Genomic DNA, 125,000 nt, shown 5'->3' with positions numbered 1-125,000 from the left:
TATGCTGGCCATCAGAGAGTTTACAGAGTGTTTACATCTGGTTTATCTCTGCCAACTTGTCCAAAGGCAAGAGTTTATACTGGGTACAGAACAAAGCATTTTGCTGTGAAGCAGACAGGCTAAGAGATTCAGTGTTAGATGTTGGTATGTCTCAGACAGCAGGGGGACACCTTTCACCAAAGGGTCAATTGTATCAGTCAAGAACTGTGAGGATGCACTAGTCATCCTGGCTATTAAACATCCTACTTTAACAATACAGAATCAACTAACAGACATATATACATTAATAGCCAAATAGGAAAGCTCTTGTCAGGCAGAAAGCTTCTCTTGCAAGCCCTGCCTACCACCTTCGAGACTAATGAGTTTTTCAGTTACATGTTTATGTATTTCAGACTTATACTTTCTAGTCAGGATATACTTTCTAGTCAAAGGCCTCAGTTCACATGCCAATTGAGGAGCTGCATTATGGAGAATTTGAGTGTTAGGTGAACTTTATATCAGGATACCACCCCTAAAGCTAATGGCCAGGTTGAGAGGACCAATCAGGAGATCACCATTTACTCTGCATATTCTGCACTAACAATCAGCTCTCATTGTCTGCCATGAGCTGTGTACATTAGAACCCTTCACAACATTCAGACACCAAACTGATCACCTTTCAAAGTATGCTTGACTACCAGTCACCTCTTTTCCCATAGAACACAGCTGCTATCATTGCTTCCACCAGTGATGACTGGTTCCATCAAAGCAAACAGAAGAGGGGGAGCACACATCAACAACTAAAACATGTGAACTGGCAGACCCAAAGTATTGGGGACCAACATGGAAAAACCCATGTGAATGAGTCGTAGAGCACTTAGTCTAGTGTAGTCTGACACTTCGTATGACTTTGTCTTATGATTTTGGATTTGCCCTTGTCTTTGTGATTTTCTATAAACACACCAAACTTGCATCTAGCACTTTGTCTCATACCTGACAGAGAAGACATTTTATAAACATTTCATAAAGAAATTCCAAAGACCTCCCAAACCTTATAACAGCTACAGCAGGCAGCCAGGTGAGTCAATATTTCCATGAGTGAGATGCAAAGAAAAATGACAAATTACTGTCAACTAGATGCTATCTGTCTACCTATCATGGCTAAATGAAAAACAATGGATGTATAACAGGAAATATAAATGTAGAAGGAAGAAAATCATGAGTGGGAAAATGCAGGGATGTGAGGCCACAAGAACTTTTGCATAAGCATGCATGTCATTCTGATGTGCCAAATAAAGAATCAGTGAACCCAGGAATGCAGGAGGCCTAAATTAAATAGCAATAAATGAACAATTTCAAAAATAATGGGAAGTTTTCCTGTCCCACTGGTTTTAGTTGCGAAAGTCTTTTTAACCTAATGTTTTGTAAACTTGGGCAGTACAGTGGGTGCTACCTCCAGGGTCCACGGTTCAAGCCTATGCTCAAGTGGGTTTCCTTCCACCTCCCAAAAAGATGCTGGTAGGTGGATCAGCGAGTAGTAGGTAGAGTTTATATTTCCCCTAGGTGTGAATGTGTGTGCATGGTGCCCTGTGATGGACTTGTGATCCAACCAGGGTGTATTCCTACATCACATCCAGTGTTCCTGTGATCCACCATGACCTCAACAATTATAAAGCAGTTACTGAAGATAAATTAATCCTATGTACGCTTGTTATGAGACCATGAGAGACAATGAAGATATAACGGCTCCAGCTCTGAAATTAAAAGAAATAATTATCCTGATGGAAAACTTGGCATTAAGCACTGAGTACAGTTTTGTGAGCTTTAATGGTGTAAGCTGCCTTTCAATCTGAGTTAACCTGACACTGCTCTTAGATTAATGAATAGCTGGTTGAATAACTGATTTTACAAGAATGGTTTTCAGTTAGATGAATGCTGTGTGTATGGCAGCATTCCACAAACTGAAGTATGACTGCTGGTTTTCTGGGGACGCCAGTCTGAAATTTCAGCTATATATCAGTTAAGCAACGACTGAATCAATCTGGCACCCATTCTTCCCAGTGTTCTGAACTGTGTTACAACTTGCAAATCACTTCATCCATTACATTCTGGGTAGCATCAAATAGAATGTGAAAAACAAGCCATCCGAGCCTTTGACTTGTGTTATTATTTCTGAGTATAAGGGTGGATGATGCCAAAAGCTTCAAATCTGATATTTGGCAGTGTTTGTAAGCCTGTTGGGAAAAGTATTTAAATATATCTAATGACTTTTGAGCTGTTGTGGTTATGAATTATTGGCGTAGCCACCATAGTGTCATCGTTAGTGACTACACAAAATGGTGTGATCATAGAGACAAATTGAATATCATGGAGTCAGGGTAACATATTAGACTTTTTTCAAATATCATTCCTGTATTTTTATTTATTTATTTATTTATTTTACAAAACTTTAATTCTAAAACAAAGGTGCAAGAAACCCAATCCTAAAGAAGCGAACTGGAACACCAGACTTGAAATGATCACAATTGTTTATACAATTTGTTCATAAATACAGAACATAAAGTATTGTAGTATTGTCCATCCATCCATCTTCTGTACCACTTATCCTACAAAGAGTCGTGAGGAGCCTGGATCCTATCCCAGGGAACTTGGGGAACAAGGCAGAGGACTACTTGGACAAGGTGCCAACCCACTGCAATGCACAATTGCACACACACTTGCGCACCCATTCACACACTACAGACAATTTAGGGTTATCAATCAGCCTACAGAGCATGTCTTTGCACTCGGGGAGGAAACCAGAAAAGCACAGGGAGAACATGCAAACTCTGCGCATACATGGCAGAGGCGGGAATTGAGCCCCCAAGGTGTGAGGCAAATGTGCTAACCACTAATCCACCGTGCCCCCCACTGCAGTATTGTGTAGTATCTAAGAAGATTTGGATGAAGATCAGTCCCATCTCTGTTCCTAAGAAATTGTCCAAACACATAATAACCAGCCTGGTCACAGTGCCCTGCTACCAAAACCTCAGCTTCTTGGTAAATTTATAAATTGGTCACATCCTTCCCTGGCAACCAGACACCCAGGGGTTCACAAAACATATTAGTTGCTCCAAGTCAAGTACTAGTGGAGTTCCATGATCACAGATTTCTTTCTATGGAGATTCCCTGGGAACATTGCAGCAAAGATCTGCAACATATCACTTTATGGGATGTAGTTTATTTACAATGCTATGCTGGCCATCAGAGAACAGAGTGTTAGGCTCACATCTGGTTTATCTCTGCCAACTGGTCCAAAGGCAAGAGGTTATACTGGGTACAGAACAAAGCATTTTGCTGTGAAGCAGACAGGCTAAGAGATTCAGTGTTAGATGTTGGTATGTCTCAGACAGCAGGGGGACACCTTTCACCAAAGGGTGAATTGTATCAGTCAACAACTGTGAGGATGCACTAGTCATCCTGGCTATTAAACATCCTGCTTTAACAATACAGAATCGATCAACAGACATATATACATTGATACAATTATATTCAGTCTACGTGAAAGCCAAGAACCCTTCACGGTGGAAAGCTCTTGTCAGGGAGAAAGCTTCTCTTGCAAGCCCTGCCTACCACCTGCGAGACTAGTGAGTTTTTCAGTTACATGTTTATGTATTTCAGACTTCCAGAGGATATACTTTCAAGTCAGGGGCCTCTGTTCACATGTCAATTGAGGAGCTGCATTATGGAGAATTTGAGTGTTTTGGTGAACTTTATATCAGGATACCACCCCTAAAATTAATGGCCAGGTTGAGAGGACCAATCAGGAGATAACCATTTACTCTGCATATTCTGCACTAACAATCCGCTCTCATTGTCTGCCATGAGCTGTGTACATTAGAACCCTTCACAACATTCAGACACCAAACTGATCACCTTTCAATGTGTGCTTGACTACCAGTCACCTCTTTTCCCATAGAACACAGCTACTATCATTGCTTCCACCAGTGATGACTGGTTCCATTAAAGCAAACAGAAGAGGGGGAGCACACATCAACAACTAAAACATGTGAACTGGCAGACCCAAAGTATTGGGGACCAACATGGAAAAACCCATGTGAATGAGTCATAGAGCACTTAGTCTAGTGTAGTCTGACACTTCGTATGACTTTGTCTTATGATTTTGGATTTGCCCTTGTCTGACTTGTGATTGTCTATAAACACACCAAACTTGCATCTAGCACTTTGTCTCATACGTGACAGAGAAGACATTTTATAAACATTTCATAAAGAAATTCCAAAGACCTCCCAAACCTTATAACAGCTACAGCAGGCAGGCAGGTGAGTCAATACTTCCATGAGTGAGATGCAAAGAAAAATGACAAATTACGATCAACTAGATGCTATCTGTCCACCTATCATGGCTAAATGAAAAACAATGGATGTATAACAGGAAATGTAAATGTAGAAGGAAAAAAATCATGAGTGGGAAAATGCAGGGATGTGAGGCCACAAGAACTTTTGCATAGTGCATGCATGACCATGCATGTTGCTCTGATGTGCCAAATAAAGAATCAGGGATCTCAGGAATGCAGTAGGCAGAAAGATCATTTGCAAACATTACAAAATAACTGGACTTTGCAACAAGACATATCGACTACAGATTTCGTAACTGTGACAAACACCCTCACACTTGATATACTATCTCTTATTTGGTGCAGAAATGCATTCTGCAAAAATTGCTCTTGCGCAGAATGTCTCTATTTTCCATGGACCCCACAAGGCTGTGAGCTAGGTGTCACCCTGAGAAAATCTCTGCTCCCACAGTTGGACACTTCAGGGCTTTTGGAAACACTCCTCTCCCACCTGGCACAAGCAAGCCCACTAATTACACACCCAACACTCAACCTTCTCCTGTACACAAGCATTCATCTTAAGTCTCCATGATTGAAAGGCAAGCCTGCTCTCCTGGCTGTCACAAATACCTTGATATATGACCAGCAGATAAAGTAAATCCAAGTCTATAAAACGTCCAATGAATGAAAATAAAAGATAATTGCTACCGGGTCATTCTACTCCAGATGTTTTACGATAACATGGAGAGTGCATGGATGGTAAACATCAAAGGCATGCCTAAGTACATGCTACACATGCATGGTGTATGGATTGATAGCTGGCATTATCACTACCTCACTGTCCTCACCAGCCATCTCTAGACATGCCTGCATTGTCTTGCATTATATAGTGTACTTCAGAAATATATCCTTAAATTATTTATGCCTGCTTCATGGCAGGAATGTGTCAGAGGCTCTGCGGGAGTACGGTATAGAGGGTGTGTGAAATGCAGCAAGCAGATCCAACAGGTTTTGTGTCCCCATTGAGGTTGTGTGTCCATCAATCATACTATAGCCGGAGGTCATCATCTCAACATGGCTCACTCCTTCTGGCTAAACCCTATCTATTATGTCTTGTTAGCATGTGAAATACCTAAATGTAGAATAAATCATGGTATATTGCACTGGGGTGACTGATATTGCATTTCAGAAAGGCTAACAATCGTGTCGATGAAGTACCACTCCCAAACACCAACTGCAGGAAAAAATTGTTTTAATTTATGCCATATTTCCCCTAAAGATCCTCAGTCTTCCCCCAAACTGTCACAACTTGACATATTTGGCACATTCAATACCAACAAGATTAAAATAATGAGCAGAAAATGGCAGATTGATGTCATTTTACAAACACTGCTGACAGGAAAAACAAGTACATTCACATATTCATTGACAGTCAGGCTATTTCTCTTTAATCAACATCCGCAATAATATTTATGAGGGTCTGTGAAAAAGTAATAGAGTAAGGCATTGGTCCATGTGGGCCTGTTTGCAAACCCATTATTGAAATGGTATTGATTTTGGAACATTATGCAGCACTATTGCATTACATGCATTCATTGGCGTGGTACTCAGAGAGTAATGCTACATAACAGCAGCAGGCACTGATGAAAGGAGTGTGAGTTAGAAAAGAATCTTTTCAGGAATCTTCAGTCTAACCAGGTTGACTTGGATATATGTTTTGAGCAGTGATCTTGTTTCACTACTAACCAGCCTTTAACCTCCTACTAGAGGCAACCAGATTTTGGGCTAGAATATCCTGAATATCGGTGTGCATTAGAGCTGGGAACCTATGGAACCCAATAAGAAAATGTCACAAGAGTGGGCAGTCAGATATAAGCCTTGCGGGATAAAGTAAGTCCACGATAAATAACGTGGGAGCTTTTTAGATGCGGGGGGTGCTTATAGCCTTCAATCGTCAATAACTGCTTAATCCTGAAATGCTTTTCCTGATAAGGGTTTTACTCATTTATATTGTTGGAAACAGAACCAACTGAGTTTACTGGAAAATACTGCAAGCAGGGGGTGCAACGTGGCTTAGTGGTTAGCACTCTTGCCTTGCACACCTGGGGGCTCGATTCCCACCTCTGCCTGTGTGCATGGAGTTTGCATGTTCTCCCCGTGCTTTGGGGGTTTCTTCCGGGTACTCCGGTTTCCTCCCCCAGTCCAAAGACATAAGTCGTATGCTGATTGGCATCTCTAAATTGTCCCTCGTGTGTTAGTGTGTGTGATTCTGCCCTGTGATGGACCCCGTCCAGGGTGTCTTGTGCCCCAAGTTCCCTTGGATAGGCTCCAGGCTCCCCATGACCCTGTGTAGGATAAGCGGTACAGAAGACAGATGGATGGATACTGTAAGCAGTTATGAACTTTAGGAGTGGGCAGGATTGACAGAATTCCTTCAGCAGTGGGTGGGAGTGGGATTTAAAAAACAACAACAACAAACAAAAAAAAGGCCCACACAGGTCAAAATCAGTCACAAAACAGGCCAGACCTTTGGGATTTCTCCCCAAATCTCCCGATGGCCAGTCTTCATCACTAGAGTCCCCAACATAACAAGAACTAATGTTAGATTGCTTGGAATGACTCAACCACAAGCACGTGGTAGGCACAAGCCTCTGGCTTTGGTTTATTTAAACAATTCATGTTTGCAGGTGCTAATAGGACACAGGTGCGAGGGCATATAACTAGAGACATTCATGCGAGAAAGTGTTTGGATTAGCAGGATTTTTGTTATTGGAACTGTACATCGTTCTGTGTGATCTTTATTTTCTACAGTCATTTGTTCATGAATTTGGTGCCAAGAATTCTGGGGTTGCATGTATGAGATTGCATTGTCATATAATGAAAAGAGTGTGGTCTTTCATGCAAACAGCACACGTCAAAATGAACCCTACAACAAAACAGCTGCTTGTGCTAAACCTTGACTACATCTAAACAGCATTATGATGATTCAACTCGTATAATAGTAATGACTTTTATGGCAGAGGTTTAATTGTAAACAAAGAAAGAACATGTACTGATGGCATTTGAGGCATGTGAGAGGTGTAAATAAGAGTAGGCACTTGACCTACATATACCTCTGTAATACCTCAAGAATGTTTTGCACATGTTGAAACTTGGTTCTCCCTGCTGTGTTCCTCAGAGGGATGTATAACTTAATCTCCACTATGCCTGTGCTACCTAAATAAATCCATATGCACTAGCGTCCATGCAGATCCTTATCCTTTTGGTACAATTTTAATACTATAAAGGTATTTAAATCATTTAACCTATTAAACTGTCAGCTTAGCAGTCAGTTATTCATCCTAAAGCATATTATTCTGTAAGTGATAAAGTTACCATAGTGAAATTAATACAAAAGGTACACTATATTGTCAAAAGTTTGGCTCATATGTGTTGCTGAACTTCCCATTCCAGACATAGTCCCTTCTTTGCTGTTATATTCACATTTATGGTATTTGGCAGACGCCCTTATCCAGAGGGACTTACATTTATCTCATTTATATATATTAAGTGCTTTGAAGTCTCCATCAATAAATATATCCCAATACTGGTTCACTAGGTCAAGGACTAAGAATACCATTTGTCTTAAAACTCTGTTGGGACGTAATATAGTAAGAAAAACACACAGACAATATTTTTTTTAATGAAAAGTGCTCATTTAAATACTATAGGAAGAGGTAGGTCTTTAGGCGTTTGAAGACTGCCAGTGACTCAGCTGTTTGGACATCTAGGAGAAGTTCATTTCACCACCTACAGTAGGTGCCAGAACAGAGAAGAGTCTTGATGCATGCCTTCCTTGTACCCTGAGAGATGGTGGGACCATTCGAGCAGTGCTAGAAGATCAGAGGAAGCATGGTGCAATGCGGGGTGTGATAAGTGATTTGAGGTAAGTGGGTGGTGGTCTATTTTTGGCTTTGTAGGCAAGCATCAGTGTTTTAATTCTGATGCGGGCAGCTACAGGAAGCCAGTGGAGGGAGCGAAGCAATGGGGTGGTATAGGAGAAGTTGGAAAATAGAAAACAAGTTGAGCATATAATATAATAACCTCCACTCTTCGGGGAAGGCTTTCCACTAGATTTTGAAGCATGGTTGTGGGCATTTGTGTTCAACCACAAGAGCATTAGTGCAGTCAGGTACTGACGTTAGGCGAGGAGGTCTGGGGTGCAGTCTGGGTTTCAGTTCACCCCAAAGGTCTTCAGTGGGGTTGAGGTCAGGGCTCTGTGCAGGTCAATTGAGTACTTCCACTCCAACCCTGGCAAACCATGTATTCATGGAGCTTGCTTTGTGTACAGAGGCACTGTCATGTTCTAACAGGTTTGGGCCTCTTAGTTCCAGTAAAGGGAAATTGTAACGCTAAAGCATACAAGACATGCTAGACAGCTGTGTGCTTCAAAATTTCTGGCACCAGTTTGGGGAAGAACCACATATGGGTGTAATGGTCAGGTGTATACATACTTTTTGCCATTTAGTGTATGTAATATCGATCTAACTGAGCACAAATATATTATTCAGAATGAATGGTCAAAAATTACATAAATTAAAAAATGACTTCTTAAATGAAACACAGCATAAATCCAGATACAGATCTTTGGAACATTACACAGTTACAGGCACTTCTTTACACCCCTAGTATGTAAGTCGTAACTTGACTAGTGTATGTGTCCTGGGTTAATGAATTCATTCTACTTTCCTTTTTAAAATTACTACTTCCTTTTGTTTAGGGTGCGTGGCTCATGACAGTGAAATAAACATTAGTATCTTCATAGTTCTCTGCTGTATTTATCTTTGTACCACCATCAAAAGCAAGTGTATGGAATGAATAAATAAATAAATAAATAAATAAATAAATAAAAAGCTGGCATGAATTATGTGCCAAAGGTTCATAGTTGTAAACAGTCATATGACCAGCACTTGCAGCTGAACATTGACCCTGCAGATGAATAAACCAACATTACTCATGGTCATGTGAGTCTGGATCTGTCATTCCATTTCAGACTTTATCTGGTGTCATCTGTAATTCCTTGCACGCACTTGCCAGTAAGATGCACCATGAGGGGCACAGAGATATGAGACAACAACAAACAAATGAAAAACTATAAAAAGATGTGACATGCTTCAACATGAAGTAAACAACAAGATTTCATTCTGACAGAAATTATTTTGAAAAGTTGCCTCTGAGTTATTTTAGTATCTTTTTATGTCCACTGAGCTGTATGCATACAGGCCAAGAGGTGGGAAGCAACACAATGCTATGATACTCTGCTTAAATCTTGTTTTAAAAATAACTGTTCTTTCACCTAGCACTTTCACTTTTACTCAGTACATATTTTTTTAAAAATCTACTTTCTACTCAAATGCTACATCACTGCATTTCTCTATGAAATAGCGACCTTTTAGCATCAATGAGTCTAAAATTGTTGGTAAATCTAGTCTTTATCATATGACCACAAGAATAAGGCTTAATATCCATCATGCTAATCTATCTGCTGCTACACACACTTTGTATTTACAGTATCATGGCAGATTTTATTGACAGGTAGCTATTAGCATTCAGCTAAACTGTATTGTCAGAGATATTATAATGCTAGCTTACACCTGAGAGATTAGGAATAAAGCTGTTGTTATTTAGCTTTAGATAACTTACATGTTTTCGAGTGTTCTGTGGTTCCTTGGTGAAAGAAGGACTAATCTGCCATCAGTAATTATGTGTGTGATTTGAGGCAGGTGGGTTTTTTTTTTTTCTTTCTTTTTGAATCTTTCTTGAACTTCCATTTTTTTTTTAAGAAAGTGTAATAGTTTAAACTTTTCTACTTTAGCTTGAGAGGAGAATATAAAAAAGTACATCGTGTTACAGAAAAGTCACATGAACTTCACTTTATGTGTCACAAATGGTTTTATTTTTCACATGTAATTTCTCACATAATTGATTTTTCACATCTATGGCATCTGAGAGTAAAATCATAGATGTGAGAAATTACACATGAAAAATAAAACCATTTTAACATAATGTGAAGTTCATGTGACTTATTTTTTTTTACATGATTAATTTCATTTTCAAACATAAATTTTTCCAATCTAGGTCACATGTTTTTATTTATTAGATGTGATTTCTCACACTATTCATTTAATTTTAATCTTAATGTTTCACATGTAGGACATGTGGTTTCATTTTTCAGATTTTCTCAAACGAATAATACTTTTCAACGTGTAATTCACATATAATCACATGTTCACTATCAGGGCATAACATGGTGAAATTCATGTGATCACATATTACTCACATAATCATAAGTGAAAAACAGGTGAAATGCATGTGATTTTTCCATAAGGGTCAACTCTTGCTAGAGTATTTATTGCACTTTTACTATTGGGTACTTCTAGCACCTCTGTGCAAAGTCAGTTTAACTAAGTTAATAATCAGCTATATGAAGTCAGATTTGTGGTTGTAATCCAGGCTAGGTAAGAAGGAAACTGTGGAGAATTCTGGGGTTGGAGCTGAACGGTACAGTATAAAACCTTTGTCGTTGTGTAATTGTGCTATTGTGTGTTCAGTTTGCCAGAATCGTCTTGGAAACATGCAGGCTGCTTTAGTGCTTACATTCATCATGAGTGGGCTGCTCAGTGCCCTCGCACAGAAACCTCACCACTGCAGTAAGTCCAACATAATGACGCTTCCGTCTTGCTTTTAATCCGAATGATTGCTGTCCAGTTTGACCTTTAGTTTTAAGATGCATTTACTGTATCTATGTGACAGTCAAAATGGCTAATATGGCAATGTCTTATATTGACTTTGGGATTTCTACACTTGACTACAACAAAAGTCAATTTATTTTTTTAAATCCCGATCTCAATCCGGATCTATAGCGTATGACTGATGGCGAGAACCAATCATTTTCAAACATGTCCATGCTTACAAATGAAAATTCCTTGCTTGAAAAGGTCCGGTTGGGTGACTAACATGACCGAACATCAACAATAGTTACCCTTCAACATTAATAATTAGTTTATGGCTATAAATTAGACAATTTGAAGTGATTGTTTTGTTTTGTAGTGGCGCTTTACATTACTATTTGTAACTATCGTCACAGTCTCTCTTTCCATTCATCTTTAAACATTCTGTTTTCATGATCAGTTTGCAAAGCATACCAGACAGGTTAAATACATTTTAAAAATCTATGAACGTAAGTGGAAAAAAAACATCCTTTCTCGATGAGCTGCCTTCAGCTAAATAACTGACATACATGCACGTGATTGGCTGTAAAATGCTACAGATGTGTCATGTGATTGAACTACAAACAGGTTGTTACTGTACCGTACTGGTCTAACAGCTGACAATGCCTTTCTTATAATATTGATTGGGGGATTTCTTACTACACCTTAAAGGAAGAAGTCCAGCTTTTTTATTTTATTTCTCTCCACTACATATGAGTGTTAGAACCAGGAATTGAAACATCTCTCTGTTTTGCAAAACAAATAGGAAACTTATTATTTAAATCACATTAATAATGGAAGTCATTCTGTCCTTTTTCAAGTTCAGGGAAGTTTATAGTAATTACACATACTTTAAAGGCTAAAAATTCATCACTGATGTTACCACTTTTTCCTTTTTATCTATATTATTTAATTGCTTTTGGCTGAGCTTTTTTAAAGAGAGATGTCTTAAATACTATTCCACCAACCTTTTTTGTTCCTCTTCCCTTCCCACAGAGTCACCACCGTACCTCCAGGGAAAGTTAGCTGTAGTAAGTGGATCTAATGTGTATGAATTTCTGCATAAGAGGCATTACATGTTAATTCTCATTGTCATCTCCGGGTGAGAAACTCTGTCCTTAACATCATGTCTTTTACAGGACTTTCCTGAGGGGAAGACAATGGTGTATGAACAGTTCTACTATGATGCTTTGGAGGAGAGGATTCGTGTTGTTGCAGTTGGGAAGGAAGGCGAGCATGATGTGTTTGTGGATCGACTTCTACTTTTCAGAGAAGTAAAAAAATTTTTTTAAATTTAGTATTAACTACCAGTGTTATTATAGAGCTTAATTTGATGTTCTTATATTTTGCTGAAACCTGGCAAGCTCTCCTGCTGTATCGAACAAACTTGGACAAAAACCACTCAAAACAAGCTGCTAGACTATACGCTCGATGACTGTATGTTGTTGACTCTTATGTTGTTGTCTATTGTGGGGATACTCTAAAAAAAAAAAATCACTAGATAGTAACCTATAGCATACACGTATTCTTCACTTTGATAGGAAAACCCGTACTCCTGCTCATTTATGCAGTCATCCAATCAGCCAATCATGTGACAGCAGCATATAATTGATCAAATCAAAATGGATAAGGTCAAGAGTTTCAGTTAATGTTCACATCAAACATGAGAACGAGGAAAAAGTGTGATCTCTGTGACTTTAACCATGGTATGGTTGTTGGATCCAGATGGGCTGTTTTGTGTATTGCAGAAACTGCTGATCTCATGGGATTTTCATACACAGCAGTGTCTAGACTTTACACAGTGTGGTGTGAAAAGGAAAAAAAAAAAACCTCTAGTGAGTGACAGTTCAGTGGGTGGAAATGCCTTGTTGATAAGAGATGTCAGAGAAAAATGGCCAGATTGGTTCAAGCTTCCAGGTAGGATATAGTAACTCATGTAATCACCCTTTACAGCTGTGGTGAGTAGAAAAGCATCTCAGCATGCACAAAACTTAGGAGCTTGAGGTGGATGGGCTAAAACAGTAGAAGACCACATCAGGTTCCACTCCTGTCAGCCAAGAACAACAATCTGCGCACCAAACTGGACAGTTTAAAATATTAAAAAACTCACCTGGAATTTTTCCAGTCTTCAACTATCCAGTTTCAGTGAGTCTGAAAAGCCCCTGATAGCCTCAGATGCCTTGGGTATTCCTATTAAAGTGGACAGTGAGCTTGAGTCAAGTGTGATAGACTCGACTGTGAAAAGCCTGTGGTCACGAGCTGCTCCTACCTATTATGAAGTAAATTTTCTGATTCAGAGATGTTTGAGATTTTCTAAGCAATGGCAACTCCAACACTCATTCTCTCATGTTGTACTCATTTCAGAAGGCTTATTTTGACATCAGTTACCACAACAAAAGCTGTATTAAGGCTTCTCTCGATGCTACCTTCGCTCCCATTGCGATTCCCCTTGATGCCCAGCACAGGGCTCAGGTTGTCCTGGGAAGCCTGTCTGCTCCCGCACAGGGCCTGCTGGTCAACAACTGGGTGGGATCAGATGCTAAGACAAACGGTAAATTATAAACCTTTATACTGAACATAACAGTCATTCAGGACTCACTGATCAACACCAGATTTATTCTGTTTTCCGTACCTCTTTTTCAGCAAACTACTCCCTTACCTTTACAGAGTTCGGCTGCATTCCCATCGTCAGCATGTATCACGTCAATGGTGTGGGTCATTTTCTGTCAAGGTTGGGATTTTACAACAGTCGTACGAAAATGCTGCACAAAACACTGGCACTTTTTGCACATTTGTACACACAAAGATTCACATATACCATCTGGTTTACTGCTATAGAACTGGGATAAAAAAGCCAAGCAGTAAAACTTGAGCGCTCTGGGGAACATACAGCCAGTACAGTCTCACAAATGTGACAGATTTCCATCTTGAGCTCTATACAAATTAATTTATTCATTCCTATGAATAAATAAGTTGCAGGAGTGTTTACACAAGAAATGTAGTGTTCAAGAACATCTGATTCAGAAAAGTGTCCATATCTTATGAGAGCTCCTGAGTTTATGTAACTTTACCTATGAGGAGACTCCCTAATGTAAACCTTGATTGATCAGCTTCCAATCAACTGGTGATGAGTTACTTCAAATTTATATACAGATTCCGTTCACAAGTTTAAATCAGATTTATTTCAAATATACACATGAATCTAATTAAATATTTTTGCAAAACATGGTCATTTCACATTAAAGACTAAAGAAAAACCAATCAATAAATGAAGACAAGTAAGACTAGCCATTCAGTTAGGACCAAATTAATGGCGCACTATAAAAGGAGGAAGAGTTAATGTGTATCTATGATAGCCGATGTGCTCTAATGCCTGACTTGCATTACCAGAAGATTTAGCGCACACCATTCTTAAGGGGCGTTCTTTCTATCTATCTATCTATCTATCTATCTATCTATCTATCTATCTATCATTTAGTTGTCGTTTTGTCATTTTCAGCTATCTGAGCTTTCCCTTTTATAGAGTTTTGTGGGTGTTGCTAAATGTAAATAAAATGCTGTTAATGCACTTGGTAATTTAAAAGTAAATGATAATTTAAACTTTTGGAAATTTGGCAGATATTTTTTTGCTCAGTTTGGCCTGTGAAAACATTTACACACAACTTTATTAAAAGATTAAAAGAGTGTAAAAAAAAATAAAAAATAAAATGTACTAAAGTAGTACAGTAAACAATTTCTTAAATCGATCTCACCCAAAATCATATAAATACAAAATTCAATAGCTGAATGCTGTACTGTCATCTCGGACAATAATATTTTTTTCCAAGACAGTTTTTTCAATTTTGGTATCATCCTGATATTTGACAACATTCTGCCTCAGCCTCACTGCCAAAGCTTTGATGGTGAAATTGTACCATAAAGCTGTATGTTATGAAGGAGGTAATATAATCCCCGTAAAGCTTAAAGTGTGTATATGAAGACTTAGACACAAATGTCTTTGCGGATTCACTATTTTTCTGGTTATGGGGAAAAGGTACAAATGTTCCTATTACTTCCAGCTCCAGCATGTTAACAGGACAAAATTCTTTATGTACAACGGAGAAAATAAATGGACATTTCTTGTGTATGTTTCCAAAGGACCATTAACCTTTTATTAGTTGTGGCTCTTCTGAATTAGATCTGGTTGTGCTAATGAAAAGCTTGATGATTGCTTGATGGAATTAGGCCAAATGCATGAGCTGGCTTGTTGCCCTGAGGAGGGGGTGTGGGGATACACTTCACCTCCGGACTGAGTAATCCAAATAAACTGTGAGGCTCAGGGTTAAAAAGTTGACTATTGCTGCACCTATTCACTTTCTATTTATCTTATCAGTATATCAACAGTATATGAACTAGTTATGGAAAATGGAGCCACGTTGCTTCATTTAAATCTGATTAAATGTCTATAGAAAATTGTAATATATAATCTTGGAATCATTATTGCAATATTGGTATTCGGAATGCTGTTATTACAGAAGCCGTAATTGCTAAGCTACAATTATGGCTTTAGGTCAATTCAAATTGGATTTAATTAATGGTTTAGTGTATTAATAATATCACAATATATTACAAATTAATATATGACAGGTGCACCAGTCATTTGTCTGTCAGTCACTCCACTCCATCTCCTTCTGTTCGGGACAAAAAACACCTCAGGAATCTGATAACTGCCCGGCACAACCACATCCTTTAGCTGTGGGCAAAATACATGCCATGCTTTAAACAACACAGGTTCCCAACCCTGGTCCTGTTGTACCAGCTGTCCTGCACCTCCCTGAGTTAAAGTGGGCATGCTGGGAGTGGGGACTGAAATATTTATGTTACTCCAGGATAAAGCATAAAACGCAGTGGAGTTGGTGCTGGAATTAAGGAGATTTATGTTGTTGTATTTCACCCATTCTACCACTAGAGCACCAATATTGACTAAGATACCTTAATATAACAACAACATTTTATTTTTGTCCATATTATGCACAGACTAATGGGACATTATGTTCAATCTATGATGGTAATCATAAAATATTTATATCTATAAAAACTCTGGCTCTAATATATTTGTAGTATACGCATGACTCCACTCACATTTCTCTCTTCAGCTTCTTCGACATGGTCATTGGCATAGAGGATCCCAGAGTCTTCATTCCTCCAGACTTCTGTTCCTCCAAAAACCTGGTGGAGCGGAAAGATGGCAAAGCAGCAAACTTCTTCACTGCTCTCCTGTAAGCGATTTGGCATATGTGTGATTTCATTCATTTCCTTAACTCAGTGAATCTGCTGTCATTTTAATGCTCATTCAAATAAAATGACCAGAATGATGTAAAAATCATGATGTCTATTGCAAAATGTTTATTCTCACACTCAAACACAAGCTGTATAATAAAACACAGAGGTTAAACCAAGAGAAAATATTCCAGCGTTAAGCATGGGATATGTGAAGAAGAGTAGGGGTTTGGAGTTATACAAAAAAGGGAGCTGTACAAAGTCCAGTGTCTGAAGTCTCAGAAATCTGACTGTCTTTGGGGCGCTGAGAAAAAGATGGTGAGATTGAGTGTTGGACTCCTAAAATTCATGTTTCACAGCTTTGAAGTCGACTCGAACGATACCCCGCAGGGATGTTGGGAACTGCTCCCGAGCAGCTATTTGTACAGAATGTCGTAGTGACCCGGCCTGTACAGGAGGAAGACTTTGGGTTCTCCATCCTCAGGGAAGACGTGGTGGTTGACTGTGCCTCCCTCCCCTCGGTCCATGTACTCCACCAGGATACACACGCTCAGGGCCTGCGCTAGAGCAATGATGTGGATGTGGTCGCTTTCTTTGGACATGGGCTCCACCTCCTGGTCAACAGAAAGGAAAACACTTTGATTGTAATCCCAATGTGGCCTTCTCAAGATAGTAACAGATGTCGCATTTGACAAAAACTATATTTATGGAAGTAGACAAAACAAACCCCCTTTTAGCACATTGTTATTCACTGGTCAATACCAGCAAAACATAATTATATAATTATATAATTATTTAATTATATACATACATACATACATACATACACACATACATATATATATATATATATATATATATATATATATATATATATATATATATATATATACATACACACACACACACACACACACACACACATACACGTAAACAGTAAGCAGTAACAATTAGTTGCACATTGTAGTACAGAATTTAAAATCTGACCTAAACAAACATACTTGTCGAGATTACTGATCCAAATTAAGAATGGTGGTTTGAAACCTGGTTGGAAAACTGAAATTTTAATATTGAAAAATATAATTCTTGACATGGTGGTTCTGCATGACAAAAGTATACAATGACCCCAAAGATACACGACCCTCTTCCCCTTTCTCTAGTAAAATAGTGCTCCATGATCCGCATTTGCATTTCAGAAAATAACTGGCTTTTATTATGTAAAGAATAAAACATAACAGCTATGCTGTTATAGGGAAACAATTAACCATGGGGTGATATGATGATCTTAGCACCGCAAAACTTATTATTTTCCAATTACAGCACATCTGGAAACGTTTTGTCCCTCTTACACCACAGCAATTTCCCCGACGCTAATAATTATTCATTTATTAAAGAACGGCATATTGTACATTTGATCTATTTATGCAATTTATTACAATATTGTGTAAGGTTCTTATTCTTGTTAGCACGCATGTTAGAGCAGCTATACACAGTTACTGTTACAAAGCACTGACACTGGAGACTCCTTCCATAATGCAAAAGTCTCGATCTAAATGTACCTATGTCACGTCTGCCACAAGTTGTTACTTTAGAAACAATAACATAATAGAACAAGGGCATTAATATAAATTTTGCTGCTGGAGCTACCGTCAAAGCTGCTGTTATAGAAAATTAATCAACACCTTCTGACTGATCAGAATCGATCTGTATTCAACAGGAACTCAGATATTCCAGTCCCAAAGCATTTAATAATTCTAAATAAAAAACAGACCATCTTTCATTCGACAATTCTGCAGGGAGATGATGAAATGTTAGCTCACTCACCTGCTGGCAAAATTCTCGCACGGTTCGTCCGCCCTCTATAAAGTACTGGAAGAACTCATCCTCTCTCTGCAGGTAGCCCGAAGTCACGAGGCGCAGATACACCACCAGGTAGTCGGACACGCTCTGCTCGTTGAAGGAGTTGAGCAGCTCTGCCATGGACGGCTGCTTATCGCACGCCTCGATCAGGTCCATGAACTGGAAGCAGCAAGGGAGGGGGAAAAAAACACTTTCCGCATGAGACGGTATCATATTCCAAATGATTTCCTCAGAGTAGCAGGGAATTGACCCGGGATCTAAAACAAGCTGCCATGTGTGGTCTCTACAGACAGGGTATGAATATGCTCTGAGAAAATCAGCACTCAGTGATATGCACCCAATCTACAAATTACAAGTGTCAAATTCCAAGGTGCAAAAGTAAAATAAACCTAGAGTTTATTTATTGAGGTCCATAAATACGTATATTAAAGACCTAGACAGCTGAGAAGAAAAGCTCAACATGCTAAAGCTTGAGCCAGAGGAGCTACATCAGCAGAGGACCACAGCGGGTTTCACTCCTGACAGGAACTTGAGGCTACAGTGGGCACAGGCTCACTAGAACTAAACAGGTCATGAAGGGAAAAAGATCAGGCAATGGTTTTTCTTCGAGACGCCACTCTTGGAGGTGGTGAGTGTACATATAATCCAAATTTCAAAGTAGTAACTTTGCACCATGTGAAACGCATCTGAATGTAAGTGCTTACTTGGTTATAGGCTACATGACACAGTATAATTATTTAGAGCAGTTATCTAGGCAGATTTAATACCCAACAGCACAATATTTGTGATTTAGAGCCCAGACATCAGCAGTAGTGATTCCCAGCATCTCTCTCATCCACTACATAGCTGCTTCAATTTTTCTTTCTGCAGTACATGTGAGATTTTCATTCTCTCTTTTCACATTACGCCCTCTGGTGGACACAAACATACACATAAAGTATGAAGGCAGACAGCTGTGTGATGCACCATGCTTCACCTTCAGGTGTTCTAAAATAAGCTGAGGTAGAATAGTCATGGTATAGTACTTAAATACGAAAGAAAGAAAGAAAGTAACTATTTCTCCAAATAATACTGTGTCATATCTATAAAAAAATTATTATTATTATTTGGTGCTATTTTGGTGCAAACTGCTGTCACAACCAAAAAAAAAAAACACATTTAAAAAGCATTTAAGTATTCAAATCTTAGATTTTTACTAGGATCCTTCTATTATCTACTGAAACCCACAATAATATTTAAAATATCAGTAAGCTGATACATAAACTAGTATATGTCAATAACATATATTGAGTACTTTCAATTGGGAGGTGACTGTCCCGAATCCTCACCACTAAATTTCAACTAATAAAAATGAAATTGAAATAATTTTTGCATTTTATTATATTGTTGTTTTTAAAAATATATTTTTTGTTTGTTTATATAGTTATAAAAAATTATTATTTTATTTTTTCTTTGTAAATCATGAAACTTTAAGTAAAAAAAAAAAAATTGTCCTGCATTTTTACGTCATATGTTTTAGTCCATTGGCAGAGTCTGATTTTGACCACACCCCTACATTTATGATCAGGAAGTATTCCTGTGACCCTCTCTCTCATAGCTACATGGTGAGTAGATAAGTCCCATGATTTTGAAGTAAATATGTTCAAAAGTCTGAAAATCTGTGTGTAACTTTAAGGAAAATCAATACCAAAGATCTTTTCTTCTACAAAGCAAACTTTTTTGGGTGTTATTCCATAAAATTTAGTTTTTGTGTGTGTACAACTGTTCAGAATCATTGAGCTAGGCTCAAAAGCATCTAAAATTGTCACTATCAAAACAGTCACGACCGAAACATGTGGTGAAGTTTCGGTTGTGACCTCATTGTTTTGGTAGTGACAAAAGGGAACACTTAATCCTTTATTCGGGGGAAAAAACAAAATTTTAGTACAGTTATGCAATTCATTGTAGCTATGAGAGAGAGGGACACAGGAATATTTCCTGATCAAAAATGTAGGGGTGTGGTTTCAGCCAATGGAATAAAACATACACTGTTTCGGTACTGACATGAAAATACGTTTCATGATTTACCAGGAAAATGTCAAATAAATTTTAAAAAATTAACTTTACTTTTTAAAAAAAAATCAAAAAGATATTTCTAAAAATAACGGAATAAAATACAAAAATTAATTCAATATCATTTTCATAAGCTGAAATTTAGGGGTTAGGGTTTGGGACAGCCACCTCCCAATTGAAAGTACCCAATAAATGATGCGTTTATATATATATAAATATATAATTATAACAGTATACTAACAAAGTTTGATACTCACTGAAGCCAGGAAACTCACTGTAGTGTGCTTGATAAGTGATCCATGCTCTAGGTCATATTTATCCCATCTACTTATCAGACTGATTCACGTACCGTGTTGTGAAAATCTTCGATGGTGAATTCTGTGAAACCTTGGCTCACGAGGTCCTGTTTGCTCTTGGCAGCAATGGCTTTGAACCTGCAAGTGCAAATATTTTCCACTTTAATATGTGTAGCTAATAGCATAATGTCTGCATACAGACGTACAGTCTATCAGCAAGATTCCTAGTGTGAGTGACAAATCACCTGTGTAGTTCTTTACTATCATCCAGCAATGACTCTAAGTACGCAAAACCGAAGGCTCTGTAGAAGCAGTTTCCGTCAGGTCGTGTCTTCCGTATGAACGAGTACTTCTTTTGTAAATCCTGTTGATATAACATACAAGTAGGTTTACACCGGGGAGCAAAGGTTATCATAAATTCACATATCGGTTGCAGCTTCACGGTTTCAAAAAGGAAGGTATTAAACAACATCTAATCCTGTTATGGGGTAGAAGTATTATTATTTGGTTAGGAGAAAGAAAACTAGATATTTTTTTACTGTTAAAGAGGATTGTTGAATTACTGATCAATATTAAACTTTTATTATTTCATTTTCAAATGTCTTTGCTGATACAGCAGCATAATTTACTACAGCATAAAAAACCCCAGTGCAACGGTACAAACATGTGTATAACATCTTACCCTTATTTTTTGCTGGTAAATTGTGTCATCTTCAGCATATTCTTTCTTAAGTATAGCTAGATCCTGTTGTTCTGATACAAGTGGAATGTTGGTGGCAATCTGGAATTAAGCAATAACCAGGTTAGCAGCACATCAGGCAGATATTCACCCAGACTTACACCATGTGTTCACATTAGAAGTCACAAGATGTCTCATGTGGATGTATTACATCCACTAATGTATTATGTACATATCATTGTGGCACCTTTATTTAAAATAGACCTATATATGGTGGCCTGGTAAAACCCATGAGACATTGCTGTGGCTGAATTCTGGCAATTACACAAAGTAGATGAAAAAGCAGGTGTTGGCCAAAACTGGGGCTTTCTGCCTATAACATACTTTGGCACCAGCCATGTACATGAAATGAGGGGGGGGAAACAACAACAACATATTGTGGCCACTAATTAAGAATTCGTTCAAACAACTTATGAAGCAGTTCATACAGGATGTTGTGAGGTTGGTTTTTTTTGTGATTGATGCAGCTAAAATTGCTCGATTTTGCTGTGGCTTTTTTCAAAAATTTGCGATGCAACTTGCAGTTTTTTGTGTTTTTTTGCAGGAAAACTACTTGAATTGGCAAAATGGCAAATGTGACCTTTTTAGTTGTACTCATGCTCAACGCACGTGAATCAAAGACAGCTTTGACTGAATGCTTGTTGTGATGACATCACATGATGCGTCTTGGCCAGTGTTGGGGAGTAGTTAACTAAAAGCTTTTCCAGTAGTTACTTTTCGAGTTACTTTCTCAAATGAGTAGCGATGTAGTGCGACCAGTCGCTACGTCTTTTGTCCAATTACAATGGTCCTCTTCATTGCATATCTGCAGTGCCTGCTTGCTTCACAGAAATTAAGAGCCTCATATGGATAGGAAGAGACCATCTGATGGACATGTAAAACGACCAACAGGGGTTTGTTACGTGATGTATTGGGCGGGAAAATGATAATATCATAATAAATTAATTACCACAGATGTAATGCACCTTTATACACATCACCTCAAAGCAAAACATCCTACCGTATTTATATTTATGGGGGCCTCGGCAATGTATCTTACGGGAGTGCAGTGCTCGTGGGTGAATAACGAAACCTGTAAGTGAGAAGGTAACTAATGGTTTGGCTCATTTAGTAGTTTAAAATACTTGAAATTGGAATACATTTGTTGTTGTTAATTTCCATTTATATTACTGCATATAAGAAATGATTGCCTTCTAAAAATTCTAATTCAAATGGCAGTTTAACATATAGGTCTGGATTTTGTTATTATTTCTGCTAGTGCATAAGAAATATGCCTTTCAAGCTGACAGTCAATTTTGTGGGCCCTGGTGGTTTTATGGAAATCTGTTGCTCACAGAAGAGAATCTGTGTTCCAAGTTTTTAAAAAATCTAAATAGATATACTTTCTTTGTGTTGATTCTACCTTAATTCTGTGATTTTACATTTAAATATCAATTATTAAAAGTCTTAAGAAGAAGAATAAAGATTAATCGCAATGAATTAGTACATTTTTTTTAATCGACCGACAGCCCTAATAATTACACATTATTTAAAATCTCACTTTCACAGTATCTCCCTTTGAGCTTGACATTGACGTACACTGTCTTGCTTTAATCTCTCACTTTCAGTGCCATATACAGTTTCGGTATTAACTGTATTTTTGGATAGTCTATAAATAAAACAAGACTCCATAAATTCATAATCTTTAAATTGTGTTTAATTTCTTTATGCAAAATTATACACATAAGCTGATTCACAGTCATGACATACTAAAAATTTTGCCCGTTTAAGTAGCTTCAATGTAGTTAGCTACTTTTTGTCAGTAATTTGTAGTGTAGCTAACTACTTATTTTTTTGAAGGGTAGCTTGACTGTAGCTTAACTACTTCAAACTATAAGTAGCATGTAGCTTGAAAAGCGACAGTTTCAAAGTAGCTCCACAAACACTGGTCTTAGCCCGACTCTGCAGAAAATCTGTGGTAATTTAAAAAAATCGCAAGCTCCTCCGAATATATTTCATTACCGCGATCGCAAAATCCTTTATTTATTCGTTCCCTCGTTTTACCTAAAACGAAGGAACAAATTAGTAAAACGTGGCCATGATATATTGTTGTTGTTGTTTTTTTTATTGGTGCATGTCATGTGCAGAGCTCCGTAAATTTGCAGAAAAATTAGGAAATCTTAATCTCAACAATCATTTGTCCCTGTTGCTGAAAAAAAAACAATGTCCGCTTGCTGCTTTGAGTCAAACCAAACCTTTCACACAATACTATGATGAATAAAACAGATATTAATCAGAGAATGGGTATTACCTCTTGCTGAATCCTGTCTTGTTGTGCAATAATAGCTTCATCATATGCAAGACAATTCAAACCTGTCAGAACACAAAGGTTACACTGATTAAAGATCACTTGGTATGTCCACAGTTACTGACTGCATCCCATCTGTTGCTATGAACAATAGAACACATAGTTAGTCAAGAATGCAGATGCTAGAGTCCTAACTAGAACCAGAAGATACGACCACATCAACCCGATCTTATCCACACTGTACTGGCTCCCAGTTAAATCTCGCACTGATTATAAAATACTTTTAAGAACTTATAAAGCACTAAACGGTCTCACACCATGGTATATAATCGACCTTTTGGTTTTCTATGATCCGCCACGCCTACTTAGATCAAAAGATGCAGGCTATCTGACAGTACCTCGAATAGTGAAGGCTACAGCAGGGGAAGAGCTTTCTCTTATAGAGCCCCACTGTTATGGAACAGTCTTCCAATTAGTGTTCGGGACTCAGACACAGTCTCAGTGTTTAAGTCTAGGCTTAAAACGTATTTGTTTACTCACGCCTACCCTGACTAGTCTCTCTATTATGCTAATTCCCAGTCCTAATAATCTTTTCTCTCCTCTCTCCTTCTTCTGAGCCACATACGATTTTATGGGGATACTAGAGATCCTGATCCTTTCTGATCTCCAGACCTGCCTGATCCGTTTCAGATGTCCTGCCTCTGGATGGAGCTCTAATCTACTCCAATTACAGACTGCTGGGACTACGGCTGCTTCTATGGCCATACAGAATTCATATAAGTCAATAATGAACTTTTTCACATTATCTGTTGTTACCCAGATGAGGATGGGTTCCCTTCTGAGCCTGGTTCCTCTCAAGGTTTCTTCCTATTAAAACATCTTAGGGAGTTTTTCCTTGCCACCGTCGCCACTCAGTGGCTTGCTCAGTTGGGATAAATTTGCACCTTTAATATCTGTATACCGTGTTGATATTTCTGTAAAGCTGCTTTGAGACAATGTCTATTGTAAAAAGCGCTATACAAATAAAATTGAATTGAATTGAAATACCCCTGTACACAAAGCGAGCTCCATGAAGACAACTGACCTCAATCCAACTGAACCCAACTGAACATTTTTGGGATGAACTGAACCATCGACGGCACCCCAGGCCTCCTCTCATCATCAGTGCCTGACCTCACTAACACACTTGAGGTTGAATGAACACAAATCCCCACAGCCATGCTTCAAAATCTACTGGAAAGCCATCCTGGAAGAGTAGAGGTTATTATGACAGTAAAGGGGGACTAAATCTGAAATGGGATGTTAAAATAGCACATATGAGTGCGAAGGTCAGGTGTGAACAAAATTTTAGCCATATAATGTATGGACAGTATTATAGATTTAACCAAATAACATGTCTATGTTGAATGATCTAAAGTAAATACTACTATAAACTCATTTCCTGTAGTGAAGCGCTGGCAGCAAGTCATGTTGATTTGACGTCATATGTTTAACTTGGGGTTTGAGGATGCCTTCCTGACTATCCTAATTCCTAGTATCCAAGCTGTGGAGGTGTACTCTGAATTCTCCAACTCAGAATGGAAAGATCAAGTTATGAGCTTTAGGTGAGTGCAGCATTTCAACACGTTTCACATACACCGTCTGAGGTTTGGATTCTCATCGCACCTGTGACACAAAGCTATATAAATCCCAGACGCACTGCTCCACTTAAAGCATGCGCATCTGCATAAAACACAACCAGGTCACTCATGTGAAAGAGCAACAAATAGACTACAATCAGTAATTACACACTTACAAAGTGACCTATATTGTTGATGTCACGCCGAGGTTCCCAATCCTGGCACATTTTAGTGTTTTCCCTGCTCAAACACACTCACTTCACAACACTAAACGGGCTGTAATTTATTTAATTAATGAAGAACACATTGAATAAGGTACACTCCAGGATTGGCGGTTCTCCAGGACCAAGGTTGGGAACCTTTGGTGTGCCTGATTGAAGGACCAGTGAGTTTATATACAGAGTGTGAGATAAGTGTCAGTCGAGTTGAATAAGGGCGTCCGCCAAATGCCATAAATGTAAACATAAAATGCAGAGTGTCCGAAAACTCAGGAACCAGTACAAGTATAACTATTGATACTAAATTTTATTTACAATGTGTGTGCTACACATTTTCTCAGTCGCCATATCATATTTTTATGGATTTTTGCTCCATGTATTCCAATTGGTTCCTGACTGTTCAGACACCATGTACACATGAAGGTGTACCTAATAAACTGAAGGCTATAATGGTTTGTTTCACAGCCAAAGTACACAAGTGGTTAAAAGACAGTTTTCTAGACTACAAGTTCCCAATCCTGGTCCTGGAGTACCCCTGGGGTCGGGCACTAGAGTCAGGCACATTTTAGTGTTTTCCCTGCTCTCTCTCTCTCTCTCTCTCTCTCACTCTCACACACACACACGCACTACAAGGAGGGCTGTTAATTAATATAATAGTTGAAGTGACGTGTGCTAGAGCAGGTCAGAGAGTTCACCAGGAGCTGTGCCCTAAACAAAGGGGGTTTTACTCCGCAAATGAACTCGCGTTAAATTCCCGTGGTAAATAATACCACGGGTCTGGTCATTAGTTTGGTCTCGGTTAAAATCTAGTAAAGCATACGTGTACAGACATAACTTCAATTTTCTAAAAGTCATAGCTTTACTAAGACGAACATTTACTACATTATTATGAAAGCTCTTTGCTACGGTGCTACGGTTTTAGCCAGCTAGCATCTGGTGAGCAAGTTATCCTCAGCAATTACTTCTCTGTAATTAATTCAGCAAAAATATATCATTTACATGACGTGCACAGCTTATCAAAACCAATTTCAAGACCACAAACTGCTCAAGGTTGGTGAACTCTCTCACCATCGATATCCTTTTGAGTCATCCCTTCTTCTTGTTGTTCTTCGTCCGCCATGTTGCCTGGAAATATTTCCTGTCACATGACAAGAACGCAACCTTCCGGTTCGCAGCGTTGACTCCACCCACTTAAGACAGTATTAAATGTGTATAAACCTCTCACTAGACCTGTAACACCGAATTCACAAATCCTGAATACATAATTTTATTCGGTTTACTTGCAGTCTTTAATGCCACTGGAGCAGAACAATCACAATCGGGTGGAATAATGAAGGTGCATTTCTGAATCAACCCAACAGACATGACACAGCATCAACTTAAGATTTAAATAACATTTTTATTTTTAAGTGCGTAACAACATCCACAAGAAGAGCTGCAAGATCACCAATTATTACAAGTCATTGAGCGGCCGTTGTACATTGACTAGAACATTTTAGAGACTGGTGTGAGTGAGAGAAGGTAAACTGGTGAGTCAGAGGTTCCAATGGTCCCGAAAGGAGTTTGAAGGAAATGATCGTAGCAGACTACTTTTTCAGGCCTCCTTCTTCTTGTAGCTCTCAAGGTTAACCAGGACCCAACCGGATGGAACCAGGATGGCCATTCCAAACAGACCAAGACCGATTGTTGTCTCCTGTGTGAAGGATAAATATATGATCAGCTCATGGACAGTAAGATGAATAAAGTTAAGACATCTCAGCAGGAAAGACACCAGCAGCAGGCTTATGATGCTAAGTCACAAAGCAGGTGGTCACACTCAGGTAAACATTTAAGTTTTTAACTCCAAGAACCAAACAACTATTGTAGCAGTTAAAAATAAAATTGGCTTGGAGCGAGGACATCATTAGGGAGAAAGGATACTAAACAAATACCGGGTCAGCCCATATTCTAAACGCCTTTTCTGTTCACTGAACACATTCTAGACCCTACGTAGTGCTTGATATGACCAAGTTAGGTTCAGCCGCAACAGGGGTGACTTCGATAAACGCCTGTTTGGAAATCTGTAACAAGGCGAGATGTAAAAATCTAAGACTTAAACCTTTATTGTAACTTTATCTGTAATGAGATAAATGACAATTTTCAATTAGAATATTACCATATGCAAAGTACGTATTAAATGACATTTATTCAGGCACAATACAGAACATTACATACAGTGGTTAAAGCGAATGCCTACTCCCGAAGTGCGTGGCTCACATTTAGTATCGGCTCGTCTCGCTCAGAACCTCGACCGAAGTAGCACCAAAAAAAATAAATAAATAAATATTACCAGGTACTGTAATACACAGTGGAAAGCCCGCAAAAAGCAAGCAGAGCAGAGTCAAGCCGAACTGTGCAGTGGAAAAGTACCAATAGTAACAATTCAGCCCTGAAATACAGGCTCAGTACCTGATCCTATCTGAAATTACAGATTTATAATAATGTGCTTGCTCTAATACAGTATCATTTCTATAACAGTTAATTCATAGGTCTGCAACGGCAGATGATCTACAATAAACAAAGACGAATAGTAAAACGCTTAAGTGTGTGAAAGAAACGTCTAATCGTTGACTTCATGAAGCTTTCTGTAGAGAGGCGTTTATTTAACATTACATGTCTCCGATGTCAGTGCTTTGTAACAGTATTTTCTGTCACAGGAGTCACTTCAGGACAGAAGATTTTGTGGTTTCTTGGTAACATGCCAAGCTGTACGTGGTTTGTGTTTTTTTTAAAACATTAACTTTAACACAGAGAATAGGTACTGGTGAGGGGAAATGATTGTTTATAGCTGCTAACATAAATGATAACAGGGACTAACTTATCTTGCAAATGTTTCACAAGATTAAACGTATACATGGTTGATTATTACCCGTGAAGAGCATGTCCCCCATCATGGATTAGGCTGCAAAAAAAATTAAAAACCCACACGATATCTTAAGCACTATTCGGACGGGACTAGTTTTCCTGTTAGAGAAATGTGTTTCCCAGATGTATTTTAATCCTGCCCGAATGTGCCAAGCCTGTGGTTTTCCTCACACAACCTCTAAAAATTCCAGAGCAAATTATCTACAGTTTATCGGCTAACTGTGATCCTCTAGAGAAATCTGATCCTGTTCGAATGTGAATGTCTGTGATTGCAGATCATTTTTTTCACAACGCTTGTCCTATCACATTTTGGCCAATGTTCAGTATGGATGCACATGCTTCTGCTAGCCAGTGAAGAAATAAAACTAAACATAAATCAACAAGCGCCAAATTACATAAATTGTTAAGACTGGGCGCGGTAATCTCAGTGTCAGGTGATTATTATAAACCGACAATTCTATATCTATAAAAAAAAATAATAAAAAAAAATAAAAACCCCTGAAGTTTTTTTTGTAACAATAAATTCAATCAATAAATCAATTAACACATCTAGTACTTAAACTATAAAATAAACTATCAGTACGTTTACATGGACAACAATAATCCAATATTAACCCGATTAAGACAATATTCTGATTAAGAAACTACCAAGTAAACAGCAATTTTTTATTACCTTAATCCGATTAAAGTCATACTTGAAGTAAACACAAATCGAATTAAGACATGTGGAGTACTCCTGTTTTAGTTTCATTATCGACGTACATTACAGACATGTACACACCTTAATCACATTGTTAACGTCGTATGGGAGTTTTCACAGCATTTTGCGACAGGACACGTACACACACGGCAGTGCTCAACCATTTGACGGCAAACAAGAGAGCACAGCTGCATCCGAGACTGCGTACTTACCTGCTGTATAGTAGGCGAGATGCATATATTTCAGCTAGGGATGCACCGGATGTTCGGCCGAATAAGTGAAAAGGCCGAATAAATTTGACCGAACAATGACGTGTTTAATGACGCACCAAACAGCCTAGCAACCAGAGTGAGACGCACGAATTTCACGACCTTCACTTCCGGCAGAGTGTTCGGAGCGACGAGGGGGCTCGCGCATGCACGTGCTACATGCACAAGCGCATGCTCTTCAGCTGTTGACAACCGTAACATTGTGGAGACGTGCATTTGATTTGTTTCTATTCCGGAGTATTCCCCACTCCGTATGGGAGTAGAGTACGGAAGCAGGTAAAGACGTATTTATTTAAGGGCAGGCAGACAAATCCAAATCATAATCCAAAAAACGTAGTCACAGAAAACAGGGTCAAAACACAAAACAAGAATCATGAACTAGCACTATGGACTGGGAGTGGAACAACCAGCGGGGACTAAATGAACTAATCTATAGTTTAAACTAACTAAATCTATCAAGGAACATAACATTAACAACGCATCTAACTATACTATATCTACTATAATACTCCGCGTGGTGTACAGGGACGTGAGCGGTATATATCCCCAATATAATCAGCCGTATAGAACCATTTTCTGCACTCGTCAATGCACTTTTTAATGCTCTTTTTGTTGTAGGCTACAGAGTGTTACATTCTTTCAGCAGTCAGTTATAGGCCCAACATCGGGCCTAATAACAAGCGGGGCTCAAAGATGACCACATCAAAATATTTTTATTTTACTCATTTATTTAAAGTTATATTGTGCCTTGTTGGTAGCCTATGCCTGCTGGAATTTAAAAAAATGTTCAGTGTTAAATATTTTTGAAATTGTAGTTTTTGTAATTGATTTTTTCATTTTTTAAGACAAAATAGTAAAAGCACATTTAGACTTTAATTTATGCAATGGTAAAAAAAAAAAGGCAAAATAAATGGAAAAAACGCGAAAAAAAAAACGTGTTCGGTATTCGGCCAAGTTTTTCATTATATTCAGTTTCGGCCAAGAATTTTCATTTCGGTGCATCCCTAATTTCAGCTACTATATAGTAGGTAAGTAAGCGATTTCGACGCAGCCCACAGCTTTGAACAATCGTCTATTTGCACGTATAACATGACAAATGATTAACGCACTTGAAGCTTTCGTAAAAATTAAAAAACAAAAACACCCAAAACTGTATACAGTACCATAACAAAGACAAACTGTATGTTGACACATGAAATTCTGGAGGGAACGTCCGACGGTGTGGCGTGGGGACATAATGACGTGCCGTTAATCGATCTATGTTCTATAACATGTATAACGGGAACATGAAAGGAATATTCTAAAAGTGACTCATGTAAACACCTTAACCACAATATTGTCTTATTCAGAATGAGGTCAACAATTAGATTACTGCTGTCCATGTAAACGTAGTCATTAGGTTAATGCAGCCAGGGCCAAATTATGAGGAACAGAAATGATTAATTGCTTAGCTGGGTCTTCAGGCAGCTATGCAGTCTGTTAGTCTAAAATGAATGAATCACTCAGACAACTTGTTGTCCCCGAGTCATATTAAAGATCCGTTCAAAATGAACGGCACATCACTACTCAGAGGTCGGTGATGTACAGAACTATAAATCAAACCACGTTCAGAAAACTAGTCCCGTCCGAAGTGCTTTAGCAAGTAAAAGTCCCATGACTATACTCAAATTGAACTAACTTTTCTCATTTAGATTGTCTTATACAATACGATTAAGGTTATTTCTATTTTTTTTTAAACACTAATTTCTCTCTAAATTACAGATGTTGCTTATTTCAAGAGTTCATTTCTAGAAAGAGGAACAATTATCTGCCAATACAGTAAGACGAAAAAAAAATAACTTGAAACGAGTAAATTAACAGAAATAGGCTTGTGTGTTCTATTATAACCGTATAATGATTAATATTATAATATTCCTATATTCAGATTATCGTCATATATATATATATATATATATATATATATATATATATATATATATATATATATATATATATATATATAAAAAACCAGATAGATAACTGCCTGCACATAAAATTAAAAACAAGTATAAAACGTGTCAAATGGAATTAGACGTAGACATTTTTAATAAAGCTTTTTTATGTGTACTTTGCTTAAAAAAATAACTCATTAACCACAAACTATCGTAGTTGCTGAGTGACCTTTTCGCCGTAGTTTGTCGCCTTTGCTAAGCTAGTTAGCCATCTAGCTAGCCTACCTTACCAAACCGTAATTTAAAATATACATATATCTTTATATATTTACAAAAATTCTATGTAGAATATAACAATTTTTGTCTGCGTATATGACAGATTCCTAATATAATTACACCCATCATACTTTCCCCTCCAACTATTACGCCTCACGTTAGCTAGTTCAGCCAGCTTCACCCGACCATCTGAAGGTTAAGCTAGCATACACTGTGCTAATTGTGAAGGCCCGGGGAATATCGTGGCAACTAATTAAAAACCATAGAAAAGACTTACAGCTGCTCCTAGAGCATCCTTTGCGGGTTTTGTTGTAATGTTAGCCCGCTGAGTGAAGCCTGTCCCCCGCAGAGCTGGAGCTGAGCGGATACGGGCGAGTCCTTTTAGCAGTGCAGACATGTTGCAGCGTCTAAAACGAGTCGAGTGCTAATGCTAATATTACTTACGCTTCCGCTGGGGAGATTTGAAAGAAGGGAAAATTAGAAGTGGCTTCTGGGAGTTTTCATCGAGCGCAGGGGATTGTGGGAGTTGTATTCGCACTAAAGTATTAACTGTTAATCGCCACACGAGTTTGAAAAAAGGGACTATTACAGTGTCATTTGTATAAAGAATAAATCACGACATGTGCTGTCACAGGAAAATAATCAACAGCATTGTGGCATTTTCCAGTAGCAGCAGAAGTGTTTTATTTCTCATACCACAGCAATTTGTTATGCAATTATGTAAAAAAAAATAAATAAATAAATAAAAAACTTTAGAGACGGTCCCTTAATTTCCAAACCAACTTTATTCCGGTGCTGAACACTTTCATGCAGAGTGTGGCACAGTGTGAAGTTTCATAACGCACTCAGTACTGCGTGATAAACATGTATATATTGATAAATAAGTTAATTGTTTGTTGTCAGGTGTTGGCAATGGACCCGCGGAAAGTGGCCGAGTTGAAATGCTTCGTGCAGATGTGTAAGGAGAACCCAGGTGTGCTGCACCTGCCTGAGATGGAGTTCTTCCGGACGGAAGACTTCTTCGGCATGGGTTAGCAAATGAATCATAATCATAATCACGATCACACTTACATATTACTCATTCCTCCTCTGTCTGTGTGTGTGTGTGTGTGTGTGTGTGTGTGTGTGTGTGTGTGTGTGTGTGTGTGTGTGTGTGTGTTTCAGATTGGGAGCGACTATTCCACCCCTGCCTAAAAACTCAAGTTGTCAGGTGATCTACAGTGTTGATGTGTGAGACGTGAACAGATTCCAAACCAGACACCTCCACCTGTCGAGTTCTAACACACACTATCCCATCGCTCACACACTGACGTGACAAAGCAGCAACAGTTCGTCGCATGTCACGTGTGTGTGCGCGCCACAATTTCAGCCACGAAGCACCATCTGAGCTAAAAATGTTCCTTATTCTGTGCAAATCCAAATGAATCATGTCGAACGATTCGACGTTTCTCTAGTTATTTCCAGCAAAAACAGGAGAAAGACTTATAACTGTGGTTTCGTATACCAGGGGTTCCCAAACTTTTCCAGGGTAAGGCCCACCAAATGGCATTAACATTTGACCGAGGCCCCCCTTTTGCAAAATGTCTTTAAAACACATTAAAAATACAGACTTCTGAATATATACCCCTTTTTTATTATTAATAATTACATCTTATATCTTTACATTACATTAGGAATTGATTGTGTGTGTTTGTGTGGTTGTCTGAGAGTGAGAAATTATTTTTCACACCAAATTGTTGAGGCCCTCCGGGCACCCCCTGGCGGCCCCCAAGCCGTGGCCCCCACTTTGAAAACCACTGTCGAATACGACCACGTGTTAAATGTGTATACATTTAGATGTTATGGATAAAGCTCGGGAGGTTGTTGGTGCCTCTGGTGCATGTACGATGCTAGAACAATTAGCTTGGGGGTTTTTTTTTCTAATCTAATCTGAGAACATAGCCAAGCACGAAATATGTGAATCATGAACACGTGATTTTCACTCTGTTGGTGCATTATTTAAATAGTTTTTTGACTAGTTTAAAAAGCTATTTATAGCTACAACCATTTCTCATCAGAACTAAAAATACTGGATAGGCCACGCCCCAAGCAACTGTAGCTAGAGACCAACTGTAAGTGATTTGTCACTTGTTAGCGTGAATGCCAGGTGAAGGTGGGGTCGTGTTTGTGCTGGTGAGTCAAGCACGCGTCTGACTGCGCAGTGTGAGTAAAGAAAACATGCTCACACACTAAATACTCAGCATGGCTGCTCTCACTCCCACACAGGGAAGCTGTCCATGTGATCCTAAAACAGCCCCGCCCCCTCAGGCAGAGCCTGCTCCAGCCCCGCCCTCTGAGAGCGAGGAGAGTGAATTAGGTAACTGTGTAGTGTGAATGTGGCAGTGAAGCACCTGGTGATACTATAATCTCATGATGTGGTTAAAGGAGGTGAGATGTTTCTCCTCTACAGAGATAGAAAATGATCGACCCAGACACGGACGAGGTTGAGGAGATGGGCGACTATGAGAACCTGGAGGTGGTCGGTTTTATGTCATCTAGGGGTGGTATTACTTTTGCTGTAGATGTGAAGAGCAGAGGGTGACCCAGAAGGTGGAATCTGATGCTCTTTCCTCTTCAAAATTTCAGGTGACTGAGGAGATGATGTACCAGGCCAATGAGAAGAAGATGGAGGCAATTGACGCACTGGGAGAGGGTGAGGATCACATACACACACCTCACACAAACCACTACTGCTGATATTACAGTTAGTTCAGTTACTGGATCAGTTAACAGAACTGAATAAAGTAATATAGTAAGATAACGTGTGTGTGTGTGTGTGTGTGTGTGTGTGTGTGTAGGAGAGCTGCAGAAAAGTCTGGATCTGTTCACTGATGCCTTCAAACTGAATCCACGATCAGCTATTTCTCTATGCCAAGAGAGCCAGGTAACACAGAGGCACACACACACACACACACACACACACACACAGGTAATATAAGTTAGTATAAGCATAAGTATGTTTTAGAACCTTTTTTTTTATTTTACTTTAATCGTTTATAGAATTGATTTGTTATACATCTCAGATTTTCTATTTAAGCATAGATGTGTGTTTCTAATTGTTTTACATTGTTGTACAGTATGTTCTATGTGAATAAGGTGTGTGTGTGGGGGGGGGGCAGTGTGTACATCAGGATGCAGAAGCCGAACGCTGTAATTCGAGACTGTGACAGAGCAATAGATGTATGGCTGTGCTGAGTTGGGGTTTATAAGTGGAGAGGGAAAGCACACAGGTGAGGGCGTTCACTCAATCACTGCTCAATAACCCTGTGTGAGTGTGTGCGAATGTGTGTGCGTGAGTGTGATCATCACTTTCAAACACTTTTGAAGTGGGGGTGGGTGTAACGTGGATGATGTACATAAAGCCTCAGAGATGACTATTAAAATTTTATAAGGTTTTAACTTCTCTCCCTCCCTCCCTCACTCCCTTTCTCCCTTCCTCCCTCACTCCCTTTCTCCCTTCCTCCCTCACTCCCTTTCTCCCTTCCTCCCTCACTACCTTTCTCCCCCCTCCCTCACTCCCTTTCTCCCTCACTACCTTTCTCCCCCCTCCCTCACTCCCTTTCTCCCCCCTCCCTCACTCCCTTTCTCCCTCCCTCCCTTTCTCCCTCCCTCCCTCTCTCCCTCTCTCTCTCTCCCTCTCTCTCTCTCTCTCTCTCCCTCTCTCTCTCTCTCTCTCTCTCTCTCTCTCTCTCTCTGTGTGTGTGTGTGTGTGTGTGTGTGTGTGTGTTCCTTCACAGGCCAACAAGATCCAGGAGCACCGGCATAAATACGAGCGTAAACGAGAGGAGAGAGAGATCAGAGGGCGGCAGGAGCGAGTGAAGAAAGCAAGGGAGGAGCATGAGAAAGCACAGAGGGTGAGACAGAGCGGTGTAGTGCCTTTACACTGGATCTGATAGAGTACTGTTAACACAAGTGTCTGTTTGTGTGCGTGTGTGTAGGAGCAGGAAGCCAGGCAGCATGCAGGAGGAGGAGCACAAAGAGGCTTCCCAGGATTCTCAGGTGTGTGTGCGTGTGTGTCTGATAATAATAAACACAGAGGTGTGTTTGTGTACGCGTGTGTGTGAGATAATAATAAACACAGAGGTGTGTGTGCCTGTGTGATGTGATGCAGCACGAATAAGAAGCTGGTTGGGTGTTAATGTTGTGCTGTGGCGTGTATGTTCCGTGCTCCTGTAGTGCAGGAGGTTTTCCAGGCGTTCAGCATGCCCGGCCTGCAGGAGCTCTTTAACGACCTGAGGTGCTCATGGCCATGAAGGTGTGGAACCAATCCCCAAGCAGTTCAAAATGCCGTTATAGTGCAGTCAAATCAACCTTGTGCTTCATCTGTAGCTACTTAAATTGCTTGTTAAATCAAGTAACGAATAAAAAGGGTTTTTATGCTGTTAAAGGAGAAAAATCCTTTAATGATGTGCATATTAATCTTCATAAACTAAATCTTACCTTCAGAGTTGCCGAGGTTCTGATTTGAACCTCGTTTTCAATGTAGTTAACGGGTTCCTACGTTACCCACAATGCCGTATGACTACCCGTGGAAATCGAAGCATGTGGATCTCTCAAACGATTGTTGAGGCATTTTATAATTGATGCAATCAATATAATCGGTTGTCTGTGTGTGTGTGTGTGTGTAGGACCCTGAAGTGATGGCAGCCTTCCAGGACATGGCTCAGAATCCAGCCAACATCTCCAAATACCAGTGCAACCCGAAGATCATGGCTCTCATCAACAAACTGAGGTCCAAGTTCAGCAACCCGCAGGCCTAGGTGGCCGAACGACACGTGTTTAGTGATGAGGTCAATCCTCTGAAATAGCGCTTACTGCCCCTCTCTCTGTCTCTCTCTCTTGCTTACATGATGTATTTCTTCCTCTGCTCTAACACGGGTGGTGACTGGATGGAGGTGAGATAAACATGTAGTAAATGCTTTTTAACTCGCACGCTAGATAGATTTCAGGACTATTTAAGAGCATTGGAACACCACCATGAAGGAGTTGGACATAGGGAACAGGTATTCAGTGTAAACCATTAAAGGGGAAAAAAGGAAAGGGGGAGACCACACAGTCTCAGTTCAACACTTCCTGGAACAGTCCTGAATCGCACTGTAAACAGAACTGGGCTGCGATTGGTATTTGAAATGGTCCAGTCACTGCCTTTGATACTGAACCTGACTTTCTCCCTGACTGTGTACCAATCTTTTACCGCACTTAACACAAACTGACATGGAGATTATTCTAAGAGTTCAACTGATCATCATTCCCATCCAGTCAGGTCTTAACTAAAGTTTTCTGTATTGTTGTTGTTGTTTTCTGTTCTATTCTGTTAACAAAACAGGAAAATCACATGGCAAAATGTTTTTTTTTTTTTTTTTTCTTCCCCCCTTGATCCAGGAGCATTTATTTCTATCTCTGAGCAATGATTTCAATCAATAAAGGTTTTGGTTGTTGCAGATCTGACGCCTTGTGGGTTTTTAATATTGGAGGAGAATGCATTATGAAACAAAATCAGCCATGCTGTGTTCATACAAAACAGTGGTTCTCAACCAGGGGGGTGTGGAGAGATGGGAAGGAGGGGGTGCAAATTTTTTCAAGAAAAACACAGACAGGGCATCATTTGGGTACTTGGTGTATTTTATTGCTTTTCAAATAGAATTATATATTTTATATAGAGTGGATAATCATTATACATTTTTCACCCTGTCCAGGGTGTACCCCGCCTTGTGCCCGATGCTCCCTGGGATACGCTCCAGGTTCCCCAGCGACCCTGAAGAAGGAGTAAGTGGTAGAAGATGGATGGATGGATTATACATTTTTCCTCCAACAGGATCCCTTTTATCATCAGTTTATAGTTATTGGAGAATGTCCTCAAAATATGCTAGTTCCATAGTTTAGTTGGTCCCAGTCAATGAGCTGTTATTATAGAAACAATAACTTTTTTTTTTAAGTAGTTTATTAATTTTAAAAGAGTACGGAAAAAGGCTGGTGCAGGACAACTGTGTATTTATATAAGTAAATGAACAAGAACTGACTTGTTTCATATAACACATATAAAATATAAAAAAAGGATGACATGACTTTCTTTTATTGTTGGTAAATCGGTATGGTGTAAGAGGAATAAAACACAGAAACACGGTCTTATATGAAAATAATGAACTTCCAGCTGGTAACAGTAGCACCCTGTCACTCAGTAGTACTATAACATCAACACACACAGTATTTATTATACATTTTGAAAGGTGATATGAGATGCCTTTCAAAACAAAACAAAAAAATTCACTGTTTAAACTTAACAAAAAAAAAAAAAAATAGTGAGGACGCATGCGGAGTTCAGTGTCCGTACCTGAAAATCAGAGCACAACAGAACATTCCAGTCAGCAATCACACACATACAAAAGCATAAAGTGTACACTTAGATAACGCAAATGTAAATCCTATTGGTTTTAGCACTGGTACGCTGAGTGTGAGAGAGAGAGGTCACTTACTTCTGGAACTCCCATTCATTGTTGTCCAGAGGACACACCTGCCGCGTCTTTAGCCAGCGGGAGATGCAGTGGAAATGAAATGCATGCTGAACGAACACACACACACACACACACACACACACACACACACACACACACACACACACAGTATAACAGCACCACAACCTGTACAATGATGCATATTGACTTGTATTCTATTACATCCAAAACACTGAGGTACAGAAATGCAGTGAAGAGAAGGACAACTTTGTGTGTGTGTCTTACATTACACACTCCCCAGGCCACTGTGCACTCCTCTGATGTGGCAGAAGCCTGATTGGCCTGACACTCTATACCTGCACACACACACAAAACACACAGACACATCAAACAGTAATCGGGAACTGGCTGCAGGCAGAAACTAAAGTTGTCAGCATGGAAGTGAAGAAATGTCGGACCACACACTCCGTAGCATCAGTCGACACAATCGGTTGAATTTGTTGCTCTACCACAACATTGCGATTTTTTCTGCAAAATCTGTAAAGACTAGAAAAATACCAGGTTATTTATTTATTTTCAATCCCTTCATATCTTTAACTGTCCAGTTTGGGTGAGCCCATGCCCACGATCGCCTCAGATTCCTGTTCTTCTGCTCTTGTAGCCTGCCACCTCAAGGTTTGATCTTTTGCGCATGCCGAGATGGTTCTCTGAGCTCACCGCGTTTGTAAAGAGTGATTATACAAGTGGCTAGATCCTTCCTGGCAGCTTGAACCTATGTGCCCATTTTCCTCTGATCTCTCTCTCATCGACAAGGCGTTTCCACCCACAGAACTGCAGCTCAGGCAATGTTTTTTGTTTTTTTGTTTTTCGCACGACTCTGCTGTGAAGAGGCTCAGGTGAGAACTTCCCAGGAGATCAGCAGTTTCTGAAATACACAAACCTGGTCATTTTCTTCCCCCATTGTGATGTTTGATGTGAACATTAACTGAAGCTCTTGACCTGTATCTGCATGATTTTAATACACACACACACACACACACACACACACACACAAATATATATATTTGCATTGCGCTGCTGCAACATGATTGGCTGATTAGATAACTGCACGAACGTTCCTTTTAAAGTAGACGGTGAGTAGTATCGTATCACCCACAGAGCGCATGGCTAATTTTGTTCTCTTTGGGCTCTTCACACCTGGATGGCAACGTGGACCGCATCATTGGCGATGAACGTTAGAGCTATCTGACCTCCGATCTCCTTGTTAGCTACATGATCTCCTCAACACCTCACTGAGCTAATCAACTGCACTTAATGTAAAGGTGATGGTGTGTACACTTGATGTTTCTGTTTCCAGGTGAACAAGGAAACACTCACATAGGTCCATGATGTGGTTTCTGCAGATGGCACAGTTATCCACCACGATGTCCCAAGCCCACAGAGCTACTGCATTCCACTGGAACAGAGCGAGAGATGTGTATTAGCAATAAAACAAAGTCTCGATGGTCTCAATTCCAATGGTTGCTGACAACAAATATAGAATGAATGTCATCAGATGTAAATATATACACACACCAATTATATATAAATAAATAAATATTTTGAGAAGGTTGAGCATGTAGGTTTAAAATAATTCCAGAAGAAAGCTCAAAACACACTGCAGGAAACATTATTCCATAATACTTTTTGTCCAATAAACATCATGTGAGATTAAGACACTGGGATTAGTCTCCTGTAGATTGGGACATAACTCCAGCAAATCAGAGAAAATTCTAGATGTTTAGATTTAGAAATAGGATTATCGATAAAACTCGGATATATTAGCAAAACAGCATACATTTACATACTTTATCTAATACAGTAGATGTATATTGTGCCTACTCGTCCCCTGAGTGTAGCATAGCTAGCTACAGAGAACAGGAAACAGTTTCACATTCTGTCCCTGTTTATATAAACACACCGCCTCTCACTTCACCTCTAACATAATCGTTTAATATACAGTATTTAAGTCTGTTTTCTTTATTTTTTTTGATCAGTCGTTACCTTTTTGACTTCAAAACGCTTCTTACAGGCGCCGCTGTTTGTCCCGCTCAGGGTGTCGACACTCATCGTGGCCGCCATGTTTCAGCGACGGATTCAAAGTTGCGAGAGGAAACACGGTTTATACGAGACTCCGCGAAATTTCGCTCAAATCCTATGTTCCTCTGGGTCGTTTTCAGCCTGTTCGGGTTTAAACTGAGACTGGAATAAAGTTGGTGTGACGTTGGACGTTCGATATTCGCGGACATTAAGGGACTGTCTCTAAAGTTACATACGACATTGTTAAACACGTTTCTAACTTCAATAGCATTTGAAGGGAATGACTTACAGTCACAAGACCAACTGTAAAGTGTTCATCTAAGTGTCAGGTATGAGACACACCTTTTAGATTTTTGATATTTATTAAAATAAGCTTTTAAATCATTTAAATTAGACATTCTCTGCAGAATGGGCTCATACACAAAATATATCAAAAATCTAAAAGGTGTGCGTCATACCTGACACCTAGATGAAAACTTTACAGTTGGTTGTGTGACTGTACATCATTCCCTTCAAATGCTTTTGAGCTTTAAATAATGGTATATACGAGCCCATACAGTAATAAAATACATGGCAATTTTTATATATGATTTAATAGTTTATTTTAAATATAAAAATCTAAAAGGTGTGCATTATAGCAGACACCTAGATGAACACTTTACAGTTGGTTATATGACTGTAAGTCCATCCATCTACTTACTCCTTTTCAGGGTCCCAGGGAGCATCAGGCACAAGGCAGGGTACACCCTGAACAGGGTACCAGTCCATCACAGGGCACAATCACACACATATTCATACACTACAGACATTTTAGACACACCAGTCAGCCTACCATGCATGTCGTTGGACTGGGGGAGGAAACCGGAATACCCGGAGGAAGCCCCCGCAGTACCGGGAGAACATGCAAACTCCACACACACAGAGCCACAGGACTCGAACCCCAACCCTGGTGGTGTGAGGCAAACGTGCTAACCACGAAGCCACCATGCACCCTGACTGTAAGTCCCTTAATTTCCGCATTTCTGCGAATATCGAATGTTCAACGTCAAACCACCTTTATTCCAGTGGCATCCCACTAGAACTTGTAGCAGGGCTGTGGGGATTTGTGTTCATTCAGCCACAGGAACATTAGTAATGTTGGGCACTGATGTTGGGCGAGGAGGTCTGGGGTTGAGTCGGTTTTCCAGTTCATCCCAAAGGTGTTCAGTGGCGTTGAGGTCAGGGCTCTGTGCAGGACACTCAAATTCTTCCACTCCAATCTTGGAAAAATTTGTCTTCATGGAGCTCGCTTTGTGCATTGTCATGTCATGCTCTAAGAGGTTTTAAATCACCCTTAAGGTGATTTATACTTGCAGTTAACTATGCATACACGTACACAAATTATATGTATACTGTGGTCATTTGGCTTGTCGCTTGTGCATGTCCTCAGAAATGAACACTATGCTTCCACATGGTGCAACAGTGGAAGCAGGGCAGCAGCATGTGATACTGATACTTTTTTGAAGGTTTTAAAGAGAAACGGAGCTTGTGAGTGTGTGAATTCTGAGCTTCTTATAGCTTTCTTATAGCTTTTATCACAGGAGAAACAACACCACAGCTCTGTTAATGACTCTGTTCATTTGTAAAACATCCAGCTGAATACTGTAATTCCATATTTGGATAAAATCTATTCACACATACCAACTGTACAACTGTACCAACATGATACTGTAGATCAGGCTGGTTCTTTAACTCTGGCCCTGGAGGTCCACTGTCCAGTTTACCTCCAACCTCAAACTGAATTTTACAGCAGAGGACTTATTTCTGTGAAAATCTGGTCCCCCACCAAAGATATTACACTTTCTCAACCCCATAAAGAAGTCTCAAATCTGAAATGTTCTGCATGCACAGTATACTTACCTAATGTAGGTACCCCCTAAAAAAAATTAAGACTGAGAGTCGAATCTCGATGGTCAGGCCCATCCTGAGTCGAGATATTGAGGTTTCCTTAAACAGCTGTATAACCAAATTTTGTTGTGTGCCATGACACAAAGATTGCCGTCATAGTTAAACCAAGTAAAATATAAATAAATAAAAACAGGTGATTTTGTATGCCAATACATAGAGGTAATTACTCAAAAAAAATTAATAAATAAAATTAAAAACAGTGAAGCAACCAACTTTGCAATTATTGGACCACTTGAGATGGAATGACCCTAGTATAAAGACTAATATTGTAGAATCTTTAAATTGCTTTATTTCTTTTATTATACAATCACAGAAGAGAACACTTCCATATATAAATCATATTTTTTCTTTATTACTTGAAATTGGATGATATTATGCATTTACCATGAATAAACAGTCTTAACTTGATACATTCTACTTACAAAATCAACCTTCAGTACAAGAGTAACTTCCTACTCTGTTACGTTAGTCTGTGTGTTATGTTTGATGCATTCTGCTGCATTTTGTCCGCAGGATGTAAAGTGTTGTAAATAAGGCCTCAGGCACACTCCTTCAGTGGCATACTGGTCTGGTCATTCAGGACCACTTCCTCTTTCTTGGGAGGTTCTTTGGATTTTCTCAACTTGAAACCTCTGAAGTAATGAAAACAATAAAGAATAAAACTGTATTGTCTATATATTGTCTATATTTAAAAAACAAAGTATAGGTTTGATATAATTTATTGTTATACCTCTTCATGTCTGAGCATATATAAATTGAAAAATCATTTAACTTTTTTAGAGCCTCTAGTTTAACTATATTTTGTGCTACTAAAACAAAAATCAATAATCTGTCAATTTGTGTAAAATTGTGTATGTTTTGGTTTTTCCATGTCATATATTAAAAAAAGGATTACTCTTAGCAGTCACACAGCTCTGTGTATAATTATCTCAGTATCTGCTTTTTGGTTGGACATAAATTCTTTCTTTCTTTCAGCAGGTCCCGCATTCTGCCTTAGTAGGTCAGCAGTACATAATGACAAAAAGCAACTTTAAACCCCAAAGGAAAAATGCAGAATTAACACAAAACAGCATTTTAACTGTTTCCAATGAAAGTTTCAAAAGCACATCCTGAAGACATACCAGACTTTCTGGACTCACCTGTCCTCAGCGTCTTGGATGGTATCAGGAAGTGGCATGCTTAGCGTCTCAGGGAGGAAGTAAGCAAAGATTCCACTCAGGATAGGAGCTGCTCCGTAGATTACACCCGGAAGCCAGGTGACTGCATCAGAAAGAAGAAGCACCAATGGAGCCACCATTGCTCCGAGACGAGCCATCGTGGACACCCATCCCATGCCGTTCTGCCTGTGAAGAACCAACGAAAGCAGCATAAAACACATTTACAGTGAGGGAAAAAAGTATTTGATCCCCTGCTGATTTTGTACGTTTGCCCACTGACAAAGAAATGATCCTTCTATAACTTTAATGGTAGAATTATTTGAACAGTGAGAGACAGAATAACAACAAAAAAATCCAGAAAAACGCACGTCAAAAATGTTATAAATTGATTTGCATTTTAATGAGGGAAATAAGTATTTGACCCCTCTGCAAAACATGACTTAGTACTTGGTTTAAAAACCCTTGTTGGCAATCACAGAGGTCAGACGTTTCTTGTAGTTGGCCACCAGGTTTGCACACATCTCAGGAGGGATTTTGTCCCACTCCTCTTTGCAGATCTTCTCCAAATCATTAAGGTTTCGAGGCTGACGTTTGGCAACTCGAACCTTCATCTCTCTCCACAGATTTTCTATGGGATTAAGGTCTGGAGACTGGCTAGGCCACTCCAGGACCTTAATGTGCTTCTTCTTGAGCCACTCCTTTGTTGCCTTGGCCATGTGTTTTGGGTCATTGTCATGCTGGAATACCCATCCACGACCCATTTTCAATGCCCTGGCTGAGGGAAGGAGGTTTTCACCCAAGATTTGACGGTACATGGCCCCGTCCATCGTCCCTTTGATGCGGTGAATTGTCCTTTCCTGTCCCCTTAGCAGAAAAAAACCCCCAAAGCATAATGTTTCCACCTCCATGTTTGATGGTGGGGATGGTATTCCAGGGGTCATAGGCAGCATTCCTCCTCCTCCAAACACGGCGAGTTGAGTTGATGCCAAAGAGATCCATTTTGGTCTCATCTGACCTCAACACTGTCACCCAGTTGTCCTCTGAATCATTCAGATGTTCATTGGCAAACTTCAGACGGGCATGTATATGTGCTTTCTTGAGCAGCGGACCTTGCACGCGCTGCAGGATTTCAGTCCTTCACGGCGTAGTGTGTTACCAATTGTTTTCTTGGTGACTGTGGTCCCAGCTGCCTTGAGATCATTGACAAGATCCTCCCGTGTAGTTCTGGGCTGATTCCTCACTGTTCTCATGATCAATGCAACTCCACGAGGTGAGATCTTGCATGGAGCCCCAGGCCGAGGGAGATTGACAGTTCTTTTGTGCTTCTTCCATTTGTGAATAATCGCACCAACTGTTGTCCCCTTCTCACCAAGCTGCTTGGCAATGGTCTTGTAGCCCATTCCAGACTTGTGTAGGTCTACAGTCTTGTCCCTGACTTCCTTGGAGAGCTCTTTGGTCTTGGCCATGGTGGAGAGTTTGGAATCTGATTGATTGATTGCTTCTGTGGACAGGTGTCTTTTATACAGGTAACGAGCTGATATTAGGAGCACTCCCTTTAAGAGTGTCCTCCTAATCTCAGCTCGTTACCTGTATAAAAGACACCTGGGAGCCAGAAATCTTTCTGATTGAGAGGGGGTCAAATACTTTTTTCCCTCATTAAAATGCAAATCAATTTATAACATTTTTGACATGCGTTTTTCTGGATTTTTTTGTTGTTATTCTGTCTCTCAGTGTTCAAATACAACTACCATTAAAATTATAGACTGATCATTTCTTTCTCAGTGGGCAAACGTACAAAATCAGCAGGGGATCAAATACTTTTTTCCCTCACTGTAACTGCTTTCTCTAATGGGAACCTCTGATGACCAAATGCAGATCACATATGAGTTGTGCAGGTGTTATAAATTTCAGTTGTTCATTAACTGTATAAAGTGACCAAACAAAAATTTTCAGGTAAATGTCTATCAGAATAGGGGGGGAAATGTGATCTCATTGACTTTGACAGTAATGGTTGTTTGTCCCATATGGGCTGGGTTGATTTCAGGCAGAAATCAAAGTAAATGAGTCAAAGTAAAAAGGAGAGTCAAATGAGAATGACCAGACCAGTGGCCTAACTCAAATAACCACTCTTTACAACTGTGGTGAGCAGGAAAGCATCACAGAAGGCACAACACACTGAGCCTTGAGGTAGATGGGCTACAACAGCTGAAGACAACATCAGGTTCCACTCTGTTAGCCAAGAACAGGAATCTGACAGATGAAGGTTGGAGAAACATTACCTGTTCTTTTCTAATCTTCAACTCCTTCAAATTCAAAGGAGATCAGCAGTTTCTGAAATACTCAAACCAGACCATCAGGCACCAACAACTAGGCCATAGTCAATGTCAATGAGATCATGTTTTCCCCCCTATTCTGATGTTTGATGTGAATATCAAGCTCAGCTCTTGAACTGTATCTGCATGATTTTATGCATTGCGCTGCTACCACATTATTGACTGATTTACATTAAAATAATAGAATAGAAAAATAGAATGAACAAAGATTTATAATTTTTTTGGACGTGTTGAATGTTGATTACCAGCCAACTTCAAACGAACCACCCTCAACTTCTTCTGTTGCAATACTGTATATAAGCTGTATATGTTTAGTCCGGGTCCACCTTTGTCTAGTTCGAGTCGAGACCAAATCCATAACCAATCGAGTTCGAGTCCAAAAGGGGCCGAGTTGGACTCAAGTCCGAGTACTTAATGGCCGAGTCTGAGTCGAGTCCAGAATTTAATTAAATTGAAAAAAGATTTGAAATTGCAACTGTAAACGCAACACTGAGCTGTTAAATTAATATTTTAACCTTCATAAACCAATGGCAACATAAATGTAACAAAAATACCTCTATTCCATCTTGTCATTGACATTTAATATTTTTATTTCATGTCATCAGCACCTCAATTAGTTTCCTATTAAAAATTGTTTTCAAAGGGAAAAAAGGGATATAGAGGTATACGTTGAATTTTAATTATATCACAAGTGTATTAAAATTCAGATTAACTTGTTTTGTTATTGTATCATGCTATATTGTGTTCTCCAGTTTGAGCTGATATTTCAGTAATTGTTGTGTCTCCCCCACAATTATATAAGCTGAGAGAAAGAGTACAGAGTAGAGTTACATTTAGCAGCATGTCATTTTCAAGACTGGAATCAGCAAATGCTAATGTTTAGGGCTGGGCAATATGATTACAATCTTTACCAATATTTCACAATAAGGAGGAGTTTTCTCAGGTAGGTCTATCAGTAAATCAGGAAATTGAATAAAGCAATTAAATGTAAAATAAAATAGACTTCACTGTATGACATATACAGTGATTCTTGTTAAATTTACTGAAAATATTCAGTCAAATGAGTGAATGAGTGATTTTCTCTTTGTCTTTTGTTGTTTGATTAACATTAATGACTTAGACAGCAGCAGGTTTATTAGACTGCTGTCACTTTAAGACCTAATGCACAGATTCAATATACTTTATTGACACAACTCCGATTTTTTTCCCAACTGTTTACAGTCACTTAAGACATAACCGTCTGTGTTTACATGAATACTCGGCCAGACCTGCATTTTGACATGATGTGTGTGTGTTTATTTGACTGACCGAGTGTGATAAGCCTCTAAAGAGAACTCAGTTCAGTACTTGCACCAAGAGGCAGCCCCATGGTCAGGCAGGGAGACATTCATTCTTTTTTTTTTATCTTACTTTTATGTTGTTTTTTTTTTTTAATCTTTCTTTTCATGTTACACATGATGCAGACTCAACTGTACTCCGAGTCCAAAATGTCAGAATCCGTGTCAAGTTCATGTACAAATTTACCCGAGTGCGTGACAAGTCCAAGTTCATGCATAATTGGACTCAAGTCTGAGTCCAGGATGAAGTACCCCAACTCTAATATAAGCTGAGCTTTTAGGTAAAAGGAAGATGATAAGAATGAAGAGGAAGATTACCGGATAACTGTGGGATATAGTTCCCCAGAGTAAAGGTAACAGCAGCTGAAGGAAGCAGCCAAACAGCCTTTCCCAAGTACTGCCAAGGAGGTACGCAATGTCTGCATTTCTGCACATTCACAAGAACATGCATTAGAGCAGAGCATTATTGCCCAAAGTGACACAGTAGTCTTCCTCATGATTATGGATGTTGCAGGTCAGAAATGGAGAGGAATGAAATAAAAAGAAAGCATAACACTTCCAACAAGCCTTTTCAAGCCATAGCATCATTGCAACACTTTTATAGATCCCAGAATAACAGTAAGGTTAGCATGACAGTGTTAGCATACTTACCATAAGGCACGAGCCCATTGGCGAGAATGGTAATACCAGACAGTACGAGTGATACGCACTGGGACAGCCTGCGACCAATCATACTCATTGCTACTGTGATAATGATTTTGGCTGGAATGTCCACCGCACCAAATATCACCTGAATCAAATATATGTTCACTCCAAATTTCTGTAAATCCATAGACAACCCATAGTAGGAAAAGCTTGTCGAGAACCTAGAAGGATAAAACATGAATGTGTAGCAAGAATTACTAGCTAGTTACCATGTACTGATTTGTTCAAATTGAGTGTCTAAAATGGTGATCTAACTAAATAATCTTCAGCAACTGACCACACTGCACTGAGACACACGGTGATGGTTCTCATTGTGCGTGTCCGCACAAGATCCAGAGCACTGTGAGCGACCTGTGAGCAAGACAGCTCCTTCTTCATGGATTCCTGCAGCATCTACACACATACAGAATGCACACATGTCTAAAAATCTTAAAAGAAATCACTTTATTATCTCTATAGTTTCTCCTAGCTAACAATTAGAGCTAATGAGAATAAAAGGGTAAAAGTAACTGCAGTCTGCTTAGGTCTGCTGTCTCTCTATTTGTTCTCCTGACACAAAAACGCCCTAGTAAATCTCAAATATGACTGCCGTAGAGTTTCACCAGAGATCTCAACAAAGTCTTAGACTATTCTCAGATCTGCCAAGTTAATGATGTGTCAAGTTCATTCAAATACATGACCAAGCTTATTATAAGCATACTAAATGTATATCTGCAGAAATTTACAGTATACATTTGGTACTATAATACTATATAACTATATTTAAAGTGTATTTTTGATATGCTAGTTCAAGTACTTAGAAAAAAGTACACTAGTACAGGGGTTCCCAAACTTTTCCAGGCAAGGCCCCCCAAATGGCATTAACATTTGTCCGAGGCCTACCTTTTACAAGATGTCTTTAAAACACATTAAAAATACAGATTTCTGAATATATCCCCCTTTTTTAATTAATAATTAAATCTTACATCTTTACATTAGATTATATTAGGAAATGATTGTGTGTGTGTGTGTGTGTGTGTGTGTGTGTGTGTGTGTGTGTGTGTTTTTGTCTGAGAGTAAGAATTTATTTTTCACACCAAATTGTTGAGGTCCCCCTGGCGCCCCCTGGCGGCCCCCACTTTGAAAACCACTGCACTAGTATAGTTTTTATATACTAGCATTAAAGAGAAGTACCAAGTGTTCTATATTCCAACTATTATTTTAATTATAGATTTAGTAATGTGGGTATTAAAAAGTATTTGCATATGCTAAATACTCAGAGCTACGTATTTATTGTCCATATTAAATGTTTTTTGTATGATTTTTATGTAAGCATGTTTTAATCCAGTAGTTATACCATGTTAAGAGTAGACTAAACTAACCCTTTTTTTTTTTTTTGCAGTTTTTTGTTTTTTTTATTTTACATGTAATTGAACAACTTCTCAGATTGTGAAATGATAAAGTATTTTCCTTGTTATTAGATGATTGTGTGTTTAAATCTTGCTGATGTCACGTGTGGCCTTTCTCTCTGTTTTGACTCATTTAATGTAAATAATAATAATAATAATAATAATAATAATAATAATAATAATAATAATAATAATAATAATGTCTGTTTTGTCTCATTCAAAGGAATTTCAGGAAAAAAACATTTGTTGACAAAGTTCATACCTAAATTAAAGCACAAATGTAAATCCTCTTTATAATACCTGCAAAACCTGAGGTATCAAGAGAAACATTACAACAAAGAAAATTTCTACTAGCATGGCCACTTTGTCTCTCTTTACCTCCAGATTGATTTTGTCACCCTCAGCCTGGCGGCCATTAACTCGAGCTACAGTTTTGAGGTTTTGAACGGCCTCCTCAGGCTTCTTGGTAAGAACTAGCCATCTTGCAGATTCCAAGAACCACCTGTGAGTAAAAATTTATAGAAGTACATTTACTTAAGATGTAGTGGGAAGAAATCAGAATATTGCAGGACTGTGCTAGATGAACCCAGTGAGGTTTTGCTAGTCATGCAAGTTAGAGACCAGCTTTGAAAATGTTTGAAACGATGGTTCATTACAGCTTTCAGAAGTTAGCTTGTTAACTACTATAAAACATTTCTAAATGTCAACTTACTTTCTAACATACTGTATCAGAAAATCTATTATGCCATGCTAGTTGATCAGTTAAACCAGTAACAGACCAACACTAAAACCAATTTGTTCCAGTATGAAATTTGCATTTAAAAAACCTTACAAATTTACTTAGGTTTATAGGTTGTTGTAGGTGGAAAAATTAAATGAAGACCCAATGCTTTCTTTAATTTTCTATACTAAGGTTACTTTAACTGTATTAATTGGCATTAACACATATTAAAATTAGCATTTAGAAGCTGTAAGTTTTATAATGTTACCTAACTAACAGGCTAACACAAGTGTTAATATTAAAATAAAATCTATATAAAATAAAATACAAATAATAATAATTAAAGCATGTTAATAACTGCTGATCATTTATTGAACTCTGGTCTCCAAGTGTAAATATTGCTACTGTTTTTTCAAACTCAAATCTGAACTTTGCCAGTTAATAACCACAAACAATTATTAAGGTGTTGTTGAGATCAGTGTGCATTTAATTTTACTTATTGATGGTATGGCATGTGGTTAATGTAGATCTTTGGCTTATTATGTTTTTATTTAAAAACAGAATTATTACATTTGTCAGTTACTTTGTTAATATTACTTATAGTGTGTTAATGCTTAGGTCATGTTAACTAATGTGTTAAATAAAGTCAGTTAAAGGGACCCAGCACCCAATAATACTTGTTAAGGTTAATGTCAGTTGTGTCACCGATTCTGATTGGTGTTTGGATCATGTTTGTTAACACTGCAATATTTACGTTTTTACTATTTAAGACGGGCATTATGTCTGTATAGAACTGATTCAGAAATCATTATGTGTGAGTTACTATAGTGAAGTGTTAGTCAGAAAATAAATAAATAAAGGAATCTGGGCACTGTAAGCTAGTTAGGTAGCTAATCATAGTGATACACAAAACCGTTGTTTATTTAGAGAGAATATGACAATACGCACTGAAAATTGAGTCTCAGATACTGAAATCTGCTACAAATCTAACCTAGCTTACTAGCAGTCAACTACTGTAGCTGGCTAGATATTTTGTATGCCTTTTGGCAAAGGGATGTAATATGACATATCAATATTCTTTCATATAGTCTCTTTCATATATTCTTGTATTTTTTTTCTTAGAATGAAAGTGTACAGATGTTCTTAGACAGTAATCTCTTCATCATTCTTTTGTATTATGTAGGCCATTCCTGACAGCTTAAAATGACATATTCAGGAGTACAATATGGATGTTTACTACTTACCAAGAGTAGAGGAAGAAGACATAGAAAGGTAGAGAGACAGCCAGAGTGAGCCAGCGCCAGTCTCGGATGTTGTAAGCCACACCTGCCAGCATCAGCTGCCCAGTGGTGTAACAGTAGCCTGTAGCTGTACCCACCACCGTCCTTATGCGAGTGGGGATCCATTCCACAACTATACAAGACAGACAGAGAAAGGAGCATACAAGATATGTAGGTAACCGAATCTGGTGAAATAACTTTATTATCTTCCACATATTTTCTTTTTTAATCATTTTTACATGCTGTACTACATTCACTGGCTACATTTTCAGAATAATCATTACTCAGTCAGCAAAGTGTGTGTGTGTGTGTGTGTGTGTGTGTGTGTGTGTGTGTGTGTGTGTGTGTGTGTGTGTGCACTTACTGAGGGAGAAGGAGTTCAGGATTATCCCAGAGAGGGCCATGCCAGTGAAGAAGCGGAACAGACAGAAGAGGGGGTAAGAGGATGCAAAGGCGGTGCATGTCCCTGAAACTGCCATCATCAGGTGAGAGATCAGGAGCAAAATACGCCGGCCAAACCTGTGGGGAGGGAAACAATTTAGCATTCTGTGCAGTGATAGCTAAAATAGCTTGGACATGTCTGTGACATTACTGACATTTCTTTATAATATTATGTCGGAAAGCAAAGTATATGGAGTATACTGTTTGCTTATATTATATATGTAAATATATGGAGTGTGAAGCATGAGGATATGTTGATGGGAACTGGTCACTTTAAGGACACATATGGTATGCCAACAGAAACTGCACACTGCCATGTTTACATGCTGCCCCACCATGCCACCCACTCCAGCTTAGCCTAAATGTAGTCAGTCAGATAAGACATGCTTGGTGACTTGCTCAACACTGTGACATGTGCCAATCTTCAATCACTATTTTCCTCATCACAATTTCTTGTCATTCTTCATCTTAAACCCAGCCTCTTAATTTCATTACCTAGGGTAACTTTACATTGATGTTTTAAAGTTAATGTATGGAGTTTTGGGTGTGGATTGAAGTAAAAATATTGGTTGAGACAGACTAAGACTAATGTACAGTAGCCACCAAGATGGTGGCTAGGTTTAATTTGTTCTTGAAAAAAAAAAAAAGTTAAACATTCTTAAACATATAACCAAACAATAATATACTCTGTGGAAACCAATTGTCACCTCAAAATCAGAAGTATAGATTGATATGTTGATAAATCAGTTGGTACCAGTCAAAAATGTATTATTTACATACATCAATGAATGTGTAAACCAATGGAAAAATATACAAATTGGTATATGGATGACTCAATAATTTGAAAAATTATTCCTATTCTTGCTGTCTACACTCTTCTGGACTGCGGCTTCTCTGAACAGCAGAGAGAAGACATTGTCACCTTCATTGTTGACTTTATAGCAGACTGACTTACTCATTGACTATTCTGTGTGATTATGATCTAATGAGCAACACTACAGGGAATAAGATGTAATTTCAGTGTTTTTTTCAACAATCTGTGAATAAACCACAGTTTCAGCCCTGCCTCATGGCACAGTGGATAGAAAATGCTATGTACAAATAAAAATTTAAAATGCTTAGGTATCATATGATAAGGGGGGAACAACAATTTTGTAAGCATTGATTAATGTGTTCTTTTCTATAGTTAATTTATACAGATTTCTATTATATTTATTATTTCATTAACTGATTAATCAATTAATTAATTGGTGATGTAATTACCAAATGGCAAGCACATGCTCAAACAGTATTCCTTACTTGTCAGATAGTCCCCCAAAGACCAACGCTCCCACAAGCACCCCTCCCATGTAAATGGTTTGCCCCATTTGCTTCAGAGATCTCAAATCACACACCAAATCCCACTGTAAGAGAAAAACAAAGATCAGCCATTGCTCTATTTAATTTGATAAAAAATTTCCTAAAAACAGAGCCCAGTACCTCTGTAATAATGGTTGAGCTCATGTCAGTCTTGTTATAGGTCCATCCATCCACACATCCTTCCATTTCAATTTCATTCTTTTCCAGGTCCTCAGAGCTGTTCTTGCCCAGAAGGTCCCACTGTGGTTGCACATAGCGCCTACAACGTTCCAGTTTACCCTGCCCATCAATAGGCACGCTGAGGAGCAGGGTCTCGGCTGGACCCAGCACAGAATCAGACAGGTTGGTGTGGGTGGTGCAGTGGTGTGGAGGCACGGCCGCTACAAAGTTCTGCAACAGGTTGTGGCTTGCCATCATGAGGATGGGCACAGAGAGCAGGGTGACATGGACTAACTGGAAACGACCTGTACTGCCCACCTGTTCCAGCAGGTCTGCGAACACCATGGTTTAGGGTCGATGATCTGCTGCTGTTTACTAATAGATTGGGTGGCTATCTGTCTTCAGGGTTGAATCTATGAATGCATAGAGATCACGCTGGTCAGTCAAAAAAGTAGTATGACTAGATGCATACAAAAATAATACCTTTATTATTATTATTTTGTTGATTCAGTGAATCATATTAGCATTACATTGCTAGGCTTCTTTCTTCTTCGTTACTGGATTCCTAGAACTGAAGACGTCTTACTGTGCAAAAACTCCAGAGTTCAGAGTGACCTCCTTTTGCAGAAAAACAAAATCCCCTCCAGTTATTCACATGCAGACAAACGCTTTGTTACAACTCGTCATGTCCAGAGTGTGCAAATCAGACAAGAAAGGTCTCCAGCAGGCTGTAGAGTTGGAGTTGCGTAATCAGCTTTTAAATACCTTTGGTTTATCTGAGGAAATCCTGAACAATATAACACTGTGTTAATACGCCACTGCTAAACCTCTTGTGGCCATAGAAACTTTTTCTGCTACACAGAAGAACGCAGACTCTGTTTGTCCAGTTGGCATGAAGAATACAAAATCAAGACCTGTAGGAATCTTGGGTTCTCTTCTAGACTGCAACCAACTGGGTATAGCTCCTTGCTATCAGTGGTTATTGTAAATTACCGTAAAGTGATGAGATGAAAATCCAGCTTAAATCATTTGTTGCACTATAAGCACTGACTAAGCAGAGTGACGGACAAAGGTAGCATGTTTGATTTAAATATGAATGGAAAATAAGGTGCTGGTAGAAGAGTAACCTGTGTGTGTGGCAAGATTTACTGTCAAAGTCCATTCGTCTCCTGCCGGTTCGCCCTTCACCCAAAACAGTTAAGATTTCTCAAAGTGCAACGTGTGCAGTAACACAGCAAACTCTCTCTGAAAATGCTCCTCAAAGTTTTCTAATGACTTGCTAAGGAGCAGAGAGCAGACTGTTGGAATTACACTGGTAAAAGTATATGAGACATAAAAACCAATAAAATTACTTATAGCAGTTAAAAAATACACAGCTGTATAAGAAACATTAGAATGTTTTCCCCAAATTATTGATGGAAGTGTATATAGTAACTTGTTATAATGTCTATAGTTTATAATACATTAATGATTTTTTTTTACTGTTTAAATTACAGGGAAAGGCTTTTTATTTTTTTTTAAGTTTTTAAGAAATTTAAGTAATTGTATGTTTCTAAACTTAAATATTATTTTAGTGTATTTATACTTTACTTGAGTATTACTGAAATTGAGGACTTGTACACTTACTTTAGTACATTTCCAAGAAAAAAAATACTTTTACTCCTTATATTTTTATTCAGACATTCAAAGTACTCATTATAAATTTTCAACGTTTCTTTTTCCCTCATCCAGCCAATATCTGCACAACATATATTCATCAAATGGGCTCAGTTTAGCATCCAGTTATTCCAGTTTAGAATCCAGTCAAGTATCCAGTACAAGTCTGCAGTTTTGAACTTATAAGATAAGCACCTATCTCAGTAAAATGTTTCAATAAAAGTAAGGAATAACTCGTATAAAACAAGGTGTCTCCTTTTCCTCTCTAGAAGTCATAAAAATCATGTTGTGGTAAATTTCTCTAATTTGCTAATGTTAACAGACTATATTTAACTATGTAAGCCTGTTTTCTTTGCTAATGCCTGGTTACACTAGCATCGATTCCAGTGGCTAATTTAAATTGCCTAGGCAGTAAGTCAGACTCTAGCTAATGGTAAATATTGGTTAGTTACATGATATTTTACTTCATTAGCAAAATATGTAGTGCCAGTCATGTTTTCACCAAAATAGTGTAGAATAGTTGCTTTAAAATGAAACAATGTTTTAAATATGAAAAAGCAAATAAAATATAATAAAATAAAAGTGACATTACTTAATTCCATCAGTTAAACCATTTACTTTTTAATTCGTGAATACATTTATCTTTTCTTTCTTTCACTTGAGTAGATTTTTGACTGGACACCTCCACTTTTAATTAAGTAATATTTTGACACATCATCTATACTTTCACTTGAGTACAATCATTCAGTACCTTTTCTACATTTGTTAATTACCTAATCATGAACAGTATTTACTTCCTTGTTAATAAATCATGAACAAATCAAGGGGCGCACGGTGGCTTAGTGGTTAGCACGTTCATCTCACACCTCCAGGGTCGTGGGGTTCGAGTCCCACTGTGTGTGCGGAGTTTGCATGTTCTCCCCGTGCTGCGGGGGTTTCCTCCAGTACTCCGGTTTCTTCCCCCAGTCCAAAGACATGCATGGTAGGCTGATAGGCATGTCCAAAGTGTCCTTAGTGTATGAATGGGTATGTGAGTGTGCCCTGGATTGATTGGCACTCTATCCAGGGTGTACCCTGCCATGTGCCCGATGCTCCCTGGGATAGGCTCCAGGTTTCCCTGTGACCCTGAAGGAAGGATACGCGGTATAGAGAATAGATGGATGGATGGAACAAATCAAGCATTTAGGCTGTGCATTATTGTTACCTTTATCAATAACTTGATATGGTGATGTTGTAGGAGATCCAGGACTTCATCAGCTTCATCCACTGGCTGAGTGTGAGGCATTGAGCATACCTTAAATTAATATACAGCATCCAACAATTCCTTAATGCTGACTGTCAACTGATCAGCACTATGGGATTGAAGTCGTCTTGAGAATCCCCAAGATGATTTTTTAGGGCATTTTTCCTTCGCTTCTGTTCTCTCAGATGATAAAATAGGCATGGATGTACTTGAAGTCCTGTGTCATGAGCAGACTGATAGGAGTAAACATGAACATGATGAAGGTACTTAAACTGAAGTCTTCAGGATTAGTGAATGTTGAAGTAAGAGCTCATACTATTGATGTCTTCCACTATCAATACTGCTATTATAAGTAGTCGGCTATAATTTATTTCAGAGCGCATTTGTCTAATGTATATCAAAGTAACCCCCAAAGATCATAGCTCAGTTAGTTGATTCTTGAGATTGTCATGTACCATTGTCATGTCTTAGCTTACATAACAAGCTGTTTATAAAGGTTGAATAAAAATGGCCTTATTAGGCCTTATTAGGCCTTAAAATAGCCTTGTTTGCCATCATTCTTCCTGAAATGTAACTGCATGCATTTCTTTTAATGGAGTAAAATATTTTTAAAAAGTGATCATGTATATTTCGAATGGGGTGAGGTAGAAATTTGCTTTCCAAAACTAGATCTCAAGAGAAATTTCTCAAGATGAAACTCTCAAATAAACCGAGTAACTCAATTAATTAAAAGTCTTGAGTTGAAGATTAAAGCTTTATGAGTTTATCATTCTCTGGCAATGGGTGTAAATTGGCAGCATTCCGTATAGATGGGTAACCAGTTTGCATAAAGGGTGAGCATTGAGCCAGAACCAACACCTCTGGGTCAGCAGGTTCTGAGCACAAAACGGCACAAAGACCATCCTGCTGACTGTGTTATGGTCAACTTGACAGAGATGGAAGCATTTAGCTTTTCTCATGCAACACTGAAGTTTAACTAATTAATGAACATGTGTGACAGTTAACTCAGTACAAGTTTGCCTGTTCTATCAGGTAGGGAGCAAGATTGGGATTTTTTTTTTAGTTTCCTTCATATTTGTCTAATAACTTTAATTGGTTGTATTTCTCAAAATATAAACAAACCAGTAGCCAAATTTAAAGCGCGATGGCCCTTACCAGGCAGTTACTAAGGATGAATGAACGGTGTAACTGCATTGTGTAGTGACACGTGTTAGTGTTAGTTAATGAATGTGGTCTTTGTCCTTGAGCTTCATATCTGTCTGTGTAAAAGTAAAAATCAACTGACTTTTTGTTGTGTCCCACAAGATCCCAATCATGAAACATTTCTAATTTATATACAATAGGAATGCAACTTCATTGTATATTATATAAATGTGATGTATTTATATAATTATATAAATACTGTAATATTTTATTTATATATATATATATATATATATATATATATATATATATATATATATATATATATATATACACAGTATCTCACAAAAGTGAGTACACCCCTCACATTTTTGTAAATATTTGATTATATCTTTTCATGTGACAACACTGAAGAAATGACACTTTGCTACAATGTAAAGTAGTGAGTGTACAGCTTGTGTAACAGTGTAAATTTGCTGCCCCCTCAAAATAACACAACACACACACACACACACACACACACACACACACACACACACACAAAAAAAATGGAGACTGTGTGTTTATATCCTTTATTTATTAATAAGGCTGTAGTGCTGCAAGAGCAAACATCACCGGTAAAAGTGATCGGTTATTTATCTCAATATGCTGTCCTTATTTGTTAAAGGCTTACCACCGTTCTCCCTGATGCCAGTCCAAAACTAGCATGCGAGACCTTGCCAGTGTGTTTAAAGATTTACTTCTGTTACAAAAACATATTCCAGGTGAAAAACATTCATTACAAATAGCAGTGGTTCAGTTAGACTCACTCATACTTATAAACTGTACCTAATACATTGCTATAGAGTCAGCATTGAGCTCCATCATCAAGGACAAGCTAAGTAAAGCATGAATACAGCACTAATGATTTTAGTAGTCATAGTTATTTTCTTGAGAGACATACTTCCCATTAGAAGAGTTGGCTAGCTACTCAAAAACCCAGAAATCTTCAAACATATTGCATGCATTGACACCAGAAAGTGCATGATCACCACGCATCATTATTTTCACTCTGATGCAAGGAATAAAGCATGTGAGTTATTGATAAACGTCTTGTCCGACGACATAAAGATTGACAATTGACAGAATTCCTGTGAGTGCACGTGTATGAAAGCACTTAGACAGGAAACTAGGCATGACCATGTCACAATGGAGAACAAATGAACAGGCAGACATAGCTAAATGCATTCTGAAACAAATCTGTTTTAAAGATTGCTCTTAAAGACTCATGCAGTGCTGGTGTTGTGTCAGAGTCGGAGTTGGGCTTGGGAGGTCTGCGTGATTTATTTTGGGTCATCGGGAGCCGCTATCTTCTCCAGACTGGGTTCTATGCCCCAGATTTCACGAGCATACTGAGCAATGGTGCGATCACTGGAGAACTTGCCAGAAGCAGCGATGTTGTAAATCACCTTCTTGGTCCATTCCTTGGGTTTCTGTTTGAAGATGCAGATTAGAATTGAAATTAACATGAGAGAAGGTATAGACAGGGGAGTCACTCTATAATAAGTAACTTCACTTGCCTTGTAAAGGGCGCTGACTTTCTCTTGGCATTTGATGTAGTCCTCATAGTCAGCAAAAACCTTAAATCTGTATGGTGTTTGATCACAGGAAACATACAGCTTTTATCAGCACATTTGAGGTGACTTTTTTTTGCAATATAACACAGATGAACATTTACTATAAGTTTTGGTATTTCTAAAGGAGAGTTGAGTTTAAAGAAAAGGCAGCAGCTTAATTTTTGACTAGAAGGAGTTGAATAACTGTTCTGATTGTAAACGCCTTGTACTAATGCTGGCTAGTTACCTAACATAAAAGAAAATTAGCCTTTGGCTAAATCCAGTACAATGCATGAAATGGAGACATTTATGTTAAAAATTTTACATGGTCCCTTTTCAAATAAATAAATAAACTAAACTAAACTAAACATTATGCTAACTCTCTGTTTCATATGTACACAATAACATTGTAAAACAATATATTGCCTTTGTATGCTATTTGTCACAAATGATAAATATCAAGATGGTGTTTGTTGAATCTGTGTTTGGTCTACTACCATGTTATTAACTTTCATTTCACTTTGTTATGATAAACCATATCTAATTAAACCCAAACACCATGAAGAGTGGTGACAGCTTGATACCTTCCAATTTTACATGAGTAGTTATTTTACATGAGTAGATAGCTTTTACTTCTATACACAGGACAAGGGGATTGAAGTATTGAAGCAAATATGCAAATGCTGCAGTGACAGTGACTCATGTGTGCCACAGTGCTAGTACCTGTCATGGTGCATGAGCATATTGAAAATGCTACTGAAGAGGTCAGGCTGCTTTGGACTGAAGAAACCTCCTGCAATCTGGTCAATGGCCTGCTTCAACTCCGGAATACGGTTATAGTATTCGGAGGCATTATATCTGTAGAGCAGATAATAATAATAATAAGAAGAAGAAGAAGAAGTAGAAGAAGAAGAAGAAGAAGAAGAAGAAGAAGAAGAAGAAGAAGAGTAAGCAAAAGTAGAATAAGAGAAAGAAACATTGTTTTGTTTTACGTTACTTGGAATTTTTCAGCATTATGGATGTGACATTTAAACTCACTGATTTGAGTGTGTGTATATTGTTATGTAAGTTTTCAGTTTTTCAGTATTACTGTATAGATTCTTTTAAGGCACTTAAGTCAGGTAGAATTCTGTTTAATTCCGAGAAAAATCACACGGTTTAAGAAGAACAGAAATTACAAATCAGGAATTAAGAATAAACTAAGAAAAAAAAACCAATCTAACTCCAACCTCAAATAAATATTTTTGAGTGTTTAAAGTTTTTAAGGTGTTCCTATTATGCTTTTTCAGATATTACCTTTGTAGTGTGTTGTATAGCTGTTTGTGAATGTAAAGAGTCTGCAAAGTTTCAAAAATCAAAGTGCATGACAAATGGAGTTATTGACTCTCAAAAGAAAGAACCGATTCTGAACAGCCTGCAATGAGTCGTCAGTAATTCCAGACTTACTTCCTGTACAAATCTATATAGGTTTGTAACAAAAATCCCGCCACTGGTCTTCATCGGCTGCTCGCGATAAACATATACTTTGACCTGCCCTCAAACACTACTGCTGTAGTTGCCCTGAAAGATTTAGGTTCACGTTATTGCCATGTCTTGAAGATATTGTTTTCTGTGGTGCAAAAGCAAAACCACTTTGCATGAATTCCCAAAGGATGAGGATGTAACACGCCAGTGGTTAGAATTCATTTTAAAATGATACCACAGCAGTTCAACTCTGACCTTCGTTTGTGTTCCTGTTATTTAACTGTCGGCTGCTTCTCCAATCTACAAGTCAACGTGGGATTTGCGAAAGATTATTCATTATAGATGGGGCCGTACCCACTTTATTTGGACCATCTTGCACCTCTGGATCACAACCTGTAAGTATGATTTATTTTATATATATATATATATATATATATATATATATATATATATATATATATATATATATATATATATATATATATATATATTCTACCAAGTGTTCCAAATGTGTAGTTTTGATTTGTATATGTCTATAGCCAGTGCACATCTGTTAGCCTCTGCTAACATCAATTCATTTCTCATTTTATTTATATTTTATGAAGTTATTATAATATCTATTTTTATATTAAATTATTTATTTATAACTAAACACATTTTCTGTCTTTACATTTTATTGTTTTTTCTGCTTTGTTTATCAGTTGTTCCTTTTAGATCGGTTCCCCCAGTACAATGTTGCCATGTCTGCTGCTAATATTGTATTTTTTGGGTGATTAAATCAAAACATGAAAACTTGAGTTGACTTTTCTAGTGATATCTGGCAACCGTGAGTTTAAATGAAGTGAATGCGCGGTGCATGTGAGTCGGGACGAGTTAGTGAAGAGCGTGCAGAGAGTGAAGAAGAGCTGCAGTCAGTGACGTGCAATCAGGGGAGTGCCTCTCCTGGGTCATCATGAAATGTAAAACACAAATAATAATTAAAAATAAATAAATATTTGTCCACTGATCTGTGATAGAAATGTAATTATTATATTATTCCAATCATTCCAATGATTTTTATAGTCAATATCAATGAATTTGTGTATTTTCCTGTTCAATAGAAAGACGTGAAGGGAGAGCCGAGCCCCCTCTCGGATTTCGCAATCCCTCACAAACTGGGTTGAGCTGCTCTTTTTTTTTTGCTCAACTTGAGCACGTGCAATTGATCTTTCTGTATGTCACCAATGTAATGTTTGTACACACTTTTATTATATGTCCTCACATTCCATAGTCTAGGTCATGTATTTCACGTATGTGTATAACATATTAGTCTTGCTGATCTGCCATAAAGCTGCAGTGAAAAAGCAGGAGGGGAGGCAGCCAGTACCTCTGCCTCACTGAAGGGGGCGTGTGTGAGCATACAGGCTTGTTCTGCTATTGTTCTTCTTCACGTTACAGACAAATGGCATTGCGCGTAATATGCTAGCTAAAAAAGTCAATCAGAGAAATTCAAGTGCACCGCATCAGTCCATTTATTTTTTATTTTTTGCCCTGACTGCGAAAATAGAAGATTTTATATATATATATATATATATATATATATATATATATATATATATATATATATATACATACATTTATATATATATATATATATAAAGTTAAAACATTTCTCAAAACTGGACTTTCAATCAAAACTGGAAGGGATAAATAATGGAAGACTGATGCCAGAGACTTTTAAAACTTTTAAAAAACCTTTATTTTAAAGAATAAAACTACACTTGACTTTTTGTTGTGGACGGTATATACTTTCCTTTGTATTGAATGAGTATGAATTGTGGAATTGTGATGGCAAATTAAGAACACACGGAGGGTGCAGAGCAAATGCGCTCTCTCTGAGCCGCTATAAATTTAACGTTCTTCTTTGGCTAAATATGTACCTTACCTATGTGTGTGTAAAGAATGCTGATATGGGATATGAAACATAACCAGTAGTCAATGTGCAAGCAGCTTGTTGAATGGTGAATTTATGCTACTCTGTTGGATTCATATATTTGTAAATCTGACTTTGAAAGAGTCAGTGCCTCCCCAGCCACGAACCTCACCGCACGTCACTGGCTGCAGTGTACTGTATGTTTACAGACTGAACAGTTGCTACTCTTGATTATGATTGGTGAGGAATTATTGAATTTGATTCAAAGAAATCAAACCCACCTTGTAGCATTAGCATTATTCTTAATTTACTCCACCTGATGCCGCTGTGTCTACAGCAGGTCACAGTTGCAAGTTCAGGTCATTTTGTGTGATCAATAAAAGATGGCGGCTTGTGAGATTGTGAAGTTGATAGGAGCAGATGATGTACAGAGTTGTTCGGTTGACTGAGGTGATGAAAAGCAATGTGAAAATAACTGTTGTGCGGTGTAGATTCATTTTGGAGTTTTAGTTTTTATTCCGATTATATTATACAACTCCAAATAGGTCACTGGTGCAAATGTGAGTGAAATGGTCACACTGTAGAGCCCTGCATAAGTGAGCAACGATTTTCATGCTAGGACTGACATTTGCATGGATTTGCCCTACTATTTCATTTGAATTCATTCACAACTACCATCTTCAGCCATTCACCTTCAAACTCCAAAGTCCTTCAAACTCATTTTCTACTCATTAAACCCATGAAAAGGTTTCTACCATCCCCATGTTATTGTACTCTCACCCCTTCCTGTCCATGGCCTCCACATCTTCCATTCTCATGCCAAAGATGAAGAGGTTGTCCTCTCCGGCCTCTTCTGCCATCTCCACGTTGGCGCCGTCCATGGTTCCGATGGTCAGGGCCCCGTTCAGCATGAACTTCATGTTTCCTGTTCCGGAAGCTTCTGTGCCGGCGGTGGAAATTTGCTCAGACAGGTCGGCAGCAGGGATCGCTGAAGGACAGGGTATGCAAACTATTTTAATACTTTCTGTTATATTACTCAGCACTTCAATCACAAATCAGGAAGGAAAATCAGTATGAGTGTGTCAAATATATGCTAAGGCACCTTTTTCAGCCAGAGTGACTCTGTAGTTCTCCAGGAAGATGACTTTGAGGCGGTCGCCCACCACCGGGTCGTTGTTGACCACCTCACCGATGGCTGTGATCAGACGGATGATCATCTTGGCTGTGTGGTAGCCTGGGGCGGCCTACGATCGCAAGTGCACAAACTCACCTAACAAGTAAACTCGTAAAATCACTGAAGTAAATAGCATGAGATGAAATATTGTGGCCTGTTGTTCAATCCCTACCACCTCCCAGTAGGTGGATTGGTTATACTAAATTGCCAGACAGTGTGATGAATGTGTCGATGCATGAGTGTATTGTCACGCAGTGGACTAGAATTCCAGATAAGGTGTATTCACCCCAGGATGCACCTCAATCCTGACTAATTACAGAAGATAAAAGAATAAAATGTCATGGTCACTAGGCCAGTCAATTTTTTTTTTTTCAATTTCATTTTTATGCTGTGGTTTGGAAATCATGTGGTTTCAATTCTAATCATATACCTTTTGCCTTTGGCACTTGTTTATTAGGAAGAGGGATAGCGAGGGAGAATGGGGAAGAGGGGATGGGGTGACTTTAGCATATTATTGCCTGTAGCCAGTGCTGTGTTTTTGGCAGCTTTGATGATTTTTTGCATTGTGTTTTATCAGTAGAGTGGGGAGCATGAATTGGAGGTAAGACGGCAGATGGCAACCAATAAGCAGCATTTACATCTGTTCATGAACTGAGATAACTATCTATTACTTTGTATGTCTTTGTGTGTTTTCCCAACTTTTTGTTCTCCATCTTGTACCTGAGCAGATGTGTGTATAGCTTGCACAGTGCTTTTTTTGCCTGGCTCAGAGAAGAAATATGTGCAATTAATGAAAAAAATGTTTCTTTTGGACGTTGTATAATTAAGCCGAACTCCAGACTCCAGAGTTTTTTGCAGTGAGCATCAGTTGAGTTTGCTATCAGGCGTTTCTTCAATATTATGAGCTAATTTGTGTAGATTCAGGACATATTATCCAGTTAAAAATGTGGAATAGTTCAAGATAGTGAATACTTAGGCAAGACAGAGTATAGGTGCTATGCAGAGCTCTACATAGTGTCAAGTCTACAGGGCCATGATTCTGCACACCTTTCCACCAATCATGATTGTTCTGGGAGTCCACTGCTTCTTGGGATCCTTCTTGATGCCTAAGAACAAATGTTATGTGTCATGTGACTGATGGATGGATATTAAGATGTGTAATGGATTGGGAAATAGGAGCTCAGGAGAAAAGTACTCACGGTTATAGAAAGTGATAATGTGCAGACAGTTGAGCAGTTGTCTCTTATACTCATGGATTCGCTTGACCTGGATGTCAAATATGGAATTGGGATTGATCTTCACCTTGTAGTGTTCCTCCAGGTGGGTGGCAAACTTTAGCTTGTTCTCCTGTGAACACATACACGTGCACACACACACACACACACACACACACACACACACACACACACACACTGTTCATTTTGTCTTTGAAAGCTCAGCTCTTCGCTCTAGTGACAAGGTTGTGATAAAGGATCCCTAATTAAATATTCATGCACATCGCCGATTCAAAGGCAGGACAGTAAAAGGAAACCTACTAAAGAAATGGTGAGCATCAAAACTACAAACAAAATGCCTTACTCTTAATCTTACTCACCTGTTTGACTTTGGCAATATCATGAATGAAAGCATCATCGTTAACAAAGTTGTGTAGCTTCCTCAGTTGGCTCAGGTCTCGAATGAAATCCTCTCCTATTCTCTAGCACACACAACCACAAACAGCCATAAGACTATATATAAAGGTACAAATATGTATATTATAAACATGCAAACTAATCCCACCACATGAATTCTTTATAAGCATTAACAGCCAACTAATACTGTGCTTTGTTACGTGAATTTAAGCTTCTAGGTCAGGGGTGTCAAACACACAGCCTGTAGACAGGACTGGCCCAATAAAGGTTCTCAATCTGTCCCAGCCAATGAATTAAGAAGCCGTGTTCTAAATTAACATGGTCTTTGAAATGAAAGTTATGTCATTCTGTTATTCCACTAGGGGGGGCAAAATAAATCCATAAACTCAGTCATAAACTTGGCTACTGATAAAGTGTGCTAATGATATTTGATTTTATATTAGCAAGCAGAAAATGCACTCTGTATTCAAGTCTAAGTCCAACATTTTGCTTGTAAATGTGTGAATTGTGCAATATATATTTTCCCTCACTTGGCAGCATATGTTGTTCCAAAATGTGTACATATTGTTCTGCATTAATGGTGCCCTCACAGATGTGCAAGTTACCCATGCCGTGGGCACTGACACACCCCCTTGTGGACAGTGCTGATGTGTTGCATAGTAAAGCCTTAACTTGCATCTGTGTATGCAGCTGTGAATGGTGTTGACTGACAAAGGTTTACCAAAGTATTCCCGAGCCCATGTGAGGATTACAGACTCATGACGGTGTTTAAGACAGTAACGTCTGAGGGAACGGAGATCACGCGCATTCAAAAGTGATTTTTGGCCTTGCCCTTTACGCCCCTAGATTTGACCGGATTCCTTGAATCATTTAATCATATTGTGCACTGTAGCAGGTCAAATGCCCCAAATCCTACAGATTTGTCTTTGGGGAATGTTGTTCTCAAAATATTTCAACTTGTCACATCACTATTAGTCCTAAATTGCCCATGTCCCAACTTTTTTGGAACATGTTGCATGCATCAATTTCAATTTATCTTCAAATAACTATGCAGTTGATTAGGTAAAACATCAAATGCCTTGTCTTTATACGTATTTTGTTTAAATACAATTCAAAGAACATTCACAAATTACTCCTCTTTGTTTTTATTAGCCTTTTCCATACTGTCCCAACTTCTAAATTGTTTGGTTGTATAACAGTTCTAGGTTATATGATAAAATAATTAATTACTAGGAAATTTTGGGGGGTTTGATAATGGATTGTCGTAAATTCTACTGTTTTGTAGGTGATATATATTCAGTTCATTTGTGCATTCAGAATGTACCTACCAGATAAATGCTGATAAATGAACTAAGGTGATTAGTAGTGTTAGTATTCACTAAACTGGTCCTACCTACTCAACATTGGACTAAGTGTAAGTCTACCTAAAACTAAGTCTAAGTTTACCAAAAATGAGCTTAATACCCCTGTACTAGGCTAAAGGATGATTCACTGTAAACTAAAAACATGAACCAAATATCAACATGTAGCTGAATACTGTAATGTTATTGGGGGCCGCCAGCTTGGACAACAAAAGTCAAAAGTGCCACCTTCCTAAGTATAAATGTGGAACTGTAACACAAAGTTCTACACATGTAGTTCCACTGTTAACTTCAATTTGTAAATGAAAAAGTACATACCTTAACAACGTTGTTTACTAAAGCATTGAACATCAGAGACCAAGCATATCTTGGCAGATCAACTACATTAAAGTGAAAATTGTTTGAAATACTAACCTCAGCAATAACCTCAGCCAGGCCAGGGTTGCACATGACCAGCCAGCGACGAGGGGTGATGCCATTGGTTTTGTTCTGGAACTTGTGTGGGTCCATCTCATAAAAGTCCTTGAACCTATTAACACATTCCATAATGGATATAAAGCAAGCTGAGTAGAATATGATTTATCTTACAAGAGTGTGTGTGTGCATGTGTGTGTATGTCTGAGTCATACATACACAGTAGCTTTGAGGATGTCTGAGTGAATTTGCGCCACACCGTTGACTGTGTGGGCACCGACGATGCACAGGTGTGCCATATTGACCCTTTTAATTCCTCCCTCCTCAATCATAGACATGCGGCGTAGGCGGTCCACATCACCAGGGAACAGGGAGGACACACGCTGTACACAGAAAATATCACACACAGACTCTGTGAGCACAAACTGACCGGAATGGATGCTTATTATTGAAAAGACGTTTAAAGTTATAACACAGTTCACATAACATTGAGTTATTGTATAGAACGGCAATAGACACCATTTCCACATCCTCAAAAGGGCAAGTAAAAATGTTAAAACTTAAATCTAGATGGCCCATTAATGTCTGGTCCTGACATCTGGTTCCGGATGTGTCAGCAATATAGGCTCAGCCAAAAGTACATGACACGAGCGTCACTGACTGTCAGGTTGGATTAATCTACAGTCTGGGATAGAAAGAAAATCATCCACAAGTTTACATCTTCATACCATTCTGTATTTTTCTTATGACCATTAATGGTGCTGTTGCTCTTTTGTGGTTCCACAAAAAAAACAATAATTTGCTTTAAAACAGCAAATCTTCTGATGCAGATGTCTTTTTGTCTTTGAAAAACAAGGGGAGTTTAGCTCTACTAGCCCATCTACACCAGACACTCCTGATGTAAAGACTGTGTGCTTATCTGACCTCCAGGTGGCGGCGGTTGATCTCGTAAATGATCTCAAGGTGGCGAGGTAGCAGGGTTTGGAAGAGGTCAATAGGCCAGCGCTCCAAAGCCTCAGGCAGGACTGTGTGGTTAGTATAAGCACAGGTCTTCACAGTAATATCCCAGGCCTAAAAACACAACACATAGTGTTACTGAATGTCCCACAAATGCTTGAGAAAGATATGATGTTCTGAGTTCACGATTCCTCTTACATTCTCCCATGACAGCTTCTCCTCATCCACCAGCACCCTCATCAGCTCAGGGATTGCAAGAGCAGGATGAGTGTCATTCAGCTGGATGGCCACCTGAGGGCAGACAAGAGACAAATATGGATTGAAAGGCAGCAGACTCAACTAAGAAAGCTGGTTTCAGAAAACATGAGAAAAATGATGTGATGAACAAGAGTGTTAATCCTTTACCTTATCAGGGAGAGCAGTGAAGTCGGTGCGCACAATCTCTCTGGTGCCGAATTTGGAGGCCTTAAAGCGGCGGATGATGTCCTGGAGGGTGGCAGCCACTACAAAGTACTCCTGCTTCAGACGCAGTTCTTTCCCCTCAAAGAACTGCAAAGAAGCAGAAAGATGTGTGTGTGTGGGGGGTGGGGGGTGGGGGGTGGGTGTGTTAATATGATAATGAGCAAAGCAAACCAAGTTAAAATAAATAAAGTTAACTCACATTGTCATTGGGATACAGCACTCGAGAAATGTTCTCGGCCAAGTTGCGATCCAGCACGGCCTGGATATAGCCACCAACATTGACTAGAAACAAAAAGGAGGAAAATCTGTGTTTGATTCTGTCTCTTTCCAAGCATGGAAAGTGGTGCATAGCTTATCGCACAATTCTGTGTGCCTTACAGTCTTTTAGGTTGAACTCGCACGGGGCCTTGGCGGACCACAGCCTCATGGTGTTCACAACATTGTTCCTGTAGCCTGGCACAGGAGTGTCATACGGCAAAGCCAACACGACCTGCCAATACAAATGCATCAACAAAGATCACATGGCTTCCATCGTGTCTCAAAAACACACGCATATATAACAACGGACTGTGTTTACCTGAGTGTCTACCCATTTGACTCCATCTGGATGGTGCTCTGTCCTGCCGTAGAAGTGGACTGGACGCATGTATTCAGGGCGGGCTTTCTCCCAGGGGTTGCCATAGCGTAGCCAATCATCAGCTTCTTCAACCTGTTAGTTATTAAGATTTTTAAATCAGCTATATTGTCTTGTGATTATTGGGACAAGATCCTCTTTTAAGTGACGTATACAAAGAGGTGACAAATTAAAAGATAAAGCGGTGGTTAAGCTGTAGGGGGCATTTTGTTGGCATGGTTTGGGTCTACTTCTCCTCTTAGAGTAAGTGTCACTCCAAATCAATGTAAAGTTATTCTGACTCATTACCAGAGTTTTTGCATGGGAAACATGGTCACATTTCTAATCTACAGCATCTGCAATATGCCTTTTTTATCATCACCTGGTACTGCCACTATCCACACTATGATCCTCCTTTCCCTTTCTTTTTAATATATGTCTTACATCTAAAAATGTTTTGTATATTACAGATACACAGTCTGCACTTTCCCTTTGTTTGCCATAGCCTGTGTTTGTGGAATTGATTAGATATCATTCTGATTATTTGCTTTAAAGCCAGATTTTGGTAGCCATACACTATTTTTAAACTGCTGATCACCTTTATCTATAATGAAGCATTTCTATCCTGATGGGAGTGGTCTCTTCTAGGATGACTCCACTGCCATCCATATGCATGTGGGCTCACTGAATGAGGATATCCAACTGGGGGGAAATCTTTTCGACTAATGGTGCTCATCCCTCCAGTACAGTTTCAGAGATGTGTTGAATCAGTGCCAAGGTGCACTGAAGCTGTTCTAGAGGCTCATGGATTCCCAAGAACTTAGTAGCACACTGGATGCTGAAATGTTTTCTTTTAATTCATTACCCATTTGTTATAGGTATTATTGCCTATTATTTCCTATTTGTTTGTTTTGAAAGCAGTGATGTTTGACTCACCTGCCAGCCATGATCAATTTTCTGGTTGAAGATGCCAAATTCATAGCGAATGCCATAGCCATAGGCAGCCATACCAAGAGTAGCCATAGAGTCCAGGAAGCAAGCTAGCAGCGGGTATAAGAGGGATGGGATGGACACAGGGTGAGAAGGAGACAATTAACTACACTCTTTTAATGCTTTTTAGCTTTTGTCACCATTTTCAATGATGCAATCACTGGTGGTTGTCCTTAAGTGAAACGATGCCATCAGTGGTGATTGAAATTTAATTAAATTCCTTAAGACTGCCCCATAATGTACTATTATGTTCATAAAACCTGACGAGCCCTTTGTCTATCCATTTTTATAACCGTGACAAAAGAATCAATGACCATTTTAAAACTATAAAAGGACAAAGAGGAAAGAGAGAGGAGTGCATACCAGCTAGACGGCCCAAGCCTCCATTGCCCAGTCCAGCATCCTCTTCCATGTCCTCAAGCTCCTCCATGTCCAGACCCAGCTAGAACAAGAGCAGTTTTGTCACTGGTTTAAATAGAATTAACAAACCTAAGCTGTAATGCTTAATTAATGTAATGTTCTGTGGAATAGTGTGGATCAGGCACCTGGTACACAGCCTCATCACAAGCGTTCTCCAAAGCCAGGTTCACCATGGTGTTCTGCAGAGTGCGGCCCATGTAGAACTCCAGTGAAAGGTAGTACACGCGCTAGACAGAAAGAAAGCAGAGTGATTTATAAGCACCATGCAGTGAACAGGGAAGTCGTGACAGTAGGTTAAGGCTACTGGGCTACTGATCAGAAGGTTGTGACTTCAAATCCCAACACCACCAAGTTGCCACTGCTGGATGCTTGAGCAAGACCTGTAATCCTCAGACAGCTCAATCAAATTTTCTCAATTGTAAATGACCTTGGATAAAAGTGTCAGCAAAATCTAAATAGAAGCATAATGTATACGAATTGGATATTCCTTTGTGATTCCTGTAGAAACATTCACTTGAACCAACCAGTTCCATCTGACCTCATCAGAATGCGCTTCCTCCTCTTCCCAATATTTAAGTCACTTAAATATTTCCTCAAAATTCCCACCAGTTGGTTTCGAGAGAGGACCAAAAAATTTTATCTGATAAAATTCAGTGAAACTTGCTGGAATTTTATCTAGCTAATGTTAGCTAAGCCAGATGCCCAACAAAAGCCTGACTTATCTTTGAACTTATCTTTGAATTCCAAGAAAAGTAACAAAAACATTAACTGTTGAAAATACCTTCTGTGCAACTCAGATCTACATTCATAGAACATTTCTACATGCATTTAAATTTTAACTCTTAGTGTTGTATGTTTGTGGGTGTCTAGCATGCTCAGCTAGGTAGTGCAGTGCTTATTTGCTCTAAGGTTATTTATTTATGCTTCCAAGTACTAAAGCTAATGTGTTAAGCGTGGTTAAATGGTCCACTGTGATGCATGATGGAAGTATGCTGAGCTGTTACTTTGATGAGGCCTGGATGATGGACCAACGATGAACCAAAGAATTCCAAACTGTATAAGATACAAATATAGCAGTAGCACTGCCAGTATTAAATTATTTGATTGGGGAAGCTGCGAAACAGCTCATAAAGAGGAACACTCTTAATCTTCTAGATCGATATAGCAAAATATTAACATACTAGCCATTTTAGATTTCCTCACCAAGCATACCAACTAAGACTGCATGTTGGTGCCATTTGGTCCCCCATTCTATCCTGACCTTGGGTTACTGACTATTCTTTAGTTTCACATATTCAACCCAAGGTTCCTTCTAGGTTTCCTATAGGTTCTCCAGTTTCCTCCCACCTCCCCAATGCATGTAGAATAATAGCCTATGACAATTTACCCCTAGATGTTGATACACCAAAACCCTGACCTGAATGAAGTGGTTACTGAAGATGAATGATATATTAACTAAAATAAATCTTGAACAAAATAAACAAAATGACAAGGAGAGCTACAGAAAGTATTTAATTAAGGTTATTGACGATAATGGAGGCTCCATTAGTTACTAAATATACACGATCATATACTTTGACCTTCAGTGATCTTCAAAAACTCAATGATCTTCAAAAACAATTATGTATGAGCATAAAGAATTATGGTATGAACACATATTAGGCTCATAATATGCGTAAATAACAGTTATGTTTTGCTATTTACTAGAACTATAGAGCCTCCTGAACCTTTCACTGTCAGAACATGTTTTAATTTAAATTATTTGGGTTGTTATTATAGGTTGGTTTGTGAGTTATTTAAATTTGGATTAAACCCATCCATTTCGTGTGACAAGTGCCCTCCACTAATATTGGCACCCTTGGTAAATTTGAGCAAAGAAGGCTGTGAAAAATGATCTTTATTGTTTAACCTTTTGATCTTTTGTTAAATTTTTTTTTACAAAAATACTCTGCTCTCAAGGATATCAAACAATTGCAAACAAAGCACGTTTATAAAAAACAAAATTGGTGTGCAACAATTATTGACATAAGGAGCCCCTGAAGTGACTTTTGCGTGCACACGAGAAACTTTTCGTGTTACAGTTTCCGGTGTGTGTATACCTCTCTTCCGTCATTGCCACAGAGGATGAGATAGGGATGAAAATGTGATTACATACCTATGTCAGGAAGCAAGGACAGAAGTAATGTGTTTGTACTGAAGGCCAAGTTTAAAATATATCTCTATCAATTCATGCACATCCATGCTCTTGGTTTCTTTATGTATAAATGAACAATGGCAATGATGCAAACGGAAGAGAGTTATACACACACCGGAAACTGTAACACGTGCGCATACAAAAGCCTCTGTGATTTATTTTATTATTTTTTGCACACATCACTTCAGGGGCACCGTATTGGCACCCTGTCAATCAATACACACACACACACACACACACACACACACACACACACACACACACACACACACACACACACACACACACACACACACACACACTACTGCCAATTTTTCCCACTATACTGGATATAATTTATCTCCATTAAATTTGCATATATCAAAAGAAATACAATATATCTGGCTACTCTATTTGATTTTATTTTTATTGATTTTAATATATTATATATGTATTATTTATTTAATTGTTTTATTTCATCATTTTATTTTAATTACTTTTTTATTTAGTATTTTTAGAGGACTATAAGTTTTCCCTGGTCCATTAATCTAATGACTAGCTAACATGGGCCAACAGTTTATCTCAGTTTTGTTGGAGCCCATGGGGTTCAGGGGGTTTCCCTCTCGCTGTTGATGACACAGTTCAGTATAAATGGGTGTGTGAGAAAAGGGGAGAAGGGGGTTGGGGTGCAGTGGGTCTAAGAGTGGTGTAAAGGGGGAGAGGAAGGTCACTGGTGTTATGTAACAGTGGCATTTTGATTGCAGTAAAAATAACCAACCCGGGGTCAGTACAAAAGGTTATGGAGTCTGTAAGCCTGTACTGTCACAGTTACAGAAGCTATTAAAGTTTGAATATTAAAAAAAAAAAAGTTTGAATTTTGATAGATGGTTTGACCGTCATACATTCCTTAGATTTAACTACAATCTATATGATCCACTTTGCTGGCCTTGGTTTTCATCTCATCCTGGATTTCAGTCCTTACAGGAGAAGTATCCTATGGTGACCTTTCATCATATGAGAGAATGACTCTTGACCTTTGTAGCAAAGATACCTTAAACTCCCAGCAATCTTGGGCTTAGTGGGAAGAGAGAAGGTCAGTGGTGCAGGAACAGAACTGAACTATTCCTCCCTAATAACTTGGCTAAAATATGCCCACGCTGCTGTTAGCACGCTAGCACAACAACACAGTGTAGATATTTAACATGAAGTGCGCAGTGGCACTTCAAATTGGAAAATTGGAAACATTAATTAGAACATATGCTTGATGTCAGCTGTAATTTGCATTAAGTGGAACAGCTCATTGGGTTTCAGATGAGCCGACTTGTACACTAAACATGTATTGAATGTAGCATCAAATTAAAATGGAACAAGATTGAAGCTGCATTTTAATATAATGTGCGTTGAAACTCTGAAGCCATTTTAGTTGAACATTAGCAGAAAAAAAAAGTCAACTGAGGGATAAGGCTAGGATGGTGACTGCAAGCACATGTATGCAATGCAATGCCTATATAACATCAAGGTGCTTTATGTTTCACAAAATGATTAAGTTCTGCAGTTCTGTCAACAGAAATGGTTTATTCAGAGCGCATCATTGTTCCTCCCAGTGAGAACACAAGCACTGTATACTCAAAAAGACTCAGAGGTCAGTGTGAGTGGAACTCTCCTCACCTTGTCAGGAAGATGCACTGATCATTATTACCCACGCTTTATCATCCAGCATTGTAAACCAGTGTGCAATGTACACACTGCTCTAATATACTCAGAGATCATTAAGATAAATGTACTCTATTTCGGTGAAGATGATTTCCTTAGTTGTTGTATGTAGGCTTCCGGATCATCCCAAGATGAGGCGTTTATCAGCTAAGAGGTCAGAGAAGGTCAGGGATGGATATTTATGGTGACGTTAAGCTGTGATATTGAGAATGAGCTGTGGAAATGTAATAATACTAAATAACACACCACATGACAACCACAAGAGAGTTAAATGATCCTTGAATAAGCTTTTATTTGACTAGATGAAATTGAAATGCAAACACTTTCACTTATTTATCTCAGTGATTTAATTTTATTGCACACATTTGTGAATATGGCTTATTAAAGCACATTTTTCTTGCTTGTATCTATGGGAAAGGCCAAAGAAATGGAGCTGAGTGTGATTTGAACAGAATACAAGATTAGCATTATGGTCCGGGTTAGTGTTTGTATCTTTTCTTTCAGCTTTATTTGGATAAAATGATTGCATGCAATTTAATCACTTTCGCTTGTTTGAACTTGTGCACATTTCTCATTAGGTCAGGTAAGTGTTTGTAAAATTTAGGTATGAAGTCTGCTGACTCCGCAGGTGCAGAATGTATAAACAATGATGGACATGTTTCACACCTCTGAATTTAGGATGTCAATCAAAAATCAACATTATTTTGCCACAGTATTCAGTTCAGGTCTCCAGAATAAGCCTTTGATTAGAGTTCAGTCTCATATGTATTTTCTTGTTTTTTTGCAAAATATATTTTTCCTTGTGAAAAAAGAAATCCCAGACATCCAAACTTTTTAAAATTGATTTTATACACTTCACAGATTTTTAGTCTTTAGATTTATTGCTCATTTAAAAAGGCATTAACTGCATCAAAAAAACAAACTATGAAATGTGGTATGTATAAATGTCTAAAACAGATTTAGAAGGTTAGTGTCATGAGTATATATTACGTCTGTTTTCAAAACATCATCCAAGTTTTAATAGTATTTTTTCTCAGGTTTAGAAATAAATGCCTTTAAAAATTTTTTTTTTTCTGGACTCCCTGTATATGTCCATGTGAGTTTCCTCCAGTTTCTCAGGTTTCTTCCCAATTCCCCAAAACATGCTAATTAGCCCTTGTGTGACATGTAAGTGTGTGTGTGTGTGTGTGTGTGTGTGTGTGTGTGTGTGTGTGTGTGTGTGTGTGTGTGTGTGTGTGAAAGAGAGATTGAGATGGACTGGCATTCCATCCAGAATGTACTACTTCTTCATGCCCAGTGCAGTGTTCCTGAGATAGACTCCGGATCCACCACAGTCCTGACCAGGATAAAATGCTTACTGAAGATGTATTAATTAATTAATTAATTAATTAATTAATTTGTTGCATATACACTCTAAGAAGGGTATTAAATGGTATCTTTCCTTATAGCTAAGTTGGTACCCTTATCTTTTATACCTAATATTTATTTCCCACCTTTTAAAGGTGAGTAAAGGTAGTCATACACACTTTTCCATACAAAAGACACATGATGGTGAAAGGTACAAAAGGTTGTCACGCAAGCAACAAGGAATGGTACAGTTTGGTAGGCTTTTTCAGATTTAGAAATAAGCTATATATTTCTCCAAATTTGAGAAATACTCTGTATGTGCAAATACTAAAAATTTTATCAGATTATTATGTAAATGAATATTTTCGGTATGTGTTATATATGCATATATTTGTATATGCAGTAAATGTAACTGACATATCAGCCTATATTTTGGACGTAAAGAAATATATTCACATAGCCTCATGAAACCTTTTCAGCTCTCTTGGGTACTGGGAGTCTTTTCTGTGCTTTACTTACTTTAGGGTCTTTCTCGTAGTAGTGCTGCTGGGTTCGGATCCACCTGCCCACCAGGTGGTCCCTCACCGTGTGCGCCAGGGCGAAGTAGTAATCCCGCTTCGTCGCCACGTTTCTGTCCTTCACCAGCGTGAAGTGTAAGTGCCGGTTGAAGTTAGTCTTCAGGTCCGACACGTTCTCCACGCCGGCTAGACCTTTTACAGAAATCTGTTTCCTTCTCTCATGGTCCGACAGTGGCTTGGACATGATGGTGGATGAGCCAAGAATACAGTAAACACACAGAACCGATCTCAGCAGAAGCCCGAAGCTGTCACTGCAACGCCGCTTCAACCCTGACAGCTGGGCTGATTTAAAACCAGCCTCATTAATATTCATAAGTGGGTGGGTTTTTCATTAATAAGGCTGTGCTATTAGGTTTTATCTCTGGAATAGAAATATTAAGGTCTTTAATAAGGGAGTGGCTATAGGATGAGTTCAAGAGTTTATAATTTGTGCGTTGTGGCTGCACACATATTTTTTCCCAATAAAAGAAGTAATACCAGTGTGAAACTACAACTCCCAGAATCCCATGCTGCTTGACCGAGATCTCAGGCGCTCTGTGTGAGAACTGGAAAAGACTGAGACATTAATAGCTCTATGTGACCCGGTGTAAAGGCCGTGATATTTGAAAGGCATTCTTTGTGAATGTCAGAAGATATCACCATCTCGTCTAATGTTGCAGGACCTATAGGAGATCTGTACTGTAAACGTGTAAAAAAAAAAAAAAAGAATTAAAAAATTAAACTGGCGTTGCACTGAGTGTGTGCATAATTGTGCATTGCTTAGATTTTTTTAAAATAAAGGATTAACAAAGGGTAGTAAAATGCATGGCGTGTATTATATAAAAACAATAATACATCTTTAGTATAGAATGTCCCACCTCTGCACTGTGAGTGCGGGGAGCTTTCATGTTCTCCATGTACTACGGGGGTTTCCTCCAGGCACTTTGATTTTCTCCCCCATTCCAAAGACTTGCTCTGTAGGCTGGTTGGCATTTCCAAATTGTCCATAGTGTGTGAATGTGCATGTGATTGTGCCCTGCGATGGATTGGCACCCCATCCAGGGTGTCCCCCTTCCTTGTGCCCAAAGCTCCCTGGGATGGATGTACTGGATGGATGTACTGGGACTAGCTTTTATTACCTAAAGTTGTTTAACTGTAGGGTCAGTTCAGGTATACTGGGACATCAAGCAAACTTGGACGGTTCAAATTTGCAGTGTTTAATTTCCGTCCTGATGAGTCAATGTCAAAATGTTACTAAGCCCTCACAGTGGAACTGATTGTTAGACTTCATTCATGTGCCAAAAACCATGAGGTAGGAAAAATAACACACTGTATGCTTTGGCTGTTTTGTTTTTTTAGAAGCTTATAAAATTGTTATAATTTATATATCACATATTTATGATATACAGTATACGTACTACATAGTACATGCATGTAACAGTGCAGTACTGTAGTGCTGTAAAGCATAGTTAGTTAGTTCAAATAATGTACACATGTAACTTGTAATACAATTGTAATTGTAATCATTTTCAAGACAGCCCAAATGACTGAACTGTTTTTGGAACAGTATGGTTCAGGATAATTGGGACAGATATAACATACAATAAGTGTAGAGAGAAAAGTGAAGAGATAATGGATGCATGAATGGACACACAAAACACCTATAGATAAATGGTGAGTTCATGGATTTCTATGTGCATTAAATGGAGCATTATGAAGCATCTTAAGAAGGAGGGAAATACTGGGAAAGATGCTGCTACTGCAAGAAATAAATTATAAAATGCAACCTAGCTTTTAGTGGTGTTTTTCCTCTGTGATTGTTGCATAATTTGTTCCTATTGAATTTTAGAAAAGATTAGGTATGAATTTGGAAAAAACTGAAAGCTGTCTAAACCCTGTTATGGTTGAACGGCTATAAGAAATGGATTATAGAATTTTACATAGACCAACATATTAATATATAGTTATTATATATAGTTATAGTTACACAGTATACTGTGTTAATACAATACTAGAATATGTTGATGATGGAAGATTTTTATAGTCCAGTTATTAAATGAAATTAAAATATGAAAATATTTCTCAAATTGATCAAACATGGCATTAAACTTGCCTTTCTGGCTGGCTTTACAAAAAGGGTAGGCCATGCTGCTTTAGAATATGAATATAAATAGAAAGAGCACTTTATTCATCACAGAGGGAAATTCACCTATTACAGCAGCACAGAGAGTTAGAAGTATACTCAGAGTGAGTTAACATTATAAATGAAAAAGTGATAGAAACATTAGAATATGATAGAAACATTTTTCCTTCACATGTAGACATTCAACACCTTGAGGATTTCAGTTTCAGGTGTTGGGGATTTTGTTTTATCAATGGCAGGAAAGCTTAGACAATTTGAACATTCAAAAACTGTACCAGAATAAAAGCTAAGCTTTCCTTGTCACTGGGGTGGTACCGTCAAGTGTATTAATTTTTTTCTTTACCTTTAGTGTGTATCTATTCCATGGTAATGTGAATGTAGTTTAACCGTAAAAATTCATTTACATTAGGCTCCATAATTGAACCTGAAGTGCCACCTTAAAGAGGTGAAAGCAGGTTACATTAGTCATTTCATTTTCATCACACAGCCACTAGGGGGCGCTTGCACTCCCACGTGACCCAAAGCTACTTCAATGACAATCAGACCACATCATGCAGCATAGAGCAACTGTATCCACTTAAAGGAAACATTTTATTGGCTGAAGATCTAAATGTGGATGATGTGAAAATTACATGATCATGATATGTACCAGTACAGTATATACTCAAAAACCACTTTATTAGGAACACCTGTACACCTGCTCATTCATTCTGTTATTCAATTGAAAAACCAGGTGACCTTTTTCCAACCATCAGCTATCTTGTATCAATGAGCCTGTGTGCACTGTAGCCTCAGATTCCTGTTCTTGGCTGACAGGAGTGAAACCCGACGTGATCTTCTGCTGGTGCAGCCGATCAACCTCAATATTTGATGTGTTGCGCATTCGGAAGTGCTTTTCAATGCACCACAGTTGTAAAAAGTAGTAGTTTGAGTTACCATAGTCATCCTGTCATCTCAAAACAGTCTGCCAGTCCTCCTCTGACTCCTCCTCTGTCAACAAGACGTTTATGTCTGCAGCACTACCTCTCACCCACTCACTGGAAGCTTTTTTTTTTGTTTGCTTGTTTTTCACACCATTCTGTGTAAGCTTAGAAACTGTTGCGTGCAAAATAAACCCATGAGATCAGTAGTTTCTGTAAAATGTACTCGTTCTCAAAGTTTCTGTGTTGTTGCTGTCGTTGTTTTTTAACTTTAGGCACAGTGGTGACAATCACAACCTGATTACTTGAGTTGAACGGGTTTGACCCAAATCTCAGTAACTCAAAAACAAGTCTGGCATCTAAATGTGTTTTCTCAGTGGAAGTTCAAGAATAAAAAGCTCGATATACCTCCAATAAATAGAAAAAAAATACTACTGCATACATTTAAATAATGGTTATGAAATAAAGCTGCATTCATGTGGTGCATGGAAATAAAGTTAAAGGAGCTTCTGTGATGATGCAATTGCCATTTTAATGCCTTAATGCGCCCTTGTACTCAAACTAAAAAGCAAATGTATGAAGACCAACTTTTCTTACTTATATAAAACTATTGTACGCAACTACGCTGTTTTGCCTGAAAACGGTTTGCTTGTGACATGCTTGACTAACACGATGTACTTTGCTAATGAATTAATCAGAAGTTAAATATCCTGTAAATAACTAATATTTATCATTAGCTAGAATTTGACTTGCTGCCTAGCCAATTTCATTAGCTACCGGAATTGTCTAACCTCATATTAGCGATAAAACAGTCTAACCTTAGTTTAATATCCACTTAGTAAATTTGTGAAAATGACCTCAAATTTGATGGCAAAGGAGACGATTCTTTGCTTACTCCAGCATATTGGAACATTTTATTGAGGTAGGACCGAGGTGCTCATCCGCAAATTCAACACTGAAGCGGTTTATCCATATGCAAATGCAGATGGAAAGCTCTAACACTTACTGCATCGTGTAGTGTGAGAAGGTCACCGCAGATGGCAAATTGACACAATTCTAGATAGTTTTTCTACATCAATGAATTTGATTGATATATAACATGCAGGCATTGGCTAGATAAGAGAAGAGACCTTTGTGATTTGTAACAAGTGCTTTAAAGATTAAAGGTCTAGATAAAAATTTAAGAATTTTTAAATATCACTTTGAAAAGTATTCAGTTTCAGTAATACTCATGTAAAGTATAAATACGGCAATGTAATACTTAAGTATAGTAACTACGTACAATTACTGAAGTATTTTCCACCCCTGTGCACAAGTACAACCTAAAAATTTGCTAGTGGCTGAAGATTCTGAGGATTATGATCATAGTTATAACTTTTTACCAATTCCATTTGTTGAAAAATCTTGTGTGAGTCGATGTGGAAGTGTGTTGAGTGCTTTGAGGGTGTTGTGTTGAGGACGTGTGAAAAGAACCATTCGGTTAAAAACAGGAAATGCAAGGACTGTGAGTTTTACAACACTCCGGAAACTGAGTGTAACACACAGATGTGATCACAGTGAAACCCTGCTCTTGGGTGTCTTTAGTTTCTCACATTTTCAAGTACACTGTATCTTACTATTTTTTTCACAAGTCTGGGAAATTATTATTATTATTATTATTGTTTTTAACAGGATAACCATATCATCTTTCTGCTACAAGCCTTTAAAGTAAGTAAGTATGACTTATTGTATTAGTACTAAATCATTTTAGAAGTGTTGATTGTTCTATTCCTTTTATTATTATTTTATTATTAGCTATTTATATAATACACTGTAGTTTGAACCTCAGCCATCTCCAATAACTGTGGGTGTAGGAGTTTTTATAGTTGCATGCGAATTACTGATGCTGCTCATATCCATATAAATTGTCCTGAGCTCCTTTTTTTATTTTAGAATGTTTGCTCTGCTTTGCACGCATCTGCCATACTGTATTTGTAGAGTGACAAAGGCGGATCAAAGAGAGGCGTGGAAAATCGAGAGGCAGAAAACAGGAGCAGAGGGAGAGAGAGAAAAAAGAGAGAGAAAAAGAGATTGAAGCAAAGGAAGATGGAGAGCGTTTTATCGGATCAGTCAGCCAGTGTGGAAGAACTGGTGGAAGCCTGCATCAAAGCTTTCGGTCAGTAGTCCCCCTCTGTCTCATGTAAGCTCAGTGATCAAGCAGCTCAGATCCAGGCCAGACATTTCTCTGCACTGATTAGAGGGATTCCCTCACGTTCTGTGTCCATGTGAATGAAGTTCTCTTTTCCTAACCACTCAATGTTCTGTTTTGTCTTTCTCATTCATTTAGGAACAGATATGAGGGTAGACACTTAAGTCGCGATTTAATCATGCATCCGAGTCTCGCTCAAAGCTCTTTTTCTAATTTTCTCTCTCACAGATGATGAAGGAGTGCTAAAGGACGCCTCGGCGGTGCGGCTGTTCCTCATGATGCATCCTTGGTACATTTCCTCCACTGATTTTGCCAAGAAACTCCTTCTGAAGTATCCTTTTCTACACTGTATGGACAAAAATAGCACGCTGGCATTAGACTGCAATACACTGTGATAACAGTATATTTAGATCTTTTATATATTTTATGATCTCACGTTTAAAGTTTGTCCTACATTAATTTGAACAAAATAAAGCTACAGTCAGTGGATTTGAGATTTTGAAACAAATCTATCTAAAACCATGCCCCCAAAACACTTATCCATGTGTGCTGGTTAAACTATAACTCCTAAATGCTAGTGAAAGAGCAGGAGCTTTCTGAAATGATTGGTGTGTAAGTAGGAACACCTCCTTGTACTGATTGGTTGGATATTCATGGTCTGCTTCATTTGTTTTTTGTGTTTCTGGGGAAGCCAGGGGTTTTCCTCTGAGTAGTAGTTTATTGACAGCTGCAAAAATGTGTGGTCTGACAAAGAAGAGTGACTTTTACCACCCAGATGTTGAGTATTTGCCATCAACAGCATCTCCTGAAGTGTTTTCAGCAATTGGCAGCAATCTTTTCAATGGCATACTTTTAAGCCATTTATAGCTACATTTAATGTTGTGGAATGTCCCTGAAACGAGTTAGTTCCTGTTACAACTAACTTATTCGCAGTCATTCTCACACCAGTCTATCTTTTTTCCACTCTCTTGAAGTTAAATATAAAAATACACAGCTTGTTATGTAAGCTATAAGCGGCCATGCATTATTAATTTTTTTTTCTATGTTGTTTTCTCGTGATCTCAACTTAATTTTCTCATGATCTTATAATAACCAAAAGCTGTTTTCTCACGCCATAATTTTATCCTGAGAAAGTCTTGCAACTTGTGAATAGGACTGGTGTGACATGCACGTTGGCATCTTTGCCATCATAAATGTAATAATTACCCGCTGTAGAGATGGACTTTATCTCTGCATTAAGAGAGAGCGGTGTCCCCTTCTCAAGTGCCCCCTTCCACTAATGTGGAAGTCATCAATCCTGCAGGGATAACGTATTTTTGTAGGCCAGCCCGGAAGGTAGCGCCACCCTGGTTCCTTCAACAAAAATCTAATAGGATTTTTACAATAGGTTTTTAGATTATTGCAGAAAATAAGCTCTGAGACCAACATACATGTATGATTCTTACACATTTTGTTCAACAAGATAATATTCACAAATTAACACAACTTTTATGAATTCTGAAGCCTAAATACAATCACCAGAAGTAAAAAGCTAAAGTTAGGGTATAAATGAACTACGACAACTCTTTTAATCTTTATTTGCAAAAGAACTACAATATGGAAAATGCTATAAATTGATAAATCTACAAGTTGGAAAGTTTGCAAGAGCGTGAGTGTAAACACAACGAGGCTGTAGTAGATGAGTTTTTCTGTTCGTGATGGCGTTTAATGTCCCCGACAACCTCTGTAGTCCTGTAACAACTGCCTTTTTCAAGACACGTAAAAGCTTAACAAAATCATGAGTGAGGTATTACCAATGTATTTTATGTCGTAGTATAAAATGTGAACATATCTTGAGTTTGTGTTAACCCCAGACCTTATTTCAGGCATTTAACCAAAAACCCATTGACAATACTTGACAATGGATGTCAAGTACACAGAAAAATTAAGTCGAGATCACAACTTTTGTTAAGTCGAGATCACGAGAAAATTAAGTCGAGATCATGAGAAAACAACTTTTTTATGTCAAGATTACAAGTAAATTAAGTCGAAATCATGAGAAAACATGGAAGAAAAAATTAATAATAGCTTAGGGTAATGGTAGTGGTAGCTTTTCATGTTAGTTCCAGCTTTACATCTGGAGACTCCTTCAATAACTTCACCTATCAACAATCAGACATTACTCTTTGTTAAATAACAACTTATTTTAATTTGTTTGTTATTAAGCTTAGATTATGTGGAGTGTGTGCCATATAAGTCCCTGAGCTGTTACTATAGAAAGAATAATGTATTAGATAGAGTGCATTAGTATAAACCTTGCAGCCAGCACTACTGTCATGGCAGTTGTAGTAAATAATTAATATAATACCTTCTGCCCAATCAGAGTTGAGAATAATTAGAATTAATTATTATTAGAAATAATGAGAATTAATTATCAATTAAAATTTAAGTTAAAAAACTTATTTGTAATTTACAGATCTCTGCGATAACAGTATAGCAATGACCAGTATTGTGATGAAGATTAACAGACATAACACATAACAGATATCATGTGCAGCTGTACTTACTTTGCAGTCTGCACCCCACACTTCATCCTCCTAACATCATAACTGCCTGGAAGGCATAATTTACCTCTCTTGGATGTCAAGTTTTCTGTATTGCGTGTAGTTTGTCATGTGCTGGAGCTGTCACCGTGAGAAATGCTTGGCACTGTCACATGTTCATTTTTAACACCTTTCTTGTATTGAATTACACTGACAAAATGGAGATTTACCGTAACAGCATAACAGGTCTCAGAATTGCTCTGCTGCTTGCTGCTCTCAGATTTGTCATCTTGTCAAGTAAGTCAAGAATCAAATCAAGAATCGAATTTGTTTGCTGACCTGTAAATAAAGCTTGTTCAGTTTGATGCACCCTTATAGCATCGCAGCTCACTGAAAATTGCTGTGGCAAGACCGCCCAAAGCACTCATTGTTTTCATTTAGCATGGAGACCTATTTCATGCCTTGCTAAACTCTCTCTCTCGCGTGCACTGTCTCGCTTCTCTCAGGTACTGGATGAGCGAGTTCCCAGCTGAGTTTGACCTGAACCCAGAGCTGGCTGAGCAGATCCGCTGTCTGAAAGAACTGCTTGAGCAGAATGGTGATGTGAGGCGAAGTCTACTCATAGACATAGACAGTGTGTGAGTCAGACAGCAAACTACAGCTATCCACTTCCTTTTTTTTGATGTATAGAGTCACATCAAGTACAGGGAGATAGTCCTAACATGAAGATCATATCATTTATCCACATATCTGTGTGTTCTGGAGATCTAAGTAACTGCTGCATTCATTCATTTATCTTCAGAAACTGCTTTATCCTGGTCAGGGTTGTGACAGATCCTGAGCCTATCCTGGGAACACTGGATTCAAGGCAGAAGAATTCACCCCAGATCACTCTATAGCAGGCCCCAATATTTGCACACATTTACACCTAGGGCGGCTGTGGCTCAGGTGGTAGATCGAGTTGTCCACTAATTGTAGGGTTGGCGGGTCGATTTCCGGCCCACATGACACCACATGCCAAAGTGTCCTTGGGCAAGACACTGAACCCCAAGTTGCTCCCGATGGCAAGTTTGCGCCTTGCATGGCAGCTCTGCTATCATTGGTGTGTGGGTTTGTGTGTAAAAGGGTGAATGAGACACCATGTAAAGTCAGACCATTTACCATCTAGGGGCAATTTAACATAGTCAATCTGCCTACCCCATATTCTTGGGAGGTGGGAGGAAAACAGAGAACCCAGAGGAAGCTCAGAGGAAACCCATATGAACGTTAGAAGAACATGTGAAACTACACGCACACAGTAACCCAAGCTCAGGATTTAACCAGGAAACTAATTGGAGATCATTCCAGGAATTTCCACAAAAAAAAAAAAAATCCTAGTTGACATTGTTTACAGCCCTAATTGTTTTTCAGATAATGTTTGACTTAAACCCATTTTTAATTTAAGCAACTCATCAAACAGCCGAATAACTACAAGAACTCATCTTTGATAATGATGGATTGTGATTTCATCCTCAGTAACAAAATAAAAAATTATAGGCCCTCTGGTTATGCTTCATGGACCCCTGGGGTTGAAAACCATAGCTGTAGATGTTCCAGTGAACAAATTCATGCAGCTGCGTATGTCCGTTTTGGGAAGGTATATTAGAAATGTTTTTAGGTAATCATAACATGGTTAGACCTCTGTGATAACCACATGCCTTCCCATATGAGTTTGCTAATACACGCTATCTATTGCTCTCTTCAGCCCATCATATGAGTGGAAGCGGCAGCTGTCCTCAAGTATTCAGAAGAAGAGTAAGACCTCTCTGCTATTTGACCACTTGGACTCCTCGACCCTGGCTGAGCACCTGACCTACATGGAGTACAAATCCTTCTGCAAGATCCTGGTGAGGCACAAACCTGACCTGCAAAAATGTGACAATTACTGGGAAGGTTTGTTTGGGAAGGTCTCACCCCTACAATAAAGTCTTCACCACATTCAAAGAAAATAAAGACAAAATAGGAAGATCTTACTCACACTAAATAACTATAGTAGTTATCAGAAAAATATTTCCTCAGCTGTGTCAGAAAGATAGATGTAAATTACCACCACAATGGACAATACCATTTCTTAACTGTGGTAAACTGCAGTACAAATCCATTGCCAATAAAAATCAGCTCATATGTTTTTTAAACACAGTAAAATCCCTAGTGATGAATTAACACCCAGAGTGTTTATATGAGTCCAGTGGACTTATATAAACCCTGTAGGGTGTGAATTCAATACTGTGGGTGTTCAATCAACACTGGTGATTTTGCCTTGTATGAAACATGACACTGACTATCTACTAATGTCAGCTATTTAACTTATCTTGCTAGCCATATAACCACTTCCTTGCTAGCTAGCTATACAACGATAGTTGGGTAGACTAAACTACTCAAATTCAAATATTTTATAGACTTTACAGTATAGAGTTGTAGAAGAAGAAGAATTTATGACTATCTGGTGTCACCCATAAGTGTACATCTTTGTGACAATATCTATTGTTAAAGGCATTATAGAAATTAAATTGACTTGAAAATTGAATGTCTCCAGTTCCAGGACTACCACAGCTTTGTGATGCAGGGCTGCACTGTAGATAACCCCATCCTGGAGCGCTTCATAACCCTCTTCAACAGGGTGTCACAGTGGATACAAATGATGGTGCTCAGTAAACCTACAGCCCAGCAGAGAGCCACCGTCATCTGTGACTTCATTAAAGTGGCCCAGGTTAGACCAAGACTTGTGACTTAGCAAGGCATCTTCTGAGAATACAGGCCCAATAATATTGCCTGTTTTTATGTTTGTTTATTTTCAGAGGTTGCTGGAGCTGCAGAACTTTAACACTCTAATGGCAGTGGTAGGCGGTCTGAGTAACAGTTCCATCTCAAGACTAAAAGACACTCAGGCTCTTATTAGTAGTGATGCTCGAAAGGTAAAGACTACCTCACATCCACACATCCAGATGTAATCACTATAGCATAGGTTTTTCCAATGTATATGTCTTTCCCATATGAAAGTGATGACAAATGTATGAATAACCATGTTGGAAGCACATTTTATATTGTCATCCAATAAGAAATGGCCCTGTTATTAGGCCAACAAGTGCAGTATTTCCCATGGCATGGCCATTCAGGAGTGCCTCCTTATCTCCCCATTTTTTGAGTCTTTGTCACACTGACTATTTAACACTTCCACATCTCTGACAGCTTCAATTATGTTTTATCAGGTGTTTGAGGGCCTTGTGGAGTTGATAACGTCCAGTGGGAACTACAGCCGCTATCGACAGCGCTTTTCAGAGTGCACCGGCTTCCGTTTCCCCATCCTGGGTGTGCACCTGAAAGACTTGATCGCTGTTCACGTTGCCCTTCCGGACTGGGCTGACCCGGAGAAAACCCGAGTCAACCTCACCAAGACAAATCAACTCTATACCATCCTGCAGGAGCTGGCACTGATCCAGACCACACCACCTGAAATTGATGCCAACCCAGATCTCCTCAACCTGCTCATTGTGAGTCCATGGCTAAAAAGTGTGGTCAAGCATGGTCTTAAAGATGAACTTAGCTGCTGTCTTTGGGAATTGCAACAAGCACTAGCAGAGGTCTGACTGGGAAAGGAACATCGTTTTTCAGTGGGAAAGGAGAAGTAGACAGGGCAGTAAATCACATGGTTGCCAGGTTCATGGTTTTTACTCCTTATTGGGATAGTTTAATAATACTCCACTGCATCCAAGTTCTTGTTTTGTAGCAAATAATTGGCATTACATCTAGTACATTTCTGTAAAGGTAAAGTGTTAGTGCAGTCTATGAAGATTGGAAGTGGGTAGGGGGGATTATGGACTGGTTAATATCCAAGCATTAGAAATGCATTTCCCATGCAAAGGCTGAGAAAAAAAATGAAAAATGTATCCTTTTGTAATGCCTGAAATTTTGCTACATTAACCAATTATCAGATTTGTTCACTGAATTTAAACTTTGTTTTTGTTTTATAATGGAAGCTTTTCTCTTTCAACGAGCTTAGGTGTCTCTGGACCAGTACAATACAGAGGAAGAGATCTATCAGCTTTCGCTGCAGAGAGAACCACGCAGCCTAAAATTATCAGTGAGTCCCTTCCACTGGTATCAGCACTCCATAATCAGAAACGTGTGACAGAAACTTGACGCAAATTGCTACCATTTAAGACAGGGTTTTAACAGATTAATGTACTGATTTTGATTGCATAACACTGGCTTGCAGCTGGGAAATTGGACTACTACTCTGTAATTATTCTTTTTAGGCCTCAGACAGGAGTCACTTGTACAAATCCATCAGTGCCATGCTATATTTTGCTATATTGACTTCTCCATTTATTTTTGTCTTGTTAGGCATCCAGCTCAAACCCACAATCTCCTCTAATAGAGGAGTGGGCATCTTCAATCAAACCCAAGGCTGATCCAGTGATCATCAACAAACACATAGAGAAGATGGTGGAGGCAGGTTACTTGCCCATGACAAATGTTTTTTTAAATCTGTGGTTGCTTTTTTTTAACAAGCCAGCGCATTCTGATCTACTGTTTTATTTTCAGTCTGTATTTAAAAACTTTGACACGGATGGGGATGGCCACATCACTCAAAAGGAGTTTGAAAGCATCAGGAACAACTTTCCTTACCTCAGCAAGTTTGATGACCTCGACCAAAACCAGTGAGTCGAGTCGGATGAGTTTCTCAGGGTTTTTTTTTCTCACATTTTGACATGTGCCATACAGATTAATTTCACATTTCTGTCTTTAAACTAAAGGGATGGTAGAATTAGCCGAGAGGAGATGATTAAGTATTTCGCCAAGGCCAACTCCATGCTGAATTGTAAGATGGGTTTTGTGCACACGTTCACTGCCATGAACTGCTTCAAGCCCACAGTCTGCCAGCACTGCTCAGGCATTGTGAGTATGCACACACATATGGAATATGATTAATTAAGTAAGATAAAACAGTTGAGAATAATGAACAAATATATATATATAATATATTAAATATATAATAAATGAACAAAGAACAAATTTAACCAATTTTCCACCCCAAATGTACCTCAAATCAGTTGATAAGTCAAATCAGCCAAGTTTTTCTTTCTTGGTTTTTCTTTCTTGGTTTTTCTTAGGGGCTATGAAACTAATGTCACTAAATGACAAAAGTGTTTTCTAGTAATATCTGCCACAAACTGCATACAGTCCTTCAGTAATGTTTTACAGTGGAGATGATTTCACAATTGTGCTGAAGCATACTCCCTTCCCCATTTAGTGCCATAGACTGATTATTGCATTATTGCACCTAGTGGTCAAAAATGGAAATTGCAACAAATATTAATAGATGCCCATTGGGGCAGCAATAAGCGAAAAGGACAGTTAATGGCAGGGTTGCCAGGTCCATTGTTTTTAGTCAAACTGGGTTTAGTCCACGCCTGCCAATATTTTTTTTTTTATCAAATAATTGGAATTAAACTTATTGAATTCCCCCAAATAAAGGCAAAGTGTAAGCGCATACTATGTGTCTGTGATGTACTGAACCATTTCTATTAATATATATTACTATTAACATATTTAAGATCAGGAGAGGGAAAGGGCTATTATGGAATGGATGTCTGGACATCCAAAATGCGTCTACACCACAGTGTTTGAGATGTAGTTGGACTGGACTTTTATTGAAACTTGACAACCCTGGTTAATGGCATTAGCCCTTTGGTAAGCACACCTGCTGTATCGTACTCTGTCAAGCAAATGTACATCTAAAACTGTTCAAAATTAACTGCTTGTCTGTATGCTGATGACTGTATGTTATCAAATCTCAACTACATATCATGATGTTACTCAAATTCACTAGACAATAGCCTATAACGTAAGTCCAGTGTAATAGACCCTTGACTTAATTTTGTTTGAGGCTACATTGTTATTAATGTTGTCCTGCTCTACTAAAAGCCCTACAGTGTGACCTACATTAATGCATCAACATTAAATATTGGTGGCTGTAGCTCAGTGTTTAAGACATTGGATTTCTGATTGGAAGGTTGTGAATTCAAATCCCAGCACCACTAAGCTGCCACTGTTGGGCCCTTGAACAAAGCCTCAACTGCTCAGTTGTATAAATGTAAGTCACTCTGGATAAGGGAGTCAACAATAAATGTAAACAAAACTTCACCATGTAGCTGAACACTGTAACATTATGAGGCAGCCATCTTGGATTAGCATATCACTCTGCCCACTAAGCCATGCCACCCAGAATTTAAAGTGATATTGTACCAGAAATGTAATTACACTTTAAAGCTAAATTTGCTTAAATAGAAGACTATACCTGCTATTTTATAAGATAATTCATTTTAAAAATGAGACTGCGTAGCTTAATTTTTATAGTTTTATCCAAGTACTGGATATGATGATTAGTGCATGTAATTACTGAATACATTTTGAGTATGTTAGTAATATTTTTTTTTCAAGCTACATTGGCTCCAGTGCAAAACCTAAAAAATAAAATAAATAAACACTGGACACCAACCAAAGTGAAACAATCTTGTTTCAATTCTTATTCAAACATATAATGGATTCTCATGTCCTATTTTATAGGAAAGAGGAGTATGATTTTGTTGTTGATAAGGGTCGTAGAAGTCATGATGTGCAGTCGGGTGTGGACGTTTACCACTTCCTGCTCTCTCACTTCCTGTTCAACAGCCACCCAAACCTCATGTTTTTCTTCAGTGTGCACAACAATGCCATTTTGCCATTTTATATATGTGTATATATATATATATATATAATGAATGTGTTTCTTCATTGTTCATGTATGACCTAACCTGTTGTTTCTTTAGATGTGGGGATTTTACAAGCAAAGATACAAATGCAAAGGTATGAATGTTGTTATTAATTAAAAAATATACCAAAACTATTAACTCAATTAACACAGAATGAAAAAGAAAACAAAAACCCTGTCTTTGGCTCTCCTCCCCTGTTAGTGTGTGGTGTTAGCTGTCATAAAGACTGCTGTGCTCGTCTGGCTGTTGAGTGTAGAAAACGGACAAAAAGTGTTAGCTTTGACAGCAACATTCCACGTATTAGCCGCTCTTTCAGCTTGCCTCCTTCTACTAGACAGAACTCCAAACCTCAGTGTGCAGGTAAATCTAACCTTGAGTTCAGTAACCAGAATGAAACCCTTTGGCTCTTTTAGTTTCAAATGAAAGTTTTTCTAATAAAAATAAACCAGTTTTTCCTTTTGGGGACCAGCTAATTGTCCCCTCAAGATCTCAGATATTACACACACACACACACACACACACACACACACACACACACACACACACACACACACACACACACATGCTAATACCCACCGTTTGTAGCAAAGGCACAGCTAGTGAATTTTCCCTTGCATTAATAATGCATGGTGTACACCTGTTCCAGTGATAATATACTTCAGTACTGCACACACTTGTCTCTCAGACGTCTTTTCTCTCTGCTCAGTAATCACAGAAGAGACTCAAGAGAATCTAGACGAGGAGGTGTTTGATGACTATCTTTGAGAAGGTAAGAAAAAGATAGTCACAAGTGGTTTAGCGTATTTTGCACAGTGTACGATGCTTACCCTCAGTTCAGGGGGAAAAATCTATAATGTTAAATTTATGTGTCATTGTTTTAACATTAGGTGTCATAAAAAATGAATAGATATTAGCCGTACAGTATTATTCAGCCTGGATTTATTTCATTATATATTTGTTTTATTTATTTATTTATTTTTACACATTTTAAGGTTGTCTTTTTCTTATTCTATTCACAGATAGTTTTGCTTCTAGAAATAAATGCTTACAATTAGATACAATTCTCTGACTTTTTAAAGCTTTAAATTGCTGAAAGAATGTCTAGAAATGGGTTTAATAATCATATATTCGGTTTACTGTCATTTTTATTATAGGAATCTAGAGCTATAATGGATTCACAAGGTTAATGCAGTTAACAGACGTCATAAAAGTCTTTTGTCTTTCCTTTTTTGTTCAATTTGGTCATGTATTAAATGAAAAGATTTAGGTTGAGGTAACTTTCCATTACTTTTCAGTGCAAGAGTAAAGAAACTATTTTCTTGGCTGATTACATTTCAGGCAAGAGGAAAATTGAATATTTTTTCGCCCCTGAAAAATTCCTTTAAAATTCAATGTCTTTCATTTCCACAGGAACACTCTGTGCCTGTAAAGCTGTAGAGCCCCGTTATATGACCCTGTCATGGAAGACCACCATATCCTAAAACTGTGTGTTTGAAGTTATTACACTTCCCATGATGAATACTGCCACTCATCTACCATTCACTGGCCACTTTAAGACTTTAAGATCTTCAACTGTGCAGTTTCAGTCCCTCCTGTAGCCTCTGATTCCAGTTCTTGGCTGATAGGACTGGAACCTGATGAGGGCTTCTGTTGTTATCTCAGGATTTGGTATGTTGAGCATTCTAAGATGCTTTTCTGCTCACCATAGTACAGTGTGTCTGTTTGAGTTAGTTTCAGCACTTCCTTTCAGCATGAACCAGTCTAGCCATTCTTTTCTGACAAGGTGTTTCTACCTGCAGAGCTGCTGCTCCCTGGATGTTTTTTCCCCTTTTTTGCACCATTCTGTGTAAACTCTAGAGACTGTTGTTCATGAAAATCCCAAGAGATTTTGGAAATCACAACCATGCCATAATCACTGAGATCACTCAGATCACATTGTTTCCCAATTCTGATATTTGATGTGAACATTAACTAAAGTTCTTGACCTGTATCTGCATGATTTTGTGCATGCACTACTGCCACGTGATTGGCTGATCGCATAATTGCATGAATGAATATGTGTACTGGTGTTTCTATTAAAGTGGCCAGTGAGTGTACAAGTAAATAATAAAAAATAATTTAAAAAGACTTTAGTTTTTACTGAAATGTTATGATTTGTGATTAAATGAAATGTATTCTTTGTGAGCTTAATTAAATTGCAGTCTCTGTTGTTTTCTAGTAAACATTTTTTTTTTTCTTGAAACTATAAGTTTGCTGGATGATCTGTTTTTGATTTGGTTTTTCTTTTTTTCAAATTAAATTTTGACAAAGCCGCATTTTATTTCACTAAAAGATGATTTAATCTGTGAATTAACAGCCAGAAGGTCGCATGAATGACATTTCCTACAGGTATAATGGCCCGCTAATTGTTCTGTGTGACAGTAGGGGGCACTGTTGACACAGCTGGATTTGTATCTCTTCCATGTCTTTGTATATACATTTGAGTGATCATAAGGTACATGTGAATTGCTTCAAATGTCTCAGTGAATTTACAAGTGTTAACATTAAAGGTTTGTTCTTTTTTCTGGTATTAAAGATGTCCATTTTTTGCATGTGAAAAAGATTTTTCTGCATAATGTGACATATCGGTCACTAAAGGCAGGGTCAGTCACTTCTCTAAGAGCTATAGTCAATCTCATTTCCTACTGCTCTAAGACAAGCAGCATTGTTAGATAATGACTGAATTGGTCTCTGATGGGTAGCTAATCTTGACGGTTGCAGGTTGTGCTCTGAAGCTTCGATTACGTCTAGCTACCTCTTTGCACCGGCTGTGAATTCTGACAAAGCTTTAATAGCAGGGTGAAAGCCTAGGCACAGTTGGAGTGCATGGCTCCCTGCTGCTCACATAACCACAGGTTTCTATGTGACTCCAAGCTTTGCTTTTATTTCCACCTCTCTGCGCTTGTATGTCGCATGCTTTTCATTTATTTTCCTTTTCACACGGGCTGTTTTCATAAGCTTCTTTGAGCAATTGAATTATTCACCCTCCCTCATCAACAGTGCAACTCGTGAGGTACAATATTGATAATGTTTTCCATTTATGAAGGATATAAAAACAATAATAGGCTAAGCAAAGCCTCAGGAGATCTCTGGGATGGTGCATGCCCCGAGAGAGCTGCTGATGGTTCCCTGATATGGAATTACTGCATTACAATTAACCTTGTGAAAGTCTGTGCGTCAGGGAGCAGACTATTCTTCTTTTCAGAGTGAATGTGTTTTGGTATCAGTATGCTTGAGGGGACCATCTACAGCGTTTCATTTGAATAATCAACTCGTTAATTACAGGCGAGCGCTATGGTCCATTTTACTAATGTGTGATGTGAAGGTGGCGAAGCTCTAGGAAGTTCTGCAGTGTCTGATAGCCCTGAGGGCCATGGCGTGACAACGGGGGCAGCAAAAGAAATCCCACAAGGCTCACCAGCATCTACTATAATACTGTAACCTTAGTAGCAAATGAAATTAATTTAGAATTAAGAATTAAGTGTGGTTGCCCTAGAGGGACTTTTCAGGGAAGCTTTAATGTGCTTATACTGTATGTGTTTACAGAGGAGGAAGAGTTGTGGAGAGGAGGACTGACTCAGTGACACACACTTTTTAAGGTGTGTGTGTGTGTGTGTGTGTGTGTGTGTGTGTGTGTGTGTGTGTGTGTGTGTGTGTGTGTGTGTGTGTGTTGGTGAATGCAGGAATGCTGAGTGGACATAACATAACTTAATGCATCTTAACGTATGCCTCAATGTAAGTACAGCTACAGCTGCTCAACCAAAGATATCACTTGGTAAACACCACTGATGCAGTACACTTTCAAATTATAATTAGTCATGATGCCGTTAAACATCCTATGGCGTTTTCGATTATTTTTGTTCTTGTACAAATAACCTGGAAAATATATAGAACATGATCAAAAATAATAGTTTAAGCCATCGCCTCAGTGCAAGCGTATTATGAGTCTAAGAAAAGTCATTTGGAAAACTGTGCTATGGTCCAGAAGACGTTTGTGTTTCAGTCATTTTTATAGAAACTCTCCAACACTGAGTCACTCCACCCCACCACCATCTCAGTCTGAAATCAGCAAGAGGACAGCACAGACAGATAATTCTCCTGTAAGTAAAAAAAGAAAATCACTTTACTTTGAAAGAAAAAACATAACAAGAAGAAAGACATTAAAACTAGAACAGACACTTGCAGTACTTGACAATCCTTGCTAATGATAACTCTAGTTGAACCACTGTAGGTTCTGGAAAAGAGCTTTGTGTACATGGCCAGGAATTGGGGGTGGCCTCAAGGAGTTAAAAAAAAAAATAATTCAAATCTTATTCAACTCCACCCATTTAACCAAGACCTGGTTAATCTTGCAAAATTTTGACAAATCTTGCCTACTGCCCCCTTTAATTGAATAGTTTTTAGAACCCCCTGCTGCTGGTGAGGAGAATTGCAACAAGCACATTTGACAAGCTCTCCCCATCCTCTACCCTCTATTGAAATAGCCTCATGAGAAGGGTGACCATACGTCCTTTTTTTCCCGGACATGTCCTCTTTTTCGGACCTTAAAAAAACGTCCAGCTGGGATTTCTAAATTTGAGTAAATGTCCAGTATCCGGCTTTAGTTTCATTATGATGTGCTTATGGTCTAATACTGCATCATGTGTGCAAATGTTTGCATTGCTTTAACCCCTCTCTCTAATTCCCACCTTCTCACACACCAATTGGTCGGTTATAAAAGGCATGCAGCAACTATTGGCCAAATTCCTGCCTCTCAACCATTAGCCTACTCTCAGCGAATGCACGAAGGTGAAGCATTGTTATGTACGGCATCAAACAGTTGCTCGACAATAGCAGCAAATGACAGCTGTCCTGAAACAAGAAAAGATGTCCTCTTTTTGGAAAGCCAGAATATGGTCACCCTACTCATGAGTTGCCTTTAATATAAAAGAGGAATAACTGAGCAGCTCAATTCTGGGCTGGAAAAATAAAACAGAACTGCAAAATAAACCAACCAGCCTGATCTATAAGCTCTGGAATCTGTGGAAAGTTCTACAGGCGTGTTGTGAATCTGAGAGCTGTTAGCCTCAGGTGGGGTCAGAGAAGCACGCTTTTATAGCGACTACCTGTCTGCCATGGATCAAAAACAACCAGGAGGTTGTTCACAGTTTGAAGCAGGATTTTGGATCATCTGATTTTTATAACTTAGCAAGAAACCTAGCAACTTAGCAAAAGACAGAGTTTGCACTGAGAAGTGCATTTGTTTCAGGACAAAAGCTATTTTCCAACCCACATGTCGCTCAGGAAAGCGATCTTTGCTGCACGGTGGTATGGGTTTCTCTTCAAATGAACTCGGGTGCAAATGGCACTGTATGTGAAAGCGACTCACTCCCAAGCCTGAGTGTCGAGTAAAATGATGGATTGAACTGGGCATTAATGTTAGATCTTGTTTCAAGTTTCACAGTGGTGGGGGTGAAATGGTCTGAAGAGGAGACAGAATGTCTTGTCGATGGTGTTCAAATACAAGTGACTCCAATTTAAAAACACTGAATCAAACTAACTGACTGAAAGCTTCACCTGAAAATAAATGCTGAAAACATTCAAATTGACACTACCCAGCATTTATTAGGAACATCTGATCATTCATGAAATTCAGTCAATCATGTGGCAGCAGCGCAATGCATAAAACCATGCAGATACAGCTCAAGAGTTTTAGTTAATGCCTGATCTTTTTCCAATCTTCAACTTTTAAGTTTGGGTGAGCCTGTGTCCAATGTAACCTCAGATTCCTGTTCGTGGCTGACAGGACTTGATACCAATGTGGTCTTCTGCTGTTGTAGCCCATCCACCACAAGGTTTTACAGTGTTGTGCTTTCTGAGATGCTTTTCTGCTTACTATGGTTGTAAAGAGTGGTTAATTGAGTTAATAAAACCTTCCTATTAACTCAAACCAGCTAAGATTTGATCCTATTCTGATCTTTGAGGCAAAGTTCTTGATCTGTATCTACATTATTTGATCTATTATGCTGCTGCCACATGATTGGCTGATTTGATAATTGCATGAATGGACAAGTGTACAAGAGTTAAGTGGCTGGTAAGTGTATATCGACTCTCTTACAAAAAAGGGTTTATTGAGCATTATTTGGCTAATTAAGGGCTCCTAACATCCTAAAATTCTGCTTTAAACCCTCTCTACAAACTGAAAAACAATAACATAATGGTTCTAGATTTAAGCTTTGATCAACCACTATATAAAAACCTAAATCTATGCATAGCAGATTCATAAAGCTACCCTCAACCCGCATTCCCTTAACACAAACATCAAATCCTAAATGTGGACATGAATATATGGACCGAGTGGTAAGCTAGTTTTACAGTCCAACCCTCATCACTGTACAGAGTTTGCATGAATTATACAGAACAAAGTCGTAATCATTACAGCACATAATCACTCATGATGCTTTGCTTTTGATGGCCGCAGAGCTGCTTTGAAGACGATGGAAAGTACTCAGGATCCTCCGTCTGCTGGTGGAGCTGCTAGCTCAGGCCCTGGCACATGATCAATGCATCTGACATGGCACACAGTGCTCTGCATGTGTAATGCCCATGCAAGGGCCAGTGAACAGCGGGCATAGGGCGATAAACACATTGCTTCTGAGTGACAGCACTTGAGATTGGATCTCCTTGCACACACCCTAGCTACCCTCTTTCCTTCTGTTTCTCTTTTTCTCCACCTCTCTTATCTGGCTGAACCACTTCACTACTTTAGCCTACATTCTACCGTCTACATTTCGTTCTGATTTTCTGCCCTCACACGCCCAGCCTCATCCATGTCTTCCCTTCCCTGCTGTTCAGTTTGCTGCTTTCATGCTGGGCCTGAGTTTGTGCATTTGTTTATATCCTTCCTCTGCACAAATTGAAAACATTATGCTGGACACAAAGGCAGGCGATGGCTGTGAGCCCTCACACCAAATGCCACTAAATTCAAGGGGCATTATCAGCCCAGGTGGAGGTCAGCAAACACAGCAGACGGAGTGTGGCAGCGACGGCGCTCGTGTCTGTGTACCCGAGCACGAACAGGATATGCTTTAGTGGAGTGTGTGTGCGTGCCTGACCAGAGGCGTCACATCCAAGATGTCACAGGTATTCAGGAGCACTACCTCTGAGAGTGCTCGCCGCTTTGCCCTGTCCTCTCCATTAACCCAGGCAATTGAGTGGAATCCACTGGCATGCTGCTCAGTGGAGTACCTGGACACTGGAAAGTAATGAGAGAGTAATTAAATGTAGACGATGCTTGTGAAGGGTTCAACTGAGAAGGTTATGTCGGGTAGGAATGGTGTGCAGGTGGACCAGCATGGAGGTCTCGGAGGAGAAGATGTGGAAAAAAGCTTTCCCAAGAGCAGTGGACTGGCAGCTATTTGTCCTAAGCTGCTCTGGCCTAATGAAAGGAACGAAGTGTATAAAAGAGGATTAAGAGTGGATCATTAAAAAGAGAGGCCTTTTGGGCACTGACGCAGGTAAGCTCAGGAGAGACGACTCAGTGGCAGAACTGCAGCTGGGAACTAGATTTAGAGGAAAGGTTTGGCAAAACATTTCCAACCCATGGCTCAAAATTATTCATTCATTCATTTTTAGTAAGTACTTTATCCTGGTCAGGGTCATGGGGAATCCGGAGCCTAACCCAGGAACACTGGGTATGAGACAGGAACACACCCTGGATGGGACACCAGTCCATCACAGAGCATCATGAACACACACATTCATACACTAGTTCAGACTTAGGGGCAATTTTAGCTTGGTTAATCTACCTATGAGCATGTTTTCCCCGCCCCCTAATTATGTTTCTTCTTCCTGTGATTTTCAGGAATTTCAATTTCCTTTTCACCATGGATGAATATGTTTAGGTTGTGTGAATGTTTGAGTGTACATTTAATGTAATCTAATGGATGACTCAAGCATGGGAAAGGATGTTTCAAGCACTACTGTAAAAATTATAAGATTCTTGAAGCATTTTAATGATAACATTTAAGCTAAAGTGTAGCTGTAGCGAGCTGTGTTGGCAACAAAAAGCTGTTTTGCTAGAGCAGTAGATTTGGATGGTTTTAATAATGTTTTAAGTTATTGATCTGAAACACACACATAGGCTGTTGTGAAGGATACTTTACCTATGTTTTTTCATGTAAAACCACAGGTATATTCAAACATATTTAATATTTCTAGATGTAATGTGGAATTACCCACCTAGCATTGTAGCGTCAGTGCAGATCTCCAGAAAAAATATGGTGGAACATGTTTTGGATGAAGGACTACATTTGAGGTAAGTGAAAATTATGCTAATTAAATTTTTAAATATTATTTTATTACTACCTGTTTTTGAAAGACAAACCCTACCATTTGGTCTTTCTTTTTTTTTTTTTAAATTTCTCGGTCTGGCACACATGCAATTAAACAGAAAACGTTCCACTACGCCTCATTATCTTTATGCATGACACACACACACCTAATATTCTACTCCGGCAGTTAGTGGTTAGCTGCAGGAGCTGAGCAGCTGTAAGTAACATGGCTAAATGTCACGCATAAGATCTGGAACGGCATTAGCATAAGTTGTGACGGCTGCCGCGCCTGCCGCTGACCCTCGCTGATTGACAGTCCCGGAGATCAAGGAGAGGTGAGGAGGAAGGCATGAAACCAAGCCTTGTGGGGGAATTTACTGTCATTCACTGTCACCTCTCTAGGCATTCCAATGCAATATTGGACTATTCTTGACGAAGAAGGTGCTCATCACTGTGACACTGGCGCAGAAGTGGCTTTATGTGTATGCTAGCTTTGTAGGTGACCTGCAAGCTACTGCCTGAGTGATCTACCTCTCCCTAATCGCAAAAGGACTGTTAATTAACAGCAGTGATTATAGCATGCCCTAAGAGGCACAAAATGGCCTCTTATTCTCTGAAATGCCGTGAGGCTAGTACTGAGTGTAATTAAACCACAAATGTTGAAAGTTCCTGGAAGAGTCATGACTTCATAACCTACTGTACAGTCTCTCTTTTTCTGTTCTCTTTTTTTTAACTCAGGCTCTGACATGGACCTTTTGAGACCATGTCATCGTTACTGTCACTTTTATTTGAATAGCAAATCCCTCTGTGCAACTCTGCAGTGCCATTTCCTTCCTCTGGTATATTCCTGTCTTAGGAGAAAAAAAGAGGGTTGTGTGAGAAAAACTGCAGTAACCTACATCTGCTGTTGATGTTGTGCACCTCATAGGGGAAGAAAATGAGGAGAGGATGGGCAGAGGAGAGAAAGAAAATGGGAGAGAGAGAGAGAGAGAGAGAGAGAGTGGTGGAGGAAGAGGAGAGACAGCAATATGCGAGCTTTGACAAAGGAAAATAATGAAGACACAGCCAGCGCAGCCTGAAAATGCTGTAATGTGGGTTAACTTTTACAGTGGTGCATTTTAGGATGACTCGGTGTGTCTGTTGTAGGAGGAGGTGTGTGTATGTGTGAGAGAGAGAGAGAGAGAGAGAGAGAGAGAGAGAGAGAGAGAGAGAGAGAGAGCATAAAACTGACTGCAACTACGCTACACACTTCCCACTATTTGTGAGTTCATAACTGAATTTAAAAATCAGTTGAACATTAGGCAATTTCAAATAGAAACGGCGTAACATACGGTAAGCTAGCTGGCTAGTACTTATAAATATAGCTAGCCAATTAGATCATATATAGACCATTCTCATATGTTCCCATTCCATTTTTATTATTTTCACAGCCCCATTTTCTAGAAATCCAGTGTCCTGAAGTAGTGATTGATATAGTATGTTTGTGAGGAAACATTAGTATCTGAGGCACATATACAACTTGAGTCCATAGTCTTTCACCCGTACATTGTAGAAAAGCCCTGCTGGCTGGACTGTGTCATTTTTATTTTATGTGGCCTCAGGGTGCCTCACGGAACAAATCTGCGCAACCTTGAGTGCACTCGTGAGCCCTGTGTCCAGGGCCTTGCTCTTGGCTGTGCTATTTTTTTCAAGATCCGTTTTTTCAAGCCACTATTGGCTCAGCTTCGCCTAAGGGATGTAGATGGCTTGAGTTCCAAGAACTTCACCGTATGTGGATGACCCCTTTGGTGCAGTATCACCTACTGTCACCTATGGATTTTTGCAACAAAGTAAACTTCGACCTGCCAGGGATCACCAAAGATAACCACTTTATTGCATGGCTTATGAAATTTCTTAGATGATAGTAAGGTTGGTGCATCGTAGATACATGGTCGCTGGTTCAATCTTGAGTTTTGGTTACTGTCTATGCAAAATTTCACATGTTCTCCCTGTGTTTGCTTGGGTTTCCTCCAGGTTCTGCATTTCCACTTCTTCCCTGCTTTTAGGTGGCTAAACATGCTTTTAGGTGGCTCGTTTATGCTAAATTAGCCCCTATGAATAGGTGTGTGAATAGTATGAATGAGTGTGTGAATGGGTGTGCTTGTGTGCATTGGACTGGTAACTCCGGTGACCCTGACTAGGATAAAATGTTTACTAAAGATAAAAATTACTGTGACATTATTACCATGCAAAAGAGTTGGCTAGTTTCTGGTTAGAATTTTATATTTTGCTCTATATTTATGCTCTCAAAGTCTTCTTCGAATGATGGATTGTGATTCCTTAAATGTTTTTGTTGTTTTCCTTGGTTGACCTGTTCCATGTCTGGTTGTTATTACACCAGTGGTGTAATAACATTCTTTTTCAGGACATTGTAAATTGTTGTATTGGCTATGCCCAATTCGATTTTCCCTCTTTTCTCATATTCAAAATGGCTTGCTTTTCTCCCATAGACAGCTCACTGATCTTCATGTTGGTTTATCCTTTTTTTTTCAGTCTTCACAAGTGAAACCCAGGGCTCAAACCAAGAGTAGACATTCAGAGCTATTAAGTGTTTAAACAATCAATGTCACAGGGCACACCTGGGCAGCAAGAAACATGTCAACTGTCAGTCACATGTTTCAATATTCCACACGTTCTAATATTTTTGATTACTTGAAAAATGGGTGGGTTCAAACAAAATTTGCCATGTTCTAAGTTATTTAACACATCTATATGTAAATATAAGAATAATGAAAGCTGAAATTCTGATCTGTCTTCTCATATTCATCTTTTGATCTCAAGCCCAAACTACGAGTTTTGTCGTTCCAATTCTTTTGATGGGACTTTAGTTTTAACAAACAATTCACTTCACAGGCTACAGAGGACTCTAATATGATCAAATTGTACCCTGAACAAAATGTATGATCATGCCATTATGTTATGTTTGTGTTATTTCACTACAAAACACTATTGCTTCAACCATGCGTTTAGTTTCACTTGTCAGTATTAGCTGCCATGAAGAACACTTGCCATCCCAGAACACCTCAGAGACATTTTATGGAAAACAAAACAATTAAAACATGCCAGGTAACTCTCCTGGCTCCTGGCTATGCTGAAAACAATGAAAAAATAATTGCATTTCCCAACCAGAAATTCCCCACATCTCAAAATGCAAAGAGCTCATGAAAATTGTGCATAACAGCCTCATAGAAAAGAAAAAAAAACACGCTGCAAAAACACATACAGCTGCAGTACTTATATATATATATATATATATATATATATATATATATATATATATATATATAACATATTCATTGTGATGCCTGCGTGAACTGATGCTGAAGTAAAGGTGGTACAATCTGTAGAGCATAAGCATCTCCATATGCCACCCTAGAGCAGGGTATACAGTATACTTGAAAAAAACAAAAATCTCAGAATGCCATTATACTGCATCTGGAAAACTATATTGCTTTTCAAGAAATGGCCCAAATGGTGCCTGTACATGTATACAATTGCTCAAACTCCCAGAACCCCATGACATACAGTGCATTCCTCACATTTACATTCTTTTCCTAAATAATATGCTTTATGGAAGGAATGGATGCGGTGTTATGGGGGGAAAAAATCAATCACAGGGTATTGTTATGTGGCCAGACATAATATGGAGATACTATTACCATCCTGAATTGATTATTGATTATTTTACAATAACTGCAAATCCCACACCAGAGCAGTTTGAATGACATGTCTTATTTTAAACATTTATAGTTAAATATTGTGGAACGGCAGCTATAAACAGTAAATCTCTTACTTTTCATTTTTTTTCTCTCTCTCTCTAAAATATGTAATAAGACAATATAAACAGTTTGTCATGTTACAGAGAGATAAAAAAAAACATTAAAAAAATTAAAGTTGTTTTTAAAATGTGCAATTTTATCATACACTGAAAACGCTCATTGAATTTGCATCATTCAGATGTATACATTGGTTCCATATGAATGAATCAAGTTATCGAGTATTAACACAATTTGTTTTCCATCCATCCATCCATCCATCCATCCATCCATCTTCTACCACTTACTCCTTTTCAGGGTCACAGGGAAACCTGGAGCCTATCCCAGGAAGCATCGGGCACAAGGCAGGGTACACCCTGGACAGGGTGCCAGTCCATCGCAGGGCACACAATTTGTTTTCATACAACTAAAATGATTTGGTCATGTATATTCAAAGCCCTGGAATACAATCTAATTTTGTGTACTCAGCCAAGCTCAGGATCAAACCCAAGTCCCTGGGGCTGTGAGGTTTTCAAAACGTAATTGAATCGCGTTAATACTATGTGAATTGATCATACTCACTCTACATAATTCAAGCTAGTAGATTAGATACTTATTTAAATTAAATTAAGTATAAGCAATGAAATGATGTTTTGATGAGAAACAAAATATTTATATACATAATATATTCTTTTAAATTTGACCAACCACATATTCCTTTTTTTTTTCTATGTGGAATTTTTTTTTCAATTCCAGGCATTTGTGGCATTTATGGTGGAAAAATGACAGACAAAAATGGAATTTTTCTTTGTTAAATAACATGTTTATTATTAAACACAGACTGTGAAGACTGTCCACCATACACATCTATTTGAATTAATCAATAATATAGAAATGATTAAATTAGAACAAACGCATGAATATAACCATGTCATTTGAATTACGCTCGGCACTACTCTCACAGCTGTTGTTATAGAAAATGAACCAACACCAATCAGAATTGAGAATTAATTGAAAATTATTAACTGAATAATAAAATGAAAATTTAAGGGTTAAGCCAATGCTCTACAAAATGGCTGCCCATAAGTATAGTGGTCACATACTTACTATGTATGGATATGTGTGTATGTGTGTATGTGTGTATGTGTGTATGTGTGTGTGTGTGTGTGCATGTGTCGTGCTGCTCCAACATGCTGAGGTTAATGTGGCCTGACTGAAAGCACTGAGCTCCCAATGATGATGCACTAAAGATGAGCCATGTCCTTGTGCTACCTAAGATATGTACCTACGATCCCGCTCTAGTTTTTAAGAAACAAATCCATATATTTTATTAGTAGCATTAAAATCCTCCATATGGTGTGTGAATTAAGATTCTAATCTAATTAAGTAGATAAATACTGAAATATTTAGATGTATAAATATCAGGTGCATCAATAATTAAAAACTGGTTGGAATATCGGTGCCTAATTTAGTCAAATTTTGTTTGGTGGGATTAACATAATGATGACACGGGATTCTTTCATAAACCAATTAAACAGCCTGATTTCCAAATCAAATACAACCAACACCAAAGTTGTTCCACCTCCCGTGACTCGCTTATCATTCCTGAAGTGATGCCAGGTGTGATCTGGTATTCCACGCAAATATCGACACCCTGCTTTAGTAACAGGTGGTTAATTTAGTGGTGGTGTCAGTTTTTAAGACCATCCCCCAGCAGGGCTGTGTCTCCCATCTGTGGACTCATTACCTAATCCCGCATGAGGAAATTGAGTGGAGAGGCGTGGAGCGTGACCTTTGGCTCTAATAGGGAGCTGAGGGTATTGAGCCAAGTGACGGCCTATTTTGCTTGCATGAATAACCTTGGATTGTATGCCTTCCTATTCACAATTACTTAATACCTATTCATTATAATCTGTATGTTTTCTCTCAGCTTTTGGCCTACTGATTGCTTTGGCATATTGATTCACCGGTTGATTCATCAGCAGTGCTGGTGCTTCGCAGTCCCGTTTTTGAATGTTTGCTGTAGTTTGGGTTTAATAAGAGCAGGAGAAAAGCACGTCAATGACCTCAGCCAATCCTGGAAGGAAACTAGGCCCTGGGCTGAGAGTGATCTCAGACTGTTTGTATCTGAGCACTGTAGAGATGGAGGCAGCTGAACGCAGGCTTTGTGTGTACGACCCCAGGTCAACCGTGGATCCTCGGTGCTCTCAGAATAGCGTGAGGTTAGGAGAGACGCACATGCTGCAGTGCTGATAGGGAATGACAGGAGATAGGGACTTCAAAACGGGTCAGGCCGCTTGCTGTCACCTCCCCTCTGAATAATGGATGAGACCGACCCCACCGTGTTCATTTTGCTAAGGGGATGTATCCAAACCCACTTCCTGTGCTGGCAAAACACAAAAGGAATTTGTAACAATTGCATTGAAATACGCAGATATTTGTGTAATATTTAATTTTACTGAATGTATTTAATTAAAATATCTTTAAAATATATTATCTCAAACGCCAGCAAGTATACTTTCATCATACACATACAGTACATATAAAAAAATTACATTACTGTTCATGTAAATTTTATAAATACTGTGAAATATACTTTTAAAACGTTAATTAATTGAAATCCAATTATAAAAAATGGTTTCATTTCATGAAGTACACTCATTCGATTATTATTTTAATACTTTTCTTATATACACAGTTGGGTTAATAAGGAATAAAACACAACAGGATATAGGGTAATAAATAAAAAAAATAATCAAAGACAAAATGAAGTGAAGTGTTACCACTCCGAACCTGATTATTTTCCAATAACAGTATGTTTTATTCCTCTAGTACAGTATTAATTTGACAATTATTAGAATTTATTTTAATTAAAGAATGACAAACCTTGTTGTAAAGTGTTATACGACTTCATGAAACCAAGGCAAAAACAAGACTGCTTATCACTCAAAGAACACCATACCCACAGTGAAGCATGGTGGTGGCAGTATCATGATATGGAGTTGCTTCTCTTCAGCTGGGATTGGTGCTCTATCAATATAGAGAGAATCATGGATGCCTCCAAATATCAATCTAATTTGGCACAAACCTGCAATCCTCTATTAGACATTTGAAAATGAAGAAATATTTCACCTTCCAGCACGAGAACAACCTACAGCACAAATCCAAGTCATCAAAAGAAATGGCTTCAGAAGAAGTTCAACATTTTAGAATGGCCCGGTCAGAGCCCAAATCTAAATCCTATCGAAAGCCTATGAAATCGCTGTGTACAATAAATATTCCCTCACAATTTGAGAGATTTTGAGAGAATTTGAGAGAGTATTTTTGAGCAGCAAAATAAAATAGCCAAAAATAGTTCTCCATTTTAGCACACTTTAAGTGCATTTATTATTAGTATGGCTATACTAAAGCTGGGTTTCTCAAATGTTTTATAGTCAAGGACCCCTTTAAATCTAAAACAAAATAACATTTACAAACTGACCAAAAAAAGCCATATTTAAATGTGTACAATAGTTAGAACCAGAAAGTTTTTTTCCCTGAACTTTCCACCCAAATTATAATCAGATTCCATAGATTATATTTTATATAAAATAATTAATAGGCATCATATGCTGTTGTTATAACAAAATTACTCTCCACTGGACTCCTCTGTGAGAAACATGACACTAAATTATCACACTAAATTAGCATATTCACATTTAGTGGATGTTTTGGGGGTTTTTTTTGTTTGTTTATTTGTTTTTGTCACTAGCGTGATTTAAATGTGCATCTTTTTAAACCTCGAGCTTGGGTCTATCACGACAAACTGACAGTTCTGTAGTAAAAGTGTGGCTTATCTGTAAGACTGTCACTGAGTGTTAATTTATTTGACAGTTTGCCTTGATGTGGCTAGCAGTAAATAAGGAAATTAAGAAACGTTATTTACACCATGTAATAACACGTACCTTAGCATAGCAGAGTTTGCATTAAACACGCTCAGACACTGTCTCATTCTGGATTCACATTGATTTATTATTTTCATTCCCAGTGGGGTTGTTGACACGCTATGTTCTTGAGTTCATTCTCCTAGATGTGCCCCTGATCAACATAAAAGAGGACCTTTTTTTGGTGGTAATGTATGAGCACGTCAACTGAAAATAGCTTTGTTGATGTAGCAAAAAAAGCTAACACAGCAGAAACATGCACCGTGCTTAGCAAACTAAACAGACAACAGAATGAACACAGGAGAAGGTTGTGAAATGAAAGCGACAGGAAATCTAAAGTCTAGTCAAGCATTATATTTTGCCAGTGATAAATTAATCTGCGCTCATGCTTTGGGAATTTGTTACCCTAATAATGCCTCAGTCACAGAATCTAAGGCTGAGAATATGAAAGAAAGCTCTGGTAAAGTGGAGTGGGCCATGTGAATGTGTGTGTGCGTGTGTGTGTGCATGTGTGTGTGTGTGTGTGCATGTGTGTATGTGTGTGTGTGTGTGTGTGTGTGTGTGTGTGTGTGTGTGTGTGTGTATGTGTGTGCGTACACATATGTGTGTGTTTGTGTGTGTGCATGCGTATGTGTGTCTGTGTGTGCAGGTGTGTGTGTGTGTGTGTGCATGTATGTGTGTGTGTGTGTGCAAGTGTGTGTGTGCAGGTGTGTGTGTGTGTGTGTGTGTGCAGGTGTGTGTGTGTGTGTGTGTGTGTGTGTGTGTGTGTGTGTGTGTGTGTGTGTGTGTGAGTACGTGAGTGCGTGTGTGTCTGTGTGAGCAGGTGTGTGTCTGTGTGTGCATGTGTGTGTGTGTGTGTGTGCAAGTGTGTGTGTGTGAGTGCGTGAGTGTGTGTGTGTCTGTGTGTGCAGGTGTGTGTGTGTGTGTGTGTGTGAGTGCGTGAGTGTGTGTGTGTCTGTGTGTGCAGGTGTGTGTGTGTGTGCATGTGTGTGTGTGGGTGTGTGCAAGTGTGTGTGTGTGTGTGTGTGAGTGCGTGACTGTGTGTGTGTCTGTGTGCGCAGGTGTGTGTGTGTGTGTGTGTGTGTGTGTGTGTGTGTGCAGGTGTGTGTGCGTGTGTGTGTGTGTGCGTGTGTGTGTGTGTGAGTGTGTGTGTGCACGTGTGCGTGCGTGTGTGTCTGTGCGTGTGTGTGTGTGTGTGTGTGTGTGTGTGTGTGTGTGTGTGCACGTGTGCGTGTGTGTGTGCGTGTGTGTGGCCGTCTGTGGTGCGTCTGGGCACAGAGCCCTTATCAGGAGCGGTGCAGAGTCAAGATGTAATTCTGCGAGCCATTCCCTGGGGATTGTGTGAGTAGAGTGACAGGAGTGTGTGATGCTCCTGGAACAGGTGGAGGAGGGAGATCCGATGCATTCTGTTTGAATGTTTTGTACTTTATTGATCTCTCCCAGTCTCTTTTCTCTGTTTTTCCGAGTCACTCTCTTTTTCTTGTGCTCTGTTTCTCAAGGGCAGGTCCTTCGGTGAAGTCTAGTCATCCTTGTTGTCTGACATGGAATATTGACGGGGTCTATTGTGAGCCTCAACGTTTTGCCTGAATTTATTAGACTATCTGACAAACGGTAATATCATCCACATGCTGAGACACAGACCTTGAACTAGAGCATAAATGATGTGACGTGAAGCCATCTTCATATCAAGTTCCATAAAATCCACAGTCTACTCAGGTCGTTTTCATCCAGATTAGTGAGAACAGATGTTTTACGGTGTAGATTTACAGATTTATTGTCGCATAATAGCATGAACACTAATACGTGGTGAATAATGAACTGGGATATTAGAGGACACATTGCCAGGATTTTAGCAATGTGGAGCATTCAAATAAGACTTTATACTGCACTTTCTAGATGATAAATCAATCCAGAATATTCTCTTAGAAAAAATAAATGTGCCTGTCCCCATTGTGGCCTCAGATTCCGCTTCATGTCTGACTGGAGTGGAGCCTAAAGTGGTCTTCTGTTGTATGTTTTCGGAGGTGTGTTTCTGCTCACCACAGTTGTAAAGAATGGTTATTTAAGTTGCCATAGCCTTCCAGTCAGCTCAAACTAGTCTCTCTCATCAATAAAGGATTTCTGTCAGCAGAACTGCCACTCACTGGGTGTTTTTTTCCCCTCGCACCATTCTGTGTAAACTCTAGAAATTGCTGTTTGCGACATTTACATTTCCGGCATTTAGCATACATGCCCTTATCCAGAGAGGCTTACATTTATCTCATTTATATAACTGAGCAGTTGGGTCAAGGGCCTTGCTCAAGGGTCCAGCAGTTAGAAGCTTGTTAGTGCTGGGATTTGAACTCATGACCTTCTGATCAGTAGTCTTAACCACTGAGCTGCCACTACCCACATGAGAATCCTTTCGGATTCAGCACTTTCGGATATACTGAAATCAGCATTCCCTTGGTTATTAGTTGTTGTTTTTTTATAATATAGGTATTCTCTCTCTGTCTCTCTCTCTCTCTCTCTCTCTCTCTCTCTCTCTGTCTCTCTCTCTATATATATATATATATATATGTACAGTATCTCACAAAAGTGAGTACACCCCTCACATTTTTGTAAATATCTGATTATATCTTTTCATGTGACAACACTGAAGAAATGACACTTTGCTACAATGTAATGTAGTGAGTGTGCAGCTTGTGTTACAGTGTAAATTTGCTGTCCCCTCAAAATAACTCAACACACAGCCATTAATGTCTAAACTGCTGGCAACAAAAGTGAGTACACCCCTAAGTGAAAATGTCCAAATTGGGCCCAAAGTGTCAATATTTTGTGTGGCCACCATTATTTTCCAGCACTGCCTTAACCCTCTTGGGCATGGAGTTCACCAGAGCTTCACAGGTTGCCAATGGAGTCCTCTTCCACTCTTCCATGACGACACCACGGAGCTGGTGGATGTTAGAGACCTTGTGTACCTCCACCTTCCATTTGAGAATTCCCCACAGATGCTCAATAGGGTTTAGACCATCACCTTCACCCTCAGTTTCTTTAGCAAGGCAGTGGTCATCTTGGAGGTGTGTTTGGGGTTGTTATCATGCTGGAATACTGGCCTGCTGCCCAGTCTCCGAAGGGAAGGGATCATGCTCTGCTTCAGTATGTCACGGTACATGTTGGCATTCATGGTTCCCTCAATGAACTGTAGCTCTCCAGTGCCGGCAGCACTCATGCAGCCCCAGACCATGACACTCCCACGACCATGCTTGACTGGTGGCAAGACACACTTGTCTTTGTATTCCTCACCTGGTCACCCAGACACACGCTTGACACCATCTGAACCAAATAAGATTATCTTGGTCTCATAATCCATGTCCTTAGTCTACTTGTCTTCAGCAAACTGTATGCCAGCTTTCTTGTGCATCATCTTTAGAAGAGGCTTCCTTCTGGGACGACAGCCATGCAGAGCAATTTGATGCAGTGTGCGGTGTATGGTCTGAGCACTGACAGGCTGACCCCCCACCCCTTCAACCTCTGCAGCAATGCAGGCAGCACTCATACGGCTATTCATTGAGGGAACCATGAATCCCAACATGTACCGTGACATACTGAAGCAGAGCATGATCAGTATGCAGTATTCCAGCATGATAACGACCCCAAACACACCTCCAAGATGACCACTGCCTTGCTAAAGAAGCTGAGGGTGAAGGTGATGGACTGGCCAAGCATGTCTCCAGACCTAAACCCTATTGAGCATCTGTGGGGCATCCTCAAATGGAAGGTAGAGGAGCACAAGGTCTCTAACATCCACCAGCTCCGTGGTGTCGTCATGGAAGAGTGGAAGAGGACTCCAGTGGCAGCCTGTGAAGTTCTGGTGAACTCCATGCCCAAGAGGGTTAAGGCAGTGCTGGAAAATAATGGTGGCCACACAAAATATTGACACTTTGGGCCCAATTTGGACATTTTCACTTAGGGGTGTACTCACTTTTGTTGCCAGCAGTTTAGACATTAATGGCTGTGTGTTGAGTTATTTTGAGGGGACAGCAAATTTACACTCTTACACAAGCTGTACACTCACTACTTTACATTGTAGCAAAGTGTCATTTCTTCAGTGTTGTCACATGAAAAGATATAATCAGATATTTACAAAAATGTGAGGGGTGTACTCACTTTTGTGAGGTACTGTACACACACATATATATTACTGGTCTCCAATGAATGCCTTAGCTTTTTTGTTGAAGTTTATTGTTTATACATGCATACATATTTTAAATATTAAATAATTTAGACTTGAATGTTAAAATTTTTATGTCCTTTTTGACTCGTGGTATTCATACACGTGAGGAATGTATTCACTTTTTAATAAAGTGATAAAGTGATAATTAGAAAAGGTCTAAATTCATATGCCATGCAATTTTAGGTAAACATCTAAAGAGTCTTAATTTACTTCTGACAAATTCGTGAAATCCTAACAGATGCCTGCAAGCAAATCATAAATAAGTGTTTTCAATAGACATTGTATATAGTAAAGTGTTATATTTACTATAAGCAAAACTGACTCAAGGTTATTGGCTGAATCTGCTCTCTTTGACCTAAGGGGGGAAAAAAGCTAATTATTATTTTCTGCATTTTGTAAAATGATTGCAAGTGTTTAAATGTCACTGCTAGTCCAAGTTATCCAAGTTATAATATCAACTTGCACAATTTACCACTGTTTATGTACCACACTGCCAAGCCAGGTAGCGTCCAAAGAATGGAGAGAGATCATTTGTTGATGCCGGATTGATTCAATTTTAAGAAATTAGATGAGACAATAATTTAAAACACTTGACCTTCAAGTGCTTACAAATAACCCAACTCAGGTGAATAAATATGTTAGCATTAGGGAGCTAGCTAGGTGATCCAGTGTCAGTTCTGTTAAAAATTTTGGAAGTACAGCACATATTCACACAGAGGAGGTGATGGAAAAGATGCTGACCCATATGAATAGTGCAGTGGCATTTGTGCTCACATTTGATCTCACAATTGAAGTTTAGGATAGTGTGTGTGTTTTTAATCTTCCAATTAATCTGAATTAACTGGGCACCAGCCCTGGAGAAATGATGCTGATGACACAGCTGTTTGGCTGCTCCTCAAAAGATGTGTCTAGTGTTTGTGGTGTGTGTGTGTGTGTGTGTGTGTGTGTGTGTTTGTGTGTGTTTATTGAGTCAGGAACGGGACAAAGTGGTAAAAAGTGCATGATAATACAGTTTATGTAATCATTGGCCACCTAACACAATCACAGGCACATCAATCTTTTCATCTGTTCCATAGGAGAGAGTCACATAATGATCACATGAATACATTCCAAAGCATCTATCAAAGTAGCACAGCAGTGCAGCTATTCCTGAAACCGCACATTAACGCAAGAGAAAGAGCGAGAGAGAGAGAGAGCAAGAGAAAGCGAATGAGAGAATAGTCTATCTCCCATGACCTTGTCACTCTGCATTAATAGCTGTCTCATGCAGCTGTGCACTCGAGGCCTCCAAGGTCTGTCTGTCCACATGGTCCAGGTTTTTTACTCCAGCAATCATTTAGGACAAGCTACAGTGACAACACACACATTCCCCTTAAGTCTGCCAGCCGTCACCACACAAATCCCACTACAGCTACCTGAACGCACTTCGCTATTGAGCTTCAACTCGACTGGCCTCGAGACAAAAAACATTCTGCTCAGCCATGACTACAGCGTCACATTTCATTTGCATTCCTTTTTTTTTGCTTGTTTATCCAGAAAGGCTCCTCTGCTGCTTTGCAAGTGGTATTATTCACATACAAAAAAAAAAAAGAAAGAAAGTGCAAAAACACTGAATGTACTCCTGCAATAAATGTGAAAACATGAATTGCAGGCTCAGTCCATGGTACGCTTAAGAACAGGGAGAGGTGTGGCATGTGGTTAAGGTGCATCGCATGAGGCCAAGATGCAGTTAGGAAGAGCAGGCTGTTCTGTTTACTTGGGGAAGATAAAAACAGACCTGAGTCATCGCAAGGAACTCATAAAAGCACGCAGCCACTTCTCAGGAAGTCAGGAGAGAATACTAAATGTTGCTCATGTAATGCTCCTGTAAATGTTTTGGCACACTCATTGTACGGGTGTCAGCTGGGCCTCGTGAAAGGTGCCTGCTTTGTAGACACAATCCGTGCTAAGCCACAGGCTGCTGGTGTCCTAACTAACCACTCATGTATTCAGTCACTGCTTATAGCCGAGGATCAAAGCGACACACTGGGACTCAACCATTTATCACACTTGCTCAAATTATTGGGTCAATACACAAAGCAATTTGCAATTACAGTCTGCTAGCTGACACAAGTCTGCTTAAAATTGGTATGTTTCCAGTATCTGGTGATTGCAGTATTCAGTGTAAATCATAGTTTTAATACTTTATCCACATCATTTAGAATATAATTAGAAGTGTACAATTTCTATGTTATTGTACTTAAGTCTGCTTGTTAAGTGTTGAACTTAACTTGAGTTTTTCTTTAATCTAATATATTTAACTTTTACTACTACATTTCAAAAGACAAATCAACAAACCTCCAGTGAGCAGCAGTTCTGCAGGAGGAAACTCCTTCTTGATGAGAGACATCAGAGGAGAATGGCCAAATAACCATTCTTTACAACCATCTTGAGCTGAAAAGCATCTCAAAATGAGCAACGAATGAGTTTAGCCGTGAGGTGGATGGGCTACAACAGCAGAAGACCCCAACAGGTTCTGATACAGCAGTGCATTAGTCCTTCTTTCTGTCCAGCTCTCTCACCTTCTCATCTGTACACTTTGTTGAAACAGAGCAGCTTTTGAAGCTTTCATGCTAATTCATTCAAACAGAGCAGCTTTTGAAACTTTCATGCTAATGTGTTCAAACAGAGCGCCCCTTAAAAGTTCATGCTAATACCCCTGTCAGCACCATTGTGTTTGTCATCTCATAGATCGCTAGCTGAGCCAAGTGTCCGTCAAAGTTCAAAGGCACAACTCCGGCCCATGGGTGCATTGCATTCTGGAACTTTGAGTCCAACGTTTGCTGTCTTAAATACTTCTATATTGGATTTGTCATTAATATGACATTGAGTGTCACTGGATTATGGTGAGTGAGAAAGGAATCTCTTGCACTTTTGTTTTTAGAAGCTAACAGCAAAAACTCTTATCACTGAAGATTGAGGTCATTTAAATACATTTCGCCTATTAAACTTCATTGTAACTGCTAGCAATGACAGTGTCCCTACAGGAATTAGTGCAAAGTTATATATTTAAAATAATATTATAACATATTCAATACATTTCTATTATTCAGCTAGACCATTTATCAAATTTGTTTGACATATTGGACCAGTTTCTTTTGCAGTTTCATTTCTTTTATTGTGTATTAATGAATATTTTACCTCCATTTATTTTTTATTTGTTTAAAAAAAAAATCAGTCTAGAGCTGATTTTGAGTCATTATTAATTAGAACAGTGCAGCAACTGAGTTTTAGTCCTGGACTACCCCTGCAAGGCATAGTTTAATATTTTCCGTCCTATCGTTCTTGAGAACCAAATCGTTTACCATGCTGTACATACTGTATGAAGAATTTGTCTTCCTCAGTGTCCAAACAATGTAAATGTACCCTCACAGACATAACAGTGGTTCATAGTGGTCCAAGTCTGTACTTTAAAAGGCTAACTAAATGCACAAATGAAGCTATGGAACTATGGAAGCTACCTCCTTAGTGATAAGCATTCGCTCTGTTGCTGTTTTAACAACTAAACTATCTGAGTATGACACCTCAGTGTTAGTACACATAAGAGCTTTCTTTACTAAAATATTGTATGTTCTGAGAGCACAAATTGAGCAGAATTGTGGCATCTTGTTAGAAGGTGACCTGAATAAACTGATACTTTGAGAACCCATTTCAATAATTAAAACTGCTATGTGTAACTTCAGACCAGTTATTAATTAACTAGGGACCAGAAATTAAATATTAGGGGTAGTAAGGAGAAATTGTGTTAGATGTTAGATGATTTTAACAAGCCTAATTAATTCCTTTAGGGATCACACTTGTACCAGTGATGATGCATTTAAAATGTTTGTACCTTGAGGAACAAAATTTCTATTTAAAGGTAATGTGTTTCAGCACTAGTTCCATGCTGGACTTTTTGCTTTATTTATTTATTTATTTTCCCAGTTTCCTGTCTGTAACATCTCACTATAAAGGCATACTGGATGGATGTGGCTTCTCATTGGAAAATGAATACCAAGGTAGGCCATTTCCTGAGAAACAAGCTATTGGAAAACTATTATGTAAGTTCCACAGAACAGCGCTAATGGAAATGGTTTTAGGCCAAAGTTCGAATTACATATGCGTCTGTTCAAGATATGCCCAGATTTGGTCTGTGATAATGTATAATTTACAAACATGCCATGTTGAAAGGTATATTAGAAATGTAGGATGATGTTAGGGAGGAGGGTCTGAATTTTGATCATCCTATCCTACGTAAACCAAATGGAGCATTTAGTTATGACTTTTTTCATCAGTTTGCTGCATACATTTAAATTAAGATTTATTACGATATTGATATACAGTATAAATGTTATACCGTATATATTCAGACATACTGTAGACACTTCACTGCTGCACCTTGTAGTTGTACACTAAGGGACTTTACCTAACGTATGTCCATGAAGTGTGTGTTAATTTATGTCTACCTTTTATCTGTGTCAGTCTCAGCATTGTAGTGGTGCCTGACACACTCATATCACTGCAGCACCCACTAAACTAGTGGTAACTTCAGTTGTCACTGGAGTTGTGGCCTATATTCATTTTTTTTTTTACCTTCGTTTTATATCTATTAATTTGGAAGGTAAAGTTTTACTCTAAAAGCAAATTAAAGCACAGCAGTCATCCCAAAGGCTGCTTATGTGCTTTAAATTGTTTTTAAATGTACACTATGATCATTGTGTACCTTTGAGGTTTCAATGTGTTGGCAAACTGCACATAGCAACACATTAATTATAGTCCATAATTGTATTCCAGCAAAGTGACCTATATGGTATACACACATTTCAGAGGTTAGATATTTCCCCCTGCCCCGCCCCCACCCCCCTCTTCATTGGCACACCAATTTTATGGTGTTCAGTGGACTACTGCCTTGAAGAGGTGGTGATACCTTGCTGAAAAATCCAGCTTTGTCTGAACACTGACCAGCTGCCAAAACAAAGCCAAGTTCCTGTGTTCCTGGCTTCCTAATTACTTGTCTTGGTCAATCAATGTTTGAAATATTCAAAACATCTTAATTCTTAAAAATAACTTGTCTAATGGATGGCAAAGTGGAGCAGCAAACTATAGGACACATGTGTCAAACTCAAGGCCTGCAGGCCAAATGTGGCCCGCCACGTCATTTTATCTGGCCCGCGAGAATGTGATAGGTGCAGGATTGTCTTAACATACGTTTTTGCTGTTCTCATTCCCGATTCTAAAATACCGACAATCTGTCACGCCCCTAGGCATCTGATAGTGGCGCAAAAGGGACCCTTTCTGTTTATGTATGAAATGCTCTGGATTCTCAATTGACTCCAATGTAAACCCGTCCGCGGCGGTAAGAGACGCTCAGAGCAGACGCTCCAGCCGTCCGTTCACTCCAATAATAACCCGATCACGGCGATAGATGACGCTGTGAGCTTCAATCTGATTGGAGAATCATCGGTCTCGTCGGTGGTCGAGGATTATGGGTAATGTAGGCCTTTCCGCTATCCAAAACATACGAATAAAACTTTATTTCTCAGAATCGAAGGAGAAAAAAATCATACTGAGGGCCACATAAACTACATCTGCAGCAAAGTCAAGTCAAGGCGATTTGGAATTGAGAAATCTCTACAAAGGAAATTTAGTAACACAGCTTGCCGAAGAGACACGCAGCTGTCTAGCTTTTTCATCAGCTGTGGATGAAAGCACAGACAATATGGATACAGCGCATCTATCCATTTTTATTAGAGGCGTGAAGCCGGACCTCTGTGTCACTGAGGAGCTCTTGGATGTAGCTGCCATGCATGGGACCACAACGGGCCGGGACATTTTTGATGCAGTGGAGAAGTCCATAAGTAAAAATAAATTGCTGTGGGAAAAGTTGGTGGGACTAACTACAGATGGTGCACCTGCGATGTGTGGAGGAAAAACAGGCTTGGTTGGACTAATGAAGGAGAAATTGCAAAAAAGTAACTGTCACACGCCCCTGATTACGTATCACTGCATCATCAATCAATAAGCTCTGTGTGGAAAGGTTCTGGAGCTGGATGATATTATGACCACGGTCATGAAAACAGTGAACTTTATTCAGGCGCGTGGCCTGAATCACCGCCAGTTCCAGCTGTTCTTGCAGGAGAGGGGCTCAGAGCATGGAGATATGCCATACCATACAGAAGTAAGGTGGCTGAGTAGGAGCATTTTGTTTTGTGTTTGTTATTTCCAGAACATGATCTATGAATGAGGATGTGTGTGAGATGGTGTCTCACGGTGAGGACGGATCTACTTGATGTGTTCAAGGACAGGCAGCATCACCTCATTTTTGTTGTTCTTTTTGCAAAATGCTACTTCTGTAATACATGTTGGTTGTGCCATAGTACACCTCCCCCCCAACTGTGTTGAAAAAAGTTCTGAATGAAGTTAAGGGTTAATATCATAACTTGTTTATAATATTTTTCTTTATTTGCTTAAATAGTTTGAACACTGATTCAAGTAATGTGGGTTTCAAACTGAACATTTATTTTTACATCTGTGCAAATGCATGTCATATTTGTAAGTTGAATACATAATAAATACAGTAACAGTTATTTAACAATATAATAAGGTGTAGTTTAATTTATTTTAAATTACATTGCATTTTGTTACATTCATACTGTTAATGTGGCCCATCGAGGGCAACCATTATGCTGATGTGGCCCTCAGTGAAAATGAGTTTGACACCCCTGCTATAGGATAACAGTCCGAAAGAGTTAGTGTTATAGATTTAGAGTTAGAACTAGTTTCCCAATTAGATAAACCATCTTGATATCATGTAGGCTACATCTAAATACCTTTGGTCAAATGAGCCTTTTATGTATACTCTGGTTTGGTTGTTCAGTTGATTGTTCTCTTTCATTTTGTTTTTTCTTTTCTAAAATCTGATTAGAGTGGGTTTTTTTTTTTTTTTTTTTTATATATATAAAACAGAAAATGTGAATTGTATTGTATCTATGTGACAGGAAGTATGTTTTCTTTTCTCAGTAAAAAATGTTGGAAAAAAAAGCCAAGATAACTTGAGCAAAACAACAAATTCTACCATGAAAACTAGCAAACACATGGTGTGCTGCTTGCGTGCCAAAAATAATGTCGGGCTAGCGTTACATTACTTTATAATTTAGCCAGCTCTGCCCTACGGCTACACCTCTTAGTCGGGTTACTGTCACATGTTCTCCCTGTGTTTGTGTAGGTTTGAAATGGTCTGAAAGTGTGTGCATGGTGCCCCATGAATGACTGGTGTCCCATCCAAAATGTTTTCCCACCTTGCACTCCATGTTCCTGCCATAGGTTCTGGATTCACCAGACAAGTGGCTACTGAAGAGGACATGAATGACTGAACTTGTGTAGCATTAATAGCCTTAATACAGAAACCCTTCTACCAGCACTATCCAGCTAGCAAATATCGTAATAATCTATTAGCTTTGTCCATTTTAGACTATGTTTTTGGCATCTGGCAGCAGATTAGACTAAACAAAGTAACATTTTCAGCATTAGAAGCGTTAAGTCCGGTTAGCTTAACTGTACACTCGATCTATTTGATAAAGTACGCTAGGTTAGACAGCGCGTGCCGCAGTGGTCCTGGTTAGCTCGGCGGGCTCGCGCTGCGCGCTGATTGGACAGCTGCTCGGCTGACCGCGCCCTCATTCCCGCTCCCACACCGCGCTGCGGATTAAGGGCGCGAGAGCGGCGCGCGGGAACGACAACCAGACTCGGCTCCGACTCTTCACACTCGGAGGAGGCAGGCAGGTGGAGCAGCTTTATCTCAGAGACAACCCTGAAAGGAAAAGGAAAAGGGGAGGGGAAAAGCGTCTGTGGACTCTATACGGCGTGGATATTAAACAAAGAACGTCCTCAGCTGGTTCTTGAGGTGACACCGCTGCACGACGAGCAGGTAACTGACCAAGCTTTTGTCATAGTATGTTTTGAGAGACGCTGGAACTGAGAGACATGGCGTTGAGGCGAAAACACAAGCTGTCTCCGGGCAAACGGGAACAGTTTAGAGCTCAGACTTTTATTCCCTATATGTCCGTGTGCCAGCGGTGAAACAGTGTAATAATAATAATAATAATAATAATAATAATAATAATAATAATAATAACGTATCTTGTACACGAGTCTTTCCTCTGTCATGTGTTTGAGGTAGTGTTTACAGTGTAGCCGAATGAATCACTCTGAAACAAGTTGATTTGATGTAAACGCTATGCCGAGGCATGTGGCAGGATTTTCCTCCATAGCCTCCGAGCTCGCACGCATCCTTCTGAGTTCTATATACACCTGATATACAACTCACCTGACTGAATCATTGTGTCAAATGATGTGTCGATATGAGTCTGTATTTTGGGAGGGGTTTGGCATTGACGTGGTTGTCGCCCCCCCACCCCCAGTCTTTTTTTTTTCATCCGCCCCCACTATTCTCTTATCGTTTGCAAGGTAAACTATCAGATGTTAGAAGAGGAAGTCAGTCTCTCTCTCTCTCTCTCTCTCTCTCTCTTTCTCTTTCTCTGTCTTTCTCCTTCCAGCATCTGTCATCTGCTGAGTGCTTTCCATGCACTGAACCCGTAATTAACTGCATAACCAACTGCTGCGTGGTGGCCAGTTGGGAGGAAGTGCTAGAAAGACACTTTCATGGGTTTCTTCTCAAGCCGCTTGCTTCCCTTTCCCCTCCCCAGTCCTAAATACTAATACATTTTCCTTCCTTGAGAGTCGGATTTTGTTTTTGTTTTTTTTGCATAAATAAATCATTCACTTGCATTCACTGCTTGTGAATCTCCTGCACCCCATCTTCATAGCTGTATCCTAACATCAGCCTCATCCACCTGATACCCGAAAGCAGCGCTTCACAAGACTGCTTAGTCTGGACCGTTTATTTCCCCCACTGGACAAAATCTTCTATTATTACTCATTCCACCAGTAGGTAGGTTCATAAAATGCACAGCACATGATGCAAATATGTTTTCATTCTCGGTATAATGAAGACTGAAATGATGGCAGTAATGGAAATCGCTCCTTTTGAATGTGTCAGTGTTTTTTTGGGTTTTTTTTTGCTAGCGATTCCTCACACTGTACACCCACAATCCATGAAAGTTTCATGAGCTTTTTAAATGGCGGTATAGAAAAGAAAAATCAAATGCTCTTCTGATGTGACCAGTATCAATTTTTTATTTAGACATGCTACACTGTGGACGATGAAATATCACATGCGGCTTGACCTGTTTGGCAGCAGGGTTGAGAAGTGTGTGTTCACACAGTTAATGCGCATACCTACTGGGGATGATAGTTCTCCGTGGATATAATGTCGGAGACTAGTAAAAATGGGTGTCATAATTTACAGAACTGTACCTATATATCTACAACAGAGCTGTGTCTATGTACTATATATCCTTGCCATAATACAGTATGTATGTATTTATGCATGCCATATTTAAAGCTGGTTTACATAGATCAAGTTTAAATCATTCTATTTAACCATAGGGTTGGTTTTTAATAGAGAGAACATGTGATTTAAAATAAGGAGAAGTATACACAAACTAGAAACCTACTGCCAAGCAGAAGATTCATATTGACTGTCTTGTATAAATGCATGGTGGCTTAGTGGTTCCTTGCCAAGGTTTACCTTGCAGCTTCAAGGTTGGGGGTTCGACTCCCAACATCACCCTCTGTGCGTGGAGTTTTCCTCTTCCCGTTCTGCTTCGGGGATTTCCTCTAGGTTTCCTCCCACAATCCATGCGGTGTAGGCTGATTGGTATTTCCAAATTGTCCATAGTGTGTGATTGGGTGTGTGAGTGTGTGTGCTCTGTGATGGGTTGACACCCCCTCAAGGGTGTCCCTCACCTTGTGCCTAGAGGCCCCTGAAATAGGCTACAGTCTCCCCGTGACCCTGTGTAGGATAAGTGGTACAAAAAATGGATAGATAGATGAGTTTAAATGTAACTTAGTTTATTAGCCCCTACACTCGACTATAGACATCAATATAATCAATACCTCATATATCAGGAGCATATACTGTGGTCATATACTCGGTAAAAAAAAAAAAAGTGATTAATTGGTTCAAAAACAAATCTGTGACTTTTTTTTTTTTTTTTTTACACAAAAACTAAATTATTAGAATTACTTAAATTGTTTTAAACTTAAGTTGTACATTTATAAAAGTATGTTTAATCTATCAGTTATTTCTTTTGATAAATTCATTTGCTGGATTATTTTTTAAAATATAAGCCTACTAAATGCAAAAATATTTGCATAATTTCAATCAGCTAATGATAACTGCAATAATGTATTACTGATATTTGTTTTATCAGTTAATCTGTCATAGTATGAGAATATTGTTCTCAACCAAATGAGACACACAGCCTAACACAAGGCGACGGTATCTTGTAAGTTTTTGCAACGAAACCAACCTCTATCCTGCATTTCAAACCCTGATTTGTGCAATTCTGATCAGACAAATTCAAAGTAAAGGGAAAATAGATATGCGCTGGGTGTCTTGCCAACTGAAACACGACAATGCTTAATTCATTTTGCTTGCAGTGTTTGTGTGAGGTGAATCATTTTTGGTTTGTGGGATTGACTCCAAAGTTTTAAAGTTGACGCTTCTAGGTTTCAATGCCTGGAATCAGTGAATCGACTCTTTTTGGGTGCTGTTGATAAGTAACTCTTCTTAAAAGAAAATAATAATAATAATAATAATAATAATAATAATAATAATAATAATAATGTACAGTGAGGGGGAAAAAAGTATTTGATCCCCTGCTGATTTTGTACGTTTGCCCACTGAAAGAAATGATCAGTCTATAATTTTAATGGTAGATTTATTTGAACAGTGAGAGACAGAATAACAAAAAAAAAAAAATCCAGAAAAATGCATGTCAAAAATGTTATAAATTGATTTGCATTTTAATGAGGGAAATAAGTATTTGACCCCTCTGCAAACATGACTTAGTACTTGGTGGCAAAACCCTTGTTGGCAATCACAGAGGTCAGACGTTTCTTGTAGTTGGCCACCAGGTTTGCACACATCTCAGGAGGGATTTTGTCCCACTCCTCTTTGCAGATCTTCTCCAAGTCATTAAGGTTTCGAGGCTGACGTTTGGCAACTTGAACCTTCAGCTCTCTCCACAGATTTTCTATGGGATTAAGGTCTGGAGACTGGCTAGGCCACTCCAGGACCTTAATGTGCTTCTTCTTGAGCCACTCCTTTGTTGCCTTGGCCGTGTGTTTTGGGTCATTGTCATGCTGGAATACCCATCCACGACCCATTTTCAATGCCCTGGCTGAGGGAAGGAGATTCTCACCCAAGATTTGAAGGTACATGGCCCCGTCCATCGTCCCTTTGATGCGGTGAAGTTGTCCTGTCCCCTTAGCAGAAAAACACCCCCAAAGCATAATGTTTTCACCTCCATGTTTGACGGTGGGGATGGTGTTCCAGGGGTCATAGACAGCATTCCTCCTCCTCCAAACACGGCGAGTTGAGTTGATGCCAAAGAGCTCCATTTTGGTCTCATCTGACCTCAACACTTTCACCCAGTTGTCCTCTGAATCATTCAGATGTTCATTGGCAAACTTCAGACGGGCATGTATATGTGCTTTCTTGAGCAGGGGGACCTTGCACGCGCTGCAGGATTTCAGTCCTTCACGGCGTAGTGTGTTACCAATTGTTTTCTTGGTGACTATGGTCCCAGCTGCCTTGAGATCATTGACAAGATCCTCCCGTGTAGTTCTGGGCTGATTCCTCACTGTTCTCATGATCATTGCAACTCCACGAGGTGAGATCTTGCATGGAGCCCCAGGCCGAGGGAGAGTGACGGTTCTTTTGTGTTTCTTCCATTTGCGAATAATCGCACCAACTGTTGTCACCTTCTCACCAAGCTGCTTGGCAATGGTCTTGTAGCCCATTCCAGACTTGTGTAGGTCTACAATCTTGTCCCTGACATCCTTGGAGAGCTCTTTGGTCTTGGCCATGGTGGAGAGTTTGGAATCTGATTGATTGATTGCTTCTGTGGACAGGTGTCTTTTATACAGGTAACAAGTTGAGATTAGGAGCACTCCCTTTAAGAGTGTCCTCCTAATCTCTGCTCGTTACCTGTATAAAAGACACCTGGGAGCCAGAAATCTTTCTGATTGAGAGGGGGTCAAATACTTATTTCCCTCATTAAAATGCAAATCAATTTATAAAATTTTTGACATGCGTTTTTCTGGATTTTCTTGTTGTTATTCTGTCTCTCACTGTTCAAATAAATCTACCATTAAAATTATAGACTGATCATTTCTTTGTCAGTGGGCAAACGTACAAAATCAGCAGGGGATCAAATACTTTTTTCCCCTCACTGTAGATTTGATTGTTTCAATCAAGTGGATTTTACTTGAACTTACATGCTTAAGTTTACTAAAAAAAAATCAAAATTAGCAAATTTTTAAAAGTAAATTTTACATTTTTTTTGTCAGTGCTTTTTATTATTTATTTATTTATTTATTTATTTATTTATTTATTTATTTATTTTATTTTATTTTTTCTCCACTTTTTCTCCTCAATTGGGTCACCTGCCTTATCAAATCTATCAGCCAGTTCTCCCCTAGCATAAAATAGCTACTAACCAGGGAACATGAAGTCTAATATGTGGTTCTTCTGCGTCATGTGAAGCCAGCCAACTGCATCTTTTCAAGCTGATGCCCATGCTGCATCACAGTAACGTACTCAGACCGAAGTGCTATCTGCCCTCTTCCCCATACCTGAGCTCACAGACAGCTGTGATTGGCTGGTGTCACTGTGATTGACAGGTCAGAGAGGGTGTGCTGTCCTGCACATCCAAAGAACACAGCCAATTTTGCTCCTGTGGCTCCTGTCCATGGATACAACTTTAGTATATGGTGGCTGTGGCTCAGATGGTAGAGCGGGGTGTCCACTAATCGTAGGGTTGGCAGTTCGATTCCCAGCCCACATGACTCCACGTACCGGGGTGTCCTTGGGCAAGACACTGAGCCCCAAGTTGCTCCCGATGGTAAGTTAGCGCCTTGCATGGCAGTTCTTCTAACCTTGGTGTGTGAATGGGTGAATGAGACACAATGTAAAGCGCTTTGGATAAAAGCGCTATATAAGTGCAGACCATTTAGTATTTACTCTCTGATGCATGTTTTCGGAACAGAAGTAGTGCAATGAGTAAATGCACCCTGTGCCGTGCGCAGACCAATAAATCGATAAAGAGATTTGTTGACAAAGATTTTTATAATCGATTATTATGGATTTTATCGATTAGTTGTTGCAACTCTAATTAGAATACAGCAGAATAGATACAGAACAGAATCATGTACAATAGAGTAAAGTAGAATTAAATACTATAGAAGAAAATATATCAAATAGAGTAGTATAGAACAGAAAATATTAGAGTATAGAATAGTATACAATTGTATAGTATACAATAGAATATATAAAAAAATTAAATACTATAGAATAGAATAGTATATGCATAGAATCCTCAATTCAAACTCGTGATTTCCCAGTGACAGAGCGAACACTTTTTCTTCTTTAAGTCTTTAAATTCAGTGCGTCAGACTGTTATGAACCAGCAATGAATCAGGCTTGAGCTTTCACAGGAATCTGCTGACTTGCATCACCATCTACACTGAATAATGAACATAAACATAGTGTACCATACTGGCACCATTTTAAGGAGGTGCTTCATCTCACCGTATTGGTGTCAGTCCAGTATAGTGACCCATTTTCAGCGCTGATTTTAGGTTTCATTAATGAGACCATGTTCCAGACGAGTGGACACACTTAAGGCTGTGATGAAATGATTTTATTTAGGTAAATTAGAAGCAGCAAGGGCATTATACAATATTTATTTCCATTTTGAACCTGCATAGCAAAGCTGTACATTTTCATCTGTTATAATCCATATTCATATTCATGCTTCTTTATGCATTATTGTTGAGGCTTGGCTAACAATACAATAGAGCTGCAGTCTGAAAAACTACATGTTGGGTTTGCTATGAACTCCTTAACTCTTTTTACCAGAGGCCAAAAAATTGAATTTCCGTCTGTGTTGGGGGTGCCTGTGTTCAGCATGTGAATTTATTTGTTCTGTCACAGTAGTGGTTAATAGCTCATATGAAATTAGACACTCAGGGCTTCAAGAATTTGTAGTATTTCATAAGTATTTCTTTATTTTACCTAACATATTGGGTTTTAATATTATGATTTTATTGTGGCAGTTTTATACAGTCTTAAAAAAGCTTTAGTTGTGCTGTCCGTTTTTATCTCTGTATCGATGGTATTGTGGAGAGATGTGTATTGTATTGTGGCTCATACCCCTCCTCTTTCCCATTGCCCTTGTTCACCAGCAGCTAAACACAGAGTCATGATACTCTACAAACAGAAACCCAACAGTGTCCTGACTAATCTTAT

The 125,000-nt window shown here is 38.8% G+C and overlaps 8 protein-coding genes and 1 pseudogene across 16 annotated transcripts in view; 4 read left to right on the top strand and 5 right to left on the bottom strand.

Moving 5' to 3' along the window:
- The first annotated feature begins 9,533 nt into the window (after positions 1-9,533).
- On the top strand, positions 9,534-16,427 carry epdl2 (ependymin-like 2). Its single transcript, XM_017492857.2, has 7 exons — positions 9,534-9,582; positions 10,904-11,002; positions 12,059-12,093; positions 12,202-12,336; positions 13,427-13,613; positions 13,706-13,793; positions 16,198-16,427. The coding sequence occupies exons 1-7, from the start codon at positions 9,549-9,551 to the stop codon at positions 16,322-16,324; spliced, it is 705 nt and encodes a 234-aa protein (XP_017348346.2). The 5' UTR covers positions 9,534-9,548; the 3' UTR covers positions 16,325-16,427.
- A 5-nt stretch (positions 16,428-16,432) lies between these two features.
- otub1a (OTU deubiquitinase, ubiquitin aldehyde binding 1a) lies at positions 16,433-26,521 on the bottom strand. The gene is given in 7 exon segments (NM_001201298.2): positions 16,433-16,935; positions 18,146-18,340; positions 20,583-20,667; positions 20,775-20,893; positions 21,212-21,310; positions 23,559-23,620; positions 26,461-26,521. Coding segments are annotated over 7 exon segments (780 nt in total). The 5' UTR covers positions 26,483-26,521; the 3' UTR covers positions 16,433-16,737.
- Positions 26,522-26,926: 405 nt separating this feature from the next.
- On the bottom strand, positions 26,927-31,957 carry LOC108278570 (cytochrome c oxidase subunit 8A, mitochondrial). Its single transcript, XM_047161996.2, is given in 2 exon segments — positions 26,927-27,085; positions 31,750-31,957. Coding segments are annotated over 2 exon segments (279 nt in total). The 5' UTR covers positions 31,870-31,957.
- A 1,871-nt stretch (positions 31,958-33,828) lies between these two features.
- On the top strand, positions 33,829-36,954 carry LOC108278569 (hsc70-interacting protein-like; annotated as a pseudogene).
- Positions 36,955-37,496: 542 nt separating this feature from the next.
- Positions 37,497-40,288, bottom strand: LOC108279000 (E3 ubiquitin-protein ligase RBX1). The gene is made up of 5 exons (XM_017492859.3): positions 40,007-40,288; positions 39,341-39,419; positions 38,249-38,319; positions 37,985-38,070; positions 37,497-37,842 (listed from the first exon to the last, which is right to left on the bottom strand). Exons 1-5 carry the CDS (start codon positions 40,082-40,084, stop codon positions 37,830-37,832), a joined length of 327 nt encoding a protein of 108 aa, XP_017348348.1. The 5' UTR covers positions 40,085-40,288; the 3' UTR covers positions 37,497-37,829.
- A 2,031-nt stretch (positions 40,289-42,319) lies between these two features.
- On the bottom strand, positions 42,320-77,446 carry slc22a6l (solute carrier family 22 member 6, like). Of its 2 annotated transcripts, XM_017492855.2 has the most exons (12): positions 77,437-77,446; positions 53,400-53,915; positions 52,831-53,282; positions 52,651-52,754; positions 51,275-51,429; positions 50,875-51,043; positions 49,288-49,411; positions 47,799-47,914; positions 47,468-47,682; positions 47,135-47,243; positions 43,129-43,332; positions 42,320-42,621 (listed from the first exon to the last, which is right to left on the bottom strand). In XM_017492855.2, exons 3-12 carry the CDS (start codon positions 53,212-53,214, stop codon positions 42,528-42,530), a joined length of 1,674 nt encoding a protein of 557 aa, XP_017348344.2. In that variant the 5' UTR covers positions 53,215-53,282; positions 53,400-53,915; positions 77,437-77,446; the 3' UTR covers positions 42,320-42,527. The 2 variants fall into 2 exon arrangements, with proteins under 2 accessions (XP_017348344.2, XP_017348345.2); XM_017492856.2 differs by having other exon boundaries at positions 52,831-53,915.
- pygma (phosphorylase, glycogen, muscle A) lies at positions 57,470-75,990 on the bottom strand. Its single transcript, XM_017492879.3, has 20 exons — positions 75,657-75,990; positions 70,030-70,131; positions 69,848-69,926; positions 69,431-69,534; positions 68,459-68,590; positions 68,260-68,371; positions 68,081-68,163; positions 67,825-67,968; positions 67,618-67,710; positions 67,387-67,533; positions 66,682-66,845; positions 66,463-66,577; positions 64,651-64,752; positions 64,256-64,403; positions 64,104-64,162; positions 62,985-63,126; positions 62,663-62,870; positions 59,230-59,364; positions 58,471-58,537; positions 57,470-58,383 (listed from the first exon to the last, which is right to left on the bottom strand). Exons 1-20 carry the CDS (start codon positions 75,897-75,899, stop codon positions 58,234-58,236), a joined length of 2,529 nt encoding a protein of 842 aa, XP_017348368.2. The 5' UTR covers positions 75,900-75,990; the 3' UTR covers positions 57,470-58,233.
- A 2,820-nt stretch (positions 77,447-80,266) lies between the features above and the next one.
- On the top strand, positions 80,267-92,835 carry rasgrp2 (RAS guanyl releasing protein 2 (calcium and DAG-regulated)). 5 transcript variants are annotated; one of them, XM_017492880.3, is made up of 17 exons: positions 80,268-80,464; positions 80,735-80,912; positions 81,174-81,276; positions 83,714-83,764; positions 83,974-84,105; positions 85,212-85,353; positions 86,043-86,216; positions 86,305-86,421; positions 86,716-86,997; positions 87,507-87,587; positions 87,851-87,958; positions 88,052-88,167; positions 88,264-88,405; positions 90,319-90,355; positions 90,463-90,621; positions 90,968-91,030; positions 91,672-92,835. In XM_017492880.3, the coding sequence occupies exons 2-16, from the start codon at positions 80,843-80,845 to the stop codon at positions 91,024-91,026; spliced, it is 1,773 nt and encodes a 590-aa protein (XP_017348369.1). In that variant the 5' UTR covers positions 80,268-80,464; positions 80,735-80,842; the 3' UTR covers positions 91,027-91,030; positions 91,672-92,835. The 5 variants fall into 5 exon arrangements, with proteins under 5 accessions (XP_047017820.1, XP_017348369.1, XP_017348371.1 ...); XM_017492882.3 differs by having other exon boundaries at positions 80,690-80,912; XM_017492881.3 differs by having other exon boundaries at positions 80,268-80,468.
- Positions 92,836-118,171: 25,336 nt separating this feature from the next.
- Positions 118,172-125,000, top strand: part of nrxn2a (neurexin 2a) — a 462,873-nt gene continuing 456,044 nt past the window's right edge. For all 4 annotated transcript variants that reach the window (XM_053688023.1, XM_053688021.1, XM_047161856.2 and 1 more), the window contains exon 1: positions 118,172-118,490. The gene's annotated coding sequence lies outside the window, so the exon portion shown is untranslated. The remainder of the gene's footprint in view (positions 118,491-125,000) is intronic.

Source organism: Ictalurus punctatus, chromosome 18 (genome assembly GCF_001660625.3).
Source record: "Ictalurus punctatus breed USDA103 chromosome 18, Coco_2.0, whole genome shotgun sequence".
NCBI lineage: Eukaryota > Metazoa > Chordata > Actinopteri > Siluriformes > Ictaluridae > Ictalurus > Ictalurus punctatus.
Note: the sequence above shows the minus strand (reverse complement) of the source record. Positions and strands in the feature narration are given on the sequence as shown.

Excerpts from the sequence above, each read along its gene's own strand:
- pygma (XM_017492879.3), bottom strand. The coding sequence starts at position 75,899 with ATGTCCAAGCCACTGTCGGACCATGAGAGAAGGAAACAGATTTCTGTA. Across the intron at positions 67,969-68,080 it reads TGCTGTATCCCAATGACAAT|TTCTTTGAGGGGAAAGAACT; the intron begins GTGAGTTAACTT and ends GCTTCTTTGCAG. Across the intron at positions 58,538-59,229 it reads ATGCTCATGCACCATGACAG|ATTTAAGGTTTTTGCTGACT; the intron begins GTACTAGCACTG and ends AACACCATACAG.
- slc22a6l (XM_017492856.2), bottom strand. The coding sequence starts at position 53,214 with ATGGTGTTCGCAGACCTGCTGGAACAGGTGGGCAGTACAGGTCGTTTC. Across the intron at positions 52,755-52,830 it reads GCTCAACCATTATTACAGAG|TGGGATTTGGTGTGTGATTT; the intron begins GTACTGGGCTCT and ends TTTCTCTTACAG. Across the intron at positions 47,244-47,467 it reads CAATGGGCTCGTGCCTTATG|AAATGCAGACATTGCGTACC; the intron begins GTAAGTATGCTA and ends GTGAATGTGCAG.
- LOC108279000 (XM_017492859.3), bottom strand. The coding sequence starts at position 40,084 with ATGGCGGCCACGATGAGTGTCGACACCCTGAGCGGGACAAACAGCGGC. Across the intron at positions 38,320-39,340 it reads AAACCACATCATGGACCTAT|GTATAGAGTGTCAGGCCAAT; the intron begins GTGAGTGTTTCC and ends GTGTGTGTGCAG. Across the intron at positions 38,071-38,248 it reads TGGCCTGGGGAGTGTGTAAT|CATGCATTTCATTTCCACTG; the intron begins GTAAGACACACA and ends GTGTTCGTTCAG.
- rasgrp2 (XM_017492880.3), top strand. The coding sequence starts at position 80,843 with ATGGAGAGCGTTTTATCGGATCAGTCAGCCAGTGTGGAAGAACTGGTG. Across the intron at positions 88,168-88,263 it reads GATGACCTCGACCAAAACCA|GGATGGTAGAATTAGCCGAG; the intron begins GTGAGTCGAGTC and ends TTTAAACTAAAG. Across the intron at positions 90,356-90,462 it reads GCAAAGATACAAATGCAAAG|TGTGTGGTGTTAGCTGTCAT; the intron begins GTATGAATGTTG and ends CTCCCCTGTTAG.
- epdl2 (XM_017492857.2), top strand. The coding sequence starts at position 9,549 with ATGTCCACTGAGCTGTATGCATACAGGCCAAGAG. Across the intron at positions 9,583-10,903 it reads GTATGCATACAGGCCAAGAG|TTTGCCAGAATCGTCTTGGA; the intron begins GTGGGAAGCAAC and ends TTGTGTGTTCAG. Across the intron at positions 13,614-13,705 it reads ATCAGATGCTAAGACAAACG|CAAACTACTCCCTTACCTTT; the intron begins GTAAATTATAAA and ends CCTCTTTTTCAG.